The sequence below is a fragment of the Diospyros lotus genome, chromosome 7 (assembly GCF_014633365.1).
Source record: "Diospyros lotus cultivar Yz01 chromosome 7, ASM1463336v1, whole genome shotgun sequence".
NCBI lineage: Eukaryota > Viridiplantae > Streptophyta > Magnoliopsida > Ericales > Ebenaceae > Diospyros > Diospyros lotus.
Window position 1 is genome coordinate 36,382,525 of NC_068344.1, and position 138,188 is coordinate 36,520,712.

General features: G+C 37.0%; 9 protein-coding genes and 1 pseudogene across 18 annotated transcripts; 6 read left to right on the forward strand and 4 right to left on the reverse strand.

The window, feature by feature from the left end:
• Positions 1-15,954: 15,954 nt before the first annotated feature.
• Positions 15,955-33,411, reverse strand: LOC127806153 (putative pentatricopeptide repeat-containing protein At1g68930). 6 transcript variants are annotated; one of them, XM_052343244.1, is made up of 5 exons: positions 31,090-33,411; positions 29,839-29,954; positions 29,598-29,719; positions 29,162-29,267; positions 15,955-16,299 (listed from the first exon to the last, which is right to left on the reverse strand). In XM_052343244.1, exon 1 carries the CDS (start codon positions 33,409-33,411, stop codon positions 31,324-31,326), a length of 2,088 nt encoding a protein of 695 aa, XP_052199204.1. In that variant the 3' UTR covers positions 15,955-16,299; positions 29,162-29,267; positions 29,598-29,719; positions 29,839-29,954; positions 31,090-31,323. The 6 variants fall into 6 exon arrangements, with proteins under 6 accessions (XP_052199204.1, XP_052199203.1, XP_052199201.1 ...); XM_052343243.1 differs by having other exon boundaries at positions 15,956-16,299; positions 29,850-29,954; XM_052343241.1 differs by having other exon boundaries at positions 15,956-16,299; positions 29,850-30,012.
• A 2,502-nt stretch (positions 33,412-35,913) lies between these two features.
• LOC127806028 (protein unc-13 homolog) lies at positions 35,914-44,844 on the forward strand. Of its 2 annotated transcripts, none has more exons than XM_052342978.1 (5): positions 35,914-36,757; positions 40,677-41,538; positions 42,076-42,536; positions 43,338-43,527; positions 43,620-44,844. In XM_052342978.1, the coding sequence occupies exons 1-5, from the start codon at positions 36,338-36,340 to the stop codon at positions 44,555-44,557; spliced, it is 2,871 nt and encodes a 956-aa protein (XP_052198938.1). In that variant the 5' UTR covers positions 35,914-36,337; the 3' UTR covers positions 44,558-44,844. The 2 variants fall into 2 exon arrangements, with proteins under 2 accessions (XP_052198938.1, XP_052198937.1); XM_052342977.1 differs by having other exon boundaries at positions 35,916-36,757; positions 40,677-41,543; positions 42,081-42,536.
• Positions 44,845-44,905: 61 nt separating this feature from the next.
• On the reverse strand, positions 44,906-58,701 carry LOC127806029 (dolichyl-diphosphooligosaccharide--protein glycosyltransferase subunit STT3A). The gene is made up of 23 exons (XM_052342979.1): positions 58,433-58,701; positions 58,195-58,257; positions 55,712-55,767; positions 55,530-55,601; positions 55,230-55,335; positions 55,073-55,123; positions 54,424-54,519; positions 54,000-54,059; positions 53,805-53,918; positions 52,633-52,719; positions 51,484-51,587; positions 51,290-51,385; positions 51,088-51,208; positions 50,876-50,956; positions 50,667-50,798; positions 50,273-50,551; positions 49,629-49,772; positions 48,335-48,521; positions 48,165-48,262; positions 47,105-47,184; positions 46,938-47,025; positions 45,386-45,475; positions 44,906-45,288 (listed from the first exon to the last, which is right to left on the reverse strand). The coding sequence occupies exons 1-23, from the start codon at positions 58,547-58,549 to the stop codon at positions 45,238-45,240; spliced, it is 2,373 nt and encodes a 790-aa protein (XP_052198939.1). The 5' UTR covers positions 58,550-58,701; the 3' UTR covers positions 44,906-45,237.
• A 288-nt stretch (positions 58,702-58,989) lies between these two features.
• On the forward strand, positions 58,990-61,704 carry LOC127806030 (SNW/SKI-interacting protein A-like). The gene is made up of 2 exons (XM_052342980.1): positions 58,990-59,142; positions 59,653-61,704. The coding sequence occupies exon 2, from the start codon at positions 59,699-59,701 to the stop codon at positions 61,502-61,504; it is 1,806 nt and encodes a 601-aa protein (XP_052198940.1). The 5' UTR covers positions 58,990-59,142; positions 59,653-59,698; the 3' UTR covers positions 61,505-61,704.
• A 1,890-nt stretch (positions 61,705-63,594) lies between these two features.
• Positions 63,595-80,392, reverse strand: LOC127806032 (protein phosphatase 1 regulatory inhibitor subunit PPP1R7 homolog). The gene is made up of 6 exons (XM_052342982.1): positions 79,905-80,392; positions 78,916-79,146; positions 78,458-78,604; positions 78,183-78,325; positions 77,978-78,092; positions 63,595-64,122 (listed from the first exon to the last, which is right to left on the reverse strand). Exons 1-6 carry the CDS (start codon positions 80,226-80,228, stop codon positions 64,042-64,044), a joined length of 1,041 nt encoding a protein of 346 aa, XP_052198942.1. The 5' UTR covers positions 80,229-80,392; the 3' UTR covers positions 63,595-64,041.
• LOC127806031 (uncharacterized) lies at positions 68,106-71,161 on the forward strand. Its single transcript, XM_052342981.1, has 4 exons — positions 68,106-69,065; positions 69,180-69,983; positions 70,064-70,182; positions 70,279-71,161. Exons 1-4 carry the CDS (start codon positions 68,108-68,110, stop codon positions 70,780-70,782), a joined length of 2,385 nt encoding a protein of 794 aa, XP_052198941.1. The 5' UTR covers positions 68,106-68,107; the 3' UTR covers positions 70,783-71,161.
• A 719-nt stretch (positions 80,393-81,111) lies between the features above and the next one.
• LOC127806033 (pentatricopeptide repeat-containing protein At1g77170, mitochondrial) lies at positions 81,112-85,973 on the forward strand. 3 transcript variants are annotated; one of them, XM_052342985.1, is made up of 4 exons: positions 81,112-82,678; positions 82,933-83,220; positions 84,376-84,572; positions 85,275-85,973. In XM_052342985.1, exon 1 carries the CDS (start codon positions 81,212-81,214, stop codon positions 82,667-82,669), a length of 1,458 nt encoding a protein of 485 aa, XP_052198945.1. In that variant the 5' UTR covers positions 81,112-81,211; the 3' UTR covers positions 82,670-82,678; positions 82,933-83,220; positions 84,376-84,572; positions 85,275-85,973. The 3 variants fall into 3 exon arrangements, with proteins under 3 accessions (XP_052198945.1, XP_052198944.1, XP_052198943.1); XM_052342984.1 differs by having other exon boundaries at positions 84,405-84,572; positions 85,275-85,972; XM_052342983.1 differs by having other exon boundaries at positions 84,418-84,572; positions 85,275-85,970.
• A 6,212-nt stretch (positions 85,974-92,185) lies between these two features.
• On the forward strand, positions 92,186-93,356 carry LOC127805862 (uncharacterized). Its single transcript, XM_052342674.1, has one exon. It carries the CDS (start codon positions 92,264-92,266, stop codon positions 92,915-92,917), a length of 654 nt encoding a protein of 217 aa, XP_052198634.1. The 5' UTR covers positions 92,186-92,263; the 3' UTR covers positions 92,918-93,356.
• An 11,397-nt stretch (positions 93,357-104,753) lies between these two features.
• On the forward strand, positions 104,754-112,768 carry LOC127806593 (NADP-dependent malic enzyme-like; annotated as a pseudogene).
• A 7-nt stretch (positions 112,769-112,775) lies between these two features.
• Positions 112,776-120,672, reverse strand: LOC127806592 (2-oxoglutarate-Fe(II) type oxidoreductase hxnY). Of its 2 annotated transcripts, none has more exons than XM_052343978.1 (12): positions 120,459-120,672; positions 119,377-119,572; positions 118,909-119,007; positions 118,662-118,713; positions 117,781-117,920; positions 117,606-117,706; positions 117,462-117,520; positions 116,690-116,746; positions 116,034-116,079; positions 114,152-114,231; positions 113,837-113,933; positions 112,776-113,455 (listed from the first exon to the last, which is right to left on the reverse strand). In XM_052343978.1, the coding sequence occupies exons 1-11, from the start codon at positions 120,573-120,575 to the stop codon at positions 113,852-113,854; spliced, it is 1,029 nt and encodes a 342-aa protein (XP_052199938.1). In that variant the 5' UTR covers positions 120,576-120,672; the 3' UTR covers positions 112,776-113,455; positions 113,837-113,851. The 2 variants fall into 2 exon arrangements, with proteins under 2 accessions (XP_052199938.1, XP_052199939.1); XM_052343979.1 differs by having other exon boundaries at positions 117,799-117,920; positions 120,459-120,668.
• Between the last annotated feature and the right edge of the window lie 17,516 nt (positions 120,673-138,188).

Sequence of the window (138,188 nt, forward strand, 5' to 3'; positions counted from 1 at the left end):
AAGTGTGTAACAAATATCGCTCCCAGGTTGAGAGCCACATAGTACACATATGGTATTGATTCGACGAACTGGCTGGCCTTCTATTTATGTTAGTTCTTTATGTATGCCCTGAAAGTAGAACTGGTTAAAGAGGTTTGGCAATCAAAAGTAACTACATAGAAATTCAACAATAAATAAACATAAACAAAAATCATGCGTATATACAAGTAGTTGTGATTGTGGCTCACATCTTCCTCTGGTTTTACGTCCAGAAACGGCTTAAACACCTTCTATGAAGCGGGGATAGGCTTCCCATCCAATTTTCTTATAGATTGGCAAACAGGGTCAATTATAGTCAGATTCCCAAGACTATAGAGTTGGTGGTCACTTCTAAATTGGGTCCATAAAGCAAGAATTTCTCGCTGCACTATTCCACACGGATGCGTCTCAAGAGTCAATCGGATATCATCCAAAGACTCCTTACTCAGCCCATCCTTTATGAAACAAATTTTATCATCTCGATTTATGGAAGTAAACCCCACAGATTTGCATCGTGTGTTATAAGTCCATCGAGCACATTTGTGACAACTATTTAATCTTTTCGCTCTTCTTTTTTTCAAAAAACTACTTTTTCCCAATCCTGGAAAATGCTTAAAACTAGGTGAGGTTTCGCCAAGAAATCGAACTTTTGCTTCAATTAACCAGCGAATATCCTCAGGAATATTTTTATACATCAACATTCGAAGTCTTTCACACCTAGTGACATAAATCTTTCTTAAATCATTTTGTGGGAGAGATGGATAGTACTTGCGAATTTTCAAGAGCTGAAGATCCATTTTTTTAAAACAGAACTATAGTAAAAGAGAAATAAAACAAAATTATGAATCTTACAAAAGGAACGAGAGTACCTGATCGGAGAACAACACAAAGGAGAGAAGACTGAGCTCAAAGAAGTGTGGCTTGCCTCATGCAGATACAGGTCTCTTATAGGGCTGTGCCAGTCACCATTCCAACAACCACACTTGGCTCGAGGCGTGCCACAAGTGCAGGGTCACGTCTGGCGTCTCCTTTTTTCAACGTTCGGCATCTCCTTTTACAACTTTCGGCGTCTCCTTTTTCAACTTTCGGCGTTTATTTTTCAACGCTAGATGTTTCTTTTTCTTTATAGGGTATTGTGTCCTTTTTCTTTATAGGGCAGTGTGATTGCACTGCCCCAGAAAAGTGGTTGCCGTCAGCGATATGTCTGTCTCCCTCTTTTCTCTATCTTTTTTTTCTTTTGTGTATATATATATATTTATATTTATTTATTACAAAAACAAATTTTATTTTATTATATATTTTTAAATATTTTTCAAGAGTTTTTTTCTTTTCTTCCAGTTAAGAATCAAATAAGTGGTTGCCCACCTATTCGTATAATAACTCCCATTCATTACACCACGTTTAAAGTTATTTTCAAAATTATGTAAATTGATTTTTCTCATAAATGCACATACATATTTTGAAAATATGTAATCCGGAGGTGTTGGCTTTATTACATCAGAGTACGACACATCAATTCGCACAAACACTTCACACATGTCTGGTTTAATTTGATCCCCAATAATATAGACTAGCCTAAAAGACATAAATTTAGGCTCAAGTTTGGCTAGGCTCATGGTATCTTCACATTTGGGCTCTTGGGTTTTATCATTTTCTTTCTCCCAGGCTTCTTCTTTTCTCACATCATTTTAGCCCAATTTTTCTTCTATGATTGCTAGTACCATCCTAGGGTCATCAAGTCTCTCAATTGATTCATCATTCCTAAGGATGGGTATAGATTTGACCGACTCTTGACCTATGGGTGCATTGAATAACGATTCCTCCCCAAGACATTGACCTATGGAATTTTGATTAGGTTGGTTTGGAAACTCGCCAAGTTCACTCACGCTCAAGGTCTGTGTAAACTCGGTCAATTGTTCTAAAATGTCACCTATGGCTCTAGTGGTTTGGTCTTGAAGTTCAACCACTTGTGCATTAAAACTCATTTGACCTTGCATAAACTCCTGAAGGGTGTCCTCTAGAAAATTTTCATCCTGAGGTTGATAAGCATCAGATCTAACATCTTGTTCTAACTCAAATTGGTGAGGTGGTGGAGGAAAAGGCTCATGAGATTGGAACACAGAGTCATTGTTCCAAGGATAATTCCAATGATCACAGGAATTGGGGTAATCAGTGTAAAGATCTGGGTTGTAGCCCGACATATAAGAATTCTCCCTCTGACTCTAGTCAAAAGAAAACCTCCCCTCACTGGGATCGGGATGGCCAAATGCATTATAAGTCACAGACATGCTAAAATACTGAGACATAGAGAATATGGAATGATAATTCAACGGCAGATAATGATGCTAATGAATCAATTAATGTTTCAATAATCATACCTGACCGTAATCTCTTGCATTGTTTAGTAACTAAAAGTTATCTAAATTTTTTTAAAATTTAATTTTTTAAATTATTTTTAATTTATATTTTTTTATTATTTTTTAATTTATATTTTTTATTATTTTTTAATTTATATTTTTTTATTATTTTATTATTTTTTTAGTATTTTTTTCAAATATATATTTTATATATATATTTTTTGAAAATAATTTTTTTAATTATTTTTTTTAATATTTTTTAAACAACAAAATTCAACCAAATTTAATCTCCCCGGCAACGGCGCCAAAAACTGACTGCTACACTACCCTGCACATTTATTTATCAAAACTACAACCAAATTCATCCGACGTCAATCCTCTTATTAAAGCAGGTGTAGGGCGATTATACTCGCCAGTGTGCGAGTGTGCGTGTAGTACAATTTTAAATTTATATTTCGGTGAGTCCGAGTCGATTCACAGGGAGATTATTTATTGATGAAAATGAAGATCACAAAATATTTGATTTTAAGAGGTAATTAAGATGATCTAAAGACAATAATTAAAGCTAAACTAATACTGAATTTAAGTAGCTTGGGTCAAGGCAATTTCAGTGTCAAAACCAATTAATTCCCAATTTGATAGAAAAGATCAGCAATATTCATCTGAATTAAGTTTTACAGCTCTGTTAGTAAATTTAGTTCAAGATAATGGTAATTCTTGTTTAAGCAATATCCATACATGGCATGGAAATTCTAAGTTAAGCAATTACCATAAATTGAACTATATTCCATAGACAGAATTTATAGATATAGATTAATCATTTAGGCTTGGGTATGAAAACGTTTCCAGATCTAGCAATCTCCATACCTGGCATGAAAATTCTAAGTTAGGCTTATGCTTCAATCCAAACTTAAAGATACACTATACGCACACTGCTCAAATTGAATCAGATTAATATTACATATTTTAAGCGCAGCTTTCTTTGGGAATCATTGGCGTTGGACACTGTCCTTGCCTTAACCCAAGAATGGATTTAGCTACTCATCTTCATTTTAAAATAAATTGGCAGGAATTTAAATAACGGGAATTAAAAGACAGTATTTAAAAGACTATTTTTTAACCGACCATATAGGCGGTATATAATGAAAAGACAATAATTGAAAGACTATTTTTTAACCGACCATATAGGCGGTATGTAATTGAAAGACAATAATTGAAAGACTATTTTGAACCGACCATATAGGCGGTATGTAATTGAAAGACAATAATTGAAAGACTATTTTGAACCGGCCATATAGACGGTATATAATAAAAAGACAATATGAATAACATAATACAACTATATGGAAACAAAGGTTAAAGATTTAAGAGAAAAATTCTAAGAACAAAACTATATAGAAACTAAAGTTGAAAATTTAAGAGAGAAATCTAAAGATCACAATTATACTTTCATTATAAGAAAATCCAATCCTTACAAATGCACCCTAAGTGCTCTATTTATAGGCTAGAAAATGTAATGGAAACTATTCAATTATATAATTTAATAATACAAAATATCTAATTAATGATGTAAGCGATGATGTAATTCCAACCCATGATGTAAGCGATGATGTCACTCCAACCCATGATGTAAGCGATGATGTCATCAATTTGTGAGACTTGGGCTTTTCATATTTTTGGGCTTGGGCCTTGCTTGTGTTGGGCTTGGGCTTGAACCTTCCTTGTGTTGGGCTTGGGCTTGGGCCTTCCTTGTGTTGGGCTTGGGCTTGGACTTGGGCCTTACTTGTGTTGGGCTTGGGCCTGGGCTTTCCATATTTTTATATTATTATATTATTATATATATTATATTTATTTTTTTTATATTTTATATATTTTATATATATTTTTATATTAATATTTTAAACATGCACAAAATCACAAAATGCATAATAATATTCAATTTAAACTATTTTAAGATCAAAATAAGGGTGAAATTATAACAAAATTTTTACAAAATTGATCACTAATCAACTAGGCATCGTTCTGGCCGAACCACGTAAAAGATTCTGGTGTACACGCTTGGAACGTCGGGGGGAGGGGTTTTCTTCCTTCCTTCTCGGTATTTTTGGATTGACTCACCGCGGCCCAAAACGAATCACGGTCGGCCGAAATCAAACGTCGACATTTTGGCGCTAGAGGAAGGGCCCGCTCTGATCAATAGCCATGGCTAGAGGAAGGAATACTAGAAGTTCCGAGGCGGCGGTCGACCCACCTGAAAATCACCACGACCGACCACGAGACTTACCACCAAATGGAGGACCCATTGCCCCGACAGCCGATACTCCTTTGCCGCTGCCCGCCGGAGACGCTCCCGGCATACCACCGCGGGTCCCTGTCCAGCCTACTGTCCAAATCACTGGGACAGGGACGATCCGGGACTGGCAGCAGCGCCAGGAAGCATTGGAGAATACGGTAATGCAACTCGCTGACGCGGTCAGAATTCTGGCCCAAGCTCAAGCACGGGCTGTCCACGACCCACCGGCGTCGCCTCGCAGGGTCCGCCAACCGCGGGAGGAGAGACACCCATCCGCGGAAGAAGATATCGGGGATAACTATCCGTCCCCAATTCACCGCTCCCCAGTCCGAGAAAGAAGTAGGCGATCGCAAGCCCAGCAATCAGTAGGACCGGACTCAACTGTGCAAGAACTGTATCAGAGGGTGCGACAGCTGGAAGAACGACAAGGAGTCCGCAGCCAGAATAATGGCCGTGGGGATAGGACGCCGTTCGCCAGAGAAATTGAGCTCGAACCCCTGCCCGGAGGTTTAAGGTCCCGAGCATGCCACAATATAATGGGGACAACGACCCCTATGATTACCTGGATGCGTACAACGTGCAAATGGATCTACAGACAACCAGCTCGCTGGCTAAATGTCGCGCCTTCCCAGCAATCTTAGGAGACATCCCCCGAGCTTGGTTCAGGAGCCTTCCGCCTCGTAGCATCAACAGCTGGGAGGAGTGCCAACAGAGGTTCCTTAACCAATACAGGGCTCTAAGGAGGCAGCTCGCGCCACCTTGCCACCTCGCCACCATATTCCAGAAAGCAAACGAACCATTAAGGGATTACATCGCCAGGTTCAGGCGCGAGGTGAGCAACGTCGAGGATCCCTCGGATGAAAGTATCCTAACGGCGATCTCCGCCGGCCTCCGAAAAGACGGAAAGCTCTACGAGAGCATCTACCGAACCCCAGTCAAAGACCTGGGGGAATTCTATGAACGAGCTTCCAAGGAAATCCGATGGGAAGACGCCTTCGGGACGAAGAAGCCCGTCGGGTCGAGAGAAGAAGTTGGGGGCTCCAGCCAGAATAAGAGAAGGCACAACGGAGACGCTGGAAAAGAAGCTCGGGGGGAGCGCTCGAGCAATGAAGTGTTCAAGCGAGCTCGGAAGGCAGAGGGAGATGAGCGACCTCATAGATCACAGCGCTTTGACAGCTAATGTGCCCTGTCAGACCCCCAAGAAAGGATCTTCGCCATCGAAAGGAACAAAAAGGAATTCGGGAAGCCCAACCCGTTAAGAACCCCAAACAAATTCCGAAACAAAGAAAAATTTTGCGCGTACCACAACGAGGCGGGTCACAACACCTCGGAATGCTGGGCCCTAAGAGACGCCATCGAAGATCTGATAAGAAGAGGTCGCTTGAAAGATTACGTGGTGCGGCCGACTAATCAACCAAGCCAGCCGCCGGTACAGCAGCAGCCTCCCACCGATGACGACCAATCACCGGCTGTACGAACCATCTACACGATCCATGGCGGGCCCCACCTCGCTGGGTCCTCCCACAAATCCCGCGACAAATACATACGAGAGGCCAACCATGTCTTGCTAGCGAGATCGGGCGAACAGCCGGTTCCCGCGAAGCGGCCTAGGGGTAACCCAATCCCAGAGAAGATGTTTTTCTCGGAAGAAGACGCCAGAGACGTCCATTGGCCGCACAACGACGCACTCGTTATACGAGCCCAGGTCGGCAACTCCGAAGTGCGGAGGATAATGGTGGACACGGGCAGCTCGGTAAATGTAATGTACAGAGCATGCTTCGATCAGATGGGTTTGGGACCGGAACAGTTGAGTTCATCCCCAGAGCCACTCTATGGGTTCACGGGAGACGCAGTGATTCCCGTCGGTCGGATCAGCCTTCCCCTCACCATCGGGGATGCGAACCGCCAGGCCACTACTTTGGCAGAATTCCTAATAATTGACTGCCCCTCAGCATACAACGTCGTACTCGGAAGGCCGGCGATGAACGACCTGGATCTAGTGACCTCAACCAGGTCGCTTACGTTGAAATTCCCGACCCCCGACGGTGTAGGGTGTGTACGAGGCGAGCAGCACCTCGCAAGACGTTGCTATGAGGACGCCCTGAAAATGGGAGCAAAGGGAAAGAAAGTAAATATCATCGCAAAAGTCGGCCCGCGATCAACCGGCCGATGGGAGGACCTGGATCCACGCGAGGTCGACTGCGAAAAGCCCACCGGTCCCATGGAAGAGCTCGAAGATATCTCAGTCGGCGAGGCAGACGAGGAAAGGCACCTCAAGCTAGGCAAGAGTCTAGCCCCCGAGGTAAAATCCCAACTTACAGATTTCCTTAAAGCTAACCTTGATGTATTCGCATGGAACCACGAAGATATGGTGGGAATCGCCCCAGAAGTCATGTCACACAGGCTCAACGTAGATCCAGGCTACAGGCCAGTGCGCCAGAAGAGGAGGCCAATGACTCCGAAGCGTTATACCGCTCTTAAAGAAGAAGTGGACAAACTCTTGGCGAATAATTTCATCAAGGAAGCCCACTATCCGGTCTGGGTGGCCAACCCGGTCCTAGTAAAAAAGAAAAACGGGAAGTGGAGGACCTGCATCGACTTCACCGACCTGAACAAGGCCTGTCCTAAAGACAGCTTTCCCCTCCCCAGAATCGATCAGCTCGTGGATGCAACGGCTGGTCACCGCCTCCTCAGTTTCATGGATGCCTATTCAGGCTACAACCAAATCCCCATGAACCCCACGGACCAAGAGCACACCTCGTTCATAACCGACCGGGGGCTCTATTGTTACAAGGTCATGCCCTTTGGATTGAAGAATGCTGGCGCGACCTACCAGAGGCTGGTCAATACGATGTTCGAAACACTGATCGGAAAAACCATGGAAGTATACGTTGACGACATGCTGGTAAAATCCGAGCAAGTGACGGACCACGTTTCCGATCTAAGAGAAACGTTTGGAGTCCTCAGGAAATATCAGATGAAGCTCAACCCGCTCAAGTGCGCATTCGGTGTAGCCTCTGGAAAATTTCTTGGGTTTATGGTAAACAACAGAGGCATTGAAGCCAACCCAGACAAAATTAAGGCTCTGCTCGACATGAGGTCGCCCATAAGAAAGAAGGAGGTGCAAAGCCTCAATGGTCAGGTCGCGGCTCTGAGCCGTTTCATTTCAAAGGCAACTGACAAGTGTGCCCTGTTCTTCGAGCTTCTAAAAAAGGAGAAAGACTTCAGATGGACAGAAGAATGCGAGTTCGCATTCCAACAACTAAAAGAGTACATGGGACGGGCCCCACTGCTCGCCAAACCTAAGGAGGGAGAGAGGTTGACCTTGTACTTAGGAGTATCCCAACAGGCTCTCAGCGCGGCCCTCGTTCGGGGGGAAGAAGGGGTGCAGCACCCCATTTATTACGTCTCCAAAAGCCTAATCGATGCAGAAACAAGGTACGCACCAATCGAAAAATTAGCTTACTGTCTAATAGTGGCATCAAGGAAGCTGCGACCCTATTTTCAAGCTCATGAGATCGAAGTCCTGACCAAATACCCATTGAAACAAATCCTCCAAAAATCGGATACCTCAGGCCGTTTACTAAAATGGTCTATTGAGCTCGCTCAGTTCGACATAAAGTACAAACCAAGGACGGCGATAAAGGGTCAAGCGTTGGCAGGCTTCATTGCCGAGTTTACTGGGCCAATTGACGAGGAGCCGGAAAACCTGAAAAGACCGTCCTGGGAACTATACGTCGATGGATCATCGAACGAACAAGGAGCGGGAGTCGGGGTTACGCTAATAAGCCCCGAAGGTCACAAAATCCTCTGCGCCCTGAGGTTCGGTTTTTTAGCCACCAATAATGAATCCGAGTATGAAGCCTTATTAGCAGGACTCCGCCTGGCAAAGGAAATACGAGCTGAATTCTTGGAGATCTTCAGCGACTCTCAACTAGTTGTCAACCAGGTGCGGGGAGAATACCAGGCCAGAGACACGAAGATGGCAGCATACTTACAGAAGGCACGCGAACTTTTAGCCACTTTCGAAAAATATGAAATGCATCAAATCCCCCGTTCCTAGAACTCTCATGCGGACGCTCTGGCTCGCCTAGCAACTGCCCGGGACGCAGAATTCTTAGGGGACATACCTGTCGATATTTTTGCCACCCCGAGCACAGAACAACGAGATGAAACGCTACTGATCACGGTGCCCCAAAACTCATGGATGACCCCCATCTTGGAATATCTGCAAGACGGGAAACTACCGGAAGACAAGCTGGAAGCACGTCGCCTGCGAGCTCAAGCCGCCCGATATTGCATCTACGATGAAAGACTGTACAAGAGGGGATTCTCAGCCCCACTCCTGAGGTGCATTGACGGCATCGATTGCCAGTCTGTGCTAGAAGAAATTCATGCAGGCCACTGCGGTAATCATGCAGGGGCACTCTCTCTGGCACAAAAGGCCCTCCGACAAGGGTTTTATTGGGCCACCGTGAAGCAAGATGCCATAGAGACGGTCAAGAAATGCGAGAAGTGCCAAAGGTTCGCCAAGGTTCCGCGAGCTCCGCCGGCTTACCTGCAGCAGATGAGCAGCCCTTGGCCCTTTGCCATTTGGGGCATGGATCTAATCAGGCCGCTGCCCACGGTTCGCGGAGGATGCAAACATGCCATAGTGGCAGTTGACTACTTCACCAAATGGGCAGAGGCCAAAGAGCTCGCACAGATCACCAGTGCGAAGACACAAGCTTTTACATGGAATAACATAATCTGCAGATTCGGAGTGCCACAGCAAATAGTAACGGACAACGAAACCCAATTCACCAGCGAGCAATTCATCCAATTCTGCGAGTCAATAGGGATTCAAAAGAGTTTCACCGCCGTTGATCACCCCCAGGCCAATGGGCAGGTCGAAGCAGTCAACAAAATAATCAAGCAGACCCTGAAGACAAACCTTGAGGCTAGAAAGGGGGCCTGGGTGGATGAACTGCAAACAGTGCTATGGACCTATCGGACAATAGCCCGAAGCAGCACTGGAGAAACCCCATTCTCAATGGCGTATGGGTCGGAGGCTATGATCCCCGCTGAGAATAAAGTGGCCAGCCACCGAAGGGCCACCTTCAGCCCAGATCGCAATAACGAGCTACTGGCGGCTAATCTGGACCTGCTCGAGGAATCAAGAGATGTAGCTCGCGTGAGGATTGCCATTTATCAACAAAGGGTGGCACGATACTATAACAGGAAGGTCCGAATCTGACGTTACAACGTCGGAGATCCGGTACTACGCCTAGTACTGCCAGGAGCACGGGCGGCAAGCGATGGCACCTTAGGTCCTAACTGGGAAGGTCCATTTATCATCAAAGAAAATTTGAATAACGGAGCATATCATCTGGAAAACATGGACGGTCTCCCTCTCCCACGAGCTTGGAACGCAGAACACCTTCGTCCTTACTTCAGATAAATGTAATCGTTCTTGCCTATGCTCCGTCTTTTTCATTACGAATGACTTTCATGATTCTGGTCAGAATTTATGAACTTTCATTGCACTTTATTCTTATTGGTATTCGATTGAATGCCCCCGTAACGAGGGGTCGAGAAGCCATGATTTGCGGGCTGAGGCCTAAATAACCTAGCCGCGGCGCTACGGTCAACGGCTTAACCGAGCATTCACCTTGGTCCCTCCCTCAGGTCGTGGTTTGCGAGCTGAGAACCAATCATCTTGACTTTATGTCATGGTTTGGAACCTACTGAGCAACCACTTCCACAAGTAACCCCGAGCTTGGGTTCGCTAGCCAAGGTCCTTTTATCTTGGCTTAAAGCCATGGTCTGCGACCTACCTGGGTGTTCCCTCTCAGTTCAAATAAAACTTGTAGAAGCCACTGGGTGTTAGCTGAGGCCGTAACGCGACCTACCTGGACACATATCCGGGCCGTACAAGTCTAACGAAATAACAAGCCATGGTGTGTTAGCTGGGGTCACTCTATGACCCGCCTGAACATATAACTTGGTGGTACAGACTGCGCTTTCACTAGTTGGGGTCCTCCTATCTTGGCTTAAAGCCATGGTCTGCGATCTACCTGAGTGTTCGCTCCCAATTTATTGAAAACTTATTAAAGCCTCAACATGCCGGCCGAGGTCATGGCACAATCTCATACCCTAGCAAACTTTGCGTATTGGACCCTATCAGCTGAGGTCCGTCTTAACTTGGCTAAAAATAAAGCACTCGCGACCTATCAGGCACGCGCCCTGTAGCGAGCTTCTCAGCCACCACATGTTAGACAAGATCACAAGGCCATCCGACTTTACATATATCTCGGGAAGGCTCTCGTTATTTCGTCAAAATATGCCGAACGGGGTTTCCTGGAAATTGCCTAAGTATGAGTGTTCGCGCTGATTATTACAACTATCATCAACGAGCTAGTTAAAGAGCGTTAGTCTACGAGCTGATAAAACTCCGGATCTACCTGGACCTATGTTCGAACAGTTTATTATCAAGTTACATACTCAAAAGTTTCTTATCAGTGAACCTTTCAAAAATACGGGAGCTTTGTTGAAGAAATTTTCAAGTTATACCATGAAGAAGTTACTTTCAAGTCATGATTCAAGAATCGTCATGCCAAAGCCTCGTCAGAGTTAACTTGAATTCGCGAAGAAATCTGAGGCAACGTGCACAAAATGCCAATTTTTATTAGAAGAAGCTCACATTACAAAAAAAAAAAAAAAAAAATACATGTGGGAATCCTAGCTAAGAGGGGCGTTCGGTTCTGCAGGATCAACCTCGACAGGGCGAGCTTCAGTAGGTAGGGTCGGCTGGAGATCGACCTCGACAGTCCCGGCTGGGCAAACCTCGGCAACCTCCACAGGAGGCTCCTTGGCAGTCTCACCAGGCTGAACCGCGGCGACCCCGGATAGCTCGGCCCCGACCTGAGGGGCTTGCGTTGCGACCAAAAACTAGTCAAGGGGACTGGCATCCTCAGCATCCTCCGCGGCCTCGGCAGCATACCGAGCCACCTCCTCGACAGCCTGCGCACCAAAGAAGGAGAAATCCATCTCAGGATGGTTCACCCAAAGGGTGTACAGAAATGCCGAGCAGGTGTCGGATCTGATCTCCCTACACGCCGCGTCCATCCGCTCTCCGACCTCCGCCCTTATATCGTCAATGGTCCTCTTGGTAAGCTCCTCGCATCGGACGGCACGATCATCCGCCCGTGTCCGCTCCTCCTTCGCCACCCTAAGCTCTGCCTCGGTTGATTTGAGTCGCTCCTCAGCCCTCCACAACTCCGCCTTCGCTCCATTTAGCTCGCCGGTGAGCCCGGAGTTGGCTTGCTCCCACATGTTCTTCGACCTGCGAAGCTCCTCGTCGAGATCTTTATTCTTCTGGATCTCCATCCTCAGACGCGTCAAGCAACCCTCCACCTCCTTTTGAGTGGCAAGGAGCTCGACCTGGAGATCTTTCTTCTCGCCCGAGAGCTTCGTTATTTCGGCCTTTTGGGCGTTCTTCTCGTCCTCAAGCTTCGCTATTTCGGCCTGACGGGACATGCTCACCGACTGAAACTGCTCCTCAAAATCTTTGTACTGAGCTCGGAGCTTCACGGCAGCGAGAGAAGTCTGCAAAAGAAGAAATGTTAGCTCATTAAAAAAGTAGGCTAAGAAACCGAGGTACGAAGAATTCTTACTTACCACCAGGCTGTGACGGGCGACAAAATCACAAAGGGGGATTCCCTTTAACTTCGGGTCGTCGAGGGGCTTCGAGTTCGGACCCAGGAAGTCGGGCACGGAATCCAGGAGGGGACTAACAAAGACCCCTCCTGGCAGGGCCTCCACGGCCAGCTCCTTCTCACGGACCCTGACCCGTTTGGCCCTGATATCCTCCCCCTGTTGCAGCTGGTCTGATCTCCGTTTCGAGCTGGCAGCAGGAGCGTCCCGAACCTCCACTACGACCTCCTTCCCACGGGCTCCACTCGAACCATGGTCTCGGGAGGCAGGGGGCCGATGCCCCAGCTGCAGATGAGCTTGCTTTGACTGTTGGGGCTGACGGGGCAGTGTTCTTTGCCACTGCTCCTGCTGCCCCCCCCGCGACTGTTGGGTTTGCTGCTGCTGAGGGCGTGATTGTGGCTGCGGCTGCTCCGACCTGCCATCCCGCGAGCTATAGCTCGGGGTTATGGAGGACGTAGTGCTCGACCTCGCCCTATGACGTTTCGGTTGGAGGAGCTCGAGATCAACCATATTATCGTCTTGGTCGGCTTCCCCTCTTGAACTGTTCGTCTCAGCGAGCTGTAAGCCGGAAGGGAGAATCTCCGCACCCAAGTCCCTGAAATGATCTCCCTCGATAGTCTCGGTGCCAAGAGGAGGGGCGAGCTCGTATTCGCGAAGTAGCTCGTCCGAAAGTTCAAGAATCTCCGAGCTCGACTCCGCAGCCACAAGTTTGCCAAGGATATCAGTCTCCTCGGCCGATAAAATCGGTTTCTTCCCCCCAAAATCTGCATCAAAGCATGAGCAAGTTAAAGCAAGCACTCTCGAAACAAAGGAAAGATTTGTGAGAGCTCATATTCTCTTACCAGGGGTCAGTGCGAAGCTACAATTCCTAAGTAGAGAAAGGGAAGGGCAAGACACGAAGAACCAACTGGACTTGTAATCGCTCACGTTGGACTTCCCCTTTGCTTTACCCTGAGGAAAGGCGGCCTTATACGGAGAAGGACGAGCCGCCAGGTAATACAGCCCGTCCTTGGCATTTTTGAAAGAAAATAAAAATCTTATCAGTTTTGGCGAAGGGAGAGGAAGTTTGTTTATAAGGAATAAAACGGCCAAAGAAGTAAGTTGGGCATAGAATTCGGTGTTAGTTGGAAGGGGGCGAGCTTGACGTCGTTCAAGAGGGCGATAAGGTACGGGGCTATTGGGAACCTAAAGCCAGACTCGAGGTGTTGGGGGCTAATAGCTATGAAATTGGCTGGCGGGTAGGCTGCATGGGAGCTCGATGCAGGGATGTATACTCGGCAGGTCCTGGGGAGACGAAACTCCTGAGCACAAGTCATCACCTCGTGAAGCTTGGCCTTGGACGAGAATCTCTTGAAGACCGCAAGATCAGCACTCCCACCAGCGATCTGATCTTGAACCTTCAGCTCGATTTCCCGAGAGGTCGGGACAGCGACCTCCCTGCACCCCGAGCTCGCACCCCCAAGATTTTGGCCCTCCATAATGAGACAATCTTCGGAGCTCGAAGTGTCGTTTTCTCCTACGATATAATTGCAGCGCTTTTGACCTGAATTTCCACGATGTTGGTCGGACATCTACAAAGGAAAAGAGAGAACAGTCAGGTCGCAAGTCGCGAACCAGACCTCAAGAAACTAGAAGAAAAACCCTAAAACGTCCCCTAGGTCTTCCAGGCCGAGCGCTTCGCAAAAGGGGTGTCGCCTAGGGCGGAGGGGCTGCAGCCGCAAGCCCGGTGTTACATGAAAAGCTAATCCTAAGGTCATTGGACCCAAAGGCCCAGCAAACGACAAACCGAATCGTGCCGTTTCTCCAAAAATGAGAACGACATCGATCGACGAAGCCAGAGAAACCACCGACGGCTAACCAACGGTGGACGGCCTCACAAGAAGAAGAAGAAAGTCACGACAAACTTACCTAAAAGCTGCGCTTGACGACTGAATGGGGACTCGTACCAAGCACCGGACGAGAACGGCAGACGTCTGAAAGCACGGCGATAACGGAGGCCTCGAGAGAGAAAAAAGAAAGCAGGGAGGCAAAGGTTTGAAGGAGTTTCAAAATAGCGTGAAAGAAGAAGCGGGTGGACACTCCCCACTATTTATACTGACGGCCTGGTCCATCCCAACTGTCGGATCGAATGACGACTTATCACATGCTCCGCATCCAGCGGTCGCACAACAGCTTGTCGGTCCCACGAGTGTAATCATGCGCAGAAATGGGGAAGGGGCGCGCATTAAATGCGCTGCCGACAAAGCGTGCTGCGTGGAACGACGAGACTTAAGGTGATTGGACAGAAGTCGGAGGGATGGAAGAACAGCTGGCACGCGTCAGTTCCCAGCACGAAGATCGTGCCGCGAACTGGGGGGCTTATGTTATATGTATTTCCCGCATCACCCCGCATGGGCCAGACTCGGTCCGATAAACCGACCCAATCACCCAAGGCCAAGAAGGCCCGGACGACCTCGTCAAGGAAGGTCCAGCCTCCACCAAAGATCCGGAACTCGTAAAGCGAGCGTATGGCGAGCTCCCGGCAATCCCCCAACGAGCTCGGAGCAATCGACTAACGAGCTCCTGAAATATCCTCTAGATCGCTGGACCATCCAGGTCGCTCGCCTAAAACCTCCAGCTCGCATGAGCGGCAAAGCTGCTGAGAAGTCAGAGGTAGGGTCCGATCACTTTATCTGTAACAGCCCATGCCCCTCGTAATGAGGATCCCACTCCCGGTCTTGCGAAGGCGGTAAGAACTATTTGTCCCCCATTATACAAACACTGTATTTTTATATATTATCTAGATTGTGAAAGTCCCTCAAGAAAAATGGAAATAAAGGAGACCATGAGGGGCAAGGAAGGAGGACAAGAAAAATATAATCAGATACCGCCACTCTGGGAGAATAATGAGATGGCGGCCGTGGACTAGGCATCGTTCTGGCCGAACCACGTAAAAGATTCTGGTGTACACGCTTGGAACGTCGGGGGGAGGGGTTTTCTTCCTTCCTTCTCGGTATTTTTGGATTGACTCACCGCGGCCCAAAACGAATCACGGTCGGCCGAAATCAAACGTCCACAGGTTTAAATCCAAAAATTGACATCAAAATATTTTAAAAAAAATAACTTTTTGTATAATTCTACAAGTCTTGGAACCAAAACCCAAGTTGGTCTTACAAAATTTTTATTGAGTTGAGTTAACCTTATTTTGAGTTAAAATTATAGACCTAAGTCAATATGGAGTTCATCTGGTTTAGTTCATATATAACCTAAACTAACTCAACCCCACAAAGTGTAACATAAAATTTCACTATTCAAGCATGAGTTACAGAATCTTAGTAAAATTTATTTCTGGTATTTTAGAAAGAATAATGATAATGACCAAAAAAATCAGTCTGCAGCGAAGGGGGAAATGCCTACTCTACCCTTGTTGCAACAATTTTCAGAAAGGATAAAATGGGAATTGCAGCAACAAGGGTAGAATGAACATTTTCTCCGCTGTAGATTACCATATGAAGGACAGATTTTTTTTATTTTATTTTTTTTTTTTTGGAGGGGGGGGGGGGGTCCTTTATCACTGTTCTTTTAGAAATTATTAGTATTCCAGACAAAAGATAAAAGATGCCTAATAAACACGTTGTCTTATACCAAGCCAACAACAAAGCCATCAAAAAGATTGCCTTTTTATATTTGCCAGGCCATTCCACCTCAATCCCAGATGGTAGGACGGAGCAGTAGGACCCAGGGAATCCAGGTGAAATACAATCAGGCAGAAGGGTTCTTTCTAGCAAAAACTTGAGCCATGAAAAGTGAAGATTATATCTCAGATAAAATCAAAAACAATCCCAATCAACATCATTGATAATTACATCATTTCATGTACCTTCTTCAACGCTACTCTGCACATGGATGCTTCAGATCAAGCTTGCTTTTTGGATGCCAATTCATTATTTCTCAACCCTGCTGACAGAAAGGACCACAAAAAGAAGACCAATAAGATGCTGGAGAAGCAGCAGATTCAAGTGGATTTAGCTAATGTTTAGGGAAGATTTTGCCATAGGATGAAGAATGGAGTCTTCTATTTAGTCAATGAAAATCTCATTGATCAAGACAACAAATATAATGGCTCTAGTATTGGGAGTCCCCAACCCAACAAGGAGATGATGCTAACTAGGCCAGGCCAAGCTAAACCTGTAATGACTCGATAATGGGTCTAATCTATTTTAACATTAATTTATGTGTTATATTTCAGAACATAAGCAATATAAATGCTCATAGTATTTAATGTGTTATAAAGAGCCCTGGGTGAATGAAATTTGTGTAGGCATGAAAGTTGGGAAATGCTAGTTCATTCCGATTAATAATAATAATAATAATAATAACAAATAAATAAATTAAATTAAGTGATTTTTGAATTTTTGAGATACACGTGTAATTATTAAGTGATGTGTAAGTGTTAGTCTTCAAAAATTTTGGAAGCTTTGGTGCAATTCTAGAAATTGGGCCACTCTGCTTAAAATTAAAGATGTGCCTATTATAGTTGAGGAAGCAGCTAGTGCAGGTGGTCGAGCGCGCGAGGGTCCAGCCAAATGACCCGAGTTCGAGGGGGAGCAAGCGTGCAACTAGGAGGAAAAATGTTGATTTTTAACAACAAAACCCTTCCCGAAACGACGTGGTTTTAGAAAGGCTGTAACGCCTCACTTTTTTAAATACACAACAACATGGAATATAAACAGATATCACCTATGGGCATTATGAAAATCCTTACCAACGAAAACATTGGATCGAACCTGAAAACTTAACCAAAGCTAAATAAAAGGGGTTTCCACTAGATTTCCTTTACAAGTATAAGAAATGCATACGATCTTCAATACTCTATAAAACACAACACATCATAGCAGGTACAATTGTAGGACACCCACACACACCATTTACAACCTTAAGTATCCTACCTGCTATTTATAATACATCATTTGGTTACAAAGGTACATAATGAAATAAAATCCAAAACTAGTTGCAAAACCCAAAGCTAGCCAATCACCACCTTTTGCCCTTACTCAAACTAGAACCTGGATCACTTGGCACATCTGATATACTTGGGACGTTGAATGTCCCAGGGGTATGAAATACCCGAGTTAGATAATAACATCTAAATGAGTGACTCAGAAAATGAGAGTACATGCATACAAATGCAATAATGTTATTATGAAATCCACCCCTGTGGTAGCAATGTCAGGGTGTTGCAATCACCCCTGCGGTCATCATAGTCACCCCTGGCTCACCGTAAAAGCACGAGTTCTTCCATGATGGCCCAACAATTAGCCACAATCACCAACACAAACATGATATATGACAAAGCAAAAGGAATATGCATAGCCAAAGGAAAATATGACATGTAAGTCACGAAGGCATGATATGCAAGCTAACATCCCACACAAGTGAAGCAACAAATGCTCAAAATGTCACAAAACATGCAGGAATCACTCACCTTGATCAGTTACCTTAGGAAGCACTGTTTATAACGAGCAAAATGGGTTTTCTCACAGTTTTTCTTACTGCTTGGCACGAATTTTGAGAAAGACCCGAAAATTCTGTTAAGGCTCATTCTCCCTCGACTTTCTCCCTTCTTTTCAACAACGTTTCCTCTCTCAAACTCCCTTGTTTTTCCTTCTTTCTTGGTGCCCAAAATGAATAACCCCAAAACCCTTATTTATAGGAAATTTCGACGAACCAAATCGCGCCACGTGTCGCGTCATCATTCCATCCATGAGCATCCAATTAAAATATGCCATGTGTCCCTAAAGATTTGTGCATTTTCATGCCCTTACGACAAGTCTCCCTTGAGATATGAGTCATCACATGTTTAATTTGATTTTCAAGATTCCCCATCATTACATCCCACATGGTTAATTCATTTTCTATATTTTTCATCATTACACCTTTAATTAACAACTAAATCACACATGGTTAATTGCATTTTCCACATTTCTCATCATTACACTTCAAATCCTATCTCCAGGTGGCCAATAAATGCTTGCCACATGTCCTTAGGGATAAGATTTGGAGATTTTTACAAACTTGGAAGCTAAGTAAGCTTTTCCTTAACTAATCACGCAATGCCACCTCAAAGGGTCATTATGAACCATCATGTGATCTTATCTTATCTTCCAAGTGGTCAATGGTTGATTGCCATATGTCATTGAAGATAAGACTTCATCATTTCTCCCATGTGCATCCAACCCAAATGCACTACTCGTCTCTTAATTGAATTTAATAGAGTTTGGAATCCAAAACTCTATTTGATTTGAATTTGAAATCCATGATAGCTTGAAGAGATATTTTTAAGGTTTCAAGAACTATACCTTGGCCCAAACTTTTCGGATAATTTGCACTTAGACCTTTGCAACTTGATCTCCGGGCCATTTTTAATTGCACTTTTTAGTCACTGAAAAATGGATAAATTACACTTAGCACCCAAAAATTTTAGATAAATTACACTTTTACCCGAACTTCAATATTTACGATTTTGCCACTGGTTCAAAAACTGAACCTTTGCCTCAAGACTTCTATAATCCCTTGAAATGATTTATTTACTCAAGTATTAGAACCTAATAATCTCAAGTATTACATCATATTTGAGTTAAAAATCTGGAATGTTACAGAGACGATGCTGCCACGCAGCTCACGCCTTGCCGCTCATTTTTTTGCCTTAAAACCCTCCGTTCCAGCATGCTTCGAGCATCATTTCGAGCAATTAGCAGAAAAAAAAATTGGAGGAAGAAGAAGGTGCGGCCAGCAGTGAAAAATAGGAAGAAAGTGGGGAAAATTGAAAAAAAAAAAATAACGCAATTAAAGTTTAAAGCAGTCAGGTAAGTGCAGAAAATATTTATTTGGATTCGGGTGCAGTTGGATTTAATTGTTGAGTTGTAACCTCATTGTTTTGAGTAAAAATATTACTTTATAACGTGTGACCAGAACGATTAATATATTCTACAAAAAGGCAAGTTCCTAACTTTCTTGCAAATTCTAAGTTGTTCTTTCTTCTGGTTACCGTTGTAAGTTCCTATTGTGAGTCTCCTTGCACTATCATTTTCGGTATTAAATAATCTAATCTGATTTACTTATTTGGACTATAATGTAAATTATGGTTGAGCCATGTTTGTAATCCTAATGAGGGTCTTGAATCGCCCTCTAATTTCTAAGGAATGATGCGTTGTTGCTTGGTTCAGATTATGCAGGGATTTGTACCTCCTTGCAAAGGGATTGTTATGTGTGTCTAAGAGTGTAGGGTACAAAACTATTAGTTGTCGACTATGGAGTCATGGCAGTCGATGGTTGGATGTATGAGAGTCAATTATCACTTGTGATGACAAACGACAGACAATCCAGGGAAGCTAGTGTTGCTAGTCATCTGTGAGGGAAACATTTATTAATACGTATGTGGAGACGGCTTCTTGTGTATGAGAAGAGACAAGAATGGTATTTTGACCGTTATATTTCTATGTGCATGAAGAGTTATGGGCAAGCTTGTGAAATGCTAAGTTGTGGTATATAAGTCTAACGTTATATGTATGTACAGGATGTGTGTTATTATATGGGTGAAGCATGGCTTATGGGGGCCTTCGTATCATGTCTATGCTTATTACGCCATTTTATTTCTATTTGTGCTTTGCATGGTTCCATTACGCGTAGTGGACGGGATCTGTGGGGATATATCCTATCAAGCTCGAGTGAGCTAGGTGTCGGACTCGTGGTAAGCTTTGCAAGCTCGAGTGAGCTGAATGTCGAACTCGTGGTGAATGTATCAAGCTCGAGTGAGCTAAATGTCGGACTCGTGGTGAATGTATCAAGCTCGAGTGGGCTATACACCGGCCTCATGGTAAATGTTGCAAGCTTGAGTAGGCTATACGTCAGACTCATGGGAAGTGTTACAAGCTTGGATGGGTTAGGTGCCGAACTCGTGGTGGGTAATGCAAGCTCAAGTGGCGGGATGCCTGACCCGTGGTGGTTATTATGTTACAAATGGTTTATGCTAGTCCCGAGTGGACCAAAACCCTGACCCATGGTAGATTTGCTTAGCTAGGTTCCTTTCATAGTTGTATGTGAGCGAATGACACTCATAAACTTTCCAAGAGTCGATGTGTCAATGTGTAAAGTTATGATTCAGTACATAATCTTTGGTTCCTAAATTGTTGTCATTGTTTTATTATGCTTGCTGAGCCTTGCGGTCATGTTTGCTTGCATCATTTCAAGTAAAGGCAAGGCATTGAATGATGGCGAGCCAAGCAGTGCTCGAGGCGGGGATTTAGGCATATACAAAGTTGTCCCAACTACAAAGTTCTGGTGGTAACATCTTGCTGCAAATAATTTGCAATAGGGTCATATGTTAGCTTTTGTGATGCTTAGTGTAATTGACCCAGAGGGATGTATAAGAATGTGAATGATGATGTTTGAGGCGAAAATAAAGCTCTATTATCATAAATGTGTATGCTAGTTGTGATATTTTCATTACGATTTTGGCAAGTGCCAGTTATTCTGCCGCTTCCCCTTGAGTTCCTTAGCCGAGGTTATACGCCAGACTCATGGTAAATGTTGCAAGCTCAAGTGGGCTATATGTTGGACTCGTGGGAAGTGTTACGAGCTTGAGTGGGTTAGGTGTCGGACTCATGGTGAATTAAGCTCAAGTGGGTTATATGTCGAACTCGTGGTGGGTAATGCAAACCCGGGTGGTGGGATGCCTCACCCATGGTGGTTATTATGTTATAGATGGTCTATACTAGTCCCGGGTGGACCAAAACCCTGACCCATGGTAGATTTGCTTAGCTAGGTTCATTTCCTAGTTGTATGTGAGCAAAGGACACTCATAAAATTTCCAGGAGTTGATGTGTAAAGTTACGATTCAGTACATAATCTTTGGTTCCTAAATTGTCGTTGTTGTTCTATTATACTTGTTAGGCCTTGCGGTTCATGTTTGCTTACATCATTCTAGGTAAAAGCAAGGCACCGGATGATGGCAAGCCAAGTAGTGCTCGAGGCAGGGGTTTAGGCGTGTACAGAGCGGTCCCAACTATAAGGTCTTGGTAGGGGTGTTCAAAAAAACTGGTGCACCGCGAAAACCGGCCAAACCGATCCGATCGGGTTTTTTTTTTTTTGCGGTCGAAAACGGTTTGGATTCTGTCCAAACTGCGCGGTTTGCAGTTTGGACAGTTTGCGGTTCAGTTTTAAACCGAACCGTCCAAGAAAATAAAAAAAAATTATAAAAAAATTATTATTATAAAAATCTAATAATTGGCAGCCCATCCTATTTATTTTTTACACTATTTTGTCTTTATTTTTTGCTCCTATTTATTTACATTTAATTGTCTTTATTTACCAATATTTGTGTCTTTATTTACCATTTTTAAATATCTTTTTTAATGATTTTAAATTGCATTTCAAACCGCGGTAAACCGCACCAAACCAGACCGCAAATGCGGTCTGGTTTGGTGCGGTTTGGCAGAACCACGGTCTGGTTTGGTTGAAAAACCGCACTAGCGGTTTGGCATGTTGAATATGATTTAGACTGGCCAAACCGCATCGCGAACACCCCTAGGTCTTGGTGGTAACATCTTGCTGCAGATAATTTGTAATAGGGTTGTATGTTAGCTTTTGTGATGCTTAGTGTAATTAACTCAAAGATGTATAAATGATGATGTTTGAGGTGAAAATAAAGTTTTGTTATCAGAAATATGTATACTAGCTGTGATATTTTCATTACGAGTCTAGCAAATGCTAATCATTCTGACGCTTCCCCTTGAGTTCCTTGACCGGGGTTCCCAAAGAAGAAGTCGCCGTGAGCTTTTGGTAACCATGCCGGTGTCTGGTCTCAAAAAATATATATATAAGTAAATTGGGGACCTTACAGAACCAATGATCCAATCTTGAATATGGTAGACCTTGGCCTGCCAAGCCAACCCATTACCATCCCTCTTTGGTTTTTCTTGAAGAAATGTGAAAAAAAAAAAAAAATACACTAATAACTATACTGCTCTTGTAACATGGTATTATACTATATTGTTGGAGAGTCCTAGTGTTGGAAAGTCCTAGCAGCTAAGGAGTTATCAGAAGAGAAGAAGCAGCAGCCAATATAAAGCAAGAGAAATTTAAATCCGATGAAGATAAGAATCAAAAGCAGTGAAGATAAGAATCTTAAAAATCAGGATATATAATAGGAAAAGATAGCAGTAAAAAGTAGCAATTATCTTGTTTAATTTGTACTCTAAAATCTGTTGCTCTTTATCTCCTAATTAGTAGGATTAGATAGCATAGAAACTTGTATAAAGTAGAGTTCCTATCTTTGAATGAAATATCGAGTTTTTTTCATCTCATCTTAGGTTCCTAGTTTAGGAACCATTGTGTTCACGGTATCAGAGCTCGATTTTTCATAACCAAGACTCTCGATCAACATGGCTGGTTTCAATCCAGTAATCCCAGATCCTACAATAGAAGAATCCTCTCGTAGCTCAGTTCCTCAACCACAAGTTACACTGGTGACCATAACTCCCGCCAACATCCTCACCATGGATAGCCAGACGTTGCAGATTACTCAGCACAAGTTAAACGAAAGAAACTTCAGGGAATGGTTTCAATCCGTGACCCTGGTGATCAAAGCCAAAGGGAAGTTCGGTTACCTTACTGGGGCAATCCCAACCCCTCCAGAAGAATCAACCGATTACTAGCGATGGGAAGTAGAAAACTCCATTCTCATGGCATGGCTGATCAATTCAATGGAATCAAAGATAGGCCGAACCTATCTGTTTTACAAGACCGCAAAAGAGGTGTGGGATGTAGTCCAAAAATTATACTCCGATCTTGAAAACACAGCCCAATGTTTTGAGATCAGAGCAGCTATTAGGACTACAAAACAAGGTGGTCTTGGTGTCACCGAATACTACAACAATCTAGTAGAGTTTTGGCAAGAGATGGATTTATTCTATGATCCGAAGTGGGAGTGCTCGGGTGACAGTCAAAAGTACAACAGAATGTTGGAGAAGGAGCAAGTGTTTGACTTCCTCCAAGGCTTGAATTCGAACTTGGATGAAGTAAGAGGTCAACTCCTAGGCATCAAGCCATTACCAACTATCAGAGAAGTTTTCGCGGAAGTCAGAAAAGAGGAAAGTAGGAGACGAGTCATGCTGACTCAACCAGAACCAAATACTGGTTCTGCACTTGCTGCATCTAAGATGGAAGAAGTTTCTAAGGCCAAACAGTGGTATGAACACTGTAACAAACCTTATCATACGAAACAAACATGCTGGAAGCTTCATGGAAAGCCACCAAACTGGCAACCAAGGGGCAAGAAGGAGAGGGAAAGACCAACATATGCAGCTGCAAGTATCTAGAATGCAACAATAGCGTAGACAACAGAAAAGAGTATGAGATTAAATCTTACAGCTAATCAGGTGGAGTTCTTACAAAATTTGCTGAATGACACCCATATTTCAAAAGAATCAGATGAAGGTACAACCAACACATCAGTACCCGTAACACAAAAAGGTAATTCAATGGTCTTCTTAACTACTAGAAGGATGAGTGAGTGTTATTGGGTTGTAGATACCAGAGCATCCGATCATATGATCGGATCTACTACCATACTTGAAAATTTTTAGGTAAAAGAAAAAGAACTAACAGTTTTAATGGCAGATGGAACCGTATCCTCAGTTAAGGGAAGATGAAGTGTGTGTGTGTGTGGCTGGTTTAACTCTTGATTCTGTTTTGTATGTGCCGAATTTAAAATGTAGTCTGCTATCAGTGAGTAAACTCACTAAAGATTTGGATTACATTGAAATTTTCTTCCCTTCATATTGTATTTTTCAGGACCAGTCCACAGGGAAGATGATTGGCAGTGCTGAGAAAAAGGATGGTCTTTATTGGATGTTGGACAACAAGTCTTCTCCTAGTCAATTAGCTCCTAGTTTTTCTCTTCCCATTTTTTCTCTTTCAATTAGTTTGAATTCCGAAATTTTGTTATGGCATAGACGCCTTGGTCACCATAGTTTTCAATATTTGAAACACCTATACCCTGATTTATTCATCAATAAAAATAATTTGGTGCTCAATTGTGATCATTGTGTTCTTGCCAAACAAACTCGTGGCTCTCATCAACCAAAACCATATACTCCTTCCAAACCATTTTATTTGATCCATGGTGATATTTGGGGACCAGCTAGGGTTCCAAACTTGAGTGGTGTTAGATGATTTGTGACATTTATAAATGACCACACAAGAGTATGTTGGGTATACCTAATGAAAGAGAAATCTGAGGTTTGTGCAATTTTTCGGAACTTTCACAAGTTGATTCTAAACCTATTTCAATCCTCCATTTGCATTCTTAGGACTGATAATGGCTAAGAATATTTTTCATAGCCGTTCACTCAATATCTCACCACAAATGGAATCTTACATCAAAGCACATGCCCATATACACCCCAACAAAACAGAGTGACTGAAAGAAAGAATCGTCATTTGCTTGAAGTGGCTAGAGCCCTAATGTTTACTAGTTCAACTCCAAACAAATATTGGGGTGAAGCTGTCCTAACAGCCTCTTACTTGATCAATAGGCTGCCAACCAAAGTTCTGAAATATCAAAGTCCATTGCATAACCTCATGTCCATCTTTCCTCATATTAGGATATTCAACACTCTTCCTCCAAAAGTCTTTGGATGTGTGGCATATGTCTATCAAACAAACCCTAATCGCCATAAACTAGAACCCAAGGCATTCAAATGCGTATTCATCGGGTACTCACCTATACAAAAGGGATACAAGTGTTATTGTCCTACATCACAAAAATTCTTTGTCTCTTGTGATGTAACATTTGATGAAACTAAATTCTACCACTCTAATTAGTCACAAACCGGGAAAAACCATTGGGATCCCACTATTTTAATACCAGTCATCCTACCTATTTCCCCCTTTGTTCCAAGTAAAGAACAGGTTCAAACAGACATTGCTGATTGTTCTCAGCCAGTCACCTATAACCCAAATAACCTTGAATTGTTGCCTTCCTCAAGCCCTAAACCTATTCATCCACCAGCAGAACTAGTGGAGACTGATATAGATGGAGACTTGGGTCCTGAAAAACCTATTAAGGTATATTCAAGGAGACAAAGACAACCAGATCCTCAAATCAGCCAATCATTGGAACCAAGGACAGGTCCACAAAGTGAAGAAGACAGTGATTTGAATCTGCCGATTGCCATCAGAAAAGGAGTCAGGTCTTGTGCAAAACATCCAATATCAAATTACCTAACATATTCCAAATTATCTCCTCAGTTTAAAGCTTTCACTACAACCATGGATGGAGTGACTATCCCAGGTAGTATACACGAAGCTTTGAGAGACCCAAACTGGAAAAAGATTGTGATGGAGGAGATGAAGGCATTGGAGAGCAATCAAACATGAGAACTGGTTGATATACCAAAAACCAAGAAGATTATAGGCTGCAAATGGGTTTTTACTATCAAATACAAATCGGATGGAAGTATAGACCGCTATAAAGTAAAGTTAGTTGCCCAAGAGTACTCTCAAACCCATGGGATAGATTATGAGAAAACCTTTGCTCCAGTGGCAAAACTAAATTCAATTAGGGTGCTTCTATCTATTGCTATAAATTTAGATTGGGAGTTGTTCCAATTCGATATCAAGAATGCATTCCTAAATGGTGAGTTGGAAGAGGAAGTATATATGAAGATTCCACCCAGTTTTGAGGATCAAGGAGCAATTGGCAAGGTATGCAAATTACATAAATCTCTTTATGGTTTGAAACAATCCCCTAGAGCATGGTTTAAGACGTTCAGCTCAACTTTGAAACAATTTGGCTATAAGCAAGGTGAGGCCGACCTTACTCTATTCATTAAAGCTGAAGATGGAAAAAGATGCATCTTAATAGTATATGTAGATGATATTATCATTATAGGAGATGATATTAATGAAATGGCAACCCTAAAATAGAGACTAAAAGAAGAGTTTGAGGTAAAAGACTTGGGAAAAATGAAATACTTTCTAGGGATGGAAGTAACAAGAAGTAAAAAATGTATGATAATATCCCAGAGAAAGTATATGCTTGATCTTCTAAATGAGACAGGAATAATTGGGTGCAAACCAAGATATACTCCACTAGAAAGAAATTGAAAATATGAAAAAAGGGATAATGATCCACTGGTTGATAAGCTAAAGTATCAACGGCTAGTTGGAAGATTAATTTATCTGTCCTTGACACGGCCAGATATAGCCTATTCAGTGAGCATCGTAAGTCAGTTTATGCATGCTCCAACTCAACAACATTTGACGGCTGTTTATCACATTTTAAGATATCTAAAAGGCACACCGGGGAAAGGATTGATGTTCCAAAAGACTAATGAAATGAGTGCTGAAGGTTTTTCTGATGCAGATTGGGCAAGCTCAGTAATTGACAGTCGGTCTACATCAAGCTTCTGTACAAAATTGTGGGGAAACTTAGTTACATGGAGAAGTAAGAAGCAAACAGTTATGGCAAGAAGTAGTGCGGAAGCAGAATTTAGAGCAGTTGCCCAAGGGATTTGTGAACTAATTTGGGTAGTGAGACTAATGGAGGATCTACAAATGCCTCTAACCAAACCAACAAGGTTATATTGTGATAGTAAGTCGGCCATAAGCATTGTCAACAACCCAGTGCAACATGATAGAATGAAGCATGTTCAGATTGATCAAAGTTTCATCCAACGAGAAATTGAAGAGGGAGATATAAGGTTGTTATATATTCCCACAACAGACCAAGTGGCAGATGTTCTTGCCAAATCCATGGCAAGACCGGGTTTCGAGACTCTCATTGACAAGCTAGGAATGAGAAATATCTATTCCTAGGCTTGAGAGGGGGTGTTGGAGAGTCCTAGTGTTGGAAAGTCCTAGCAGCTAAGGAGTTATTAGAAGAGAAGAAGCCATAATTGATATACAGCAAAAGAAATCTAAATCCGATGAAGATAAGGATCAAGAGCAGTGAAGATAAAACTCCTAAAAATCAGGATATATAATAGGAAAATATAGCAATAAAAAGCAGCGATTATCTTGTTTAATTTGTACTCTAAAATCTGTTGTTCTTTATCTTCTAATTAGTAGGATTAGATAACATAAAAACTTGTATAAAGTAGAGTTCCTATCTTTGAATGAAATATCGAGTTTTTTTCATCTCATCTCTCGATCCAAGTCTTAGGTTCCTAGTTTAGGAACCGATTGTGTTCATATACTACACAAGCGCAAAACACATCCAAACATCACTTCTGTCTTTGTTGCTTTCATTTGGACAGCAGTTCAATCCAACTCTTGGGCAAACAAGCAAAATATTTCACCTAATATAACTAAGAATATCACCTTCCTATAGGATTTTTTTTCCCCCTTTAAGAAATCTGCCACATTCTTCTGCTACAGTGATAGAGAATTGGCAGTATTATTGCAAATAAATGAAAATGGATAGCTACAAGGTTACAGTAGTACTATTCTCTGATGATTCTCGCCACATCACCATCAATGGGACCTTATGCTAACACAACATTCTTAATGTCAATTGACTTCTAAAAGTCACGTTGACAACACAAATCCTTGCAAAAGAACAATGTAGTAAAATTTTACTCCAAATAACATTTCTGATACAACCCTCTAGCAAGGAAATAATGAAATAAAATTCTAACACCATCTTTATATGAAAAAGATTCATGAGATGGCAAGGAATAAAGATAATTGCCACCGATTGTTGCTTTGGTTCACCATAGGGGAAATCTCATAGGCTTTAGGGTGTTTGGAGGTAAGGTCAAGGATTATTCCTCCCAATGGAGTCCCCACAATCATAATGGTTCTTTAACGAACAGAATAACAGGGTCCTGGAAGGATCTGGTAGAATCTAATCTAGCACAGTGCTCAACAAATATCGCTCTACTGGTGAAGTATGATATAAAATGCTCAATGTTGGGCTAGCAAAGAGAAGTTAACTGGGAAATAGGGTTGGCATCAAGCACACTGATACCATCAGAAATAAGAAGAGAGCTAGGTAGCAGCTAAAAAGAGTGTGGTGAAAGAGAGAGTGCGTAAGGCGTTCTATCTTTGATGACTTTGAGGAGCTCTGCTTATAGTAGAGGCCGTAAGCTACAATGTAGATATCCTCAGGATGTGGATAGTCAGTAACCATCTGCTCTTCTATTAATAAGGTGTATCAAATAATTGTGGAGATAGCAGAAGTACCAGCCTCACTTTCTTTGGTTGTGAGACTGATAGAGACCAAGCTCCCTTAAACGAGAAGCAAGGCCTCAATAACACTTATAGTTCTAGTCTCCAATCCATAGGTCCCTAGCAGTCCCATTATAAATAGTTGTAGGTTAGGTATCATGTGTGCTAGCTTGCTCAATTGAATCTCGGTCACCGAAGAAAGAGATTTTGCCATGTCGTGAGGCTAGCACTTGGAGAAACATCGGCCTCAATCCCCAAAAGGGAAAATTAGTGATTCACATGCCACCTCAACAAGGCTAACAATTTGGACAGCCAATGGTGAGCTCAGTTTACATAGTTGATATGGAGGTGACCTAGCACGCCACCTTAGCACAATGCGATACATACCTGCACCGGTTTACATTTTTTGAGGTTACATGCAAAACTTTCGGCAAACAAGGACTCGGAAGAAAAATCAGGAAAAATCAGAGGGAGAACCAAGAAATAAATTCCAGAACACTTGTAGAAGGGTTGCTGCTGGACAGACCGGAAAGTGGACCCTCAAATATACAAACAAGGAAATAACACTAATATCCAATATATGTACCTGATGCCTTTTCTGTGTCTGCTTGTATTCAAATCCTTTTAAGACATTTATATTCGCCGTCCTTTAGTCCAATGAGAGGTGATCATATCTCCAATCAGTTGTTGCTCTGTCCAAGTAACATTGAATATAAACAATCAACAAATCAAGAAGCAAGAACTTAACACTGAAACATATTTAACAAGCATTGCTTGCTTCAGAATTTTGCAATACTGGGGGCCATCCAGTTGCAGAAAACAGCCCCTGTTTTTTGGAAAGCTTTCCACGAAAAATAGAAAATTGGGAAACATGTTCAAATGACAAAATTTTCCAACTAGAAAACAGAAAATTCAAATTTCCAGTTTTCCAACTTTATACTATCAATGAAAAACACAAAAAAAGTTGTTTTCCAAAATTTTCCGTACAAATTTGGAAATGCAGTTTTCCATTTCACATCTACCTTACTTCCTGACTCCTCATGCACGCAACTGTTCTTGACAGCTAGCACAATCAAAGAATTAGCAAGCAGGCACAACCAAAGAATTAGCAAGCAGGCTTTTACTTGGTTATGATTCTCTCTCCCTGCAATCAAGAACCACCACCAACAAACTCATTTTCATCAGATTTCGTTTGATTCATAATCTTGAACAAAATGCAAACCACCAACAAGTTGGTTGGTGGTGTTTGCTATCAAGAACTACCAAGTGTCTACCCCTTTTGTTGAAGACCGGCAAGCTCTTTTCTTGGTTTAATTTCCACTGGATCAATGAGGAAGTAGAGAATCACTGATGCTTGTTCAACCAAGACTGAACCTTCTCTGATTTGTGTATCACCAGAAAAGGAGACCCATTGTCCCAAAAATCAGAAAAAAAAGGCTAGGGGAAGTTAGAGCACAAATTGAAGTAGCTCACCGCTGGTGCACGAAACATGTCAGAAACGCACAAATCTCTGGAACCACTTCAGTCACAACCAAATCCACCAAAGAAAGTAGACGCAGGCGGCCCAGTTTGGAAAATGACTATTTTGAATATATTTTCTAATTTTCTGGAGCACAAAAAAAAAAAAAAAAAACTGCTTTTCTTTGATGGTTGAGCAAGCTTTCTAAATTTTCTGTGGAAAATGATTGAGATAAAGTACAAAATTGGAGATGTAAAACTGAAAATTATTTTCTGTAACTAAAAAGGGCCCTGGTGTTCCTACTTTTCTACTAAGCTTTTGGGGGCTGTTTAGTTGTGGAAAACAGCTCCAATTTTCCAGATAATTACTCCACAAAGAATGAAAAATTAGAAAACTAGTTCAAATACAAAAAAAAATTAAATAGAAAATGGAGATTTGGAAAACTTGGTTCTCCAAAACTGAATTAAACTTGGAAGACTTCTAAAATGAGTTTTCCAGATTTTCCTGACTAATTTGGAGATTCAAAAATCCTTAAATCATCTCCATATCCTTCTCTAACACAAGTTACAGAAAAGAAAAACCTTTCATTCTTTTTTTTTAACATATGTTCCAGTTTTCAAGATTGAAAAGTATTGTTTTGTTCTTCTAACATTTTAACAAGTTTTTCAAATTTTCTATGGAAAACTAAAGCTAGAGATTTTATAGAAAATTGGAGATAGAAAACAGGAAAACATTTTCCACGAGTAAATAGCCCCTAACTCTTGCTAATAGTTTAGCACATGCTTTTTTATTTCTATGTCTAAAGCACAAGGACATTTTACTTGTTCAAATCAATTAGGTGGCCTGTGGACTTTTGTTGCTCTCCATAGCGCTTTCAGACTAATAGGTTTCATGTTAAGTCAATACGAACATGCTCGATCTGTTCAATTATGACCTTACAAAACAATTGCATTCTCTGGCCCAGTCATTTAGCAAACAACTATATATATGAAAAATATTACCTTAACTAACTCAAGGCCAAGGATATCACAGATATAGATGAGGTATCTTATTACCAGTGGTCGTGGCAAAAGCATTCCTGCTCATCTGAGTGCAATTATCAGACTCACATTCAGCTTGTATCATTCTTCTTTGTGGAGCCTCCAATTAATTCATGTGCTAGGAACTCCTTTCAAATCTTTCATAAGAGCGTTTTGCTATTTCAAAATGCCTTGATATCTATGCTTGTATCTTTATGGCATCTTTCATCTTCAATCCCTCTAAATATGCAGGCTTCACACAGGACTTCATTACCAGATACCATTGCAGGAGCACTGTCCTCCAACAAAGTGATGGAACCTGTTTGAATCTCTCAGGATGATTGACCGCCCATTAATCTTGGATACCAACTTCATAAACTCATGGCAGTCGGCACAAACTCTGATGTTCTTGATAATCCTAATGGGTGCCATTCCTTGAGGCTTTCTTAATAACCCAAATGCAAGAGCAAGTTTCTCACTGTGATAACAGATGGATTTAAACTTCTCATCCTCCTGGATGTCATGTAGCACCAAGTTTGTCTGAGGAATAAATCCAGCATCCTCCAGCTTCTTTATCAATTTATTCAGTTCTTCATAAATCTTTCCTAATTCTGGATGTGTTCGGTCCTCAGCTACAAACTTGAAGACCTCACCATCAATCTCAATCCAGCTGTAAGCAGCATGCTTTTTAACCATCTTACTCTTCATGAGAGACCTTGTGGATGCTACGTCTTTCCATCGTCCACAAGCAGCATATATGTTGGACAGCATTATGTAAGGTCCAGCATTGAGAGGGTCCAATTCAAAGAGTTGCTTTGCTGCCATCTCTCCATGTACAATATCGCCTTTCATTGCACAAACTGATAAAAGTGTAGACCAAACCAGGCCATTTGGCTCATGTGGCATAACATTTATTAAATCTATTGCCTTGTCTATGTAACCTGAACGACCAAAGAGATTGATCATACATGCATAATGATCTAACGTTGGTGTCATTCCATGAAACTCTCTGATGGATCTAAAGTAATCCTGTCCTCGTTTGAGCAAGCCAGCATGGACACAAGCAGAAAGCACACCTGTGAAAGTAATGTCATCTGGCTTGAAGTTCTCCAGTATCATTTCTTCATAAAGGGCCAGAGCCTCTAGATCTTTTCCATTTTGTGCATAACCCAAAATAATAGAATTCCAAGAAACGACATTTCGAATGGGCATCAAGCTGAAAACAGCCCAGGCATTTTTAATCTCTCCGGATTTGGAATACATGTTTATTAGGGCACTCGAAACAAGCAAATTACAATCCACTCCCATATGTACTGCCTTTCCATGAACTACTTGACCATGATATAGAGAGGCTAATCGGGCACAGGAACTAACTATGGTTGAGATGGTAAAACTGTCAGGTTTGACATTTTCAAGTAGCATCTGTCTGAATAACAACAATGCTTCCTCTTCTTGTCCACTTTGTGCATAACCCACGATCATTGTTGTCCAGCAAACCTCATCCTTCTCCTCGAGCTCACTAAAAATTTTCCTTGCTTCATATATGTACCCACCTTGAAAGAAAGCGCCAAGAACGCTGGAAACTGTAACCTCATCAGGCTTTAAACCCGACAGCTGCATCTCACGAAACAAATCGATACATTTCTCAGGCTGCCCATTTTTCAAATAACCTGAAATTATCAAATTCCAAGAAACAGCATTCTTGTCAACCATCCGATCAAACAACCACCTCGCCAGATGGATCTCACCACACTTGTTATACATATCAATCAAAGCATTCCACGTGTAAACATTCCCTTCCAAATTAGAAACTTCAATCTTCCCGTGAATTTGTTTCCCGCGCTTCAAATCCAACGCGCGGGAACACACGTTCAGCACACTTACATTGGTATATTCAGTCGGCTCAAATCCTTCCTTCTGCATTCCAACAAAAACCTCCAAAGCTCTTCTCAACCACCCATTTGCAGCCAAACCAGCAATCACGGTATTGTAAGAAACTGAATCCCGACGAGGCATTCGATGGAAGAACGCCCACATATCATCAACCAAACCCAGCTTGGAATACGCGGACAGCATACTATTATACGAATATACATCTCGGTTGGGCATTTTCTCAAACAGGTTCCGAGCATCAGAGAGTAACCCAGATCTAGCATAAAATTGGACGAGACGATTGTGGAGGAAGGTGTTTGGGGGCTGATACAAGTGAAGATCCATGTGAGAATGCAGTCGCTTGGCTTGATCGACATCGTTATATCGAACGCATTCCAGAAGAAGACGAGTGTAAGCTTCGGCGGTCGCACAGCCACGAGAATATAACAAGTCTACTGCTTCCCGAAGCTTTTGTCTTGCCTTCATCTTCTATTCTTTGAAGCTTCGGCTCTCTTAATATATATTTGTCACGTGAAAATAATACAAATTTTTAAATAAATATTGTAATTTATTTTTAAATTTTTTAAATAAAATGAGTTTTTTTTATAATAGTAACTTTATTTAATAAAAATATTTATTATTTTAAAAAATATTTTACTGATAGTGTTTTATAATATTAAAACATGAGTATATATAGATAATATATTTATAAAATAAATGTTTTTATTTTCGCTCAAAAATACACATAACCATAAGTGTACAATTTTGTCTTAAAAATGAGACTAGAGTAACACAGGGTATTTAGACTTTAATTCGACTAATCTGGAAGAGTCCATGTAAATTATTTTGTCCACACATACATCGAATAATTCTCTAGCAAAGGTGACAAAAATGTAGCTCCAAAAAACCCTTTTAATCGAAATGTGTAGAGACAAATCCTTGGGGTTGGTCAAGATAGCTCAAGGCCGTTATTAATTTAGGGCTCCCAATCCTTTAATAAATAATAAAATATTTATTTTATTTCAATAGATTTCATCTTTTTAGGCCTTTCTTATTTTGGGACTCTAGGCACATGCCATGTCAGTCTACCTCTTGAGTCGGACTTGGGGTTAGCATTCTCAAGTAAAGATTTTTATTACTTGAGTAAACCCTTGAAATTGGCACCTTAGTTATAAATTATAACTAATCCACAACTAACATCCATTATGTAATTCTCTCTTCCTAACATTACCCCTTAGTCGATGGTGAGTTGCATCTTAATTGATGGTGAGTTGCATGTATAAGGAATGTGATATGGGTTTTCTATGAATTACACCATTTGATTACGAGATTGTGCACACTTCAAAAAGTATGAGTTGAATTTGTATGGAAGTTAAGTTATGGTTAATTTAGATCATGTTAAGCTTAGTTAGCTTATTAATATTTTATTTTGGCAACAAAGATGGTCATTTAGTAAGATTGTAAAATACTAAAAGACTTATTCTCTATCATTCGTGAATAAACTTTTATGCTCAAGTCAATAATATACAAAAGAATTTTTTTAGAGATTAATAAAATGTTTATTGTGACAAAAAGACTTTTTTTTTTATTCAAAAATAAAACTTTTTCACTCGTCTTTGTCAACCTTCCTTAAATATCTTTTTATTTATGTCGAAACTTGACACGGGAGAATATTACTGGCCCATGACAAACACATCACATATCATGGAGAGTATAAGCATGTTAATAAAATTTTATTATCTGATAATCATATTATTTATTTGACCCCACTTTAAAAGCCTTTACTGAAAGCTATTGAAATTGAATAAGCGCATCGATTGATATTGCACTAAGGGATTATAATTAAGGAGTTTGTATTTATGAAAATTCACCACTTAACCAATAATCAATTAATGAATTAATTATAATAAATGGGTTAGCTAAGTGATGAAAGTTGAATATATCCATCCTATATTTGACATGAAATGGACCACTAATCCAATAATTAGTCATAATCATGCCAGTAGAAAACCTTTATTTTCCAAATATTTGTGGGTCAATTAAGGTGCCTAATTTGCTAATAATTGGGCACCATGAAAGGGTCAATCAGTTTGCCAGTTGCCAACAGCCCCACATGGGTGGGTAGGACCAATTCCTCAATGCAAAAATAAATTAAGTAAATATTATAAAATATAAACACAATGGATTAGACACCAAGTCATCTTTTGAGTTGTCCATTGGCTGTTTATAGCTTGGAATAAAATGAAGTGTATATTATTGACAAATTTAATCGATAGGATATACAAATCAATGGATATTCGCATTCGAATAAGAAATTTCTTAAATGAAAAAGGGTAATCATGAGAAAAAATATTTCAAAAATTCGTATGAAATTTTACTAAATAATAAGTAGTTAGGATAGTTATTAATTAAATTTGTGATATAAAATGCTTTCAAGATATAAGTTGAGCGGTTGAATGAATAATATGTCGGTGTCAATTTGATAGATTACGAGTTTGATTCTCGCTCTGTATAAAAATCAAATATCTAATATGTGATTTACCTCCTTTAACGTAATCAATAGTATGAGCACCGAAAATTACGCAAGAACGATCATTCCAAGTTTGTGGTATAAAATAAAAGGTAATGGTTAAACATTGACAAATGTATTTAATTTTTATTATCAAAATAATTTTATTAGAAGAGAATAAATTCATCATTATTTTAAAATTATTTAATTAATTAATAAAATAAAATAAAATGTATTTATTAGTGTTTAACCTTGCCTTTTACTTTGTCAGTTACGGATACGAATTGTTTTAGATATATTTATCTAACTCTTAATTTATAGGAATCGGTAATGTTGTGACTAAAACTTAATAAATTTGGGTTAGGGATAAACTTTTCTTTTTTTAAGTGCTGTGAGAGTTAAAGGAGACTTGGTGGTAGTGTTGCCATTGCAAGAGAAAATGGAAGATATACAGTTCACACCCGGAGTGTCTCTTTCCCACTCCTTTGCCTATTCATCTCTCTCTCTCTCTCTGTACCAACCTTCGCACCTCTCTCTCTCTCTCTCTCTCTCTCTCTCTCTCTCTCTCTCTGCGCATCATGAATTCCTTAAAAGTCAAGCAAGAATAGAACCCACCAACGGCTTTTCTCTCTCTCTCTCTCTCTCTCTCTCTCTCTCTCTGAGGCAAAAGCACAAACACACAACAGGCAATCACAACAGAGAAAAAGCGCCGCACGGAATTACAGATAAGAGGCCTTTCATCACTCCACGCCATAATCCACCCAGAAAAGGCAGCCGCCCAAGCGCCACCACCCAGTTGAGTCTACCATTGCATCCCCCCCCCCCCCCCCCCCTATCTCTCTCTCTCAATTTGGAGACGAATTCGAGAAATAAAGAGGGGGAGAGAAGAAAACTTTCTCCAGCATGGTAATCAGCAGAAATAATGTTCCCAATTCGCCCTTCGGCCAACTGGGCGTCGACCTCTCCGAATCCGACCTCCGGGAAACCGCCTACGAAGTCCTCATCGCCGCCTGCCGTATCACCGGCGGCAAGCCTCTCACTTACATATCGCAGTCTTCGCTGAAGGCCGCGCAGCCGGAAAGGTCGTCGTCGGCGCCGTCGCTGCAGAGATCGGTGACGTCCACGGCGGCGAGCAAAGTGAAGAAGGCCTTGGGGTTGAAGAAGCGGGCTCACAACTCGGCGGGTCAGGGTCCCGACCCAGCGGGTTCGGGCAAGCCCAAGAGGCCAGTAACCGTTGGCGAGCTGGTTCGGGTCCAAATGCGCGTTTCCGAGCAGACCGATTCCAGAATCCGGCGAGGGTTGTTGAGAATTGCTGCTGGGCAGGTAATCTATTTAACATATTGAATTCATATATGCCCGTCTATGTATATGTAATATGGACAATTCTGATTGATGGGTTTTACCTTCTGTTGTTTGTTTTAGGCTATATTTGGGAAATTTTAACATTTGGAAGCGTTTTGATACTGATTTAGTGACTTACTGGGATAATATACAGGAAAAAGAAAAAAAAAATCCTATTTTTCTTGTCATCAGTTCTTAACAATCAAACAAAACTTTTGTTTGTAGATAAAAGTTGTAGAATCACTTAGTTGATTTGTTGTATTTAGACTCTTATTCTACTAAAAAAATTTCTATAATTTGTTAGGAAGCTTCTTCTTCATCATTATATCATGTCTAAGTGTTTTCCCTGAAACTTTCTACGGTCTTTTTCCAACTCCCCTATCATAAATTTCTCTTGTTTCATCCACTCTTCTTTCAAATGCATCCATTGTGCTTTCCTTACATGTTCCAGCTATCTTAATTGTGTCTCACACATTTTATTTCAGCAGGTTCCTTTCTAATCTTATTACAAATATTCTGGTTTCTGATTCTATTTGTATGGCCTCATATCTGCGGTAACATTCCCATCTCATTATGATCATATTTTGCATATGTTGGTTTATATTTTCTAATTACCCAACATTTCACACTGTACAGCAAATATGGTCTTATAACCGTCTAATATAACTTTCTTCTGACTTTAAATGAATTTTACAAAAACAACAATAATTAAATGAATTTTGTGATTGCATAAAATGTTGGATGCATTTCTCCACCTTAATTATCTTGCATTGGTTATCTGAGTAACACTCTTAATAATCTTCTTTCTCTCTCATGGATGTCTATACTTTTATCGAGATATCATTTGGTCTGACTAATTTACAATTCTTCATTTTTTTCCACAACTTGCATCATTTTGTTAGAACAAATACACTATAGAATATGCTATATTTTTCAAAATTACCAAAATGTTCTAAAGCAATTTTTTTTTTCTGCATTCATCGAATAGTTTTTCCCTCCTATGTTGGGGCAAAGTCCAAAATAGCTTTCCCCTTATTATTTCCTTTTCTAAAGTTGTACCTTCCATGCATATCTCTCTACTCATTCACTTCTTTGCCACTGCCTTCTAATTAATTTCTTATAATGATCCTTACTTTAGGTAGTTCTTGCAATAACTCCTAAATTCACCCAAAATTGTCTTTTATCTTTTATCCCAATCTAACTTGTGGTTCATATGTACTAAATTTTCTAAGTCTTCTCTGAAAATAATTGCCATAATCTTATTTCCCAACTGTTTCACATCCACTATATTATTTGCTAAAGTCTTATCCATAGTATTCCCTTCTCTGTTCTTGTGCAATCCTTTTGAATATCAAAATTTATATGTTTTGACTCAGTTAACATATTAGTCTTCTCAACAAGCCATCTTGTCTTTTGAATGCAAACAATATCTATTTATTCTTCTGATCTTCACATCTATAATCTCCATTGATTTTTTTTTTGTCAAACTTTCAACATGTTAGGACCTAATTCTCAACCTCTAGTTTTGGACTAATTTCTTTACTCACATTCCTCTAAGAAAATGTAAGAATCCTTACAAATTTAACACTTTGTCAGGCATTGACGTAGTGACCCTAGTTTATTTTTTGCTACACCGAGGTGATAGAATTTGTGGTTAAGAGGTTATGTTCCAGAGAAATCAATTTAATTTGTGTGAAATTAATGTTGAAAAAATCTGAAGATTTCTATGCTAGTCATTGGCTACACAATGGAATCCTCTTTATTTATCCAGACTCCAGATTGGCCTTGATAAGGAGGAATATGTTCAAGACTAGAAATGTGAAGAGAATTACCCAAATTCAGAACAGAGTTAGAAAGTTTAGTGATGAAAAAATTGAATCCATAATTTCTTTTGTTTTTATTTTCTTAAACTAGTTTCAGCCACCAAGAAGGTTGACATTGCAACATTCTTGCTTCTCTGGGTCTTTTATTTATTTCATTAGGTACTTGGGCTTCATAATTTCAGATATCATCTTATATTGATCATCTTGCATTTGCCTTTTATGTTCTAATCAAAATTGATGTTTATAGCACTTTCCCTCAAATCAAAATTGATCTGCAGCTTTGGAAAAAAAATGCTGAACTTTGAAAAATTTTGAATTTAGATATTTCATCTTTTTCCATTTCTTTTCTTTGTGTTGTTTGTACTTAATTTGGTATTAATATTTTTTAACATGAGATTTTTTTTTTTTTTTGGGTCTAAGCAACATTCAGTTATTTACAACAACTTCTGAATGCATTGCCTCGGGTTATAAGGCAAAAGCAGAATGATCTTATACTGGAAAAGCTGCCCCTTGTACTTTTAATTAGAGTTTCCAAAATTCTGTGTTGTGTTCAACAAAATCCCTGCAATTTCATTGCTTATCCTCTGTTTGCAATTTTGTGAAATTCATTTCCAATCCAACTTTTTATGTTTGGAATGAAAAAAACTGAATTGAATTCCATGGAATTCAACTATATTTAATAATTCCATAAAATTCAACTTTTTATGTTTGCCTTATAACCCAAAATGTTCAACAAAAGCCCTGCAATTTCATTGCTTATCCTCTGTTTGCAATTTTGTGAAATTCACTTCCAATCCAACTTTTTTATGTTTGGAATGAAAAAAACTGAATTGAATTCCATGGAATTCAACTATATTCAATAATTCCATAAAATTCAACTTTTTTATGTTTGCCTTATAACCCAAAATTCCTCCAAAATAGATGGAATGAATTCCACAACTCAAGGATAATATTTGTTTGTAGACAAAAATACCTTCGTCTCCCTCCCCCCCGCCCCCGGCTTAGAATTGCTGCCACCAATCTCCATCTCCATTGCCGTTGCCATTGTGGGCCCTTGTCACCTTGACATCACTGTTGGGGATTGCAAGCCAAACCCTTTTGGGTATAATTGTAATCTAATTTTTTGTTTTTATTTATATTTAGTTTTATTTAAATTATTTAATGCAATATTTTTAGTTAATTCCTAATTTCAGAATTAATTTTGAAATTTAATGTATATACATTACAGAATATAAAAATATGTATATATGTGTTTTTTATAACAATTGTTTTTTTCTTTACTTTTACAAGGTTATTATATCAAGGGTATTTTAGGAAGCAAGAGAAATGAAATTTGAATTCTAAATTCATTCCAAAACATAAGTTTTTGAAATTCAATTGAATTCCATATTTTAAGTTGTGTTATTCCAAACATAAGAATTCATTTACAAATGACTTCTACATTCTATGTAGAATTTATTTGTAAATGAATTCTAAATTTCAAGTTCATTCATTCCAAACAAAGTTGGACATACCTTCTGTGGAGAATTGAAGTTATGTACATGAAGAAGCTATTGAAAATATTATTTTTGTGTTTAGTCTAGCAACTAGCATTGGGGTTATGAGTTTCATTTTGCTTAGGCTTTAGATGGCACAAGATTTTTTTTCTAAAAAAAAAAAATTGGCTCCAAAAAAGATATGGCAGTACATAAAAAAGCTGGTGTTTTATTAGTTATTTTCATAGTAATATGATTTTAAAAAATAATAGCATCACCACTATAATACAAAAAATATTATATTTTATGAAAAGAGATACATAAAAAAAATATATATATATATATCCTATCCCTTTATTTTTGAAAAAGGAAAACATCTTTTTTTGTTGTGTGCTCAAGTGCATGTTTTAACCTTTTGTGCTTTTGATCCAAAAAGTTTATTTTTTTGGGTCCAAAAAACGTGCTTCTTCTAAGAAGAAAAGCTAGCAATCAAACTCTAACTTTGTTAAGCATAAAAGCAGTTTAAAAACTGGTCCCAAATAATACTTAATGTTAGAATTCACTATGCTCAAGTGTTGGTTTCTGTTATGAACCTTTTTTCAGCTTGGAAGACGTACTGAGTCAATAGTTCTACCACTAGAACTGTTGCAACAATTCAAGTCTTCAGATTTTCCTAGTCAGCGAGAATATGAAGCATGGCAGAAAAGAAATCTAAAGATTCTTGAAGCAGGACTACTCAAGCATCCTCACCTGCCTTTAGACAAGAAAGACACTGCTCCACAACAGCTCCAACAGATAATCCGTGGGACCTTGGAAAGGCCCATAAAAACTGGAAAGCAGAGCGAATCCATGCAAGTTCTCCGTAGTGCTGTCATGTCTCTTGCTTGCAGATCATTTGACGGGTCTGTCTCTGAGATGTGCCACTGGGCAGATGGAGTTCCATTTAATCTAAGACTCTACCAAATGCTTCTGGAAGCTTGCTTTGATATAAATGATGAGACCTCCGTTGTGGAAGAAGTTGATGAGATTTTGGAACTCATAAAGAAGACTTGGATAATTTTTGGAATAAACCAGATGTTGCATAACATTTGCTTTGCTTGGGTGTTGTTTCATCGTTATGTTGAAACTGGACAAGTTGAAGATGACTTACTCATTGCTGCTAATAGTCTATTGGTGGAAGTTGAACAGGATGCAACAACAACAAAGGATTCAGTTTATTCGACAATCTTAAGTTCAATATTGAGTCTGATTTTGGGTTGGATGGAAAAGAGGCTTCTTGCTTACCATCATACCTTTCACAGCGGCAATATTGAGTTGATGCAAATAGTGGTATCTATGACAGTATTAGCAGCTAAGATACTGGTGGATGACATCTCATTTGAGTATCGCAAGAAAAGGAAAGAAGTTGACGTAGCACTAGACAGGGTTGACACCTACATCAGGTCATCAGTACGCTCTGCTTTTACTCAGGCAAGTTTGTGGGTTTGAGAATGACCCTAGCTTCCTTCTTAACAGAACACACTTCTGCCTGAATTATTGTTTACAGTCATCCCTTTTATTGTCATTGTCACTATCATAAGACACATTTCTACTGTTTTTTGCTTGATATAATTCTGCATATGGGGTCATAAGATGGATTTCACCTCTTGCAGGGTATTGTTTATTTCTACCTTTTTCTCTGCTCATTTGCATCGATATATTTTGAGCTTCTATCCAAATATGAAGAGAAGATAAGTTTTAAGGTTTATGATATTTTTTTAACCTGGCATCTTAAACTCTAGCAACCAGTAACCTAAACTCCTACCATTTCTTTCTTCAATGTTATTTCATCATTGCACAAGACCAGTGAAGTACACAACTGACCTATTTATCAGGTTTCCTTTTTGCTCGGTATTTTTCAGGTTTTCATATCTTGTTAACAAACATATTTATAGTTTTTATTGAGCTTATACCCTGAAATTTTCTTCAGAATATGACTCTCTTTCTGGTTGGCTTGTCTTACAACAGAAAATGGAGATTATAAAATCAAGCAAGCGGTCATCTAGAAACCAGCAAAATCCTCTTCCTGTCCTTTGCATTCTTGCACAAGACATTACTGAACTGGCTCTTAATGAAAAGGAGATATATAGTCCCGTTTTGAAGAGATGGCACCCCCTTGCAGCAGGTTCAGCTGTAGCCACTCTTCATGCTTGCTATGGGAATGAGCTGAAGCAATTTGTGTCAGGTATCAATGAGTTGTCACCTGATATTGTACAAGTGTTGCTAGCTGCTGATAAGTTGGAAAAGGTTCTTGTTCAAATTGCTGTTGAAGATTCGGTAGAAAGTGAGGATGGGGGGAAGGCAATAATACAGGAGATGACTCCTTATGAGGCCGAAGCTGTGATTTCCAAGCTGGTAAAGGTGTGGACAAGGACCAGAGTGGACAGACTTAGGGAATGGGTTGACAGGAATCTGCAACAAGAGGTACACAATGACCTGTTTCCACTTCTCCTTAGTTTCATTCATCATGTTTGCATGACTGGGAATTGATTGTCATAATGGAATATTCTATATCAGCTTCCAATTTGTGCGTGCATGTGTGTGTACGTGTGTGCACATGCTCATCTCTTCTTCTTTTTCGTCTTCTATAGACAGATACCATTACTACAGATATGCTAAAAGTCAAGATCTCTGTTTTCTCAACCCACAACTTTTCTTGAATCATTTGTTCCCCAACTACTATGTAATTAATCCCTTCTTTTTTTTTTTTCTTGTGTGTTGGTCAAAATTCAGACATTTTATTAGGGAAAATAATCTTCATGCACTTACTTTGGTGCCAACCCCAGAGTTGGGTAAAGTACTTTTGAGTTATTTCTACACTCTTCTAGATAACAATCTGATGGGAAAGCTGTCAGAAATTGACACCATTTTTTATTTTTTTGCCTATTTTTGTGTTTGCATGTACTCTTGCTAAATGAACCAGTTGAGAAGCTCTATGATTGAACTAAATACATCCGTTGTCATGTTTTGACTGCTATATATTTCATTGTATCTGCACACATTTTAATAAACTTAAAGAGAAATTTAGGACATTTTTTTGTCCGTGTATTTATTTATATTTTCGTTTGCATGTCATCTTCTTAGTGCATCAGTTGAGAAGTTCCATGGTTGAGGAAGCACGTTCACTGTGATCTAATAACTGTTGCATTGTCTTGTATCTGTTTACGAAGTTGAAACTTGATTTTCATTATGTTACTTTACAACCTAAATTCACAACCTCAATAGGTATGGAGCCCACGGGCGAACAAAGAGCGGTTTGCTCCCTCTGCTGTTGAAGTTCTACGAATAATAGATGAAACCGTGGAAGCGTTCTTTTTGTTGCCGATAACAATGCACTCAACATTGCTCTCTGACTTGATGGGTGGTCTTGACCGATGTCTCCAACAATACATATTGAAAGCAAAATCTGGCTGTGGTAAATATTATTACAGAACTTGCAAACATCAACTCTATTCTCAAGTAATTAGATTCATTTGTGACTTTATAGTTTTTATTCATGATCCATAGGAATCCGAAGTACTTTCATTCCCGCTATACCTGCCATGACAAGATGTAGAACAGGATCAAAATTACATGGTGTGTTTAAGAAGAAAGAAAAGTCGCATATGGCTCAGAGGAGGCGACCTCAGGTTGGGATTATTGATGGAAATAATTCAACTGGGATAGTGCAGTTATGCGTTCGCATTAACACATTGCAGCACATTCGAGCACAGTTGGACAGTTTGGGGAAGAGGATAATGAATCACCTCAGGAATTGTAACCCCAACATTCATGTAGATGATACTGCCACTGGAATGGGGAAAAGGTTTGAGCTTTCAGCAGCAGCTTGTGTGGAAGGGATCCAACAACTTTGTGAGGCAACTGCGTATAAGGTCGTTTTCCATGATCTAAGTCATGTTCTGTTGGATGGTCTGTACGTGGGAGAAGTTTCTTCCTCTAGGATTGAACCCTTCCTCCAGGAGCTCGAACAATTTCTGGAGATCATTTCGGAAACAGTGCATGACAGAGGGCGCACGCGTGTTATTACTGACGTGATGAAAGCTTCTTTCGAGGGATTCCTGTTTGTCTTGCTTGCTGGAGGCCCATCTCGAGCATTTAGCAGGCAAGATTCTGATATCTTGGAGGAGGATTTCAAGTCTCTGATGGATTTGTTCTGGTCCAATGGGGACGGATTGCCAGTCGACTTGATCAATAAGCTATCAATCAACGTGAAGGATATCCTTCGCCTCTTCCATTCCGACACCGACAGCCTTATCGAGGAATTCAGACAAGTTACTCAGGATAGCTATGGTTCTTCTTCAAAAGCCAGGCTCCCGCTACCCCCAACTTCAGGTCAGTGGAGTTCAACCGAACCAAACACGATTTTGCGAGTTTTGTGTCATAGGAACGATGAGATTGCTACCAAGTTCCTTAAGAAAACATACGACTTGCCGAAGAAGCTGTAACTACTTACTACAAGCCCTTGGGGATAAATAACAGATACCACATTTAGGAGCCTTAGTTCCGACCATTGAGCTTAGTTAGTTATAGCCCTCAGCGCAAGTGTAAGTGCTTTTTTTTTTTTTCCCACTTTTATATCTCAGGCTTGTTGACAAATTGCAGGATAGAGAAAGATGAGTTTGAATATTGTGTCAGGTGTGCTTTGTGCAACTTTGTATTTCGCTGATTGATGATGTCTAATAGTTGAAAGAGCTTGTATTTATATTGCAAATTAAAAGCCTTTGCTTTGATACCTTGCTGATACAGATGAGCCAAACCAGGGTGACTTTAGAGTCTTGCTTGCCAACTTCATCTTGAAGAGAAATATAAGTTCATAACCCATTCATTTTACCAAAGCCAAAAATGTTAAAACATTTGACCGTCGCAGAACAAAGACTGGCTGTTAAAAGATGACTACTGGTCAAGAAGCCCATCATCCTAGCTGTACTCATAAATTGAAAAAGAAATCGAAACTAGAGATGGAAGTACAGATCAAAAGACTACAAAACCTTTAATTTTGTCATTCTCATTTCTATGAAGGAAAATTGTTAACTATGCCCTCTCACTCAGTCCATCCCAAGGCGGATCGCGCATAGAATCATGTATCACATTAACGGACCTAAGAAAGGGCCTACGATTTTAATGCTTAATGCCAAGGGTTCTTCTTTCTTGATCTGCTACTGTTTGAGCTGGTCTTCTGCAAAATAACATGGCGGTGGAGAAAAAATTAGCGGGGATTTGGTTGGGCATGTAGATGATACAATACATAGAGGACAGAATGGCGTCTATTTTACCGATTTTGATTTCTTTGTCTTGCCTCTGATCCTGTTCTTTGGAGGTTTCAATTTGTATATCCGAACCATCCAATGGTGACTTGTGAATGCCTAGAACAAGAATAAGGAAAAGGCTTACTCATAAGAAGCACAAATGAGACGCATAAGAGAGAGAGCAATAGTGCAGGAATTTATGCCCTGCATTTAAGTTAACCAGCAATTCCGATTTCTACATGCAACTAGACCTATACAGTCCATAAGAAGAGTAAATGATGCCTTAATTCAACTGCAACGTGAAGTAACATCGGCTCATATAACGTAGCAAAGGTAGATAAAAGGATCACCATAAACTGAAAATCCGTTAGTATGGGCTACAGTATTCGTGGCCAATTTTGGCTAATTTTTGGCAGAACTCATACCAACTGCCACGCAAATTTAAAATATGTGAACTCTCTTATAAGGTTTCTTATGGAAAACAGTTAGTGTTAACTGTTGTGGCCATAACAAAAAACATCACGAGATGGACAACATGAGAACAGCAACAGCATAAAGGTCATTTAACCATTTGAATCGACTGAAATTAAAAGTAAGCAAGATGTATTGTGATTAAATCAGACAGGAACAAGGAAAAATGAACATATCTACCACTTAAAATAAATGTCATAAAATGCATTTTATATGAGGCCAAGCTATCTAATACCATCAGAATTTTGTGATTGAGGTGAGCACATAATACGGATCTTCTCATTCATTTTACATTGTCCTTCCGGGGAATCATAAACTCAATGCTTTTTCCAGGATAAGTGATAAACTTGTCAAGCAGGATGATAAATAGATTAGTCAAATTTTTCTGTAAGCAACAAATTGATAAAATCTCTACAACTTGCTTGTGTACTATGGCATCAATATACAACAACAAATGCAATACACCAAGCTTTAATCCCACTAAGTGGGGTTGGTTAAATTAATTCTAGCTCACCAATCACTTTTATTGTGGTTCATCAAAAAAAAAAAAGGTCAAAAGCAAAAAAATAAAAAAAAAACAGGTCACAATAACAATCACTATTGTGTTTATTAATAATCTTATTTTTAATTTTATCTTTTCTCGTATGGTCACACATCCATTATAACATCATATTCTTTGCACTCATATTTTACACATGTTTGGTGCTTAAATGCTGAACTACTAGGGCATAAATATATTAAAAAATTATCCACTGGGTTAAAACAGGTCAAAAGCAAAAACAAGTAGCCACTAATGTTGAAACCCTTGTCCAGGGGGTGCACAGCCACAGACAAAGATGTTCGTTGAATTAGTACCAATACATCCGGTTATCCTAGACTACATCACATCTATGCAATAACTTAAGCAGGTCACGGCTAGACCTCATCTAGAGAACAACTTAAAGCAGTTCATCATAGTAGTTATTTAAGATGAAGCAAAAAAATTGCCCCTTTCCCTTTTGATTTTTGTAGCCAAGATTATAAATGAAAATCTCAAAAGAGAATGAAGATATCCAAGATGAATTTCACCTAAATGTTTTCATGCCATTTGGCGATTTCAGTATCTTACCTCTTCAAAATAGGTAAGCTTGAAAAATTTCTTCCCAATCTCAGTCCGCCTTACTCTATCAAAGCCTTTACCATCAGTCTCCACAAATCTGTAGGACACAAAGTCAATTAATAATCAAGAATGCCAACTTCCACATATGACAAACAATGTTTATAGCTAAAGTCTACCTGTAATATGAGAGTTTGTACATGAGACAATTTAACATTGTTGGAGTGGCCTGTGAATCAATCCGGTACTGACCATCTCTCTTCAGACAGAAAACAACAAATTTAGTTCAAAACTCATGTTATCAATATACCAAACTAAAAATAAAAAAGGTATCACATTCCCTCCAACAAGCAAAAAGGAAAGGGAATAAAGTACTATTATTACCAAGGAAATTCATGAGATATAAATATGGAAATGTACAGAGTCTAATCAAGAGAAAAAATAGTGAGCATAATAGACCTGTTTGAAAAATTGAAAAAAAGAAAAGAATGAAAGGACAGTGTTTCATTTTTTATATTTAATATTATTGTATTTATTTATCACATCTAACTCTACGACATTTATCAATTAGTCACTAGCCTTAAGATGAAATGCTCGAATCTCAGTTACAGTTGAAGCCCTATTTCTCAAATAATGATGCCAGTCTATTCATTTGTCTTTAACTTTTGTTCAGGAAGGGGAGACAAACGCAGCATAAATCTTTAACAATCGGGTTAACTGGAATGTGTTGGTCCTGTGCAAAAAAGAATGATAACTACTTCAAAAACAGAATGCAGGGTCCGCAAGTGAAAGTCCTGTGGGAAGAAGACAAATTAGAAAGTGGGTTCTTGAAACAGGAAAAAACTACAGTAAAGTTATAGTATACATAGTTTGATTTCTGGCACTAGAAAAGTTGAATGCAGGGACAAGACTTCTATAAATAACCAAAAATAGTTAAGATATACCTTTTATTGAGTTCTAGAGTTACTTCAATCCTGCTATGTTGCACAAACTCTTATCAGATTTTGTCCCTTAATCATGATCCAGGTATAATAGTACTTGACGAATATTTAGTTACTAAATAACATGACATTTCAAGAATAATGCATAGTAGTTGACTACATGCAGTCAACTCTACACATTAACTCATCTCAAATAAATTCAAAGCTCAATATCTTGTGTCACAACCAGAGTACCATCAATGGTGGACCACAAATTTCCAACTGAATTAAGTTAATTGAAAAATATATATATATTTACCAGATAATCAGGCTCCTTAATGTGAGGGAATACACCGCCACCTATTCGGACCATCCACAGGAATTTATTGATATCGTCGCTTGGATAGCCAACAAGACCTGTAAAATCAAACTTCAGAATGTTCTTTAACCCACAAGATAAAATTAGCAACATTTGATTTGATAACCAACCTCCAAATACAACAAGAACATATTTCACATCCAACGAATTGAAAATTTCCCAAGCTGCCTTTTCAGGAGAAGACATGGCAGTACCAACAGTTGCAATATGAGTGTTATTCCAAGTATTGTTGTCAACAATTACAGTGCGGTTAGCCATAGCAGTTGTTTGATAACCATAGTCCCACCAAGATGCAACCTGAAAGAAGTTCATGGAAAGAGTCAATGAATGTTCATTGCTTTGTTACCCACGTCATCTGTTGCAGACAGTTATTAGTGGTTTAGTTCACAAAATCATAAAAAATAAAAATATCATGGTAAAATATGTATTATGTAAAACCCACAAAAGTCAGCAGATTAGCATGAAATCTAACCCATTATTTCTACCATTGACTTAGCACAAATTAGAAGAAACAGTGATTAAAGAAGAGAAAAGAATAAAAGACACAGTTAAAGCGGGAAAAAAAAACTTTGCAATCTTTTTGTGGCCAAGCAATAGTGAGACATGTTCAGCAATGATAAACAATTTCTCCAGTTCAGTGACAGATCCATCAACATTGAATTAAATCAATGTTGAGGGACTTGGGCAGCACAACTACCTCCAATCATTCTTCTCCCTTTTTTTTGAAGGTAGGAGTGAGTATATAGTATCATTCTTGAGGGGGCAGACACATGGTTATCACAACTTCCTTGTCTAGCCTTAAATGATGACTTTATTCATTGACCCATTACTCATCATTAAGAAGGATTTCCCACAAGGTTGTGTATACAAGGAGTTATGCTGACCCATTTGCCTTGGATAGCAGGTGGGTTAGGCATTAAAAAGTTGGGAACTTTTCAAAATGCCATTGAGCTTTTGGTTCTTGAAGAGGGTTTTTAACTCTTTACCATTTCCAGTAGCTAACAACTTTAGAGAACAAAACAGAAAGATCACATAAACCACTGTCATCACTCTAATACATTTCCTGAATTCAACCTCTACAATACTCTGCTACCTACTTGATTCGAATTCTTTTCAAAATAATTTTTCCATTATTTTTCTATTATGGAAGATGCATGTTGAGCAACAACTAAAATCAATTTCTTCTATTTATTTATTAATTTTTTTCGGCAAGCAACTAAAATTAATTCTTGAAAGTGATTGCCTAGAACCAAGATGAAAGAGAACCATACTTGCAGGTAATATATTGCAACCATTAGAAAAACAGGTCTAGAACATCCAACAAAGGCAGAAAAATAAGTCTAGTTTCTAGAACAAGAAAGTTTATATGACAAAGAAGATGGGATGGACTGGAATGAGACTTACTTTATCATCCATCTCAGTGTTGTGGCGCAACCATGCATACGCTTCTCGAAAATCGTCAAACACATGAAGACCATCATGAGAATGAGAGGTTAGGACAATAGAAGGCGCAGAATAAGCTTCGGCTGCAGCCCAGACACAATGAACCTACAAGAAGATATATCAATTAAATGTAAATGTATCAGGCTATGAATGCCCAAAAAGTAGAAAGACAGATTAAAGAAAGCAATCATAGAAAATACAAGTGAAAAAAAAATTTCCTAAAATCCCCTGTGGTGTCCCAACTGTGCAAAACAGATGAGTTTATTAAAAAAACTGAAAGGCCAACAGGATTTTGTGATTGTGGCATAGCATCACAAAGTATTAGAGAACATAGTTCAATAGGCACTACATGTTGAAAGAAATGGGAAGGATTAATGATCTATTTGGTTAACTTCCATTCTGACACACAACATAGTTTAATTATACTTACACCAGTAAAAGTGAGTTACTATTATCAGTTTTATTATTGTTATTATTATTATTATTATTTGGTCTCTTGAATCAGCTAGTACCACACAAAAACAAAGAGCAAGCGGGCCATCCATATTCACATACTTCCTACAGTTATTCATAAAAGGACAACAGGAAACAAAAAGTATACATACCACATAAAAGGCACCAAGCAACACAAGCAAGAAAATAGCAATGGCAGATGCTTCCAGAGGTAAAACAAGAAGCCGTTTTTCCATCCGATGCCTGATAGAAGTCTTCTCCGCATTTTCCTTTTCCTTCTTCTTGCTCTTTTTTGAAGGTCGTTCTCTTAATGAATCTTCAACCTTGTCAGTCTTTTTTGAAGGTCTTTCTTTAGCTGAATTTTCATTTTTCTCAGTCTTTTTTATCTCATCACTTTGTGTCTCAGTACTAGCGGAACTGGTTTCCCCTGCCTTAATAGACAGGAACAAGAAATAAACATGATTTGAGTCCAGACTCCAAACTTCTATCCACTAGATGGATGGGAGATAAATTGTAGTAGATGATAAAGGATTGTAACATGCTTACATCAGTCTGGGAATTTCCTGATAACCCAGGTAATTGAAATTTGATTGAACGTGTAAAAACATCAAAAGCTTCAGAAAGAGCAATTCCAGATGTTATGCATGCTGCTGGAGCAAGTACAAGCATTAGACGTACCTGTAATTTCAGTAAAAAGCCAATGATGCGCAATAATGTAAAGCAAAAATAAGAAACAGGGTGGTGTTTGCCCTTACCATGACTCCAGAAAAGTACACTGAAGTTGCCAAGTAAAGGACCACAAATGAGCTGGCATCAGATAGTGGCAAAAAGCAAGCCTGCCAGCAGCCAAAAGAAGAAGACCATGGGGTGCATGTAAGAAATTCAAAACTTAGCAACAATTAACAATCTTATGGACAGGATCCAGAAAACCACAAGCAAAAAGCTGAGTCCAGCATCCAAAACTTACAATAACACCAGCTGGAACCAGGAATGCCAAGACATTAATGTCCATAAAGTATGAAGGCCATGTAGGTGGTTGATGTTCACTGACACTGGCAATAATTGGTATATACTTGCTTGCGTAAGTTCTGTCACAATTCATTTGGGGTTAGACCAATATCATAAAATTGAATTAACCAACTACATGAGATAACAACAAAAACACTTACGGATCAAGCAGACTTAGACTCCGTCCGCTCCATCCTTTCGTTGGGCTAGAAGCTACCACTGCTATTAGTATTGCTATTACAGCCCCACATGTCACGCTGAACAAGAAGAAAATAAAAGAGCACATTTCTGAGCTTTTCATAGCAAACCAAACAATTAGTGAATTTTGAAGAAACTTGAGATAAAGGAAGCATACAGGCCAGCAGATACAACAAGTGTAACAGCTACTTTAAACATTTTTGGCGAGAGGATTCCTTTGATATAGTACACAAGAGCCACCACATGGATAATAATAAAGACCTGTAGAAGAAAGATTTAGCAACAAGAACAAAATAGTAGGTAAGAAACTAAAAAGTTAAATAAAAAAGATAGGAAAATGCTATTGGTACTCCATGGGTTACACCATAGGCTACATAATGTAGCTAAAATGTCCAAAATATCCCTCATCCAAGATAATGAAGTGAGGCGGTGAGGCAACGTGAAGCAGTGAGGTGCATGACTAAAATACCCCTTACCCAAGGCAGTGAGGTGCGAGGGGTATTTTTGTCATTTATGATGCATTGTGTAGCCCATGGTGTATCCCATAGAGTACCTATAGCATGGTCCAAAAAGATATAAAATAACAATAGACAAATTCCCATTGTTTACTTCTCTTTAATTCTTTATTTATTAATTGATTAATTCATTATGTTGCTTTTGTATCCGTGTGGACCACATTAAACAAGCACTAAGAAAACAGTAGATAAGACACATTTCTTAAACTAAAGACACATTTCTAACAAGATTTTTCTTCCTTTTCACCTCAAATTTCCCCTTGAAAGCTGACAATCTTTCTTTATGTAATTTTCTACACAACACAAGCCAAACATAACATTTAAAATACTCTTATATAACTATTTACTTTAATGTCTCTTCAAAATCCAAAAGTTGATGTTAGTATCAGCAAGCCAAATACCTATCACATGAAGCCCTTTTTTTTTTTTTTTTGGAAAAAAACAAAAGTATTCCTCCTTCCAGAAGCATACATATATGACAGGCCAAAAAACAAGAACATTATCAGCAAACCAACATGCCTGGACAAGTAAAAGTAACATTTTTGTTTGTTCTTTATAGTAATATATTTTGCACTTCAAGTTTACTCCCTGAAAAGTTTGTTTTCTTTTCCAGCAGACATCCATTTACACCAAATACAAGCAGAAGCAAAAGATGGCAAGACTATTTTAAACACTCCTCTAAGCACATTTCCATATCAAATAAAAATATAAAGCCATGCACTAAACCATGCCTAAGTACATTGGATTTAAACAACGGCAAACACAGTGCAATTTGTTAGAGTGAAACTTACCAAAAATGATGCAAAATGTTCAGATGTCATGACTGCATTGAAACCAACAACAGGCACCAATGCAGCCAACAATGTTCCTAAGACAACCTGCATTGCAAAAACTACAACATTATTGAGAACAGATAAAATCTATCAAAATATATGAAGCAGTATTATATAATAAATGCATATATCCTCATTACTTTTCCTGATAACTAATCAATGAAAACCAGTGCAAGAGGTTTTGAGAGTAGCAATGTAAGTTTAATATTTCCAAGGACCAACTAATGTTTGAACAAATTGGATTAATATCACCTAGAATCCATTATATGATGATTTGCTTAGGTCACGGCAATCTTTTGCCATTTTTCAGAGAAATTTGTTTAGTTCTCAAAGTAACATGATGGAACTAGGGAAAGGAAGGATATAAGCCATTTAAACCAAAACATGAAAATTGAACCCACAACCAACGCCATTAGTACTCAAATCAACCCCAGTAAGCCTTTCCCAACTACTGGGGGTCAGTTGCAATGATGTTTTTTTTATCCGTATGACTTTATCAATGGCCATAATTTCTGTTAAATTGTAATCTGTGACACTTTTCTTAATTATCTTAACCCAATTAATCATAGCCATGAATATTACTGCTGCCCTAACAAGTATCTATTGGTCTAACTCTAACCTAACTACTACTGAAATGTTTAAAAGAAAAGGAAAAATTAACATCAATTAATGATGGATATAGACACATGAAAGTTGAAATTGTATAATGAGACAGCCTAGCATGCACAGACATTGAGCTTTGCTTACTTTAGCCTGATCATCATCATCGTTGTCATCAACTACACCTTGTCCTAAGTTAGTGTTGGTGTGCTTTAGCTTGATAGCAATGTTTTTTGTTTTTAGTCAGTAGTACAAGTATAAGAAGAAAAACCAAGTTTCTCTTTATGCTTTCACATAATTATTGCATGCGTCCATATCCATCATCTAGACCCTTCCCCTTTTTCCTAAAATTCATTCAACTTGCATGCAATCACATCAATCAAGTTGAGTTTGCTAAATGTGTACCATTCCTATGTCTTCCCCCCCCCAAGATTTTAGGAAGTAACAAGTATTCTACCGTCTTCATGCTACACACATGCATCAATTACTTTCAACTGTCATCCAATATTCTTGAGTCCCCAGATACTTACAAGTGGGGCATAAGCAATGTACAGCCTAGAAGAGTAGCGGCCAGTGACAATGCATAGAAGGACGTGCATTGGAATGAGGTTAATAATAAAGGTATACCCTCCCCAAGAGCAAACCTGAAAGAGAAAATGATAAGCTGATAAATAAAAGTTGATTAAATGTATGAACACACTGAAAATTTAGGAAAGAGAGCCTACCATGTAAAAATACGATATGGCATTTAAAGTAGCATAAAAGAGTGATCCTGTGTTCAATGTCTGCATTTTAGGAGCATTAAATGTCAGAAAATTGTTCAGTAAATGTGACAATGATTCAAGATTCCACCAAAAAAACAAGGATAGAAAACTGATGCTCAAAGGACCATCCAGTAAAATGTATTATAATGAAAAGTTCAGATGTCCCCAATGCATGAGGCTCCCCACCATGCAAAAGTCAGGAGAAGGTCGCTTTTTTACACAACCTTGCCCTTGCTTTGCAAAAAGGCTGTTTCCAAACTTGAACCCATGACTTCAATTACAAGGAAGCAACTTTACCATGACTACAAAGCTCCCTCTCACAATATAAGAAAAATTCATTGAGTAAAAAAATGGTAGCAGCAAAAAGAAGACACTACACTCTGACCTTTATATATAGATAGAAAGTGAAGATTAAAGCAAATATAGCTACTGCTTCATTGTCATAACTGCCTGCCACGGATCGAGATATATAGGATGGAACCTGAAGAATATAGGAAAACAAAGGATATGAGTTATAATTTCTACTGAAGTAGACCTAGAGAATTTCAAATCATATATAGAAGCATACTTTCTGCATTTTTTAGTATCTGAGTAAGCATAGAACAATCTTTCACTAAGAAGTTTGTCTCAGGTTTTCCATAAGAAGAACCAGATTCCGCCCAAAAATTAAGACTCCCACCAGAACATCAAAGCTCTGTCCAAATCCTACATTGTTCTGAGTGAAAAAGATATTTACTCTTTAATGACAAACAATTTTCTAATGGCATGTTTGTGCTCATGATAAACTAAAAAGAATTATCCTTGACAACACCTAATAATTAATAATTGGATTCTGATGAATAGTTTTCCAAACCTAAGGAACTTAAAATACATATGGTAGCCTCAGCAGGGTAAAGACTAATTGTTTTACATCAATTTAGGGACAGAAACAACTAAACATGGATGTGCAATTTTATGTAATAAATGTGCTTGTTACATGTCAGAAACAGAAAATGAAGCTTCAAAAGTTGATAAAAATGGAAGTAGATGTTTACCATGGCTAAGAGAGCTGCTGCAGTTAGTCCAGCGCCAGTACCCTTAACTTCCTATGTGGAGCAAGTGGACAAGATTGACAAATTTCAGATAATGAAAAATTATATTATTTTATAAATATAGTTCCAGAACACAAATGAATCTAAGCAGAAATTGAACCTTAGTGAGAAGGTAAGTCGCCCATGCAGCAATAGCACTAAAAACTGGAGCCGTAAATACACAAACAGTTTCCACAGATAGAGGAATGTTAAGAGAATTAAGTATCCTGCCATCAGTAAGTCTCAAAATAATCAATGGGCAGAGAACAACTCACATTCATGCTTTTAATTGTTTTGAAGTAAAGAAAAAACAAGAGTAAGATACCATTCATCAACAAAAGTAAGGTACCATTGATCTCCTAACAAAGAATAGAATGAAATCTAGCATCCTTAAACTCTAGTATCAATTTCAGATACATACCACCACATGGTGCCGGCTGTCAATGTCAATCCAGGGTACACAGTTCCACCAATCACACGCCCAAGGGGATACCTGTGAGCATCTCAATAAACAGTGTCACAATCCATTAAGTAATAACACATTCTGATAAACAAACAAGAGTTATGCCAAATCAACTAATTGAGCACTTGGGTAACAATTACCAGGTTCGATCATCAAACCAATTCCAAAAGTCATAAATTCCATTCTTCGTGAGATACTGAAATAAGAAAACATTCTTGTTATCTTCAATGCGCTTATAACTAATATAAACTTGCATGTCTTCAAGAATTACAATACAATATTAGCTGCCTTCATGAGCCACAGAGTAGAAAATCCACCTCCATAACAATAAATGGCATCTGTTTTTTGATAAGTACAATAGTCAATGCACATACCTCCTCAAACATGACTAAAGTTGACCTAAAATTAGAAGGAAAAAAAAGGGAGAGAAGTAACCCCAAGGCTCTTTTACTTCCTCATCTACAGATATGGACTTTCTTGGTGAAAATATTACCAAACCATTCAAAGAGGTATTCAGATCATCACGCTAGAGCATAGTGTTTCTAGAAATCTGACCAACTTTTCATGTTTTGGTTCTTAACCAGATACATTGAGTTTAGTCATGTAATGCTCAGCTTTCTCCTCCTTTTCGACTTTAGGATTGTAACCTTCTAATTCTCCTCTTTTCAGTAGTGGCTTGCACTAGGCATCCATAGAATGGACCAAATATTAGCTGCATAATTTGTGTTAAAGGGCTTCAAAGTGAACTGTATCCTCTCCCTCTTTTTATAAGATAGATTTGATTGATAGTATTAGTGTGCTGCTCATCCCTCTCAGGAAGTTCATAAATCCCATGGGAGGCTTACAAGTTGGGAAAAACCATGAGTTAGGGAAATTTCTTACAATCTGAAAAAAAAAAAGATTTTGATATTCCAAGTATTTAATTTTTCTTTCAGATAATATGTTTCTATATAGTTTTGCAAATACAGCAGTTTGGTATTAATGGTTTGATTTGTATCAAAATAGCATCTCAAAAGACCTCCTCACATATGTTTATAAACAATGTCCTTGCTTTTCACAGACCAGTGACCTAAAAGGTAAATTGTCATAAGTAATTGACTACCCCTAACCTCCTGAGCTAGCTCTGTATGCAGGATTTCCTTGCTTGTTTAGGCAGTAAATTAAATTGGAGGTAAAAAATTCAAGCATTCAGAAATTTTTTGAGTGGAGGGATGCCTAACTTCTTTCCCCATTACTGATCTTTACCTCAAACCTTGCACCCTCAATATTTCATTTTGTCCATTCTATTCCAATCAGACTTAATCTGACAGTTCCATAAGTCCATACTCTGAAGAAATTTCTTTATGCATGCATAGCCCAAAGGGTGTAGGTGTACTGAACAGTTGAATTTGGTATTATTGAATGGAGAAGTGATAGCAGATGAGATTCTATACGTGGATTTGTCTAAATCCTGCAATGAAAAGTTCTTCTACCCTCTTTGCAAAAAATCAAGTTATTGTCATCAAACTACAAATTATGATCAGTGAACAATCTGTTTGAAATCTAAAAGGCTAGCCAATCAAGCTCAATTTATTTAGTCCCATCTATAATTATCATATCTTGTGCTTATGTCTCTCTTTCAAATCTTAAAGTCAAGCAAATCAATCTCATTTTATTTTCCACCATTGAGCAATGGATTCTAGTCCCATTTATATGTGTGCCCTATATATATATATATATATATCTTCTCTTCAGGGGAAGCCGAAGTCTTTTCTCTGCAAATGCAACACCCTAACTGCTAAAACTGAAATGTATCCCTTTTGGCCTAACCTAAAATACGGAAGCCTTTCTTCACTAATACACCGACAGGCATGCAGAAAACAATATCTAAGGTTCATAAAGATGTAGAGCATAATTTTGATTTACTTTCCTATACCAACTTTCAATAAAGCTAAAAATCCTTAGACAAGGCTTCTTATACACTTGCCTGTCTAGTTGGCAGACAAAATATATCATAAACAAATGAGAAATTTCAAGGGATTACATAGGCTAGAAATTTGAGGTTTTGACTTTTTTGTGTATAGGTAATCTTTTTAAACTAAGTTTGTTATCATTTCCCCCATCTGCATCATTCACAAATCCTTTGTACATGTTTCATAAAGTTCTTCTGGTTTCTGCCAAGTTGTAATAACAAATTTGCCGCCCAAAACCACTGCATCACTTATCATTTTTCTGCCATTGTTTTAACTTCAAAATCATTTTACCTCATTCATAAAGTTTGTCTGGTTTTTATCAAATTGTAATGAAAAATGTGCTAGTGAGCTCTTGAGCTTAAGTTTGATTCATCACTTTTTCTTCCTACTTAAGTACAAGGCTAACAAATTCCCACTTTCACAGCCAACTTGAATAACTTCGAGTCACTGTGCCTCATCCGCCCACTCCTGGACAGTAAACCCCGACATTTAGGACTTCTCCTTTCAGCAAATTCTAGTTGTTCCTAAAATCTTATCAATTATTCCAAAATTGGAGTCTTTTCTGGAGATTAACAACTCACAAGCACAATAAAAATGGATAATTTAGCCTTTAACGTTTTCTATTCCTCACAATGGAAAAGAACAGTCCACGCTATTTACAGAAGTCCAACCTGAGTGACTCTGTAATTGAAATAAGGATCGAACTCGTGAATAACGCTCTCGTACTTGATAACCTGCACACGTAATTCATACAAAATTAGGGCAGAAACCAGCATTCAGCAACGGCCAAGCCGGTAAGCATCTAAAACAACTATCATTTCCCGGTCAGATCCGAAATGTATGCAGACACACGGAAACTCGTATCTAGATATACAAAAGAAAGGCACGTCGAAGATCGCGAATCCTTACAGAGAAGAGACGGATCGAGAATGCGAGAACTCCTATCAGAAGGAGGATGAAGCAGGAGAGAACGCTTCCGAACGCGTATCGGAGAGTCGATCCTTTGGCGTCCTCCGAGGCCGCCATGGACGGCCGCCTTAAGCTGCGAAAATGGAGAGATAAAGAACGTTCTTCGAGAGAGAGAGAGAGGAGAGAGAGGGGAGCTCTGTGAAGGTCTTTGCGCTGAAAAGGAGAAGACTTTGCAAGTCTGGTGAAGGAGCTTTGAAGGTGAAACTACGAGATTAGCCCTACGGTTGGATTTCGATTAAATTGTAATTCGACTCCAAATAAATTTGCCGTATCGTTCCAAGCCAAGCTTGAATTGGCCCGCTACCCTGGGCTGCCAGGTGGCCTGAGCTCATTGGCCGACACAGCTCATAAAAAAATCCGGTGATTTGTAAGAAATAATCTAATCAGATAGATCATCTAATCCGCTGCTTTGTGGGGACGGTATCTGCATGGGCCTAACTGAATATGGGTGGGCCGCTAAGTGAGGCCCATGCAGCCTTAAAAACCGATGTTTCCACAAGCCTCAACCAAAGCCCAGCTCTCTTCGTGGATGATTGGATATATATATATATATGTATATATATAAAACGGGCGATATAAGAATTCCATTTCGCGTTCGAATTGTTTCAGCAGCTCGCCGGTCGATTTGCAGCGGCGATTTCACGGCGTGGGTAAGTTTCATCCTAAGATCAATCCCGTGCATATGCGTATTTATGTATTTGGACGACATGAATATTTCATAATAAAGTTGTATTTGGTTCGTCCTTTAGTATTAGGGTTTTGTTTGATTCCTAATCTAGGGTTTGCATCTGAGTTCATAGCCATATCTGTATGTTGTATTGGTGGTGGTGGTGGGGGGGGGGGGGGTTAGATTTTCACGTTTGGAATTCTTTTTGTGGTCTTAAAAGGTGAATCTTTGTGTTTCTCTCCACAATCGCTTCATAATCTTTTTCCTATTCTGAAATTGCTTTGCTTATTATTGTTCTTGTACTGGTTTACATGGACGTGCTTGATCGTTGCTATATGCGGGTTCATGCAAGTAGTGTTTCTCCAGATATGTGGCAAAAATAGATTAATAATATCCGTTTTTTAGATTGAGTGATGTTCTTGTTGTTCTTCTCTTGCGTCTTTCGTGTGTATGGAGAATAATTGTTTTTATGTTTTTGTTTGGGTTTTTGCAGCGCTGAAGTTTGGGGCTTAAACTGGTTGTTGGATAAAGGTTTTGCTATGGCGGCTCTCAAGGATCTTCTTCCACCTGTGAAGTCATCTGGATCTGCATACTATGATCACTCCAATGATCCCTGGTTCAAGCAGAGGTACAGCGCTGCGGAAGCTGAGCGTGCAGTGACTATTAAGGCCAATCCAGTGCCACCGTACCTGAAACGTGATGGGTTTCGTCCCTCTAAGCCCGAAGATTTTGGCGATGGTGGGGCGTTTCCTGAAATTCATTATGCCCAGTACCCTCTTGGTATGGGTAGGAAGACTGATGCTAGACCTGGTCAGAAGACACTGCCAGTCACAGTCGATGAGCATGGTAATGTGACTTTTGATGCAGTTGTGAAGCAAAATGAAAATGCTTCAAAGATAGTCTATTCCCAGCATCGAGACCTTGTGCCAAAGATTTTAAAAAGTGAGAATGATGAGGAAGAAGACTTGGATGAGTTGCAGAAAGAGATTGAGGAGACAACCGAGCAGACAAAAGCAGAACTTGAGAAGATTGTGAATAGGAGGTTGAGTGCTGCTCAACCAAAAAATGTTCCAACACAATCTGCTGATTCAAAATTCATTAAGTATAAGCCATCGGCTCAGAGTGCAGCTTTTAATTCAGGTGCAAAGGAGAGGATTATCAGGATGGTTGAGATGCCCGTGGATCCACTAGAGCCACCGAAATTCAAGCACAAGAGGGTTCCAAAGGCCTCTGGTTCTCCTCCTGTCCCAGTGATGCACTCTCCACCACGTCCTGTGACTGTCAAGGACCAACAAGATTGGAAGATTCCACCATGTATTTCCAACTGGAAGAACCCGAAAGGGTATACAATCCCACTTGACAAGCGCCTTGCAGCAGATGGTAGGGGCCTACAGGAGGTTCAAATTAATGATAATTTTGCAAAGTTGTCAGAAGCACTGTATGTTGCAGAACAGAAGGCTAGGGAGGCTGTTGCAATGAGGTCAAAAGTTCAAAAGGAGATGATGATGAAGGAGAAGGAAAGAAAAGAACAGGAACTGCGTGCCTTAGCTCAGAAAGCACGAGCTGAGAGGACAGGTGCAGCTCCCCCGGCTTCTGTTCCAATGCCTTCTGACAAGAGTATGATGGATGATGCTGATATGAGGGGAGAATATGAGCGTGTTAAAGAGAAGGATGCCCCGAAGGAAACAAAGGAGGAAAGGGAGGAGAGGTTGCAGAGAGAGAAAATTCGCGAGGAGCGACGCCGTGAGAGGGAGAGGGAAAGAAGGTTGGAGGCTAAAGATGTGGCAATGGGAAAGAAGAGCAAGATTACAAGAGATAGAGACCGTGATATCAGTGAGAAGGTTGCCCTTGGGATGGCATCTACCGGAGCAGGAAGAGGGGGTGAGGTTATGTATGACCAAAGATTGTTTAACCAGGAGAAGGGGATGGATTCTGGGTTTGCTACTGATGATCAGTATAATGTCTATGACAAGGGCTTGTTCACAGCTCAGCCCACTCTTTCTACCCTGTACAGGCCTAAGAAGGATGTGGATGCTGACATGTATGGAGGTGCAGATGAACAAATGGAGAAGATTATGAAGACTGACCGCTTCAAACCTGACAAGGCATTTGCCGGCACGTCTGAGAAGACTGGTCCTAGGGACAGGCCTGTGGAATTTGAGAAAGAAGCAGAAGAGGCTGATCCATTTGGTTTGGATCAGTTCTTGACAGAGGTGAAGAAGGGTAAAAAGGCCATGGACAAAATTGGCAGTGGAGGAACTATGAAAGCCAGTGCTGGGTCATCCATGCGAGAAGGCCATGAAGGATCTAGCAGGTCGCGTATTGCTTTTGAAAGAGGGCGTTGAACGAGATCTTCACTAGGTTTTTCGCTATCAATACTTTGTAAGTGTCCATGCTTGTTTATGCCTTGGTTGCTTGATTTGCAAGGCCTGCGGTCACAGGTGAGGAAGTCGGGCATGAATTTGATGTTTGTTTCTTTGTGTGGAGATGATTTAGCTGTTGCATTTCACTGGCTACTACTGAAATAAACTATTTCGGCTGTCTACTGTTGATGTGCAACTTCTTTTGTCATAGTTGGACTACTGTTGAGCATTAACACTTAATTTGGTACCCCATTTATTTTCACCCTTTCTATGTAACTGCTTTTGGTCTAGAAACCTGGACTTGAGAGTATGGAATGAGAAAGGGTGTCACCCTCATGAAAAGATAAGAGATGGATGACGTTCGTCCTTAGACAGTAGTTACAAAGAAATTGCCCCTAGTGTTGGTGGAAATCTATAGAATTGAAATGAAAATTGAATTTATTTTGAACATGTTACTTTCCAGTTGTTCACTTGCCATATTAATCCAGTTGATGTAAGGTCTCATGTGCTGATCAACTCCTACTTTCAGAAAACATTCTTGTTATCTTTGATGTGCTTGTAACTGATTTAAACTGCTTAAGTCTTAAAGAAATTACATAACTTGCAGATTAAATGTGCTTGTTTCTATTTTTTGACAAAGAGAATAGTGTCAATTGTCAAGCCTCTCAGACCTCCTGAAATAGGACTAAAGGAGACCTAAAAATTGAAGGAAAAAGAAGCAAGCCACGGCTCTTTTGCTACCAAGCAATTGTAAGAGGGTATTCAAATCATCACAGTAGAGCATGGTTTCTTAAAATCTGACCATCTTTTCATGTTCTGTTTCTTAACCAGGCTAAGAAGTGATGGTTTGTGAAATCTATTTGTCTAGATCCTGCAGGGAAGGTTCTCCTCCTTGCAAAAGAAACCTAAAAGGCTGTCCAATTGAGCTCAGTTTATTTAGTCCCATTTATATCTTGTGTTTCTCTTTCTCTTTAAAACCTAAAAGTCAAGCTAATCAGGCTCAATTTATTTTCTACTCTCGAGCAATGGATTTTAATCCCATTTATATGCGTGTGCCTATGTGTGTGAATGTGTATATATGTGTCTTCTCTATAGAGGATGCCAAAGTATTTTCTGTGCAAATCCAACACCCTAAATGCTAAATTGACCAAATTATAGTCAGTTCATTGACTGAAAGGCATTCCTTTCTAAGCTTATAAGATCTCTAGATCACAAACAAATTTGTTAAACAATTTTACTACTATAATAAGGATGATGGCATGATATTATCGTTACATTAAATACTTTTTCATAAAATATTATGTAAGGAGCAAAATATTTGTCAAAGCTACAAAATAATTTCTTCAAATGGTGACAGCAGTTACATCTCCATTTATTTGGTTACATAGATATATTTGGAAATGAAATATATTTATATTTGACAATATAATTATTACTTTACAATAATTAATTTTTAATATCAGAAAAAATGTTTTTTTTAAGATTAAGAAGTCTAAGATGCTTTAAGATGTGACTTAAAAATACATACACACACACACATATATATATCGAAGTCCACGCAGGTTTAGATCGATGGGTTCGGAGCGAAACCTACTATGTGTTTTTCTTAAATTTTATAAGAGCGAAACCTACCATGTATTTTTTTTAAATTTTATAAGAGGGAGGGTGGGAGGGAGGATATTTTTAAAATTTTAAAAAATTAACCTCTTGTTTGGTGACAGGCGCTATCTATTGCACGGTATTAATTTTAAGAGAAGCCAGTGATAATTTTAAAAATAGAGAGATAGTCAATACATTTTAATAAAACCCCATAGATGCAATATAAAATTTACCCACCAGTATTTTGAATTTATCATTATATTGATTACATTTTCTAAAAAATATAAAAACTTAACCTGCAAAACCCAATGCTATCTATTTTTATTATTGTTTGATATTAATCTATTTTATGACAATATAATAATACTATCAAACAAAATTAGACATAATTTTCATGCTGAGAGAGAGAGAGAGGGGGAGGGAGGGAGGAGGGGGGGGGGGGGTGTTTACATGTAAACAAGAATCACAACATATAATCTGAGAAACAGAACCTATTATGAGCTAGAGGTTTCAAATTGCATGCCCAAGCGCCTTACAAACTGCAAAGGCCCAAAGGATAAAGAGGAAAATAAATAAGACAATACCAAAATATAACTTCGCTAACCCAAAAAGCGCGCGCGCTAGAGAGAGAGGCAATGAAAGGGAAAGCCAGTACGTAAAATTGCCTTGTTTGCAACTTTGCTCCAAAAGGTTAAAACTTTGCCTCTTCTCTTCTGTGTTGTTTCTGGGAAAACTGAGTCAACTTCTTGGCAGACCATAACCTTTTATAAGTCCAAATCTTGCACCAACTCAAGATGGAATGCAAGGCAATGTTGATGGGTTGCCTTGGTGATGAGCAAAATTACAGAATTATTGCAGAAGCAGAAATTTGTGTAAACTTTCCTCCCGTTGAACAAATTCCCACCCAAAGCCACGAACATCTACGCAAATAGTTGAGAATCGATTTGCTGAATATTGGGAAACTTTTGCCTCAAAGTGGCCACATAACTCGGAGAATGTGCCTGCATTGGAGGAATGATTCAAGGGCAGAACCCAGGCTGTTACTAATGTCCAATGATCAAGAGAAATCAGTATGCCCTATATTGAGTTCTAATTGCTTACCCTCATAGAGAATGGAACTAAAAGTGATAAGAGCATTTAAGTAGAGACATTGCTATAAACGAGTGGACAGCTATGTGATAAAAGTTAAAAATTCTACAACATCTCAACATTCAAGGGAGATATAGCGTGCATATTTACACCTCAGCCTGAGAAGAATGGCAAGACAAAATTTCTAACCAAAAGATAAGCTACAGATACCAATGTGTTGAAAAATTAGCAATCTGTCAACGCAAGCCGTTCTCAAGAGCAAATTTGATCGTGGAAGAACAAGTTATGATTGTACAAGTTATGCATTAAGTTTACGTTCATCCAGATCAATCCAAATATTACAAGTACAAGCATGCTCATGCCTACGTTTTATAAATTTGAGTTGGTAGCATTCCTTATCATTTTGTCACCTTATATATGACTGTTAGCAACAATTATAGTTTATAATCAAAATGCTTTCATCTTGGTAAAGAACTCATATCAGTTTCTTAAAAAATAAACAAAAGGACATTTGAAATTTTGACCATAAATTTTAGTTTTACCCTTAAAACTAAATAACATTGAGAAGATTTGAACCACTAGAAAAGAGACAGAAAGGGTTAAGAAGGCTCAATGTACAAGTTGCAATCATAAACTCAAGCATACAAGTACAAACACAAAGCTAATGCTCAACATAGAAGGCACCAGCAGGAGCAACTTTGGTGTAAAATTGTCTAATCAAATGGTTATAATTAACACGGGAAGTATCAAAGGTAAAAGTCAAATATTTACAACTTGAAATAGAGAACACATGGAATTATTTTTCTGAAAGAAAATAAATTTTGTAAAACTACCGGCATGAAGAAAAGTTATGCTAAAATGGGACAGACATTTCCAAAAACATGGCCAACTAAAAACATACAAGAACTCCTTATTCAAGTAAAACACCAATGTCACTCAAAAGGAAAAAGGAGTGGCGGAATATGGATATGGTTAGGGACTCCAATTGTCAAGAATTGCTTCTTCATTCAACTCTCCCATCAGAAAGGAGACCACCTTCATCACTGCTAGGAACATTCAGATGCTATCTAAATGAACACAGTGCAGTTAGCCAGTGGCATCTATTCCATTTCACCAAGTTGAAAAACAATTTTAAGCATATCATTTTTGTTTTCACATTGAAAATTTGCCATTGGAAACATTAACCTGTTTAAGTACAAAGAGGCTTTTCCTAATAATCTGACAGGCATGTGATTTCTTCTACCAGGTTCAATTACGAGGTGTTCTACATGCTTTATCCTTTCTTATAGTTAAGTCAGCATAAAGAGGACACCACATTAATAATTACAACATAACCATCACCATAATACAGTTCAAAGAGAAGAAACTCATCCCATAGCCTATCACAACTTGTAATTCATCCCCTAGCATAATGCACAACAAAAATCCACACCTATGGAAAAGAAAGGCCAAAAAAACCTACACCTTCAAATAACTCATCAAACAATTTCTTAGGATTTTCTGAAAATTGTTTTTTCAAAATTATTTACAAAAAAATTTATGAAAAGTTGTGATGAAAATCAAAATTGGTGTCTGATGATGTATAGTTCTCCCATCACATTTATTTTACGTTCTTGGTTTGCTCCAATGTAGTCAATGAAGTTCTTGGAAACATAAAGTTGGAAAGGTTTGTCAGGCATTTATAGTTACAAATCAGAATTAACTCATGCTTTGCTATTGCATATTGCAGCATTTATACAAATATTAAATTTGACAGTACAGTGTTGACAGAACTAAAGGTGAGAAGCATGTTGCCAATATACTGGGAATATGAACCCTGTTTAGCAATTGAAGGAATCTAAATCAATATTCAAAAAATCAGACCGGGGTACTAAACTGGGAAGGGGAGAGGTTCAGGGTTCAATGATTGGACGGCAGTCAAACTCTAGGAACAGTGGGAGAGCAAGAGTCAAACTTGATGTGCTTTGATGTGTGCATTCACTTTCTTTAAGGTGTAAATTGCCCCACTAACATTGCTGCAGGGTTAATAGCAAATCACGTCCAGAATACAACAAAATCACAGAACTTGCAGTCAGCACAGCTGAAAGCTCTCCTTTAGAACTTCTCTTGAAAACTATGTATTTAGATAGATAGAGGAAGAAGAGTGAAATACAAATTACTCTCTGAATGATTTCAAATTCCATTTATAGTGTTCCAAGAGTATAAAACATAACCATTCCAAAAGAACACATCCTTTAGAAAAGATCATGTCTTTTAGGATGGATGCGTCTTCCAGAACAACATAACTTATAAAACTAAATATAAACTCAAATACATACCAGAATATAATAGTTTTAAATAAGTAAATTATGTAATAATTAAAATTACAATTTAAAAATTAAAAAAAAAATCTTTCTTGATAATGGTTAGAATAGCAACCTGAACCTCAAACCAACCTGATCAAAAACAATTTTAGCCATTTTTTTATGTATTACCAACCCATATGTATGATAAACAATACTTTATACATACATAAATGTATATTATGTTATATCCCCTAGAAACCCTTTCCAGATCCATCCTTTCAATCTCCATTAGCTTTCATCTGTCCTCAATTTTATTCTCCTTTAATAGCCATTCATCTTCTTCTCTATCAATCACAAGCCAGCATATTTTTCCATTTTTATTATCTTCAACCACCTCTATTTCAGATGATTGCGTGAATAGAAATCATAAGGGAATAGAAATCATCCAAAGGAGAGGTTATCTTCAACAACATACTGCAATTTTCTCGCCTTCTGTGCAAACAAGAAGACCAAGAAGACCAAGCTTCATACCTTTTGTAGCCATGAGTTAACTTCTGCAAGCTCCTCTTCAGCCTCCTATTGCGCGAAATATGGTTTATTTTGCCATCTGTTTTCTAATGGATTAGGGAGAACTGTGTATTTGTTTTCCCATGCATTTGATTTTCTGTTGTGTGAAAGGAGGAGGTTCAACAACCAAACCGGCTAGGCATAGTTATCAAAGGCGCGCCTAGGCGCGAGGCGCCAGTTTGGCGCCTCGCCTTGGCCAAGGCGAGGCGGTTTTGGCGAGGCCCTCGCCTTGCGCGCCTAGGCGCTGGGGCATGAGGCGCGCCTAGGCGTGCCTCATGAAACTGAGGTTTTCTACTTAAATCTTGCAGCCCAATCGCGCTTGCCTCTCCTCCCGACTGCATCCAGCCGCGCTTGCCTCTCCTCTCCAGCTCGCTGCTCGCTCCTCACTCCTCCCGACTATAGCATCTACCGTGCTTGCCTCTCCTCCCAACTCGCTGCTCGCTGGCCCTCGCTGCTCGCTCGCCCTCGCCCGATCTTCCATTCTTCCTCTTCCTCTCTAGCCCTAGCCGCGCGACCGCGCCTGCCTCCTCTCTTCCTCTTCTCTCCAGCTCGCCCTCGCCCGATCTTCTTCTTCCTCTCCTCTCCAGCTGCGACCCCCTCCTCTCTCTCTCCAGCCCCAGCCCGATCCTCCTCTTCCTCTCTGCCGCGCCTGCCTCCTCTCTTCCTCTCCTCTCCAGCTCGCTGCTTGCTCGATCTTCCTCTCCAGTCTCCAGCCGCGCCCTTTCTTCTATTCTCCTCTGCTGAGTCTGCCCACGCCACGGTCTTCTCCTCTCTTCCTCGCCTCTTCTCATCTGCTCCTGAGCTCTTCAAGTTGAAGCTGCTAAGGGCCTAAAGCTGCCGCCGCCGCTGCCCACATCTTCTCCTATATTCATAATTTCATATTGTAAGTTCTTTAGTTGTATTTTATTTGTTTATTTCTTGCATTTTTGCTTAATTTATTTTGCTGGCAGCTGGTTGCTGAAATTTGCTTTTAAGTCTTTATAATTTATTTCTATAATTAGGAGAATTTTGATGAAATTGGAACTGTGTTGCAATAGCCCAATAAATGTCGTCAACCACTTCCAAAACGGACCCGGCATGGAATTATTTTGAAGCTGATCCTAATGATAGAAATACCACCACATGTAAATTTTGTCGTAAAGTAACAAAAGGTGGTATATTTTGGGCGAAACAACATCTTGTGGGCGGTTTTAGGAATACTAAAGCTTGTCCAAAATGTCCTCCATCAGTAAAAGAAGAGATTGGAGAGTACATGCAAAAGAAGAAAAATAACAGGGATGAGCGAAATATAGCATCGTTAGATGATGATATTCAATTTGGTGAAGGGTATGATGATGATGATGATGAGCAGCTGCCTCAAAGTAGAAAAAGACCCAATGTATCTACCGGAAGTGGAAGCGGTACTGGTAGTATTGGTAGTGTTAAAGGGCCAACACAAAAAGGTCCACTTGATGTTTTTCTTAAAGACCCAGAAGTTAATGTGTTGAAAAGCAAGGGCAAAGGAAAGCAAACAAGGTTGGGTGAGCATGATTTTGCAAAAAAAGAGTTAAGAGCTCGAGTTTGTAGAAGCTTTGCACGATGGATGTATGATGCAGGCATTCCATTCAATGCAGTGACATATGACAGTTTTAAAGTATTTATAGAAGCAGTTGGTCAGTATGGTCCGGGTGTGAAGCCGCCTAGTTACCATGAAGTCAAGGTTCCCCTTCTCAAACAAGAGGTGGAAGCCACTCGTGAAATGATGAAAGATCATGAAGAGGCGTGGGCCAAATATGGATGTTCCATTTTGTCAGATGGCTGGAAAGACAAGAGGGAAAGGACATTGATTAACTTTTTAGTCAATTCTCCTAAAGGAAGTACGTTCTTGGAGTCTGTTGATGGTTCTAGCTATTCAAAGACTGGGGAAAAGATGTTTCAATTATTAAGTAAATGTGTGGAAAAGATTGGAGTAAGAAATGTGGTGCAAGTGGTCACCGATAGTGCTTCAAACAATGTTTTAGCAGGTATGAAATTCATTTTTGTAATTTGTATTATGTTTATAAATAGAACAATTTGAATATTCATTAGATATTTATTATTTACTAATATCTTGTTAATTTCACTCTAAATAATAACAGGAAGATTTTTGGAGGCAAAATATCCTACGTTGTTTTGGACACCATGTGCAGCGCACTGTTTGGATTTAATGTTGGAAGATATTTTCAAGTTACCTAATATGAAGAAGACATTTGAGAGAGCTGTTATGGTGAATAGCTATATCTATACTCGTTCGGGTCTAGTAAACATGCTTAGAAGGTTTACTGACAAGAAAGAGTTGTTGAGGCCTGCAAAAACACGGTTTGCAACTGCCTTTATCACTTTGGGCAGGATGCATAGTCTGAAAAGCAACCTTAGAAGGATGTTTACCTCCGAGGAGTGGATGACAAGCAAGTGGGTAAAAGAAGCGGGGGCTAAAAAGGTTGTAGAAGTGATTTTGATGCCTTCATTTTGGAACAATGTTGTATTTGCTTTAAAGGTGGCTGGTCCATTGGTGCGTGTATTGCGCTTAGTGGATGGTGAGAAGAAGCTTGCTATGGGATACATATATGAGGCCATGGATAGGGCCAAAGAAGCGATTGCTAACTCTTTTAATGGGGATGAAAAGAAGTATGCACCCATTTTTCAGATTATTGATAATCGATGGGATGTTCAGCTTCATCGCCCCTTGCACGCAGCTGGTTGGTACTTGAACCCAGAATATTTTTACAAGGCTGAACGTATAGATCCAGAGATCATGACTGGCTTATATGAATGCATTGGAAAGTTAAATCCAGATATAAAGGTTCAAGACCAAATTGATGCTGAGCTTTCGATGTATAACAATGCAGATGGGTTCTTTGGAAACTATATGGCTATTAGAAAGAGAGCTGAGAAATCACCAGGTACACATATATATATTACATTATATATATAATCATTCTAGATAATAGATAATAACTAACCCATGAATTTTATTGAACAGCTGAATGGTGGGCTTCATATGGAATGTCAACACCCACGTTGCAAAAATTTGCAATTAAAATTCTTAGCTTGACTTGTAGTTCATCTGGGTGTGAACGTAATTGGAGTGTGTTTGAAAATGTAAGTGCATTGTACATATACACTTACAATTTTTATTAGTAGTTGGTTTGTTTCATGTAACTTATTCTTAGTATGTTTTTGCATAAATTGTTGCAGCTTCATACTAAACGGAGAAACAGGCTTGATCAACTTCGTTTAAACGACTTGGTGTTTGTGAAATACAATAGAGCATTGAGGCGTCGATATCAAATGCGTGATACCATTGACCCTATCATATTAACCGACATTGATGAAAGCAATGAATGGTTGACTAGAAAACTTGATGAGGAGAATGATAAAGATGATGAAACTGTTTTTCCAGATGACATTGGGGATGGGTTGACATGGAGTAATGTTGCTGCGGCTGCAGGAGTTGGAGAGCCTAGTTATCAATTTAGAACTAAACAAACTCGATCACAATTGGGATCAACTTCGATTTCGACTTCAAAGCGGCGAGTAACTCAAGAGATTGAAGAGGAGGAAAGTGAGGCAGGGACCGAAGATGATGAAGACTTGGAAGAGGGAGAAGAATTGAGAGATGAAGAAGAAGATGAAGGGGTGATTGAAGGGGATGATGAAGATATTGACCTTGATGTTGATGATCTCCTTGATGATGATTGATTAAAAAACTTTTTTATATTGATTGTGGACTTGTAGTGTTTATGTGTTTGTTTAGAACTTAGCATTATAATTGGTGCTTGGTAAAGTTTAAGACTTTAAGTTTGAACTTTGATGATGTTTCTAGTTTAGAATTTGCATGATGAATGAATTAACTTTGATGTTGTTAGTTTATAGAATTTGAAGATAATGAATCATGAATGATATGAATGTGTTATTATTGATAATTTGATAGTTGTTTATGATTTTACAAGATTTTGAGTTTTTTTCCTAAAAGGTGCGCCTCGCTTCGCAAAGGCGCGCCTCGCCTCGTGCGCCTCGCGCCTCAGGCTCCAGGACCTTTTGCGCCTCGCTGCGCCTCGCGCCTTTCAGAACTATGCGGCTAGGTTTAGCCAGTTTCCAGTTGAACCATCCGGTTTACACAAAAAATAAGAGGTCCAGTTGTTTAGCTCAAACTGAACCTGTTTTCCAACCAGATCCCAGATTTGTCCAATCAGGTTTTCAAATCATTAATCTAAATTGATTGGGGATTTCTTGATGTAACTTGCTATAGTGAAATGATAGGAGATAAAAAGTAATACAAATTCTACTGAAATATAGACCATTAGGGTAAAATGAAGAGACAGATGGCCAAAATTTAAGTGATACCCCTCAATTTTCATAAATTACCACAATCTCCCTTATCGAAGTATGTCGGTTACCAGAATTAAGAACGTAAGTGTCAAAAGACTACTTTGTCCTTATCCTTAAGAATTACTTTTCGTTTCAAACTTTACATATAAAAAAATAACAAAATCAATTAAACTTTGGTCAGCCAAAGCTTCAGCCCATTTCTCACAGCTACTTGGTTAAATCTAGCATATATACAAACCCAATTTAGAATCAGCCGGAACCCAACCCAACCCAACCATCCAATTTGCACTCCAAAAAATTCAATCAGATTGCATTACTAATTTGGACTGAGAAATTACAGTAGGCACTAGATAGCAATGGCAAAGAAATTGGAAGACAAGCTGGAATTTATCCAAGTTCCAGTTAGCATGGGGTGCTTAGTAGCTTGGCTGTTGAGAATCACCAAGCTGAGAACTTCAACTGAGTCAGTCAGGATTAAATGCCAATGTTAAAAGGAGAGATGGATAGGGTTCTTTTGAATCTGGGTTTGTAACCTAGATCTAGCTGAATCCATCTAACCAAACCAGCAATGGAGAGGAGATAAGAGAAATAAAGAAAAAGAGGAAGACGGCAAATATGGTTGACAAATGGTAGTGGAGTTTAGATTTAGGGAGTCATGGTGGTGACTAGGTCTTGATTGGATAGATTTTGGTCAAAGGAGATGCTTACTGGTGGAGAGTTTTGGAATTAGAAAATAAAATAAAATTTGACTTTGACTACAGCAATTTCTGTTAGTTGGCTAGCGGCTCTCCAATAGCAGTGGATTATTTACTAAAAAATTCCACTTAGAGGTCTCTAAAATTTTTGAAAGCTAAGAGCTACTTATCAGAGGCGTAAAAGGAGGGGAGCAACAGGGGCAGCTAGGGAAAATGACTCAAGGGCAAAAGAATCCCAATTCAGTTAGGGAGGGAATATCCACTCACGTGACTGCAACAGAATGAGGATTATGTATAAAAGGGGAGGGGAAAGGAGAGAGAAGGCATCGAGAGAATTTGGAAGGAATCGTGGGAGAGAGAAGGCCCTCTTGAATAGGCCGATTTTGTTTTCCTTTGCTTGTATACGTTCATGGCTACTGCTGTAAGCCTCTGAATTCCTACTGTTCTATTGCTAAATTCAATCAATAGAGAGGGGGTTCTATCATTCTGGTATCAGAGCATTAATCCATGGGGGTGACTGTATCTCAGAGAGTGAGCGAGTTGGAGGGGAGATTGGAGAGTTATCAACCACAGATCGAAGGGAGGATGGAGGGTCTGCAGGTTGGGTTGGATTCGATGAAAAAGAGTTCCAAAGGGTGTAGAATATAGAGAAGAGCATGGCAATGATGTTGGACCAATTTAATCTACTGATGGAGAAATGGGGGAAGCAAGAAAAGGGAGGAAGGGGAAACAGAGTGGGAAGAACCTACCCGTGGATTCATCCCTCACCTTGGAGGACACGCCGGAACTTGGGGAAAGGAGTAGAGAAGTAACTTGGGGAAAGGAGTAGGGAAGTAGGCATTGGGATCAATAGCTTTGGGAGGGCAGAAGTTAGAAGTCAGTGCCTGGAGATGCTCGTATTTGAGGGAGACGATCCTAATGGATGGGTATTTAGGGCCGAAAGGTACTTCTCCGTGAATCAATTGACGAATGCAGAGAAGCTGAATTTTGCAGCTCTGTTTTGAAGGGGCTACCTCCAATTGGTTCCAGTGGGAGCAAAGGCCATGACGGGTGAGGAGTTGGGATGAGCTTAAGGCAATGCTGAGGAGTAGATTCAGGTCCACCCAGGAAGGCACAGTGGAGGAGAGGTTCCTCGCGCTCCAATAGTAGGGGTCTGTCAAGGACTAAAGCCTTTGCTTTGAGACTCTGGCCTCACCGATCGAAGACATGCTTAGAGGCCTTGCTGGAAGGCCATTTTATCAACGGGTTGAGGCCGAATATCCAGGCCGAGATGAGGGTGCTAAGGCCGACCAGGTTGGAGTAGATAATGGACCTGGCCCAACAGATTGAGGAGAGGAATCAGGTGATTCGTGGAAGCAATTCCAGACCCGGCCCAAACAGAGGACAGGCCCCTTCAACCCCAACTTTGAATCACCGACGTCACAAAAATCGATGACACCCAACCTCACCTCCTCACACCAACCTCCAGTAAGTGGAGCAACCCCCCTTTCAAACGACTAAGTGAGAGTGAGTTGCAAGCCAAAAGGGCGAAGGGCTTGTGTTTTCGCTACGATGAGAAGTATTCAAGTGGGCACAAATGCAAGAACAGAGATTTGCAGGTGATGCTAATTTATGAAGAGGAAAGGGAAGAGGAAGAAGAAGGTATAGAGGGAGCTGAAACAAGGGAAAATTCTGAGGAATTGGGAGACACGGTCAAAATGGGGGAAATGGTAGAGTTATCCTTGAATTCGGTAGTGGGGTTAACACCTCCACAAACCATGAAGGTAAAGGGGAAAATAGAGGGCCTGGAAGTGGTGGTCCTAATTGATGGTGGAGCTTCCCATAACTTCATAGCTACTAATCTGGTGCAAAAATTGGGACTAACCCGAACACAAACTAGAAGCTATGGAGTGATCATGGGGTCGGGCATGGCGATACAGGGGGTTGGAATGTGTAAGGGGGTGAGCCTATCATTGCAAAATGTTGTGATAGTTGAGGATTTCCTACCATTAGAGCTGGGAAGCTCAAACGTAATCCTTGGGATGAAGTGGCTAGCCATGCTTGGGGAGACACAAGTGGACTAGGGCTCGTTAGTTATGAAATTTAGAGTGAGAGGGACAACCGTAGCACAGCATGGGGACTCCAGCCTTAGCAAAACATTGGTAACTTTGAAGTCAATGATGAAGGCATTCCGAGAAAATGGAGTGCTATTGGAATTAGGGAGCTTGACAGCTAAGGTCAAAGAAGCAGATGCGGCAATCCCTGACAATTTGCAGGAGCTGCTAATTGACTTCAGGGAAGTTTTTGAGGAGTTGTGTGAGCTTCCCCCACACCGGAGGTGGGACCACGTTATCACGTTGCAATTGAGGGGCCTTCTAGCAAGTGTACAACCTTATCATTACCCCACCTCCAGAAAAATGAGATTGAGAGACTGGTTCGGGAGATGTTGGCAGCAAGATTTATCAGATCGAGTATTAACCCATTTTCCAGCCTTGTGTTGCTAGTCAAGAAGAAGGATGGTGGTTGGAGATTTTGTGTGAACTATAGGGCTTTAAATAAGGTAACAATCCCTAATAAATTTTCAATTCCAGTTATTGAAGAGTTGTTGGATGAATTAAATGGGGCTGTTGTTTTTTCTAAGCTGGACTTGAAATCGAGATATCACCATATATACAAATCACACCTGATGACATTCCGAAGACTGCTTTTCGCACGCATGAGGGTCATTATGAATTTTTGGTCATGCTGTTTGGGTTAACAAATGCACCCACCACATTACAATCCTTGATGAATGAGATTTTTAAGGAGCACTTGAGGCAGTTTGTTTTGGTGTTTTTTTATGACATCTTGGTTTATAGTAAGAATATGGCTGAACATAAGGAGCATTTAAGGTGCGTGTTAGGGGTCTTAACAGCTCACTAGCTGTATGCTAATGCAAAAAAGTGTTAGTTTGGGCAGTGGGAGATTGAGTATTTGGGGCATGTCATCTCACAAGAAGGTGTGGCTGCAGATAGCACTAAAGTTAAGGCGATTATGGAGTGGCCCAGCCCTAAATTTGTGCACGAACTCCGAGGGTTTTTGAGCCTTACAGGGTATTATCGGAGATTTGTGAAGAACTACAGCAAATTGGCGTGGCCATTGACAGAGCGCCTCTGAAAGGATAGTTTCTTTTGAGATGAGTTAGCGGAGCAGGCTTTTCAATCCCTTTATGACGAAATTGCCAATGTTAGCCTTACCAAACATTTTGAAGGAGTTCAATGTGGAGATAGATGCTTTGGGGCATGGATTGGGGGCAGTTCTAATGCAAGAGCAACAACCTATTGCTTTCTTCCGCCACGCCCTAAATCCAAGTGGCTGAAACAAATTGGTGTACGAGAGGGAGCTAATGGCAATAGTATTTGCGGTGAGGAAGTGGAGACATTATCTGTTGGGGTGGAAGTTTGTTATTCAAACAGATCAACTAAGCCTTAAGTTTTTGATGGAGCAATAGGTGGTCAGTCTGGAATGTCAAAAATGGGTGGTGAAGCTGACGGGATACAATCTTGAGATCCAATATCATCCCGGGTTGGAGAACCGAGCTGCAGATGCCCTCTCAAGCCTCAATTCCCCTGTCACGTTGATGGCCCTCATCATTCCTTGAGTATTGTAGCTAGACCAACTTAAAAAAGAGGTCGAGGAAGATATAACACTCCAGCAAATCGTTAGGGAGGTGTTGGCGGATCCCTATAGCAAACCCGATTTCACGTGGGTGAATGGCCATTTGCTGTTCAAAGGGAAGTTGTATCTTCCTAAAGGCTCCACTATAATTCCATTGATGTTGAAGGAAGGACATGATGGACAGATTGGGGGCCATTCTGGTGTTCTCAAGACTTATAAACGAATATCCGCCAATGTATATTGGCGTGGGATGAAGCAGGACATTTAGCAATATATCCGTCAATGCCCCGTTTGCCAGCAGAGTAAAATATGTGGCTCTATCGTCAGGTGGTTTGTTGCAATCACTTCCAATTCTTCGTCAAATTTGGGAGGATGTATCCATGAATTTCATTGAGGGGTTGCCAAAATCAGCGGGGATGGATTCTATCTTGGTGGTTGTAGAACGACTAAGTAAGTATGGTCATTTTATTGCTTTAAAACACTCATTTACAGCAGCCAACATAGCAAGAATTTTAGTGAAGGAGATTGTCCGGTGACATGGTGTTCAGAACTCTATCGTTTTCGATAGAGATAAAATTTTTGTCAACCATTTTTGGGAGGAACTATTCAGGTTGCAAGGCACTCAACTGAATAGAAGCATCTTCTACCATCCTCAATCCGATGGCCAAACGAAGGTCCTTAATCGCACTTTGGAGACGTACCTCAAATGTTTTCCTTCCTCCAAGCCAAAGGCATGGTGTTGTTAGCTTCCTTGGGCTAAATATTGGTATAATACCTCTTACCATTTTTCCTCAAAGTTAACTCCATTTCAAATAGTCTATTTGCGTGAACCTCCCCCCTTGTTGCGATTTGAGAAGGGAACAATTGCGATTTTAGTAATAGAACAACAGTTGTTGGAGCGTGATTCGATTTTGGAGGAGTTGCAAGCCCAATTGTTGCGAGCGCAGGGTAGAATAAAGGATATAGCAGATAAAAGGCGGCATGACGTGCAATTTGAGGTTGGCAAATTGGTTTATGTGAAAATCTTCCCCTACCGACAGAAGACATTGGCTACTAAGTTGAATGAGAAATTGTCACCGAAGTTCTATGGGCCTTTTGCAGTGGAGAAAAGGATTGAGAAGGTGGCATACAAGCTGTCTCTACCACCTTCCTGTGCTATTCACCCGTATTTTATGTCTCCCAGCTTCGCAAAACTAAAGAAGCAATGTAGGAGACAACAGAATTCCTTGACCAGCTAATTGCTGAGTTGGAGATGAAGGTGGAGTCAGAATTTCTATCGAGGGTAAGGCCGAGCATGGGAAAAGATTTGAGGAGCCTTGATGTTCTTATCCAATGGAAGGGGTTGTCACCCCTGGAGGCAACTTGGGAGCCATACCATCAGATACTACATCAATTCCATGAGTTTCACCTTGAGGACAAGGTGAGTCTTGTGGGCGGGAGTAATGTTAGGACCCCCGTTAGTCATATTTATCAGAGGCTTGGGAGCAACAAGGGCAGTTAGGGAAAATGAATCAAGGGCAAAAGAGTCCCAATTCAGTTAGGGAGGGAATATCCACTCACATGGCTGCAACGGAATGAGGATTATGTATAAAAGGGGAGGGGAAATGAGAGAGAGAGCATCGAGAGAATTTGGAAGGAATCGTGGGAGAGAGAAGGCCCTCTCGAATAGGCCGATTTTGTTTTCCTTTGCTTGTATACGTTCATAGCTCGTGCTCTAAGCATTTGTAATCGAAGAATTCCTACTGTTCTATTGCTAAACTCAATCAATACAAAGAGGGTTCTATCACACTTATATTTAGGCCACTCGTTGAGGATATCACATGTAATTTACCCTAAGCATTAAACATAACCTCAAAGAACAAAGTTCAATTCAGTTACATTTACAACAACAATCACAGTCCTTAATCCCACTAGTGGGGTTGGTTACACAAATTCTAGTTTTTCAACTATCTCTATCAAGGGCCATGAACAACATACTCAAGTATGTGAAAGTGTGATTGGTCAAGAAAACTTTCAAGAAGTAGAGCTAAATGGGAGAAAACAAATTTTAAAATGAGATAAATAAGTGAACCATGACAATACCACAATCCCCTAAAGGGTCTCCCAAAAGAAAAGGCCAATAAAATTAAGCACATAAATGATGAATAGCTGAGAGCAACAAGCTTAGCATGCAGATAAAGATGGAGGAACTAATCTATAACGCCCATTCAATAAGAAATAAGTCATAAACATACACATGGATTACGCTCGAGGTAGATGGTAGTTAACTTGTCTCTTGAACCAGCAACTGCCTCAGCAAAACCTTCTAGTGATTGTATTTGATTGTCATTAAGCCAAAGATCCTCTAATCTGAATTTGAAGTAACCACTACAGATGTCAAGAATATTTTGCAAAAGAAGTCATCATCAATGTGGAATGGAGAGTGCAGATAATTTGTACCCGGGCAGGTTCTCAGTGCCATCAATTGCAGTTAGCTTATTAGATGACACATCCAGGACCCGGAGATTTATCAAGGTTGAGAGGCCTTCCATTTTAGCAATACCATTATGGCTCAAGTAAAGTTCTTCTAGAGCCACACAGTCCTAGAAATTGTGGGAAGAAATCAAAGAAAAAACATTGTATTTATACTTGTGGGCCGAAAAAAGTTCATTTTTTCCCTTTTTTCTAATGAATAGCATCTTACCTCAAACACCAAATATTTCAAGACATCATACCTCAAATCCAGTCATAGAAGTCAAACGATTGCTCTGCAAGCTAATCTTCTTTATGCATTTGAGTCCACATAGGTTGATAGCTCGGATACGATTCCGACCCAGCCATAACTCTTGTAAGTTTGTTAAATTTTGTAAATTCTCCATTACCTAAATAAACAAAGCACATCAAAATGGAGAATATGGCCAATAAAAAAATATATAACATACACTAACAAATGTTCATTTTAGTTTAGCCCCCAAGTCTCGTTGCATGTAGTGATGTGGTCACCATGCAGCAATGGGTGTTTGTCTTCACAAATTTCATTTTAGTTTAGCCCCCGAGTTTTGAGTCAAGTGGGATGTAATCAAACATGCAATGGGTTGTTCGCTCCATGTAAGTTTCATACAATTCACACCAGAACTAATAAACAGTTCAGAATTGAATTATAGCACATGCTTTAATGGATCAGGGTCCTAACCCTTAATCTGTTCGAACCCAGTTCAAGAATTTGTAGTTCATGAAAGTGATCAATCTCCTCCATCTTTGTAACTTCATTTTTAGATACATAGAGTTCCTTGAGCGTGTTGGAGACCTTAGACAGGCCATTCAAGGAAGAAATCTCATTGAAAGAGACATCAAACACCAAAAGCTTCCTGAATATGCTGACATCGGGTACTTTTGTCAGTTTATTATCCCGAAACACTAGCTCCTGCAAAACCAATACGTATTACTTTAATAATATAATTGAAAGAGCCTGTAGAATAAAAGGAAAATAACAAAAACAGTCAACATTTGCAACATTTTAAGGGTAAATATAGACAAAAATTAGCAATGTAATGTATAAATTTATATGTAATGGTCTCAAGTCAACCAATGCATGAAAGTGAATTAATTTTTTTTTATTTTTCCTACATTTTATTTCCAAACAAACAAAAGGTAAAAGCGAGAAAAACCACAGCAAAATCATCAACTTACAAATAAACTGCATGTAGGAAAGCAGAGGATAAACACATGAAAAGCTTAATCCAGTTAATATAAGTTAATAGAGTCAGCTGAGCGGATGCTTTATTCTCTAAGATAAAGAGTATAATAAATCCTCCAGTTATTCCTAAATTTTCTCCAAACAAACGCATCAAAGGAAAACCACAAACAAAACCATAACACAAATAGTTCAATAGGCTCAGCTGAGTCAAAATTTATTTCTACAGGTTTCTTTTGGAAGACAGATTACACTAAGTCCTCCAACTTTCCTACACTTACTCGGCAACCCAATATAACACTGAAAAACCGAAACACCGGTAAGCAGAAAGGAATTTTGAGACTGGACAAATGCAAAGGATTCAATAAGTTTCAGTTTGGATAGACATTTTCCAAGATAGAATACACCAAGCATAGCAGCAGAATCCACAATCAAAAGCAACAAAACAGAGACCAAAGAGAAAAGCGGTTAGGGTTGAGCGAGGATACCTCAAGGCCTGAAATGCGGTCCCAGCGGGAGAGGCACTCGACGGCGGCGTCCTCGAACAGGTTCTGGCGGAGAGAGAGCTTCTTGAGGCCGGAGAGATGACCAATCCGAGGGTCCAAAGCAGAGAGGCGATTGGCGGTGAGGTCCAACTCGGTGAGACTCGGAGGGAACTCCACCGAGTTTAGATCGTGGAGCTGGAAGCTGGTGAGGTCCAGCACCGTCGCCGCCGATAGATCGTCGTCCTCCGCCTCCGCCTCCGCCTCCGCCGTCCGATCCGCCTGATTGGTCTCCGATGATGGGAGCCTCCGATCCTCCTCCTCTTCCATTTGAACGAATGAATTAACGCTCCGCGAGAGAAGGAATCTTGAAGACGAGGCTTTTCTTCGCGCGTTTATACGGGGAGAACGACGGTGCAGTGGACACACGCATACTGGGTTTGATTCATCGATTCCATGATTTCCATCCCCGCGTCTAGAACCTGCAAGCGTGGATGTCCAAATAACCCCAAAAAAAAATAAAAAAAGAAACGTCAAGCGGATCCAAGTCGACCCGATCAAATGGTGGTTCGCTGGGCCATTTTTGGGCCGACAGCCCACATTTAAGGTGAATAAGGGTTATTGGGCCCAGAAACACACATTATAGTTGTTAGTGAAAGTGAGGAAAATTTTAATTTAACTAAAATAATAGAATTGAATCTATCGAAATTATGGGTTCGGTTTAATTTAAGGTAAGGGTCAATTCTGTTCAATTTTTAATTTAATAATTTTAATTATTTTGATTTTATTTTATTTTTATATTAAAAATAATTAAATTGACTGAAATTGTGAAATAACGTTATTTTTTATTTATATATTTTGGTTATTTTTATTTTATTTTTTTATTTTTTCAATTTTTTATATCTATTCAGTTTTTTCAATTTTTAATTTGTTGGATTTTTATATTTATTCGATTAGTTCAATTTATTTATTTTTTTACATATATTTAATTATTTTAATTTTTACACTTCAATCCATTTATAACCAAACCAACCAATACTTATCAGCTCTCAGATATTAGCAACTTTGTTTTGACTGCATTATGGTAATTGACAAAGAAGTACCAAAATTTGGCATGTTTTGCAAATTCTACCCTGAAGTTTAAAATTTATCAGTTAATCACCAAAATTTAAAAAAAGATGTCATTTGTAGTCTGTCGTGGATGTTCGTCATAAGCCCCTTCTTAGGCCCTTGGCGTTTTTGCTCTCAATGCAAATCTTGAGGTTTTGAGACTCTGAAACATATAATCGATCAACCATCGAAGGCCTGAACAGATGTTCCCACGTCTATGGAGCAGTAAGAGCTGGATGAACTTTCTCACGCTCAGGCTTCTGAGAATCCCGGAGCCGAAGCTTATTTTACACAATCTCGGCCACTCTCTGGCTACGGATTACGCAATTCTAGATCCCCATTTAAATTCTCAGACTCTATCAAAGACGGCATGTGTAGATTTCAGCCAAGAGGCAGCCAAGATCTTAGCAACCCAGTTGGCGAATTGCAGCACATTGTCAGAATTGAATCAAATATATGCTCGTATGATCAGAACCCACATGCTAGAACTGCATTCTGCATCGTTTTATTGGAACAACATCATGAGGTCATATACTAAGCTAGAGGCAGCTTCAATGGCGCTCCACGTATACGTTGCAATGACTCGTGATGGTATCATGCCCGATTCTTACACCCTTCCCATTGTCTTAAAGGCAGCGTGCCGAATTTTTGATACGCAGTTGGGTCGGCAACTTCATTGCCTTGCGATAAGGATCGGCCTTGAGACTAATGAATTTTGTGAGAGTGGTATTATCAGTTTGTACTGTAAAGTGGGTGAATTTGAGAATGCGTATAAGATGTTTGATGAAAATTGCAATAGGAAGCTGGGTTCTTGGAATGCCATAACTGGAGGCTTGTCACAAGCTGGTCGCGCTAAGGAAGCGATTTCCATGTTTTTGGAGCTGAGGAAAAGTGGGTTCAAGCCTGATGATGTGACAATAGTTACCGTGACTTCAGCTTGTGGAAGTCTAGGAGACTTGGATTTAGCTTACCAGTTACACAAGTGCGCATTCCAAGCCAGGAGTTTAGAAAAATCTGATCTTCTTATGTTGAACTCGCTTATTGACATGTATGGAAAATGTGGTCGGATGGACTTGGCATATAGAGTATTTTCAAGGATCGAGCAGCGGAATGTTTCTTCATGGACATCCATGATTGTGGGTTATGCGATGCATGGTCATGTGAATGAAGCTCTTGAGTGCTTCCATTACATGAGAGAAGCGGGCGTGAGGCCAAACAATGTGACTTTTGTTGGGGTCTTAAGTGCATGTGTGCATGGTGGCAAAGTGCAAGAGGGAAAATATTACTTCAACCTGATGAAGAAAGAGTATGGGATCATGCCCCACTTACAGCATTATGGGTGCATGGCGGATTTGCTTGGCCGTGCTGGTTTGCTTGAGGAGGCCATAGAGATGGTGGAGGACATGCCTATGGAACCAAATGTTATAATTTGGGGATCTTTGATGGGTGCCTGCGAGAAATATGGGAATATCAAGATTGGGGAGTGGGTATGTAAGCATCTGGAAGAACTAGAACCTTGGAATGATGGGGCCTATGTGGTTCTGTCGAATATATATGCCAGCAATGGTTTGTGGGTAGAGGTAGAGAGGATGCGTGGCATTATGAAGGAGAAAAGACTTGCTAAAGTTGCTGCTTATAGTTTGCCTACAAGTTCATCTTGAATTAACAAGGTTTAATACTTAGTGACATTCCAATTATTTCTACTTCACTTCACAATTGCTCTTTCTAGTAACTCCATTCCACCATTAATCTACTTTTAGTCTACGGTATTGTTAATACAGATTTATCAGACACATGATTATCGGTTTTCAACTCTTTCTTAATTGGTGGTGGCGATGGTTTTTCTAACTTGGGATGTTTTAGCTTGGCTGGCCATGAGTGTTTCATGTTTCTAATCCTTGTAGTTGTATTGTGCTTGGAATAGGGGTGAAGTTGATGGCGGATGAAGAAGATGGTGCACAAGAGGAAGGAGAAGAAGAAAGCTTACGAACAATCAGAGAGAGAACAGAAGATAAATTGGGGAAGGAGAAAGCAGAAGAAGTTGAAGATAGAGAAGATTGCGGAGAGGGAGACCACCGAGAGGAGATGGAGAGAATTAAATCCAATCCCAAGGACTTTGTGCCGCAACAATTTGATTTGAGCTAGAAAGGATGTGGGCGTGCTTCCCTTTTGAGCTGCTGCTCTTCCACCATTTGATCATGGGGAAAATGAGGTAATCAATATTACTCCAATATCCACCCTATTTGCAGGCTAAAGACCCTAGAACAGCTAGGTCTCTTTCAAATCAGTCCTATCACAAAATCTATGCAAATTCAAAATCCTAATATCGGAAACAGCAAGAATAATGACAATCACAAGTCTTAATCTCACTTCGTGGGTTTGAATGCATGAATTCTAGACCTTCCAATATCCTAATCTTGGAAACAGGATAAATTAAAATGTAAAACGCGAGAATTCAAAAATCATTAACTGGATCAGTCTCTGGCACCCACCCATGTTATGGAAGTGAATTTGCAGAAAAGGGTTGTTTGATCACTAGCCAACATAAACGCATGCATTGCAAATGTAACCGGTAATCATTTGGTGGGTTTTGGTCATTTTTCTTATTAGTTCACTAGTATGCCTGGCAGGTAGTGTATGGTTTGAAACAACCTTTTTATATTCTACTAGCTTTCGAATTTTGTAGACAATTGAGTTGAAATACTTTTAACACTTTCTATGCTTCTCAACCTTGTTAACATGGTTGAGAAGGTCATGATTCAAGTTGCGAAAACAGCCTTTTTACATAGCAAGAAGGCTGGGTGCAAAAACAACTATCTCGTGGACCTTGCAAACAGGGAGCATTTAGGACACCCTTTTTTTCCTATCAGCAGCGTCAAGACTTCTCGAAGGATATAAATTCTCTCAATACTTCACACATTAGAGCATCAGTGTTATCTATTGCTCCTTACTTTTCAGCATGAAGCAGATAAAGTGATATAAGTCTTCAGTAGTATTGAATAAATACTTATTCAATCTTACTCCACTTAGCACTGAGTTCCCTGGTGGCCACTGCCACATGTCAATATTCTGAGAGGCAACCAGAGTGCTATTCACAAAAACATAAAACACTATAATTGTTAACTCCTACTTCAGTACATGTCAGAGCAATTGCTACACCCATTATTGGAGCGGGAAAAGAAAGTGCCTAATCAAATCAAGTTTTCACTATTCTAGCGCAAAGCTGATAGCAAATTGTAGTATTAGTTTCATGATTTGTTCTTGAATGTGTTGATGACAAGATGTTTGACAATTTAAAAACAGTTTCGTAATAGTTTCTAGAAGATGTTAAATCAGTACATGATGACATCTTATTTCTGCAAAACAGGTATTATTCAGAGTCTAAACAATTTTCAGTTTTGTGTGGCAGCTGCAAAGCTTATTTGATCCGGTCTGGCCTGCCCTGGCAGAATAGAATCATAAAGTGAGCTGAGCTCCTCTGTCTTCTGCAGCTCCTCTGGATTTCCAACAAATGACAACCGTTTCAAAACCTTCTTCTTCAGAGGTCTTGACACAATTTGCCAGGTATGACTCACAATGGTTTTATTTTCATACAAATCATAGCTTGAGCACTGCTCAATTGGATTGATAGCTACCAATTTCGCCTAGCCCATTTGGTAAGACTCTTATGCTGATTATGGGCATGTGGTAGATGAGTTCCTCAAGTAGTAGGACCAACATAAAGCAATTGGGAGTAGAATTGAGTCTAGGGTAAAATTAATTTTGCCAACCAGGCTTGGGATGGTTTCAAATTTGGTAGGTCGAATAGGAGCACACCAACAACTAATGTCCATAATCCATTGCATATTTCATGATAAGATGCACTTCAATTTTTTCAACAATAATAACCACAAACCAAGCCTTAGTTCCCACTAGTTTTTTTTTTTTTTTTGGGGGGGGGGGGGGGGGTGTTTGCTGCCTAGGTTCTAACTCACCAATCATTTATATCTATGATATTATGTCTTATGTAAGACAAATTATATCCTATATCATGCCTAAAGGTTTTTTGCTAAGTTTTCTTTGGGTTTTTACCATGTTTTTCTTGATTCTAAGTACCATCCTCAATGACCATGCACTTCAAATTTTTAGTAAATTGGATTTTCTGTTTTCTTGTATCTTCTATTTTCCCAGGGTAAAACCTAGTTCTTCTCTATATAAAGGTAGGAAACTTTTATATTAGAATTTATTTGTATTCATTACAGAACCCTTCTTATTATGTACTTGTAGGCCTCCTGTGGGGTTTGATGCTGAAGCACAGGATCGATATAGCCCACTTACTCGATGCGCTTTCAAGGCGGCACCCCGTTTCTACTGCTTGCTTTTGCTTGAGGATGCTGAAGAAGTCTCCAAGAGAGCCTATATTTGTTCTTCTGTGCATTCCCATTGGCTTGGCATTACCCTGACCCTCCTAACATTGACAGATATAGATTAAGGGTGAAAGATTTGATGCACTTCAGCCTGTGCTGCACTTAATTCTTAGTTATAGACCGACATGCTGTTGGTGAGGGTGAACACTGACTGCATCAGTAAAGTTTCTCTTTTGTGAGGGGAAAGCTGCCCTTTTAGATGGGTGACACACAAGATGAACTCTACCCAAAAAGCCCTCTTTTGTGGCACTTTGGGAAAAGCACATTCTGTGAGAAGTGTGGGAATGGTTATAGCTTAAATTACAAAGAAATAAAGATGAAAAATGTTTTCAATACGAAATGGAAATAGAAAAATTAGTGTTTTTCTAATAAAAAATAAATGTCAATAGTTCTAAAATGGAAAACGTTTCCTGTTTTAGAAATGATTTGAAAATGCTAAAATAACGCCTCTCAACCGTTTTCGTGCTTCATTGGTTATAGTCATAGGGCTTTGGTTCAACTTCAATTTTCTATGTATAGGAGAAAACCATTTTATGTGGATGGCAGTGCTTATAAATCATAATGAGAGCCATTGGGTTTTATTTCAATGGTCACGCTAAAGTGTGAAAGTGTCTAGTTAATCATCCGGATGGTAGAAGTGATGATAATGCAAGGGTGTTTTCGTCTTTTCATTTTCTTTGACATAATTATTAGACATACCATAAAATGCATAACTCGTAGTTTATAATTACAAAAATATTACAAACAAATTATATACGTCATATATATGTGTGCGTGTGTGTGTTGTATTGAGCTTGAGTCATATTAATGAGGATAAGAAGAACTTTAAGGAATTTACTAAAAACAAAGTGAGAAAAAAAAAAAAAAAACAATGAAAATGACACCAAACAACAGCCACGAGCACCACGGGACCTGACCAAAAGCAAAATTCAATCGAAGTGGCCGGGGGAGAGGAAATAATTAGTGGTTTGTGTGGGGCTCATTGTGATATTATTAATTCTTGGATGTTCCAAATGCAAAGGGGAACTCAATTCATCATCAACTTGCATTTGTTGATTGATTTAGAGTCATATTCAGGTCCTTTTCTTATTTAATCCTTTGCGTTTGGGAGCTGCTGTGTCTGTGACATAATCACACTCTTCGGTCGCTTTAATTTAGGGTTGGTCCTATTAATGCTGAAAGATTGATTAGTAGCCCTCCTGAATAATAAATTATTTTGTGTTTTCGAGATATATATTACCCACAAATTTTTACGTTCGAAAATTAATAAATTGTTCGTAAACGATAATGGTAAAAATAAATCTACAAATATCGTTTTGATTAAGAAAAATAATAAATATATTTATAGGTTCATTCTTATCATTAACACGCCATGTTAGATAATTAATGTAAGACTTTGAGATTTAATGGTTGAATTCATAGAGAGATGACAATTTGTTTTTGTTTTCTTTGTTATATTAGTTATAGGTGTTTTTGGATTTGAAGATATGAATAATTTAGCAACCCAAGTCTTGACTCTTGGTTTGTTTTTTTTTTCTAAAATTGGTAAGTTTGGAGATGAATATTCTAAAAGTTTTTAGACAAAATTCAACCAACCCTCTTCATCTTCACCTTATTCTTGATTTCCAAACCAATGAAAACAACCCAACAAAAAAAAGAAAAAAAAAATTATAGATAAACACTATGATACATGAAAACGTCTTGGGAGCACGATTTTGGTGTTTCCGAAATACTTTCATTTTCAAAACATCAAAAAAGTCGCACACACAAAAAAGAATAAAAAAATACTTCAACATTGTCTATGCTATTATGTAAATAAACATCAAGTTAAATAATTACTAGCCAACGTTATTAAATAAAATTTTAATTTGTTTCACACGTGGAGGATGTATGATGGAGGACTGAGTTGAACACACTTTGTCCTCCAATAAAGGCAAAGGGCAAAAGTCCAGCTCTCTCCTTGAATTATTGCAAATATGTAAACATCAGGTGGTCTACTGATGTTGATGCCTCTACTTTTCACTTTGTTGTTGCTGTTTACTTTACTTAGGAAAGGGAAGGGAAGCTCCTAATTCTATTCAATTACTATCCATGTTGAATCCGCCTTTGTACTTTATCCAAGCCCCCAAACAAACAAGTTTTGTTCTAATTTTCCAAAACCCTAATCTTGAATCGAGTTTATGGCAATGTTGATGATAGAGAGGGTGATTTATTAAGTAAAATACTATTCTCGTGACTATTTGGGTGGAAATTAAGGCAATAAAGTTGGATTCATTTGTGCATTTGTGCGTGTTTAAGCTTTTATGAGTAATTTTTTATTATATTTTATAATTTAATATAGAATTTATGACGATGATGAATTGTAATTTAACATAAATGCTACATAAAAACATATGTTGAGTAGTCGAGATACCCAACATTTTTAGTAACAACTAAAAAGTATCACCAAGATTACCCTTTATTTCGTCAATTAAAAATATCATTCTCATAATTTACTCTTTTATGGATCAAATTATAAAAGGATTTGACAATGAGCTTATAAGAGTAATATTTAGTTTGAGATTTTTATATTAATACGTTATATATTTATATTAATTAAATATATAATATAATATATTAATATAAGAGTGTTACATTAAGTGAATGAATGAATGAATATCAAAATAGCATTTTATTGTTGCGAATATTGTTGTAGTTTTGGTTTATTAAAAAACAGAAATGATAATTGGGCATTTAGATTTGACGGTTGTAGTAGGAGTTTGTATTAATATCTTAAACTATGTGTAATACTAACATAAATGCAGAAGACATAAATATAGGATACTAGTAAAAGCGTCAAATTTGAGTGCATAAATAATATTTTTGAATAAATAATAAATAAAGCATTTAAAATGAGCTCACAAGAAATGGCGATGCCAACTAGAACAATAGTTAAGATGTCAGAAAATGCATTTTGTTTTTAGATAATATCATTTATTACACTTTGTTTTGAGTTACAAAACACTTTTATCAAGAAAATGCTATACCCACAAAAACAAAGTTGATAGACAATCTTCACAAATTAATGTGACACATACCCAAATTCATAATATTTTACCTAGAAATTAATAATATTTTATAGCGTTGTTACTCAAATACAATAATAAAATTTTTTATAGCGAGATAGTGTTTTGATCAGAGTTTACGAGTGACCTACAAGGAAGAAATCAATTAGGGATGCGGGTAACCTCTCATGCCGAATATTCGATATTTAAGTTAATCTTCAAAAGAGAATGTAGAATGCAGAGTTATAGTCTGAACAGAATTGTGACCATACATTTACTAGAGAATGAGTTTCTTATTTACAGAGGGATGAGACTCACAGGCGAAAAAAGAGCCACAATGCTCAACATGCATTTCAAACTTCTTTCCCAGATTTATAGGTGATGATATCAAAAGTAAGATTGATTTTATTTTCAAGATCTTGTGTGAATAGTGTTTGAAAATTAAGTTTAAGTTCTTTGGAATTTGTAATATCCCAAAAGAGCCATTGAACAGTATGTAAAAAGGCTTCTAAGTTTGAGTAGCCCATGATAGTTTCATATATATATATATATATATATATTTTATTTGAAGACCAATGAAATATTCTTAAAGTGGTCTGTCGATAATATTGAGAAAGACTCACAAAAAGAGTCATTCATTAAAATTACTCAGTGAGATCATTCAATCTTATCAATTGAAAATTCTCGAGAGTCATATAAGTTGATAGACAAGCTTATAGAATAAAGGTTAAAAGACAAAAATACTCTCACCTACATTGCATTACACTTTTCCCAAAACAATACAGGTGAAAATATTTTTAATCTTTTAACCCTCGTTCTATAATTTAGTCTGTCAATCCATCTGACCTTGTAAAAAGACTCGTTTGCTAGTTACTCAAGTAATCTCTTGATTTATTCAATTATTCTCTCAATCAGTCGCTTGACTAAATTGCTCGATGTTTATTCGCCTAGTTTTTCAATGGTTATTTGTTCATTTTTTTATACTTATCATTAGACAGTGTATTTATTATTAATTTTAAATAAAATTAATATAAATTTATGTATCTTATACTAATTTATTAAAACTATTTATGAATATAACATTTTTCATTCACCGATGAGCAATAAGAAAAAGATATAATTTTTGTGTTTAAATAATATTTTCAATCTCTGAAAAAAAAAACAAAGAAAGGCATTTTCCTGATTTCCAGTAAAGTGAACGGTGAGGATGTGAAACAGAAGCTTCATCATCGGGGAAGTACGGCCACATATTCGTCTTGTACCAAACAGCTGCCACGTGTCGAGTAGGTGCCGCCATTCATTATTGCCAGCCTGTCAGGTCGGCTGGAAGCTCATTTCCATTCTTCTCCCCCAAACAAATCCCTCCAGCCAAGGTTATTAGTGCAAAAGCCAAGCAATCCATAACATAAGTGATTATTTTGGTTATGGCAACAAATTGTGTTTTGAGGAATCATAATATTTAAAAATCAAATTATCATTCCTTATGTACTTATCTAATGTTTCCATTTTTTTTTCAAATCTTTTCAAAATTTTTGAATGTAACAAGGCTATGGAAAGTTTGTCCACAAGGGTTCAAGAATGAGTGCCTCACTATACATATACATATTTTGTAATCAGGTATATATAATTATATATAGGTTATTTATTGAGATTATCGTCTTTGTGTGATTTCTCATCGCTCATATCATCGATTTCGACAAAAAAAATAAATCACATGTTGGGATTTTGACTAACTACACAAGATAAGAAATCGAACCCACAAACAAATCTCAACTTATCGTAGTTCAACCACTTGACATTATTTCTTTTATCTTGGAAGGATGCGTTTTCTGTTTAATGTTGTCCATGTCTTTTGGTATTGAGAATAAAATTTTTATTTATAAGAAAAGTAACTAATAAAATAATTTCATTTTTTTCAAAATAAAAAAATTAAAAAAAAAACTTGAAATTTTTATGAAAGAAAAAATTGAAGGAAATAATATAATTTTTATTTGATTATATATTTTTATTTTTTCTTTCAAATAATAAATTGGGGTAATTTTTCTTCCCATATTTTTATTTTTAATTAATTTGTATAATAAAATAATGTGTAATTTTATAAAATTAATTAAGACATTATAGTCATTTTCATGACAATGAAGAAGACCTCGAAATATCTTTAATCATTGAGGATGGGAAATTTAATAAGGATTGGAATTGGAAAGGACTCTCCAAAACCAACTTCACCAACAGCCTCCAATTTAATTAATAAATTTGGTTCACAGGTCAAACCAAAATATCGCCGCAAATACAAAGTGCCGATTATAAGTATTAAATTTAAGTGTTTAAATAACGTTTTTGTCGCAAATAATTACCAGCCAAAGCAAAGCCTCTTCCAATCAACCAATCCGTCGGCATTCAAACCTCATTCCCATTCTTCAAACACTCAATTTTAATAATTTTCGTTTTATGTGCATGGATTTTTTTTATATAATAATTTAATTTTTTTTATTATTTTGATTATATTCTTAATTTATATTTTTTATTTAATTTAATTTTTATATATTTTCATATAAAAAAATAAAATAATAAAACAAAAGTATACGACATATTTTGTTCATATCAAAATACATAAGTTAAATTAATTGAAAAATATAAGTGTAAGAGTATAGTTAAAATAATGAAAAATTTAAATTATCACATCAAAAAATGATCAAAGTATAAGACAGGGGCGGAGCCAGCATAGGCCCAGTGCAGGCCATGGCCCTCCATTAATTTGGCCCACACTGAGGCTGCCCAAAATCTACAAACCCTTCTATGTCTCACCTTCATTTCCTCTTTCATTCAAGCGCTCGCCCTCAGTCGTCGCCCACCCCCAGTTGCCGCCCACCCCTCTCCGCTCTGCCCTTCACAATTAAATAAATTATATTAATTTTTAATTTATTTAAATTATTTATTATTATTTTTTAATAAATTTCACCTTCACTGAAAATATTTTCTGGCTCCGCCCCTGGTATAAGAGTTAAATTAATTCGAAAATACATGTCCAAATTTGTAATAGAAGTAACGAAAAATTCAAATGATTGCTTGAAAAAAAGTAAAATACATTAGTGTTATCGAAAGTATTACAAATAATTATCAAAGAGATTACTACTTGCATGGAAATTTTGAGACGAAGTAGGGTCGCTTGAAGATGTATTTAACAAATGGCAGTAATTATTACAGTATTTTAATAAATATTTTTTTATGTAAAAAGTATTGGATTTGCTGGACCAAACCAAAGGTCCTTCTTCAAAGGCAAGAAGTAGAAGACAGAAAGGAATCTGAAAATTGGGCTGCTTTAATTTTATCGAGCTCTGTACAAAGCATTTGAGCTGGGTTTATAATCACTAGCCTATAGTAACAACGTTTATTAAGTGTAGATAATACTATCATAATATATCTGGCTAAGTTTTGATTACGTTATTAATTATTTAATTTTTAAAAAATGAAAAGAGACTAGTCGAGTCGATAAAAGAACGCGAACTTAAGACGTTACTTTAAAAAATAACGACATTCGGTACGAATATAAAGGTTGAATCATCATTACCAATATAAGGACATTTGAATCATTTTGTCCCGTCCAGCTCGCTCACCGCTCCGCTGGGGACTAAATATCAATATTTTTTCTCTAATGGGCCTTTTTGCAATTTCATATTTATTTTTGTGGTCTGTCCTTCCTCCAGAGGACCTGTATAAATACCTCTCTCACGTCTTCTTTCCTTGCAGCCAATCAAATTAAAAAAAAAAACTCTCTCTCTCTCTCTCTCTCTCTCTGGGTTTGGAAATGGAGGTGGAACCGAGCCCACCGGAAATAGCAAAGAAGCTGTGGAGCATAGCGAGAGTCGTCTTCTTCATGCTAAGAAAAGGTGTATCGAAGAGCAAGCTAATGCTTGACCTCCACATGCTCCTCAAGCGCGGCAAGCTGGCCGGAAAAGCCCTCGGCAACCACATGCTCCACCACCACTACGCCGCCATGACCTGCCGCTCCAACGACGTCCACCTCTCCTTCGTCTCCCCCCGCGAGTACGAGTTCAGCTGCAGCAACAGCCCCGTCTATCCCTCCTACTACTACTCCTCCTCCTCCGCCCGCCGCAACAAGCACCACCAAAGCCACCTCCACCTCCACCACCCCCGGCGCCGCCACTCCGCTGATGACGACGACGTCAAAGTCGTCCAGAAGGTTTTAGAGATGCTGAACAAAGAAACCGTGCTCCCGGCGGAGGCGTCCCCACTGCTGCCCGGGTTCGGCCGGAGCCCCATGGTCCGGCAGCTGAGAGTTACGGACTCGCCGTTTCCGTTGAAGGATGAGAAGGAAGACAATGCCCAAGTGGACAAAGCAGCCGAGGAGTTCATCAAGAAGTTTTACAGAGAGTTAATGCGTCAGAAGAAAATGGCGCCGCTTGAATCACCATCGCCATATCATATATGGGCAAGCTGATTGAGATCGATCGAATTGTCACATAACTTCCACTCCTTTTCCTGATCAAAACTTCCACATTTTCTCACAGGAGAAAACGTAAACTTTCTCGGCAACATGCATCTCAAGAAGTCCAGTGATTTTTTGCAGGAAACTCATCAAACACATTCGTCCTTACCCATCATCACAAAGACTTCTTTCTTGATGTTAATTGCCGATCGAGTTGTTACTTTGCTCTGTGAGAAGTGTGATCAATCCATGGCCTTAATCCGAAGATCTTACAAAATATTTGTTAATTAATTCCCAAAATAACTAGTACTACTATACGTACTGCATGTTGTTAATCTAGCTTGTTTAGCGTGCTTGCTTGCTTGATTCTTCTCCTTTCGCCATGTTCAATAATCCAAGTGTTGTTTCAGACAAAAAAGATCAATATATTAACGAACTTTCTTTTCGAATCGATCTTCGTTGCTCAGTACAACTGACTAAACAGTAAATAAAGAAACCAACAAACATCGCTTCTTTAATTAATTAATTAACTTACAGTAACTTTGAAGACAGCATAAGGACGAGGAGGGTGAAAAGACAAATGAAAAAGATGTTGAGCTGTGAGGAGTGAAAATGGCGGCCATTGAAGTTTTGATTTTGAAGGTTGGTGGGCGTGGAAGCTTGGATTTATTAATGGGGTTTCGTCCGCCCAACGCTGTGCTTTGTTTGTGCCTTCCCTCCACCTCCAGTTCTCGTCGCAGTGGTTGAGACGTCGCTTTTCGACACTCCAACAATTTGACAACCTTTAATTAATTTCCTCGTTTTTCTTTTCAGTTGTTTTAGAACATCATATGCCGTCAATTAATTGGGTTTAATACACAATTAACATTAATCATAACCCTTAACTAATATTCCCATTAGCTGACTAATTAACTGACTATTCAGAATTTTGTAATTTGGAACACTTTCTGAGTGTACTCTTAAATAAAATTTATTGTAATATTCTTACATCAAAATTTCGTTAATATCTCAAGTCTTACAATAAAATGATTTCATATATATGTTTGATAAAAAGTTCAAAAGGAGTCTTATAATTGGACAATTGGGTTCGGGTAAATTAATATATATACTTGTTTCTTGACGTACGGCACATTTGGTTAGTGAGATTAGACTAGAAAATATTTATATAGTCTTGTTTAACATTAATCCAACATAGAATAAAATTAATCTCGCTGTTCCCTAAAATTAATTTATCTCAGGCATAAAAGTGCAAGCTTGAACCAAAATGATTTTAGCAAGCTCCGTGAGAGCTAGCTAGATTTCTGAATTTGGTTCCCTGTAGATAGATTTTAAGAGTAAAATGACTATGACCCGTTTGTTGCAGCTTAATTAAAGAAATTATAGTTTTTAACTTTTTAGATTATAGTTTCTAAAACTTAAAATAAGTTGTGAACTTATTTATTACAACTTCTCATAAGTTGTAGTTAAATAGTTGTGATGTTTGATACCATAAGTTGTAAAATAACTTATTTTTGTATAATTGACCATAATACCCTTAATAGTTATAGATTGATAATTTAAAAATTAATTAGTGTATATGTATAAGTTTCTAGTGTTATAAAAAAATTAATTAGTGTATAAAGAGAAAGGGAGATGGCGAGAGAGAAGAAGAGATTTGAAAATGGAGATAGCGGTGGAGAAAAGAGACTATTGATTGCGTGGACAGAAAAATAATTCTTTGTTAAAAATAAGGGCAAAATTGTCAAAAAAATGTAACTGTTTAATCAGAAGTTGTAGAAACTGGGGTATCCCATCTTTGGAAAAGCCAGTTTCTACCACTTCTAAAAATTAGTAGAAACTATAAACTAAAATTCTAAAAACTAAAACAAACACTACATACTTACTTTTTTTAAGCTAGAAGTTAAAAGTTACAACTTTTAAGCTACAACAAACAGGCCCTATATGTTGGAGTCAAGCTTACCATAGTAAATAAAAAATAAAATAATTCCGATTAATATTTTAAATACCAAACGAACGTTATAAAATCTCATCATTAACATCATCTATCCAACAAATCAAACAATTCGTAACGGGAAAAAAAAAACCAAAATTATTAGGGTTAGTAGATAGCCTTAGATGGCTCACAGATTGTACGGAAGCATGGTCCTGATTATTATATATGTTTTTGGGTCAGCAGTCAAGTCAGCTCTATATATTCCTCTATACTTTGGGGTTGCCAATGTCCCCATAAATATTATTCAAGGGGAAGCTTCTTTGTTACTTCGATGGGTCCCTAAATTCATTCTTTAGCAACACGTCAATCATCTAGCTAAACTTAATTATATGGAGATATATTTTATAAATATAATTTTAATATAAAAAATTATAAAAATAATCATACAATCTAAAATTAAACCTGGTTAGAGACAGAAAAAAAATTCTATTTCTAATCTCTTATTGGACGAAAAAACGTTATGATATTTTTTTTTAATATTATGAGATGATCCCAAAATCTTTTTGAAATTGTACAAATAGCTCATTAATAATTTTTTAGCATTTTGATATAAAAAAACGTTTTAAAAATGTACCTTCAAAAATGTTTCAAAATAAAATGGAACCATAAAAATTTGGTCCGAACTCAACTTTGCTCGCCACTAGGTCGTTAATTAATTAATAATTTTATAAGAACTTTGCTCAAACCTTTTCTGAGAGCCCTTTGTTTAGATGGGTCGAACCTTTGATGGTGAGAACTTTTTTTTTTTTTTTTATGTATTTTATGGTTGTGATAGCTGTCCCAATTGTTGAACACAAATCATCTGCGAATGGAATCAAATATGAAATTAGATATTGTATATTTTTAGTCCCCCAGGATCTTTTAATTAATTGATACTTCCAATCCAAACAAAAGGATAACATTTGAAGCACTCTAATATATATGATTGATGGTACCAGACCGATCAACGAGGTCTGCTTCGGATTAAGTACCTGCAAAGGCGGTGTTTTAATCTCTCGGAGAGATTCCGACACTCAAATCAGTAGAAAAAGATACTCGAAATAAAAAATTACTCAGTAGTCAAATGTTCATATCTATAAAAGTTGATCTCCATTTATAGATGGTGTAAAACTCATTCCAAAGAGATAAGATAACATCTGAAAGAGGACATTAGAGAAAATCTTGGTTGATCGGGTCTCTCTCGTTCAAATTAAATCTGGGATGGAGATCCTAGAGATTCGGAAGACACGTGGTGCTTCCTGAGATAGACACGTGGCGGCACAAGACTGGTAGTCTCCAAGAGTAGTAGAGTAAATTTATCATTAGTGTAATATCTCCTCACCAATGATTATTGTATATATAATATATGCTCTTATTTTACCTAACAAAAAAATATATATTTGTTATGGGTAATGTCGCAGCAATAAATGTATATTATTTTTAGTTTATTAAATAGTTCAAAATATGATGAATTTATTACTAGGTGTTAACTATTCCTCAAATCAATAATGTATATTTATTATTATTTAACTATTTCTCAAATAATATTTGAAGTACCCAATAAGTTCTCAAATCTATGCCACGCGTCAAATTTTGATTGACTTATCAAATATTAAATACTAAATAATAAATATAAAATCTGACCCATTAAAGGAATAATTAATGTTACCTATTTATTAATCATTGAAGTTATAATCTTGAATTCTATCTCTTGAGTTTAAAATGTAATATGTTATACAAATGTTTATATCCTATTAGTTGGACATAAAATGTGTGTTATATATTTTTTCGAATTAATATTTGTTAATTAAGATATAGACTGAAAAATATAAGATATGAAAAATATTTTAAAGTTTTGTTATTCTTAAAAAAGAAGTCACGTGATTTCTTATTTAATATTTTTTAAATATACTTATCTCTCTCCCTTTCAAATAAGCATATATTAGATCTTACAAATAAGAAAAAATAATGTATATGTCATGTAGTGCATTCTAAATAATTTAACATAATTTGATAAAAATCTTAGAATGCTTTTCAAGTTTATCTTAACCATTTCATATTTTGGTTCAAAAAATATTTCAACCTTATTTTGATACAATCTTATTTTATTCATTTTAACAAACACTATCTAAATAGGAGACTGCTTATAATAAAATTTATATCTTATCTTTTAAGTTTAATAGTATTAGTTACTCTTAAATTTCAAGAGAGATCCTTAATATTGATATTTATGTCAAAAGTTTTTAAATTCTTAAAGAGATTTGTCCGATGATTGGAAGTTAACTTTTTTTTAGTACAGACTTTTGAATACATCCTATGAATCTCGTACATAGTTATATACTTTTTTATTTAATTTTTTTTATTCGTTTGTTTAGTCTTTTATTGTAATACTCTAGATATATCTTAACATTAAAATGTACACATTTTACCATTTTTTATTTAATAAAATTCTTATTTACAAGTTCAAGGAATCCGCGGGATCTATGAATATAAAATTATGAAATAAATCAAGAAAAAAAAGAATTAAATGCATATTTGCCTTAACAAACAGGGCACTCACGACCGACTGAAATCTTCACCGGTGGTGCATTAAACCAAGCAACTTCGTCCATCATTAAGATGCTTCGGACGCGTATGTAAAAATTTTAAAAGAAACTTTATAAGGTCACGTTTGGCAGTTATAATTTATTTTTTAAATAAAATAATACTTAATATAGTAATAAAATTATTTTATAAAATAATTAGTATTCAAATATTATGAATACAAATCTTATTAGTACTGTTAACTCTCTTTTTGACTATTTTTTAAGTAATATATAAAAAAATACTAAAAATATACTTTATTGACAAGATTTCATAATACTAAAGAAGATATTTATTTATATAATAGTGTAGATGTTTCTGGTAACTTCCTTAATAATTTTTATGAAGGTGGGCCGGTTTATTTATTGCAAACATGAATTGATTGAAATTTGAGGTCACCAAGTGATATTTTGTATATTTAGATTAGTATGACACATAATACAAAATATCAACTTAGAGTGTTAAATATGAGTGTTCAAATAGTATTTTTGATATGTGTGTTTACAGTTGATTTTTAGAGGAAATTATATAAATGTATTGTTGAGAAAAACAATAGAAAATAGAATAAAAAAGTAAAAATAAAACACTAAGGTATATTCAGCTTGATCACAATGTGTGATCTAAGCCTATAGAGAGAGATAAATAATTTCACTATGAAAAAATTGAAAGGCAGAAATCTCGACTATAATCAAATTATTTAGACTCTTTTTAAAATAAAATTATCGAATAAGACATTATATATTTGTTCGTTTAGGGTTTCTCCATATTCGATGGGTGTTTCAAGCTTTCAACTACTACTAAAATTTTCAAGAGAAGCTAACATCTAGGTTTTCTTTCAAATTATCTAAGTCGAGTTATAGACTAACAATGAACCCAAATTTAAAATTAAGACATAATGTAACATACATGTAGAACACGAGAAGTAAAATATTAGATTAACCAACAGTAAAACAACACATAATAGCCTGGCTTAATTTGACAAAGTGAATGAAGAGAAAGAAGAGAAGAGAAAGAAGAGAAGAGAAGGGCAGTGGAGGGACAGAAAGCGACTCTAATAAAAGAATAGGTGAAGGATAGTGGCGGCTAGTGCTCCACCATTAAAGATGAGTCTCTCTCATGCACTAAAGTCTCCTTCTTCTCTCTCCCAATTATATATGCAAACTTGTTATTTCATCCCCCCCCCCCCCAATGATCATAAACTTGTTTGAGGATGCTTATCCAATGCATACTTATATTGTTCATATATATCTCTCTAGAACACATTGACACTACTCATGTATCTTAATTTTAATATTTTTATGCAAAAAAATGTTGTTAAATTTGCATATTGGTGCCCATTTTTTGTATTAATTATAAATTATTCTAGCAAATAGTATAATCTTTGCATATGAATTTTATTTATATTTGCTTATATGCATCAATTTTGAAAAAAAAATCCCATATTTTTTGAGTAATGCTATATACATGAACAACAATCACTAGTTGAGTATATTTATTGTTAATTTTGGGTAGAACTATTATAAATTATTAATTTGTTGTTAATGTTTTGAATTTTTGTTATATGAGTAGATATATTTTTAATTTTGGGTATATGTAATATGAATTTTTTCTAATGTGAAGAGATTTATTGTTAATTTTATGTATATTGTATCAGTTTATAAAAATTATTTCGAGGAATATGATATAACTCGTATTATTTAAAGGGTAATACTAATTAACCACTGCACTGAAGAGCAATGGTTAAGTAAAAACAAATGTATATTATTTTTAGATGAAGTGTATTTATTGTATTTTATTTTTAATATACAAATAATTATATCAATTAATTAAATGATTCAAAACATTTTGTATTTATCGTGAGTTAATAGAATTGTCTAGATATTGAAAATAAGACATAATAAATGTATTTTTAACTAAAAATAAAATGTATTTATCATTACTTAATGAATATAACAATGATTAACGTCACCCTTTTTTTTTTTAATTTGTGTCGACAAATATGTGGTGGACACTTGTCGAGTTAAACCCAAGCAATCAATCATTGAGCATGCAATTGCCAATTGATGATGAAACTTCCATAAATATCCACGTCAAAGAAATGACCTTTGTCATTTTGTGTGAAATGTATCTCACATACACATATATATATATATAATTTTGATCTTTTAAACAACATTATTTGATTTATATTAAATAAAATTAATATAATAATTTAAATATAATAACGTTACTTAATATAAATCAAACAATATTTTTAAAAAAGATGAAACTATATATATATGGTACTCTTAATTAGTAATCCAGTGAGTGCTTGCTTTACTTGAGTGGGATCAATTAGCAGCTTGCTTTGGTAAGCTTTTCCAGAGCTTTAGTTTGTGTGGCAAAGAATTCAAGCTTTTGATGATGATGATGATGAGCACCTACAAAACATCCACTTTGCTTTAGCATTCCCACTCCAATATATAAGCTCTTTTTGTATGGCTTTCTTGGCCCCTAATGGCTATAGATTGATTTGCTTTATATATATATATATAGAGAGAGAGAAGTGTGGTTCGTGTTATATGTGTAAGAAAAAAATAAAACTTTTTTAATGAAAATTTAAAGGACCAATAATTGTAATTGAATAGAATAAATATTAGATATTCTTTTAAGTGATTCATCTAATGTATATATATTTTTCGATTTATCTAGGGTGTCGAGTTTCGTCGACTAATTTTTAGGAATGGGTGACATTTTCCCCTTGATGCACCTCCTAAATAAATTCGGATGCGAACACAGTTTATATACACTTAGAACTGGACATTCAAAACAATTCATGTAGAATTTAAACTTTTCAACAAGTATTTGTACTTATTCGAATCTTGATACTTTATATAAAATTTTAAGTGCTTTACCACTACACCATGTCTGGAGGGACGATTCATCTAATGTATTTTATCATTATAAGTCTAACCTAAATGATTATAATCGAGATATTGTTGTTTCTAGTTAAAAAATTTCTATAAAAATGAGAATTGCTTTACTTTCTAGCGCTATTTGAATTGTTGATTTATGTAATTAATTAGAAGTAATCAATTAAGTTTACCACGAACCTATAAATCGATCACTAATCTTTTATATGGAAAATATATTTTATCAATATTTATAATTGAAAAATAAAAAATCTATCAGAACATTTAATAATGGTAAAAACCATCATTGACCCATCATTCTGCATGACTTTATAGATTTGAATTTCATTTGGGCATAATTTGTTTCAAAAAGCCATTTACAATAATGGGTGTTCAATGAAAGCTGGTGCAAGACAATAACTTTAATGGGCACCACTTGTACTGGCTAATACACATTAGTAGGGCTGCAAAGCCTCATACATGAAAGTGGTAGCTACAAGAGGTGGATGATATGTTTCAAATTAACAATTATTGTGGCTGTGGCTCATTGTGAATGTGAAGAAGAAGAAGAAGAAGAAGAAGGAGAAGAAGAAGCAGCCTCTATAGCTAGCTAGCTAGCTTCCCTTCATTAACAACGGTGGTCACTGTTTGGTAGGTGTCGGCCGGGAAAGGCACTGTGTCTCAAGCTTGTCCCTTAGTTCCTTTGCCTTTGTCCTGCCCTTTCAATTCATGGCTCTTCCATTGCTCTTTAAGGCTTAGGCCCCAAAGTAAAACACCAGTTCCTCATGGCTTGGTCTGGCAGCCTTGCCTTGCTCAAGGACTAGTACCTTTCATCATTCCTTAGGGTGTTTCATTCATTTGAAAGGCCAAAAGATGGCTGGAACCAGATTTTTTTTAGTATTAAAAGTCAAGGGGTTGGCAGAGGCATTAATGATGGGACTATCCCCCCCCTTAATCATTCACATTAGATGTGAAAGCCTTAAATTTCTTTTTCTTTTTTTTATTTTCACATTAGATGTGAAAGCCTTTAATTTCTTTTTTTTTTTTTTTTTCATTTTCTTTGTCAACTTCTAGATTTATTGTTCAAAGTTCACATACTCCAAATAAACACTTGAACCATACTAATAAAAAAGAAATTTGTATTTGTTACCAACATAGGATTGTAATTCAGGTAATCTAAACAATGACATTTTGTCTCATATTAATTAAAATTTTGCTTCACATGCCATGACGTAGTATTTTATCCTATCAACTTAATAAATATTATTGAATAATATTTTAATTTAAATAACCAAAAGTATTATTACATTCAAATAAAAAAGCTATAGGGATTTTTTTGTAAATATAATTTTAAATATAAAAATAGCTATTCAATTTAAAAATAAACATAAATTTCATAATACATTCAAAAAAATTTTAAGAACAAATTTTAGAAAAAATTAAAAATTTTGAATTAGAAACAGAAAAAATTACAACCCTATTCGTAGATGAAAATGCATTTTCAAATCAGAAATGCATTTTTGAGATTTTTTTAATATTAAAAAATAACAATAATTTTTTTTTTTAAATTATAAAAATTACTCAAAAACTTTTCTGAAATAGAAATGTTTCTGAAACCACACCCCCAAAAAAAAGTTTGGTGCATGATGGGATATTAGAGTCAATTTTTAGAATCACTATCAAGAGGATACTGGTTAGAAAGATGTTTCAAAATGGGTTTGGGTGAGATGGAGATAAAGATGGCCCTGCGAGAATGCCATCAATTGAAAAATCAAGTTTTTTGTGACTTTAATTTTACATTAAGTCTCTTGATTCTAAACGCCTTCAATATATTATTGAATCTTATCTTTAGTAACTAAGTACATATAACAAGCAAAATTTAATTATAAGATAGCAAATCACAAGGCTAAATTTGTATTTTTGTCACGTATTTTTATATTTTTTTTTCATATGATTACTCGAACTTTTTGTTATTTCTACTATACTCATAGACCTAATTTTTGATTTAATTTAATCTCTGTGTTTTAATCTTTTTTCGTATAGTAATATGAATTTTTCATTATTTTGATTACACCTATGAATTTATATTTTCTAGTAAACTTAATTCATGTATTTTTTATTAAAATAAATAAATAAATAAAATAAAATAACAAAATATACGTCACACTCTGTTCACATCAAAGTATATAGATTAAATTAACTTAAAAATACAGATTTAAAGGTGTAATCGAAAAAATAATTATTTAGATTAACAGTGAGTTTTTAATTTTTTTTTTTATAAACAGAGTGATTATTAGTTTTGCTTAAAGATGGCATATGAGGGTCAATACTGGGCCAGGGCCAGGCCCAAAATTGTCAAAAACCAATTAACGGGCTTGAAGCTATCAACCGGCTCTCAACCCAAGAAGAGAAGCCTCTCTTGGGCTAAGAATTAACGGGCCATTTAGTTATAGTTTCTCTATTTTATTTTATTTTATTGTGTTTTTATTAAAAAAAAGTTAAACATCCATTAAATCTCCCTCAAAATTTATAATCTGAGACACTTTTTTTTTGTAATTAAAAAATAAAATGACCACAATGCTATAATTAATCTTAAATAATTATAGATAATTTTATTATTATAAATAAATTAAAAATAAAAATATAAAACCTACCTTTAAGTAGCATCAATTGATTTGATAGGAAATAATAGAATAAAAAGTTAAAAAATGTAACAGAGTATTTTTATTATAAATATTGACATTGAATTCAAAAATCTTAAAATGCTTAGGGAGGTGATACATGCATGATTCTCTCTAAGTCTTTATTTAGTAAGTAAGCAAGTATTTTTATTATAAGTGTCGATATTCACATCAAAAGTCTTATAATACTTAAAGGAAGAAAAATATATGATGATTGAGAATTCCAAATTCAAAGCAGAGGCTTATAAAGATTCATATGATATTTGTATATATTCTTTTTTGTTAAGAGGAATGTAAATATATTGGTAGTTTAATTTAATTTTATTTTTTCTTTGTGAGACATAAGATATATCATAGAATAAACTGTTGACCTTTTGTGATTTTTTTAATGAAATACTTAATTATAGTAACAAAAAATAAGAAAATTCAATTAAAGATAAATTAAAAACTTATTTAGTTATGCAATAAATGAATTAGAATTTATTTAGATTATAAATTAATTAGCTTTTACACATTTTTTTTAGATAAATAAAATACAAGGATTATCTCAGCGACACCCTTCCTTTTAAATAAATTATCACTAGTTAAATAGTATAAATGATTATTGAACTTTATACTTATATTAAAGAATAAAAAAAATCATTGAATTTTAATTTATAACTTAAAAGCCATTAAAATTTAGTTTTTATTGAATCATCATGGTTCTAGTATAAATCTAAGGTTTGAATCGGTTCATGGGGTCCTAACAAAAGAATTCCTATTAATAATAAATAAAAAAATAGTAAAGCCCACAAAGTAAAGAAAAAGAAATAGAAAAAAGAGTATTCAAGAGACTTGTAAGGATCAAGATAAAGATAATTGAGCCAACTTGATATTTTGGCATTATCGCCAAAAAAAATAACTTTAAGAAATTGACAGAATATTGATGTGAATGATTAAATAACATAAATAATTATTGAACTTTATATAAAAGTATAAAAAAATTACTAAACTTTACACTTAAATATAAAAAAAATTATTAAACTTTATACTAAAGTACAAAAATATCAGTATTTCATTAGCCTCAATCGATAATGGGTATAGAATTATATATAAATTAAATTAATGTTCAAAAATCTTTTGATTATAATTGAAATTTAATAAAAAAAAATTTTTTTATAAATTAATACAAAATTAATCATTTATACAACTATCAGTTGACTTCGTATCTATCCTCGCCAGATATAGAAAGTGGGTATTGTTACCCCCAAAGGCATAACATGGTTGGTTCTCAGGTAGCAAATTACACCTAATGATGTAAATTCGAGTCATGGCAGTCGCAATGTCAGAGTTTTAATCTCTTGTAAGGGTGGTTCTTTGTGAGCACCATGCACTATGTCTCCTATTTGGTGCGTTGTTATATATCGTGATTAACTCCTCTCACACGCATAGAATAACGTGTAGAGGGTTCTTGACGCATGGGATTTCACCTTTTGCACCCCAGTGGGTACTATTCTCTGGAATGATCTCCTATATGTATATGTACGTAGGGCTCATGCAACAGAACAGCTAGTTAATATGTTGACGGATTTGGACACGTCCCCCGACTAATCAATATATATCTACTATCTCTATTTCTATCTCTATCTCTGTGATCTCTATCTGTTTCGGTTTCTTCAATATATATAATTTACAGATCGTTTTGCGGAGTTGCCTGTGAACGTGTAAGCAGAAGAAGAGTAATGCAGCATCATTTGATCGCTATATATATATATATATATATGTACTCTTTAGTAGCAGCAGCAGCAGCAGCTTGCTGTATATAAATAAATTGAGGCGGTGGAGAGGCAAAGTCGAGGTTTGGCTTGTGAATTGTGATGGAGAGTTCGTTGAAGGAGGTGTGAGAGGCGGTGGGTCGGTGCTCGACATGGACTCCAGGTCCACCGTGGGAGGCGGCGTTGAGGACGTCTACGGCGAGGATTGCGCTACCGAAGACCAGATCGTCACCCCCTGGACTATCTCCGTCGCGAGGTTTTGGCTCCTACTTAATTTACGGATCGATTATGCATATAATCGTCAGCTTCGCGTGTGTCTCGTTATGATTCTGGAGGGGAAAATGGTTCGATGTGTTGTTGGATGATGCGGGGGTAGTGGTTTGAAATTTGAATTTTAGCGCGGATTAAATTGAAATTAGTCGAACGATGGCATTCGAAGAGTTTCAGTTTTCTGTGCCCTATTAGTTGCTATTATCTGGTTTTTTATCATTGAAATGGTTTCTAATTAATGGTAATTTATCTTCATTTCCCTGCTCTGATCTAGCGGATTCTCTTTGCTGAGGGATCCACGCTATAACAAGGGGCTTGCCTTCTCTGAGAAAGAGAGGGATTCGCATTACTTGCGTGGTTTGCTGCCACCGGGGGTTATGACTCAACAGCTTCAAGTAGGTGTCATTATCACTGTGTTAGCTTCCTTGTTTCTTGCTTACGTCATTATTACCATTATTCTTATTGAACTTGTTCAATTTTTACTTATCTGCAGGAGAAGAAGCTGATGAACAACATCCGCCAATACCAAGTTCCATTGCAGAAGTATGTGGCCTTGGTGGACCTTCAGGTGCCTGCCTTAATTTTTAACCCAACTGCAACCCAGATTATTACTTTGAAGATGATTGGTGGAGATATGTAATTCATATTGAAATCACAACAGTATATCTAACATCTGGATGGATGGAAAGTATGGTTTACAATGGCATTTGGCATAAGCATGTCCTTGTTTGAGTTATTTGAGCAAAGAAAAGGTTTGAGTGAGAGATTTTGGCTTCTCAAAGTCGTATCGCTTTAGAGAATATACGACATATCTACTACTAGCTACTGCGGGAGAATTATATCTCCAAGGAAACATATTGTTTCATCCAATTTAGCTTGTGAAGAGTTCATGATGGATGCGGGAAGTGTAAAAAATGATTTCTTTTTTTTTAATCTAGTCTTTTCTTTGAATTCATGTTTTGTTGTACAGGAGAGAAATGAGAGGCTGTTCTACAAGCTTCTCATCGACAATGTTGAGGAACTTCTCTCGGTTGTCTACACTCCAACTGTTGGTGAGGCCTGTCAGAAGTATGGGAGCATTTTTAGGCGCTCTCAGGGTCTTTACATTAGCTTGAAGGAGAAGTATGACTTTTACATCTGTATATATAAGGCCGAGAAGTTAAACTTCGACTTAAAATTTGTGTCTTGCTTTCCCAGAGGGAAGATTCTTGATGTACTGAAAAACTGGCCTGAGAGGAGCATTCAAGTTATCGTAGTGACTGATGGGGAACGGATTTTGGGACTTGGAGATCTTGGTTGCCAGGTGACTGCTCACTTTCCTCTTCCAATTATAAAACCAGCAAATATTTCATCTAGAGTGCAAAATTTCTCAGTGCTTTCATGTTTGCGTTCACCAATTGAATTGGGGGCAAATTTATATCTTTTAGAATGTGAATTGGGATTTGAGTCATTTGACTTCTATATATTGATTATTGTAGCCACTGCTTTTCTATTGTCTATCTCTAATAACATGTTAAATCATTGCCAGGGGATGGGGATACCTGTTGGAAAACTGGCTCTATATGTTGGAATTTTAGAGACATTGGTAGCTATCAAGTTAACGAACAAAAGCTGAAAAAAAACATGAATGTGAAAGGTTGTAATCTCGTTTTATTTATTCATATCATCATGCCTTTAAATAGGCAATACATGTCAATTGAATAACAAGAAAATAAAATTTATTGTTGGATTTAAATTTAAAAAATAAAATTATCTTAACCCACTAAATCAGTAAACAGATTTTTGACCCAATCAACCCACTAAATCAGCAATTTTGAATCAATATTCAACATTCCTCCTTGATTCAAAGTTGCAAAACTTCAACTTTGTATGGAGCACTTCTCTCCAAATTTCTTCCCAATTGTAAAGCACTTCTCTTCACTTCCTGATGCACTTCTCATCACAATCAATACTTTGATGCACTTCTCATCACAATCAATACTTCCTTCAAATGTTAAAAAAAAAAAAAAAAAAAAACAATTCAATTTCTTGGAGCACTTCTCTCCAAAAAATTCTTCTTGGTGCACTTCTTACCAACTAAAAGAGCGTTTCCTCTTCAATTGCCCCTTCAATCGCCTTCACTGTACTTGCTTGTTCTTTCAAGTTAAATCTGCAATCTTTTTTCAAATGCCCAAATCTTTTACACTGGAAGCATTGAGGCTTCCCCTTGTGCCAACAATCTTTCTCTTCATGACCAAGTTTTTTGCAATGGTCACATTCTGGAATTTTTCCTTTCTTCTTTGACGATGAACTCTTGGCAAGATAAGCTCCTTCCACCGTCTTTTCACTTTCTTCATTTCTCATAATCCTTCTTTGCTCCTGAGCTTGCAAGGCTCCGATTAATTCTGCCAATGTAATTTGGCTAATATCCCTTGAATCTTCAAGGGAGGAGATTTTTGCCTCAAACCTCTCAGGTAGACTTATCAAGACTTTCTCTACGATCCTGCTGTCAGGTAGCTCTTCTCCCATAAGTCTGATTTTATTTACCACCGTCATTAGTTTTTCAGAGAACTCTTGGATTGTATCATTTTCATTCATTCTAAGGATCTCAAAATTTCTTTTGAGATTTAACACTTGTATTCTCTTCGTTCTAGCATTCCCTTGATATAGCTCTTTCAATATATCCCATGCTTCCTTAGCCGTTTCACACGCCATGATTCTTGAGAAAATTGATTCGGAGACAACAGCGTGTATTTGAGATAAAGCCCTCGGTGCTTTAGCTTCTGCTTCTTCATGAGCTCTGATTTGATTGAGCGTAGGATTGTTGCCAAGCGAAGGTATCTCCCTTTCACTTTCGACCCACTGCCATAAACTAAGACCTCTCAAATGAGCTTTCATTTTGACAGCCCATACTTGATAATTTTCTCCATCAAAAACTGGTGGTGAAAGAGATGACGTGTTGGTGGAAGCCATAGAAATAAAAAGGCGTTGATGGGTTCTCTCTCACAGACCCCTTAAGATCATTGAATGCTCTGATAGCACTGTTGGAATTTTAGAGACATTGGTAGCTATCAAGTTAACGAACAAAAGCTGAAAAAAAACATGAATGTGAAAGGTTGTAATCTCGTTTTATTTATTCATATCATCATGCCTTTAAATAGGCAATACATGTCAATTGAATAACAAGAAAATAAAATTTATTGTTGGATTTAAATTTAAAAAACGAAATTATCTTAACCCACTAAATCAGTAAACATAATTTTGATCCAATCAATCCACTAAATCAGTAAACAGATTTTTGACCCAATCAACCCACTAAATCAGCAATTTTGAATCAATATTCAACACTATATACAGCACTTGGAGGTGTTAGACCTTCTGCAGTAAGCACCAATAGCAAGTCGTATGGAATGTGTTCGGTCTAGATGCTCAAATTGAATATATTCTTTGATAACCTCTTCTTAAAAACCCGGAGCTCTTTAGTAATCATTTGCGTATTCTGTTGTATATGTGTAGGCAGGTTTGAGAATCATCTTGTTCCATAAATTAAGTAAAACGGCTAAATTTTCGTCTTAACCATATAATATTGTTCGGTTTTTTGCTCTATCCTCCCCTTTTAACATAATATTGATAGATTTTTTTTTACTAAACTGTGCAGTGTTTGCCGATAACCATTGATGTGGGCACAAACAACGAGCAGTTGTTGAAAGATGAGTTCTATATTGGGCTCAGACAAAGGAGGACAACTGGGAAGCTCCAATGGTTTCAGCATTTTGTAGTGCTTGCTTATAGGTACAAAATGGTTTTTCTTTCAAGCTGAGGCAGTACCGGCAAATTATTTTCCAGGAATACGCCGACCTTCTTCATGAGTTCATGACTGCCATCAAGCAGAACTATGGTGAAAATGTACTCGTACAGGTAGACACGAGCTTAAATTGCATTCTTAATTTGAGAAACCTTGACAGGCTAATCCTGGTTTTTGGGTCGAGACAATTCTCGGCCACTACTCAAAACAGAAACTAGAGATAGAGACAAAACATACATAGTGCCTTCGATGAATTCAAAACATGCATATGAACATAATAGCAAAAACAAGCATAAACGAACACGAGCAAGTTTTATCCTAATTCACTCGTTAATGAGAGCTACGTCCACGTTGAGCTCCAACAAAGAGAACTTACTGCACTATTGGAAAGAAACAATTACAGTCTTAATATACAAACCTCACTCTTGTATACTCACTATACAAAATAAACAACTCTCTAATTAAAGGAGTCCCATAACCACAAATCTATAGATTAGAGGCAAAATCCTAGAGAAAAAACATTTCGTATCAAACCTATACAGAGAGAATGAAAGCAAACCATAAAAGAGGCAATATAAATCAAAGGCTGTGCATTCCTAATCTCAGGGCCACTGTAAAAGATAAATAAAGGAAAACAACGATGTGGATGAAGTCGTATAAAAGTAGCATCAACGATCGGGGAAAAAGTAGACTAAATGACAAGAGAAGGCATGCCTTGATAAAATAGCAGGGGAGGGTTGCCATTTTGGCCATCCAGCTCATGGGCCCAAAACGGCAACGTTTTGGGCAACCAATGAGGGTTGCCAAATAACCTTCCTGTCCCCCTACAGAAACGAAGACGTTGAAGCTTCAACTAATTCCAACACTGGTCAAGAAGTTCTTGTTTTGGTTTGATTAGTTTTCCATCACTTTGCAGTTTGAGGATTTTGCAAGCCACAATGCATTTGAGCTGCTAGCAAAATACGGTACTACTCATCTTATCTTCAATGATGATATCCAGGTATGTGGCTACACTCAACTGGCTTTGGTTACTTTCATGCTATAATACAATCCCATATTTGGAGTCTACTAGAGAGATCTTGAATATATAATTTAATTATATGAATTCAATAATCATCTTCAACTAGCACTTTTAGGCGACAACACATGAGGTTACATTTTAGGAATCCTGTGTTATTGCCTAACTTTTCTTTCTTTTCCCAATTTTGCAGGGGACGGCAGCTGTGGTACTTGCGGGCCTTGTCGTAGCACTGAAGTTACTTGGTGGTACCTTGGCTGAGCAAACATTTTTATCCCTTGGTGCTGGAGAAGTAAGACTATAGTTGCTGCTTTCCTTTTACTTCATCTATATTTGCACTTTCTCTGGAAGATCAAAAACTATTTTCCAGCACTGGGGAAATGAAAGTCAATACACAGGGAAACCAATTCATCAAAGAACATATATATGGCATAGAGACGGGGGGAGCAATCTGGTGTGAGAGAGGTTCTCCATATTAAAATTCATGTAGCAGACCCATTACAGTTTCATGTACATATGTTCGACATGTCATCAAGAAGATTTTGAGGAATGGATAATTAAGTCTGTTCCATCTGATCTTTGTCTTCTAAATTGCAGGCTGGAACTGGAATAGCAGAACTCATTGCTCTTGAGATGTCAAAACAGGTTAATCTTTTACTACCTTAAAACCATGCACACATTGCCTATAGTTTAGCATTTGTAGCATGACACATGAGTAGAGCAGCCCTCCATGTGGTGAATTATCTTCTTCTTCTTCTTCTTCTTTTTTTTTCTATTTTGTACAATGTAGACCGGAGCTCCTCTAGAAGAAATGCGCAAGAAGATCTGGCTTGTTGACTCGAAGGTAGTGAAGAGTTTACTAAAAGGCCTCCTTCTAACCGATGATATGCAGTCTTTTGCAGCTACCTATATTCATATACTTCTTTTCGTTTCTACGATTTCCTTTGCAGGGATTAATTGTTGGGTCTCGAAAGGATTCCCTTCAGAACTTCAAGAAACCATGGGCTCACGAACATGAACCCGTCCACCATCTTTTAGATGCTATCAAGGTTTGTTCTCAAACATGATTCCTGATTTAGGAACTAAACAAATTCCAAAAAATGTATTCGCTGAATTGATTTCGCTTCTTTTATTTAGATGATTGTTACTATGTTTCCCTGTTACATTATATGCCACTAATGCCAGGCTATCAAGCCAACTGTTCTAATCGGCTCAGCTGGGGTTGGAAGGACATTTACTAAAGAGGTGATTGAGGCCATGGCCTCTTTCAATGAGGTACTCTCTCTCTTCCCCCCCCCCCCCCCCCCCCCCCCTCTCCCCCCGATCCATGTCTACTGAGACGGACTATAAATGGATGGCATGCAGAAACCTCTTATTATGGCCCTCTCCAATCCAACCTCTCAATCTGAGTGCACAGCTGAAGAAGCTTACACCTGGAGTCAGGTAAAAATTAATTTGTAGATTCGCCTAACATCTTCCATGATGGTGGCTTTCATGCAAACGGATGTTCACGTCCCATTGGATTTGGACTAACAGTCTCTCATTAAAACACTTTCATTCTTCTTCTTCTCATAAGGGTCGCGCAATTTTTGCCAGTGGAAGTCCATTCGGCCCAGTGGAATACAACGGCAGACAGTATCTGCCTGGCCAGGTTCATAAACTTGATATTCATTAATACAAATGGGATTGACATTCAAAACTGGGTTTTTTTTTTTTTTCCGTCTTTTTTGGGGGGATCAATTCAGGTAAATAATGCATACATTTTCCCTGGATTTGGTTTGGGTTTGGTCATCTCTGGTGCAATTCGTGTGCATGATGAAATGCTTCTGGCAGCATGTGAGTGCACTTATGATATTGATTCAAAACATCAAAAAGAAATAAATGAAATTCATCATCTACTTTCCTCTATATAACAGCGGAGGCCTTAGCCGGACAAGTTACAGAGGAGAACTTCAACAAGGGTTTGATCTATCCTCCATTCTCTAACATCAGAAAGATCTCTGCCCACATTGCTGCTAATGTGGCTGCCAAAGCATATGAACTTGGTATGGATGAAAATGGACTATCCTTGTTTTGGGTCAAATTTATATTTTTTTTCCCTTTATTTTTACATTCTTTTTCATGTGATCATTTTTAACTTTTGGCTATTTTAATTACATTTTCGAGTTAACTTTTTTTTGTGGCAATTCAATTTTTTTTTTATTTCGATTACATTTTTCTACTTATATTTTTGAATCAATTTAATCTTTGTATTTTGATATGTAAAAAAAATAATAAAATGAAATAGGTCAATTTAATTATTTTTTTATTTCATGTTAAAATATATAAATTAAATTAACTTAAAAATATAAATATAAAAATATAATTAAAATAACGAAAAATTCGAATTCTTATAAAAAATAATTTTAGTTTATATTTTTTACTTTATTTAATGCGCATTTGATTGATGACAAAATTTACGCAAGTAATTCTATCTAGGAGTAAGCTTTGTCATGTTGTGATCTCGCAGGCGTGGCGACGCGTCTCCCTCGGCCTGAGAATCTCCAGAAGTATGCAGAAAGCTGCATGTACAGTCCCAATTACAGAAGCTATAGGTGAACTTAATATTGTTTTATTTAGTTGTACGCTTTGTGTGTTTTCCAAACTTCCAATTATGTTGTCTTCCTCTTTGCCATTTTGCTCATCCTTCCACATAGATCTTGATGTTTCAAATCAAAACTCTGGGATTTGTTGGAGGCTGTACTTAAAATGAGCATCATGATAAGTCCATGACCCCACTATAATTCACCTATTTTAATTATTTTTAATATCTAATTTCATCATGTTGATAACACAATATCAGTAAATATTAATATGCAAACAAACACTATAAACTAAAATATATACATATATATAGTCATATAGATACGAAAAAATATTTGTGTATGAAAATAGCACGTGTAATTATTATTCAAAGCACTTCCTAAGTATATCATTAAACCTTGCACATAGGGACCACTAATGCAAATGCTTATTAAATCACAGAGAAATTAAAACTCTATTAATGGTCCTTCGCCATGAACCTCCATCTCTCCTTCAAACCACGAACCATCTTCATGATACCCTTACCGGAATACAAGACCTTGACGACAACTTCTTCAGAAAAACCATATTGAAGAAAGCTAGTAGTATCTGTGTGTGTGTATGTATATTGTATATATAATACAACAAAAGAGAGCAAATGAAAAGCTCGCCGGCCACCCTACTGAAGGCAAAACGAGAGCGAGCCAGCTAGTACTAGCAGAGCAGTAAAGCTGTGTGGTGGGGGACATCTCAATAGACAACCCCATCGCTGCCCGCTCTTTCTATCTATATATATGGTATTTTTTATATATTTATAAATTTTGTGTAAATAACTAATATATATATTTTCGGTAAATAACAAAATATATTTTTAATTTAATTTATATTTATATTTAAAATATATATATTGTAAATATATTTTTTGGTAAAATATTGAGAGGAGAAAAAATTGTGAAGTCGCAGTTAACTCATCCCCCCTTATCAGCGTCGCTTTCACCGTTTTAACAGCTACAGTCAACGGATGATAACAGCATTCTACAGTTGAAACACAGAAAAACAAGTTCAGTGTGTAAATTAAAACAATTAAAAACGGCATTTGTTTTCACTCGACTAGTTTTGGTAATTAGAATTAGAAACCATTGTCAAATGCCAAGCTAAATCAATGTATTAGAAAACATAATTAGTAGCTGTGTGAACAAGAATCCAAATGATTGCTTTGGGATTACTATGGGCAAAAGTAAAGGGGGGCTGCAATTTTGCAAGCAAAGGGGGGAAAGGAGGCAGAAAAAAGAAGGCAAAAAGTGCAAAGAGGTGCACTCTGTACATTTCTCTGGTATTCAACCAAGAGAAGGTGGTTCTATAGGCACCAGACAGGAAGAGGTTTAAGTATTATTCTGTTTTAGAACTAAAAAATACCTTGAATTTGGGGTGTCATTTCTGGTATGAGCTGAGATCGGCATGGGTCTCCTTGTATCGCTGGAGCATGTAAGTTTCGCATTTGATTGGGGGGAACCTGGTGGAAAAGAACCGGTGAACAAAACTTGCAGGAAAACAAAGATTATAGCGCAAAAAAAATTCATATAACTAAGAAACTAGTGGTCCTCGTGTCTTTGCATCGATGGATAAATTAAAATCATACGTGCTGAGATTAGTCGATTTTTCAACAGTTAATTCATGTTCATACTTAGATCTGATTGGAGTAGGGAACAGTTTATTTGTCCAGATACATACTTGGGGGGGTTCTCTTCGGACTGGCAGGTGGGCAGGCATTCAACAACACAGTCATGGTTCGGCTCCACAAAGAATGGGATCTGCCTCAACTCAAAAGTGAAAACGTGAAATGTTAACCTTTCTCAAATAAAGAAATTTTAGAAGCAAAACATAGATGATCAGTAAAACTGAAAATATAATGAGGAAGGGCCAGAATGCAAAGAGCTCGTATTAAAAATGATGTATGGAGTGTAAATATTGAACCCTAGTAGTGAACCTTGGAGTTCGGCCATGTATTTGCCGTATGAAAAACTATTTTTGAAAACTGTTTCAAGAATGCAAATGCAACACAGTGCACTAAGGAAAGATGCAAGAGGCATTTCGAGATGCAACTGCAAAAGTTAAACAGCATGTGTCACAGTATTCATTGTGTTGTCCGGAAGGTAAGATCTCATTCTCAGCTTAGATGACATATATGACATATATATAGGCAGTATAAACATTGGGAACGTACAGGTAAAGCTTTCAAGCAGTTAAATGATCATGAAGAACTCCAAATATCACTATTTTGTTTTGTACCATTTATCTACCCTGGCACAAATCCCAGAAAGGGAGGGGGATTCTGGCGGATAATGGGTCTGGTAAAACTTATAGACATACTTAACTTGAACTTCAATAAATTTGCAGTTAGGTGTCCCTGTGGCTTAGGATGGAGGCAATCATGAGGTGGATCCAAGCAAGGGGACTAAGGCTGGTTGATTGGAGAATGCCCGAGTTCTTATCTCAAGAGACATCCATCATTATTTGAGAACACCGGCCTTGATAAGTTGAAATACATGTTTCTGGAATGGAACAAACTGTAAACAAATGTTTCAAGGCATCTAGAGACCTGTATACAAGGAAGAAAACAATGTCTGGACTCCAGAAAGAACAAAGACAAAAAGAAGAAAGATGAGCCTCAGCCTCCCTCCACAATCAACTGAGGTTTCTGATGATTCTACTGTTCTTAAGATCAGGTGTCTGATGGTTCCAACGTGAAAACCTTGAGTAAATCAATTATGCAATAAAAAGAATAATCAGACTCCTCAACATAAGTAATAATCTCAAAGGGGACAAATTTTTTTAGCAGAAAAGAATGCTTCAGTAAATAAATCTTTATGAAATGTTTCAAATCACGAAATAGCCAACAAAAGATGCAATTAAAGAATAATAGTCCTAATGGTAAACAATAGCAACGGGAAGCCACAAACAGAAGCATTTAGTATGAAGAAATGCGTGCACTAATTTCAACCTCAATTTTTTTAGTGCTGTAATACTTTAACATGCATTCAGTAATGAGTGTGTTCACAAGTATATGAGCATCCATATTTTTTTATTCAGCTCATTTTGCATACCAAATTTCTAAGTGGTGAGAACAACAAAGTTCTATTTTTTTTATCAAACAATGGGGGCAAAATGAAGCTGAACCTACAACCAACTAATCCAGGCAAGGGCCAAATTCTATACTCCAAATTCCAAATCTCATAGGACTACACTTACTGCTCCCTACCCACTTCTGCCCCCAATTAATGCTGTAATGGAAAAAATGATCAATAGAGATTAACAAATTGCAAGTGCATATTAGCCCAGTCGACCATTATCCCCCAACAAAATAGAAGTGAAAAATGAAAGGAAAGAGAGAAACAACAAAACTACTAGAGGTTGACTATCATTGAAATGAACAAACTTGAGCTAGTTCACATCATGAGATTCCCGGGGGAAAAATGAAACAAAAATAGAGGAATAAGAAAAGACATGTTGCATATTAGGCATTAATGTTTCACTACAATACATTTATCATGATCAAAATCCCTTAGAAAACATGCAACTAAAGGATAGTCAGAAACTTCTGAGAGGGCCTTACAGAGTATCTCTCCTGATCGTTGCTCAACACCCGATGCAGAGTGGACCTGGATAGAATTAAGCAAGTGCACACAAAGGTTATTGAAGCATCATGAAACCATAATCCAAGCTCTCAATGCAGTTAAGTCACAATACAAGAAAAACCAACAAGAATGGCAGTAGGAATGAGAACTGATGGAAAATTTATGCTCTACGTGTAGTCTAGAGTCAGCATGGCCCATATTTTACTCAGTGTATTACCATGAGCAACTCAACAAAAGGTGAAGATCTATGGCATGGTTATCAGGAAGCTCCTACACTTTTCTTCTATTTTAATTGAGACAATGTAAAGAAATTCCAAGATAGAATTAAGCAAGTATGCCTAAAGGTTATTGAAGCATCATCAAACCATAATCCAAGCTCTCAATGCATTTAAGTCACAATACAAGCAAAACCAACAAGAATGGAGGTAGACATGAGAATTAATTGATGGAAGATTTATGCTCTACATGAAGTCTAGAGTAGGCATGCCCACATTTTACTCGGTGTATTATCATGAACAACTCAACAAAAGGTACAAAAATATGTGGAATGGTTGTCATGAAGCTCCTAAATCATCACTTTTTGTCTAATTTAAGTGGGACAAAATGTACAGAAATTCTGAGATATGCACATTACCTGAATATGCAGTTGCTCCAGCGTTCTAGCATGTCACCAAGATTCACTATGAAAGCTCTGAAAGACACATACCAAGATAGTAAAACAGTGCTATTTACAAGGTATTCATTCAACACTGAATTATAGCAGGTAAATGCAACATATGGTCTGAGCGCAAGCCTTGGTAGGAACAGTAAAGTTGCTCTTTTGTTATAAGAAGGTCACAGTTCCAAGTTTTGGAAATAACCTCTTTTACTTTTTTCTTTAAAAGAAAAAAGAAAAACAAGGGTAAGGCCATGTACAAAACTGACCCTGCCCCAACCCATTGGAAACCTTTAAATGCAATATATGGTTCCTTCATATAACTTCACCACATACTCATAGATCATCAAGAAAAATTATACTAGCTCACATAAAGGTGCACAAATTTGAGCCTCTCAGTAGGTAACTTAAGGTACACAAATTTGAGCCTCTTTATTGGCAGAATGCATATAACCCACAGGGTGTCCAAAATCGGATACCAATATAGCTGTAGCACAAACATGTAAAGTTAAAATCATCGAAGCAGCATGCATTTCCCACTTGAGTCACTCAATTGCCAACTATTAAAGCATGATTGGTTGTACCTAACAAGAGGCTCCAATTCATATATAACAAGAAAATGCATTACAAGGGGCGGTTAGGTCACAATGAACCAGAAAGAGGCCTATGTAGATGCTAGGAGCTGAAAGGACTAGAATCAAACATGATCATGTAATCAAAAAATAAAGCTCTAAAGGATTTATTCACCCACCCTTTTAATGGCGCTACAAATTCCCATATCTGAGGCATAGCATCCTTATTCTTGCATATCTGCAATAAATCGAAAGTGTTAGATATTCTTTTTCATAACATATAGTATAACTATAGTTTAACAGCCAGCCAGCTATAGCAGTACTTGGAGACCACAGATGTCATCTGTTGCCAAGAGTGTCATTAAACCAAAATCAGAATGTGCGCCTGCTCCATATATTCCCTTTGCAGGATCAGAAACTGTACCTGAAGAATGATAAAGTGTTCATCATATTACATTAGAACTCATGATACAAATGAGATCAATGCAGCTCTTTGACCTTTTATTTCATTTTCACCTTCATAATGTAGCAAACGCAACGTTGCAATAGGCTTCCCAAGCATTTCTTCTCCATCAAAGTAGCCAGCTTCCAGGCTAAGTGAAAGAGCTATTAACCTCGCAACTGCTTTTGCCACCTCACTGCAAGCATATAGAAATGTGTGAGGAAAATAATCAGTAAATATTGATTAAACACCAAACATGTTACTCTGTAAACTGGAAACTGTCAGAAACATTAAACTAAAACATCTGAAAAATACGAAATTATGGTCTAAGAAGTCACAAAGCTTAAATGGAGTTATTTAAAAAAGAAAACTTAAGACACAGATTTGTTGGATGCATATTCCAATTAAACAATAGTCTAAAAAACACGGATATATGCACAGGATAGGGGAACAATACTTTTCCAAAAAAGAGGGGACCAATTAATATAAATCTACAATTGCTTTCATTATATTGCTGATTTTCAGCTTATGTTCAAAATTTTACAATATGGCTCTAATTTGTTTTATAAATGGGCAAGAAGATCACACAGTAGACACAGGTATCTCCCAATTCTTGGTAAGAAGTCCAGTAGCGAAAAATTTAAAAAAAAAATGATGGGAACCTCGAAATGCATTTTGAAGTATCCAATAATTCTCAGTGTTCAACACAACATGGCACGTCCATATAAGTGCCTGTGCTTCCAAGACATGGAATGTATGAATATACCTTGATGGCCTAAATAATTACTCAACCTTTAATTCTATGAAATATTCATATAGCTTATTTTGCAATACTTGTAATTGTTCATAGAGTTGAAGCAACTCATCTGCTCATACTAAATAACAATGCCATTCATATAACAAATTGGATGAAACATACAAGCTTGACATAACTTACAGTGCCTCCTGGTGATATTTCTCCATAGTTTCTCTCCATCCAGGCAAGATATCTTTCCAACAGCCAGAAGTTCAAAAAGGTTAATTAAGTTTCCAAATCTATAACACGTCAACTGCTAAAATGTTAAAATTGCATCAAAAAAATTAAGATAAAATCTACATATATGCATGCACAAGATCAGAGAGGCTATGTTTCTTCTCAATATAAAGCTCATGTTTATTAAGATTTTAATGACTTGGTCTGATACCAGAGCTAGGCCAGACATTTGGTCCAAAGAATGGCTTTTGTGCATCAGGATTGTCGTCGGGTACTTCTACACCAATGTAATATCCCTCCTTAAAGTCCCCTGCATCCTTGAAATAGTAATAATCAATAGTTGTATCATTAAGAAACTGTTTTAAGTTTAGACAATAAATTTAGAGAAATGGATTAGCAGGAAAAGAAAATGACAAAAGCAAACTAAAAAAAAAAAAAGCAATGTGGATAGCATCTCAAAGTAGGAAGGAGATAGTGTAAAAATCAAGCTGTTTTATATGAATGAATATACACACACAAAGTAAATATTATACATGCACACGATGAACCATCCTCAATGCACTGATTTGCAAGCTTCTCAATTTTGCAGACTGTCAACTTGTATTAAAACAAGTATTATAATTTGAATGGAGTAGAGCTGCCTATTGCTCAATAAAATCAGAAAAAGAATAGCACAAACCATGTTTTTGATTGACAGGATCCAAATGTTCATCTAGAACAGGAGTGTAACCACGATGTTTCTTGTTCCTAAGAAGCTTCATTTTCTCACTTAGAGGTAAATCAAAAAACCTTTTGCTTTGCTGAAAAACCTCATCCATAAATTCCTGGCTGATGCCATGATTGATCACATAAAAGAACCCAGAGTCCAAGCAAGCCTGAGCAACCAAGAGGAAATAAAGAATAAGCCAGAGACAAGAATCAAATGAACACAATCATATGGTTCAGTGACCGACTAACGTAAATTATTTATATTTATTGCCCATCCCACTATAGTGAATTATTTATATTTGTATTTTAATTGTGTAACTTTAAAAAAATTAAAAAATCAAGACTCAATGTATCGGTTTTTTGGAGAAAGTCCAAGTTTTAAAGGATTAATGAGTTGGTTACTTGTCACTAAAGCTCTTTTTCTAGGACTAATGAGTTGAGTAATTGTTAGAAAAATGGGTGTTAGACAGTGAACTCACAAGTACAATATTCTCCAGGGTCAAGCTTGACAGAAAATTAGACCTGATAACTGGTCAGGCCGCACTTAGGCAGGCATATTTTTTCTTCATCACGTGAGATAACTCACTCTCAACTGGTATGTCTCATCCCATTTCCACCCCCTAATCAAGGCTATGCTTGGAATGGTGAATTTTGGATAGAAAACAAAGGAGTCGGAGCTAGAATTCATTATTTTTAGGCTTGACCATCCATTATCATTTCCACGTAATAATTCTCTTTACATTCTCCTTGAGAAATTCCAGTTCCAAACAGAGCACAAAGAAGTTCACAACTTGCTCTAATCGTCGTCTAAGCGGATAGTGACATAAACCCTCACAGAGCACACGCCTCTGCCAGCCATCAGATTAAAACGTCTCCCAATCATCCGTTCAATTACAAAAGCGAGGACAAGTAACCAACGGTTAATGGAGTTCACACATATTATAGATATATCTACCATTGGAAACCAAGCAAAAAGCAAAAAACAAGTCGTCTGAATCGAAATTGAAGCGCGAAACATCAATAATTGATCCATAAACCATCATATTTCCATACCTGCTTGACCAAGGAAACAGAGTTGTGGATGTCAGGGCTAGCGAGATCGATACAATTGAGAACAGAGACGAATTGACGAGGAGACGCTTCCATGGCTCCGTTCTTCGAATTCTCCATTGCTGAACGATACAAATACAAATAGAAAACGGAGCGAGGCCTGTGCTTTTTGCTTTTCCGGGAAAGTGCACGAGAAAATTCCGGGAAAAGATAGTGAAATGCCCTTAATGCCTTTTGCCGCTTAGCGCGACCGTATGCATCCCCCAACGTGGGGCCCAGGGAATTAATTACTAACTCTGAAGTTTTAAATTTAAAAGTGTGTTTGCGTGCAGATGTAACGTTGGGAATTAATTGCTACCCCATTTGCGAGGTGGTACGAGTGTTATCATTTGTTAAAATAAAAAAGATAAAATCAGATAAGATTATAATATTTTTTATTTTTTAAAATGATAAAGATAATAATAAAAAGTATTCAAATATTTTTATTAAACAATTTATTAAATTTTTTTATAATGCACTGAAAAGCATATACGTTATTTTTTCTTTTTTATAAGATTTAAGATATGTTTATCTTGACTAGAGAAGAGATAAATATATCTAAAAAATAACAGATAAAAAGTCATGTGATTTTTTTTCTAAGAATAGTCAAATAAGTTTAACAAATACATTGAAAAATGACAAAAATCTATAATACTTGTCGACGTTCAAATTCAACTGACCGTGATTCGTAGGCCCGCAGTGAGTAGGTAAGCCAAATTACAAGGAGGAAAAACCAAATAAAAAGAACACAAAGGATTTTTTACATGGTTTGGGCAGAACGATGCCTACTCCACGACTGTACCCTGATTATTCTTTTAGAGTGATAGTATCTGATTATTCATGTCGTCTCTCCCCCCCCTCCTTTAATGATACTTCTGACCCCTATTTATCATTATAGGCTTTTACAATTGCATAAGATATAAAAATATAAAAATGATATATTGGGGGACAAACAGTCCTTATCATTTGCATAAAATCGGGAGTGGAATCCTCATTACGAGAGGTATGGTTCACTTCAAATAAAGTGAGTGGGTCCCATGCTTCCAGCTGTCCAGCAATTTTGTTGTCTATGCGAGCTGAATGGTTAGGCCAGTGGACTAAGAGTATTATTGAAAACTCGTTGAATATATCGCTGGGAACTTACTAGAATCTTTGCGGGGAGATCGCTAGGAGCTTGCTTGGTTCCGCAATATGAGCTTAGATTTCAATGGTGTATGAGCTTGCTTTGGCGAGTTTGTTTGGACCTTCTGGGCTTCAGGTGATTGGGTCGGCCTACTAGACTGAGTCTAACCCATAAGGAGCGATGTGAAAAATACATATAATAATACTTTTCATATCTTACATTTTTCGGTCTATATCTTTATTAACAAACACTATCTTAAATGAGATATGAAAAGTATTTCGAGTAAAAGTGTTTTTCATTATATTTGTTAAATTTTTCTGTCCTTGAAAAAAAAGTCATGTGACTTTTTATCTAAGATTTTTCAAATAAATTTATCTCTTCTCCTCTTCTGATAGATTTACTTTGGACCTTACAGATAAGAAAAAATGACCTATATACTCCTCAATGCATTCCAAAAAATTAACAAACAATTTAATAAAAATATTAGAATACTTTTCATCCTTAACTTGATTATTTCATATCTTAGTGCAGAAAATATTATAATCTTATTTTGATATAATTTTATCTTTCTAATTTTAACAAATGCTATCTAAAGTTATAATACCATTTTATTGAGTTTCTTTTAAAGAATTATCTCAAGTCTCTAGGTAATCTCTACCTACTTATTTGTGTCAGTTTTTAGTATAGATACCCTTTTTATTGAAAGTCATTCATGCTTTTCCTAAACGTATGAAAAAAGTTATTTTAGCGTTGTATCGCTCATTGCAAGAATTTTGACTTTTAGTGTCTGCCAAGACTGTCACTAAAAGCATAAAAACTCGCCACTAAGAGTTTTAGTAGCTATCAAATTAGTTGCCACAAGCAATCATTAAAAAGTTTATCACAAATAGTATTAGTAGCGATTATTGGTTGGCTGTCACTGAAAACAACCTTTTAGTGGCAGTCGAATGTGATGGTCACAAAAAAAAAAAAAAAAAAATTTGTGATGGCCACAGTCCTCTGCCACTAATAGGATTTTTTGTGATAGTCTCAGCCGTGACAAGTAATTATTCTTCAGTGACGGCCACTAATAACTGTCATTGTTAATTTTCTTTTGTAAGGGCCACCATTGTCACAAATAATGCATTTTTTGTAACGTATGTGCTACTTGTTACAAATGACAAAATTTTAGTAATAGTTTTGGCTGCCACAAAATGAATGTTTTGTCTCTAAAAGGCCATATTTTTTAGTGACCATGTTATATTAGGCGTCACAAAAAGTGTTTGACAGATACTTTTAGTGAGAATCATGGTTGTCACAGAAGAAGACATATTTTTAGTGACCACTTTTTGTTGGCTATCACAAAAAGTGATTTTAATAAAAAAATTTCCTAACACACTACTTGTTTTTCTATATTTTAAACCTTATTAATTTAATACATTGCATCCAAAATAAACAACATTTTAATCATCAAGAAAGTTCAAAACACTTTTATTTAAAATTTAATGACAATTAAACAAACAAGTCTAGTCAATTAACAATTGACTAGCACTTTACATTTACATTATCGTCAAAAAAAGACATTTAACACTTTAAATTTTCATTTAAGTATATATCTAGTCAAGCAAATAGGTCTATTAACATCTTTCATAAAAGCTTCAAAAATTAATTATATTTCGTTGACTTGGTCCAATTATATCGACAATGCTTCATTTTTCTCTTTCAAAAGTTGCATTTCATTTTTCAAACTATTATTATGTTGTCACATTTGTTCTAATTCTGTAATGAGCTCATGACGAGATGGAATCTTTCCAAAGACAGAAGAAAGAGTTGGTCTGAATCCATACCCACGAACACATCCATGTCTTTCTCTTCATATTACTTCAGAGAAAATTTCATTTTCATCAATAACTTAAAAAGGTTCTTCCTCAGCTCTTTGGGTTACTAAAGATTGAATTTTGTCTTGAAATTTGATAATAAATCAAATAAATATGTTGTAACATAATACTAAAATATATATCACAATAATAATATAAACTGCTTAAAATAAAATTTACCACTATTTCTTGTGACGTGAAGTTAACCATTGACCCGTCTTTTTTCTTATGTATTACCTTGAACATTTCTCATGCAGATGGTTCATGTCCTAATATTTTAACCTGTATTAAATACACAAGGTTAATTAGCACACAAAAAAAATGTTAATGAGAAAGATGTATAAATGACTTAAATTATACCTGTTCAACTATAACTCGAGCAAAACTTATAGTGCTTGTAGTTTTAGTCATTGTTTGTGTAATATCCCTGACTTTAGAAATAATTAATTTATGGGTTTAAGGTGATTTATTGGGTTATTGTGGTTTTGAGAAATTAATGAAAAATATTAAATTTAATATGTTTTTAGAGTGGGGAAAATAATTGAAATTATGTGAAATTTTTGGGCTAAAAAGATTCCGATAATAACATTTTATAAGTAACTCTTGAATGGTTCGAAGAACTAGAGTCGATATAAGAACTGAATTAATAAGTGACTGAATTAATTGCAGAGAGTGCCCTAGAACTTAGATATTTAAGAAAAATGATATGTGATTGACGATCGTATCGAGACTAGATTTATAATAATGAAAACAATCAAAATGGGGACAATTTATGGTACAACTAAGATAAAAAATTGAATGATTGTAAGTAACTTCTGAAAAATCAATAGAATATTAAGGGGGTTCAAGTTTTGAGTAAGGAACATTCTTGAAATAGTTTTAGTATGAAACAAAAGTCTTATGAGAGCGTAATAATGAAATTATACTTATCAAGTAAGTATAAGTTATTAGTTTTTCATTTAAATGTATTAAGATAAATTAATTTAATATTTAAGGGTGTAATTATAATTAAAAAATAATCAAACGAAATGGTAGAAGAAATTTAAGATTTAATGTGTAATTTTTTATTAACATATTTTATTTATAATATAATATAATATATAAATATAATATATATACATGTAAGGGTAATTTCTTGGCAAGAGTGGTGCAAGGTGTAATATACAGATATAATATATAATATACATACACATGCGTAATAGCCAGTTGCTGGAATTTTCCAGCAAGAGGAAGGCACCCAATTGAGGCCAAGTGGCTGCCATGCAGCAGCCACGCGTCACCTCCTGGGGGCTTGAGAAAGCCTTGCGTCACCTCCTTCTCTAATTTTGCAATCCGTTGCGGAAGTTAAGGGTGAAGTGGACATCATGATTTGATGGATCATGAACGAGGAAACAAAGCATGCAACGGAAGCGTTTTAAAATCAAAAAACGTTCCTCGTATTGATAAGAATCTAGGAGACTTACTTTTGCGGCGGATTACCGGACGGAATGGAGCGATGGGAGCTTCTTCGCGTTGTGGAGACGACGGCTATCCTGCTAGCCTTCGGCTCCGTCGCATCAGAACTCAAACGCACCCTTTCGATCTTCCGAAGTATGACTCGAACTCGTGGCCTCTCTTCGGTGAAGAAGAATGAAAAACGACTTAGATGAAAAAACAACTAAAGAGAGATATATATAGGGAGAACCCTAGGGTTAAAACCCTAGTGGGCCAAACCCTAATGGGCCAAGATCTTTTAATTAATTTTCTAATTTGGTTAGCCCAATTAATTAATTAAAAACCCTAATGAACTATTATTTTATTCTAGCCCAATGGACCATTCTGAATAAAATAATTCTCTCTCAATGTAATTCATCCAATAAGCCAAATGTATTAAAAAATACATGAGTTACATCGAGCTACCCCGGGGACCAAAAGACAAATTATTCACGGCTACTAAAATGACCAAAATATCCCTGCTACCTAGTAGCTATATTTTGTCATTCTAAGTGTTCCAACTATCACCATATGGTAACACTGACCCCACGAATAATTTTGCATATGCCATGTCTTTGACCTACTAGTGTAATGACGAAAATACCCCTCTGCGTAACACCCATCATTTAGAAAGGAATAATGTACTAACACCTTTCTAAATGACTTCTACCATCCTTAGATCACTAGTCCAATAATCCGTGACTACTCGAATGTACTTGCTTATCACTGGGAGCTACCCAGAAGCACACACTCTTAAGTCACGTTCCCAGGGCCCTGGATTATTCGATTATTCTTGGACAATCACAAGGGGGTGAATCACAGAAACTATCTTGTATTAGTCTGTCTTAGCTAATTAGAAACCATACTCCCAACTCAAAAGGATATTAATCTTTGACAGACCTCACCTACAATGAATCTAAGAATATAGCTCTAGGTTCACTAGACCACCAACTAATACTCAAGTATTAGAGTACTCGTCCACGTAGTAGCAGTGATAGACTAGCTCCATGATAATTAGTACTTTGTCATTAGCTTCTATCACAGGTCCACTCTACGCATTCCAAATGCGCTTGTACAATTAGAGTAAACGGACTGTTTACTGGCTAAGGCAAGCCATCCTCCATTAGGATCTATTGCACAATGATCTTATCATGATAGAATGCCCAGTTCTATCAAAAGATCAAGAGTTATATTTTCTTGCTTATTAAGTACCCATGATTCATGCCTAACTGTGAAGAACGACCCATCACATGAATCACTTACTTAATAGCATGGACACCTTTCCAACAATTAAATGCAAATAATATATGTGCCATAAACTGAATAAAAGAAACATCATTACCATAAATTAAACAAAACGTGTCTTTAGGGCATACATTTCCAACATGATTAACATTAGAAATGAAAATTCAGTGAATGCGTGGCCCAAATTAACACTAGGATTGGCAGGTGAACAATTATAGGAGGTAGTATAAACAAGGGGTGTTGAGCGAGCGCTGGAGCTGAGTTTTTGGGGTCTTGAGACGAGACGTAAAAATGGATCTTAAATTATATAATAAAATATAAAAAATAAATAAATATTTATATTATAAGAATAAAATTATTTTTTTTAAATTATCAATTAAAAATTATCATAAACGAAACGAAATGGAGAATACTGCCATAAACGAAATGAAATGAAGAAGCAACTAATCGTTGAAAGTTGAAATAGATCTGGAGTTAGAGCATTTGAGAAGTAAATCTAATCTGATGACCCAATCGGCAATCAAGAGGTAGCGAGCCACCGGCCACAACCCACAAGGGCGAGCGACGGAGGGCGATGGTGAGCCAACGACCGAGCAGAGCAGCAAGAGGCGATGCTTGTTGGGTAAACGCCCGAGCAGCGAGCCACCAGCCATGAGGGCGAGGCAAGTCGCTAAGGACGAGTCATCGCCGATCGAGCAGCGAGAGGCGAGAAAGCGAGGGCGAAGGCGAAAGGCGAGGAACAACAAGAAGAGAGAGAGGCAGCGAGCTACCAATGACGAAGCAGCAGCGAGAGGCAAGAGCGAGGGTGAGGGCGAGGCGCGACGGAGCGAAAGAGGTAGGGTTAGGGCAGCGAGCGAAAGAGAAAGAGGGAGAAGGGTCGTGAAAAGGGAGGCGAGGGCGAGGCGCAACGGAGCCAAAGAGGTAGGGTTACTAGGGCAGCGAGCGAAAGAAAGAGAGGGAGAAGGGTCTCAAGAAGAGGGTGGGCAGGCAGGCGAAAAAAGCATGGGGCCCTGAGCTGTGAAATTTCCATGGGCCCCTAGTTGTGAAATTTGCATGGGCCATTTTCAATTTATGGGCCCCTAAATTGTGAAATTTCCATGGGCCCTGACGCAGCTGTCTCATGGGCCTCATGGAAAGTCCGGCCCTGTGTTAAGCAATAAACGCACAATAAATTACTTAGAAATATCAAATCACATAAAACAAAAAACTTTCAATAAGACTAAAAGGATTAAACTCCCAACATAACACAATAAACGCACAATAAATTACTTAGAAATATCAAATCACATAAAACAAAAAACTTTCAATAAGACTAAAAGGATTAAACTCCCAACATAATCATTGCAAACATACACAAGACAAATAGAATAGAAGCATAATCAACATAAAAGTAAATAACGTAATGGGGACGAGACTTTTATTGTGGTTCACCCAAAAATGGGCTACGTCCACGTTGAGATTTGGTGAAAAGAGCTCACTTGTAATATCCCGAAATTTCTGTAATGATATTAATTATTAAATTTCGATTAATTATTAAATTTCGGCATTTGAGGATTTAAGGTAATCAAAGAGTGGTAAAAATAATACTGCTAATAATAAAAAATGTGTAAATTATGTTAACTTAATTTGAATTAATTAATTAATACATATTGATAATATAATCAAAATAATAATAATGAGTTAAGAAATTAACTTAAATTAATTAATTAATAAGTTTAATTTGTGGCTGTGCGTAAGGGTTAAGCAAAGTGGCCACTTTTCTGTCAAATGAAAACAGAGAGTGAGCAGAGGAGTAGAGAGTGAGAGGTTGAGATTGGGAGAAGGCAAGAGAGCTGATGCGAGAGAGAGAGAGAGCTCGGCCAAGAGGGAGAGATCAAGATCGAGAGAGAGAGAGAGAGAGAGAGAGAGAATGAGAGAGAGATGAGTTGCAGGGCGGCCATGGAAGCTGCCGAGTGAAGCTCGGCCATGGCCGCCGAGCGAAGCGACAGCAGCAAGGTGCGAGGAGGGTGAAGCAGCGACCGGCGACGGCGGTGGAAGCTCGAGGGTGGCTGGTTGCAGCGGCAGTCGCGGTGGCGGCCGCGAGTTCGCTGGGCTGGCGCACGGGGCTAGTTCGGTTGCTGGGAGAAGAACGCGGGAAGAAGAAAAAGGAGAAGAAGAAAGGAAGAAGAGGAGGAAAAGAAAGAAGAAGAATGGGTCGCAGGTGCGGGAGATGCAGGGAGGAAGAAGAAGAAGAGGAGGAGAAGAAAAAAAGAAAAGGAAAAAAAAGAAAATAAGTGAAATAAAATGATTTTGGAATTTTTCAGCATAGGAAGTGATCAGGTACGTGGGTAAAAATTAGTAAAAGCATTATATATTTGAATCATAAATTTTATGCGATTAAAATTAATTAATTTGAGTCCCGGTTGTGTTATTTGCTAGGAAATGATTTAATTTGCATCGGGAGCTCGAGTAAGGTCGGAATCAACTGGTTTCAGGCAAGCTCTTAACCCTCTCTTCCTAATCTTTACTTCCCGTGAAAGACCCCGTGATTTCCTGTACTTTATCCTCTCGCTTACTTTAATTCGGCACCTAACTTTATTTGTTACATTATTATTCATTTATTTTAATTTAAATCCGAGACTTCTAAAATTTTGTTTGTTGTGAGCTTATGGGGGTTTGTATCGCCCTCATTCCTTTCGGAATGATGCTGAACCCAATTGGGGAACTAGGTTTCTAGTCATGCGGGTTTTATTTACGGTTTTTCTCGGATTTACTTATGATTTGGTTAGAGCTATTGAGCAGTGGGGCAGGGGTCAACCGTTTGGTAACGTTGGGGTAGACTACGGTACGGCCCTGAAGTGGACCGTCGGGCGAACACTCCTAGTCACTAACTGTTGGCCGGTGTCGGGCACTGCTGACTAGCTCTGCCGGTATGTGATTTACTGCATGATTAGATACATTGTATTACTGTTCATGATTTGATATGCACATGGGTACAGGATGCATGTTGGGATATTCATTTATTGAGTATGCTTGGACACGGACATTCTAGCTTGGTTAGGTTGCATCCAGCGCGGCATATGCATGGCGTGTGGTTTACTATGTGGGCGGAGCATGGCCTGATGCCTGGATGTATGGGCGCCTTGTATCACGTTGATGCTCACTACGCCATTGCATTTCTATGTGCATTGCATGGATACTGGTAGTATTTAGTTCTCGGACGGAAGTACCGTTTCGAGGGAGCCTATGGCTCGGTTGTCAGGAGTATCGACGGATACGGGTGATGGGAGTACCGACCCAGGATTGCGCGCGCAAGTTTGTGGAGATATTTGTTGCCTTTCAAGGCAGCGGCAGGTTGGTATGGGACTTGGGTGCCGTGTGTCTTATGTGGGCCCCAATGACCGGTATGTGCTTTTATTTTATTATGCTATTGAGCTGTTGTGTTGTAGCGTCTCATGCCTTGTGTGTACCTGGGGGTTTATTCTGGGGTGAGATTTCTGGTTTTGTGTAGCCTTCAGCCTTTTCTTCCTTATGCTTGCTGAGTCTCTCGACTCACCTTGCTTTCCATCATTCCAGGTAGTGGCGGCGTGGGCCATAGCAAGGGAGTCAGCTTTAACGACAGAGTCGGTGTGGTGTACAGGCAGTCTCGTCAATCCCTATCCACTCTGATGTCTAAGTAGAATTTGCTCTATTATTTTGTACTGTGCCAGGTCTTTCCTTGAGTCTCGTGTATGCCGGCATAGGAGTTTGTGTTTATTTATTTATCTTGTAACCGCTGTGTTAGCGGGATACCCGTAGTGCATGCATGTCTTGAGCTTTGCTTCCGCTGTTCTTATTTTTGTGTATGCATGCCGGGGTGGTCTTTGTCTCGTGTTTCATTACTTTTCTCCTCCTCCCGTAGGTGCTCCCGTTCGGATAGTTCGGGCGACTGGGATATCCGGGCGGGGGTGCTTACATCACTGTACTATAAAGAAAAGGAGTACAACCGATTTACATCAACATACCAGACTCTCTGTACATCACTAACCTTGTTAACAAAATCAACCCAATGATCACAAACTCAAGATCAAAGGTCTATCTATCAAGCTAGTGAACAAAGAGAATATACAGAGCATTTACAGAAGATAAAAATGGAGAATAGGAAAAATCTCACCTGGACCCCTGAGAGAGGAAACCCCTCACAGACTCTCGGCCAAAACGACAGAAAAGAAACCCTAATCCCCAATGCCTTTTTCTTCCTCTTTATTTCCCTTCAATGATCAAATCTCGAGGCAACACATAAATAACCAAGATGAATGGCTGAGATAACTCGAGATAAAGCAAAATTGATGGCCTGGATCAGCTCACGATAAATTGTCTAAAACTCATGTGAGCTCAACCAAGTGATAAATTGTCTCCATTGTCCTTGGTCGACTGTTGTTGGAGCAAACTTAATTTGATCATCATCATTTTCATATGCATCATAATAGTTAGTTTTCAAGTTATATCTATGGTTTGCAAAAACCATTCTTATCTTTCTAAAAATCTAATTTTTTCTTACTTCGTTTTCTTCAAATTCAAATTTCTCATACACAAGTTAAAAGAAAAAAATTGTTTGAAACGTTATAAATCATGAAGAACGATTCAATACAATATTGTGTAAGTATGATATAGAATAATTATTAATCTTACTAGTACATAAAATACATTTTATTCTTATTATCTTATGGAACATCTTCCGAGTGCTAGCAAGAAATTAGTGCATTTTTACATACTTTAACAATTTTGCCAATATGTCTTGCAAACACATTAGTATTTGATCTAATTACTTGACGATAATTATTGAATTTCAATGGCAATTTTTTACCATGAGCCAAAGATATTAATATTTAATTCTTTGTTTTCTCTCAACTTCTTTTTCTTGTATTAGATGATGATGATCCTATACAATAAATATATGATAAAAAAAACTAATAATTATTTTTATCATTTTACAGATAAGAAAACCAAACTATTAAAACATAGTTAATTATTTCTTACCAGTACAACTTTATCTTATAGATGGATCAAAATTAGGTGGTGTAACGGGAGTTTGTTCGTTGGTTTCAACTATACCCTCAATTGGTTATAAGATAGATTTATATATGGAAAGTGATTAAAGAAAAAATAAATACTGAAATACACTAAACTTTAGAAAAATAAAGAGAAAAAAAAATACTAAAATTAAGCAAACAAGACATATACAATCACTCGTCATTACTTAAAATTGGTTTCAAAATTGGTTTTTGTTTCCCTCTTCCTTTAGCCATTTTCTTTCCCTTAACTAAAGGGTACATTATTTTCTTTTGTTGTTTTGATATCCTTTCTTCATGCTATATTAGTAGTCACTTCTTTATCAAACAAAATGTTATATATATTCAATGTAAATGGTGTATATAATGGATATTATTTAATATTATATAGATAAAAAGGGTTGTAATTCACATTGTTTGTTGAGAAAGAAAATTTAAAAATATTAATTATTAGTAATGGTATTTACATAAATGATTGATATTTTTCTTTAAGTGTGTTGCATTGGCATTTCATGAAGAATGGTATAATCTAGATATATATGTATATAAGAATTGAAAAGAGTTATTTTCTAAGTTGTATAGAAATATAAATAGAAAATAAATACAATATAAAATAGAAATGAGGAAATGATATTTTTTAAAAAAGTAAGGAACGGAAATGCAAGTAAACACGTAAATAAAAAAATATATGGACTTTTTGTAAATATAATTTTTAATATAAAAAATAATTATTCAATATAAAAATAAATATAAATTTCATAATATATTCAAACAAATATAAACATAAATTCTATTATTCATGAATCATGATTTACTAATTAAAAATAAATAATAAATTAAAAAAAATCCATCTTCATGGATGGAAACACATTTATAATATTTTTTTAATATTATAAAATGATCACAAAATATTTTTAAAATTATAAAAATGATCCAAAAATATTTTTTTAATATTTCTCAACATTTTAATAAATGGCACTCATTCCGTCCATGATAAGTTATTTTATCAATTCCGGCTCGTATCCTACTTGGCCCACCCATTTGGTGGGCCGGGTCGAATTTGGCCCTTGAGGGAGATGGGCCGGGCCAAGCCATGCTAGGGAAATGGAAATTGTGGTTCGGCACGACTCTATGGCCTTTAATAAATGGGCAAAAGTGGGCCAGGTCTAGCCGTGGGCCTGGCTGTCTGGGTCGGCCTGTGAGTCATTTATTTTTAATTTTTTTAAACATAATTTTTAAATATTTTTTTTATTTTTTTCTCAAATGTAAATAATATTTTTTAAAAATATGTTTATAAGTAACTAATTACTTATAATTTTTATGTTTATAAAATTATGATTATAGTAAATATAATTTTACAAACATAATATTTACAATAAACATTATGTTTACAAATATTATAGTAAAATTATGCTTACAGTAAATATAATTTTTAATTATTGTGTTTAAAATATATTTATAATTACTAATTACAAATATAATTTTTTAAATATTTTTTTTTATTTTTTGATAGGCTGATCGGACCATTTTAGCTGGCCAATTGGTGGGCCGGCCCATGAACCATTTTGGTGGACCTGATGGGCCAGGAAGCGGGCCACATAATTGCTGGCCCGGTCCAGCCCGACTGCTACAGTAGCGGGCCAGGCTGGGCTGGGCTATGAGCCGGGCCGGTCATGGCCACCCGGCCATTTCCCATCTGTAAGAAAAATGTAAAACTGAGGGTGCCAGGCCCGTTTTAAGCCGGGCCTGCTCTATGTTGATTGGGCCAAGGATGGCCCCCTGGCCAAGCGGGTTAGGCCACACAGGCCGACATGCTTGAACCACTATTTTGAATTTTGTTAAAATAAGAATACAAACCGATGGGCAATTTTGCTGATCATGTATGTCTACTGCAGCCTACAGGATGATAATAAGTTAATAAATGGATATTATTTATTTATTTATAATTAAAATAATTATAAAAAATTATATTTTAATTTATTTAGAAAAATTTATCAATTATATAAGTGCCCATTACTGTACAGATATAAAATAGATAATTAAATAAAATACATTAAAGTTACGAATGCGAGGGTAAGGATAAAAGTAAAGATCAAGACGAGAAAAGTATTATATGATAGGTAAATAAAATCAAGAGAAATAAAAATTAAAAAAATAAAAAAAATTAAATTATAATAAAATCTTCAAAATATTAAGCTATAGTCATCGACAGTAGCGGCTTTTTTTTTATTATTTTCATTTTATATATCCGCAATGTAATAATTTTTTGATAGACCCTGACAAAAAAATTTTAAAAAAATAAATTATAATAAAATTAAAAGTATAAATTAAAATACAAAAACTATTTTATTACATAACATAAAATTAATAAGCCAATTATATTATTTACCCCTTTATTAAACCATTGATCATCCTCTCCCATCCTCCCCTTTGAACCCTAATATTATTAATCAAAAAAATAGAATACTCTATTGATGTTAGGTAGCCAGCGACCCTTTCAAAATAGGTTTAAAATACCAACGGATAGATGTTGTCAACTTACACCAGTCATTTTCTAACTCAACCACCACATAAAGTTTTTCTTTATTTTATTAAATAAAAGTGACAAATTAAATTCAAATATTTGAAAGAAAAAAAAAACCGATACAAAAATTAGATTTTATAACGCTTACCCATAATCAAAACTAGAAACACATCGATTGGATGTGGTTTGATAAATTAAAACGTTTTAATGTTGGATAAAGGGCTAAGAACAAAATTCAAAAGCAGTATTTTAGATTTTTTAGATGAGTAATCGAGTATCTTCATTACCGATGTTGACATTCGCTTCAAAAGTTTTTAAATTCTTAGAGAGGTTTGCTTAATGATGATTGATAGTTAGTTTTCTTAGTGTAGCCTATCGAATATGTCCTCTCATTCTCGTACATAATTATATAGTTTTCTCTTTTTGTTTCTTTATTAAATAATTTTATTTGTTTGCTTATTTAATCGTTTGTTGTGATACTTGGAATATGCTCTAACATAAACATGTGGATGCTTTTGCGATATTTTGTTTAATGAAATTTTTATTAATAAAAAAAATAAATTCAAGATAAATTAAATATTCTAATTGTACATACTGAACTTAAAATTGATTATAAAGATATGGATGCTTATTTATTTATTGAGATTAGACTAGCCTTAGATCGAATCAGATTAGGATAAAATTTTGTAAAAAAATTTGACCTAAAATTGGATTCGTTGAGATTGGGACTAGACCGGATAAAATTTGGCCATATCTATTTATTTTTTTCTTTTTTTAATGTAAAATTTAAGAAAATATATTACATGTATTATGGATATATAGTATATTATGTATTAAGTATTATTTTTTTATGTTAATTATTATTAGTATTTAATATTATTTATTATTATAAATTATAGCTAAAATATAATATTACTAATATTTAATACCATAATTAGTTTTTGATCTTAAATAGGATCAAACCGAAAACGATTATAATTAATATTAGGATCGAGAGATCAAACTAAAATCTCTTTGATCAAACCGATCAATTTGGACTAAAATTTGATCACTCCTAATCATATGCATAAAAGTTTTAAAAATATTTTTTAAAATAACTTAATAGTGGAGTGTGAGCAAAATTTCGGTTAAATTAAAATAATCAAATTAAATCAATTGAAATTGATAATTTGATTCGGTTTGATTTGTAAAGCGGTTCAATTTAGTTTTTAAACTTGAGTTTTTTTAATTTTTTTTAATTTAAACAATTATTTAGTTGATTTATTTTTTAAAAAAATTAATCTATTAATTTAAACAATTTAATCTATTTTATAACTAAATTGACAGGATGGTGACGTATGGCAAACACTATTTTATGATAAATGTAAGAGTCGTTCACAGAAAAGGGGTAAAAAGACGATTTTGCTCTCGCCCGCTTTGTAAATTTGTAAAGTGAGCCACTGCTCTCGTCTCCCCTACTATGGTTGTTGCCATCGCCTCGTTGTCGTCACCTTACCTCATCTTCGTCGCTTCTCTGCCATCGTCGTCTCGCCGACAATCGCCAAATCTATCGGAGGGGGAAAGAAAGAGTAGGGTATGGGACAAAATTATCTTTTTACCTCTTTTCGATAACTTGATCGGTAAGCGCGTCGGATTTTCTAGAATTTTTTCAAACGCTATGTCTTTATTTTTAAATATTTAATAATTATCTTTTGTGTATCGTTGGGCTTAAAAGTAGAAGCCTTTTCGAATTTCCGGTCCAAAAAGCCCTCGGAGTATCTATTACCGTCACCTATAGTGCGCAATCGGTCTGTCCACAGCCTGAATGTGACTTTTATATATATATAAAACTATTTTTTAAATATAAAATATTTTATGTTGATGGAATCAAAGCCTTGCATGGTGGAAATTATTCTCTCGCCTATTTAATGAATGCCAAACTCATTTTTTTTTTCCGGTTGGACTCTACATGAAAATATTATCACTATGTGAATTTTAAATTTAACTTATTAAATATATAATTTTTATAATTTATATCTATTAATTATTTAATTTAATTTAAAATAATACATGAATTACACACAATCTGAGTTAAAAAGAAAAATAAATAAATAACAGAAGAAGAACTAATCGAATCGATTATTCCTCTTGTCATTGATTATCATTTTTGCTCTAATTTTTCGTCAATCTGAACGAAAGAATCGAGACTCTTGTTAGATGTCATTGTCTCAACCTATCCTAATCATTTTACTTTGATTAGCGACTTGTGAGTCATGATTAAACTACCCTTCATTTTCTTTGATCAGTGACTTATGATCAACTCACCATTATTATTTTTTTTTTATTTCAACCGACGACTCATAATTGACACATCATTCCTTATCATTTTTGCTCCAAGTAGTCTATTTATATGTGTGTGTATATATATGTATGTTAGTCTATATATATATTTTGATTTTTTCGATAGAATATTTGATAACTATTCACGTGCTTAATAGTATATTTATTATATATTTAATAATTATTAAATAATTAAATAATCAATAAATATAAATTATAAAAAATAAATATTTAATGAGTCACCGAGAATAATAAATTTTTCATGTTAAGTTTAGGGGGGGGGGATGGGTTTGACCTTTAATAAATTACAATATAATCATATATCTATTCAGGTAGTGTTTGTTAATCAAGATATAAATCAAAAAATGTTAGATATGGAAAGTATCTCGGATATTTGATCTTTTTAATATGTTTGTTAAACTTATCTGGTGATTATTGAAAAAGAAGTCACGTGACTTCTTATTTTGCTTGTTCAAGATATACTTATCCCTCTGCCCTCAAGATAAGCATATCTTGGTTTTTATAGATAAAAAAAAAATGACGATTGTGTCCGCTAGTGCATTTTAAAAAATTTAACAAACAACTTAATAAAAATTTTGGAATGCTTCTCAATCTTATCTTGACTATTCTATATCTTGATCCGGAAAGCATTCCAACCTTATCTTAACACTCTCTTATCTTGCTCATTTTAACAAACGCTACATTAATAAATTTACCATGTATCTCTTAAACTTTGAACATTTGACTTGTATGTCTTCTAATTTTTTTTCACCAAATCAATCTCTAAACTTTTTTTTTCTTGAAAACATTGTGACAATACCTCCATAAAAAATAACATAAATTAAACTAAATGAAATTAAAAAATTTCATAATATCTGTTTAATTAACTTCATTTTTTATTATATAAAGTGTCGTGATCTTTTAAAAAAGGTTCAAGGACCATTTTAGATAAAAAATAAAGTTCATCCAGACTAAAGGCCACAAAAATTTAGGAGGTGTATAGTCCTTAATGCCCTTAGTAATGGAAGGGTGTCATAATTAATTTTGAAAAATTTAGAGATTAATCTGATGAGTTTTAAAAAATTTGCGAGGTGTTCAAGTTAAAAGGGTCAAATTTAAGGGAAGTATAATTAATTTTTTTATAAATAAAATTTTTATAAAATTAACCAAAATAATCTATATTTTTAAGAATCGACGTAACTTGAACTTCACAACAAAAGATCAAGAAAATTAAAGCAATTAAAGAATAAAGGAATATACAATTCATTTAACAATAAGAAAGAACTAAAAGTGTGTTTGATTGTACATATTTATTATGAAAAATTATATAAAAATATGTAATTATTACACATTTTTTATAAAAAATAATCAAACACTCTTAACTTTTCTATGAAAAAATATGTATGGTACAAGTATTTAAATTTTATTTCCATAGAATTCATTTTCCAAGGGGGTGAGGTGGTTTTTGTTTTCTAGGTAATATTATTTAGAATTAAATTTTAGGTAATGCAATCAAACACAGCTTAAGAGTGTGTTTGATTATATTTAGTTGGAAAATGAAAATATTTTTTTATCTTCCATGGAAAATAAAAATCACCACCCATTTGAAATCAATTTTCTAAAAAAATTATGTCAAAATATGTTTTAAATGGTTGTACCATGAAATTGAATTTCATAAAAAATGTTGTGTGTCAAATAATAAGGATGGAATTAAATTTCTTGGATATGATATTTTCCATGGAAATTTCATGTAATCAAATGTACCCTAAATCTACAAATATTATGAGGATATCTCTATAAGTATTACATTCTAAGACCATCCAGAAAAATTGCATTCCCTAAGTATTATAGCTAAGAGTGACAAAACATACTCATGATTCAAGCTCTTGTGAAATATTAAAAGTGACTTAATAAAAGAGTAAAAAATACACTGGCAAGAGACATTCAAAAGAGTCACTTGTAGAGTCCAATTGAAAAAACTTTCCAAAAATTTTGTCAGACTTTTCACGCCACAGTTCATAGTTGTGCTATCAATCGCCAACTACTCAATAAAGAAATTACTATATAAGTATATTCATAATTCAAATCACTATTTTATATGAAAGTTCACAATTATGTTGTCAA

Coding starts and splice junctions, on each gene's coding strand:
- LOC127805862 (XM_052342674.1), top strand. CDS start 92,264: ATGGAGGTGGAACCGAGCCCACCGGAAATAGCAAAGAAGCTGTGGAGC.
- LOC127806592 (XM_052343978.1), bottom strand. CDS start 120,575: ATGGAGAATTCGAAGAACGGAGCCATGGAAGCGTCTCCTCGTCAATTC. Junction 117,921..118,661: donor AAATATCACCAGGAGGCACT/GTAAGTTATGTC, acceptor ATATGCTTGCAG/TGAGGTGGCAAAAGCAGTTG. Junction 116,747..117,461: donor TTTGTAGCGCCATTAAAAGG/GTGGGTGAATAA, acceptor TGTGTCTTTCAG/AGCTTTCATAGTGAATCTTG.
- LOC127806029 (XM_052342979.1), bottom strand. CDS start 58,549: ATGGCGGCCTCGGAGGACGCCAAAGGATCGACTCTCCGATACGCGTTC. Junction 55,602..55,711: donor TGGTTTGATGATCGAACCTG/GTAATTGTTACC, acceptor AGATGCTCACAG/GTATCCCCTTGGGCGTGTGA. Junction 49,773..50,272: donor TGCTTGGTGCCTTTTATGTG/GTATGTATACTT, acceptor ATCTTCTTGTAG/GTTCATTGTGTCTGGGCTGC.
- LOC127806032 (XM_052342982.1), bottom strand. CDS start 80,228: ATGGAAGAGGAGGAGGATCGGAGGCTCCCATCATCGGAGACCAATCAG. Junction 78,605..78,915: donor TGGGTTCGAACAGATTAAGG/GTTAGGACCCTG, acceptor TTGTTTATTTAG/GTAATGGAGAATTTACAAAA. Junction 64,123..77,977: donor ACCTCGAGCGTAATCCATGT/GTATGTTTATGA, acceptor CCTCCAATGCAG/GCACATTCTCCGAGTTATGT.
- LOC127806033 (XM_052342985.1), top strand. CDS start 81,212: ATGTTCCCACGTCTATGGAGCAGTAAGAGCTGGATGAACTTTCTCACG.
- LOC127806031 (XM_052342981.1), top strand. CDS start 68,108: ATGTCGTCAACCACTTCCAAAACGGACCCGGCATGGAATTATTTTGAA. Junction 69,066..69,179: donor TTCAAACAATGTTTTAGCAG/GTATGAAATTCA, acceptor AAATAATAACAG/GAAGATTTTTGGAGGCAAAA. Junction 69,984..70,063: donor GAGAGCTGAGAAATCACCAG/GTACACATATAT, acceptor TTTATTGAACAG/CTGAATGGTGGGCTTCATAT.
- LOC127806030 (XM_052342980.1), top strand. CDS start 59,699: ATGGCGGCTCTCAAGGATCTTCTTCCACCTGTGAAGTCATCTGGATCT.
- LOC127806028 (XM_052342978.1), top strand. CDS start 36,338: ATGGTAATCAGCAGAAATAATGTTCCCAATTCGCCCTTCGGCCAACTG. Junction 42,537..43,337: donor ACAGGAATCTGCAACAAGAG/GTACACAATGAC, acceptor CAACCTCAATAG/GTATGGAGCCCACGGGCGAA. Junction 43,528..43,619: donor GAAAGCAAAATCTGGCTGTG/GTAAATATTATT, acceptor CATGATCCATAG/GAATCCGAAGTACTTTCATT.
- LOC127806153 (XM_052343244.1), bottom strand. CDS start 33,411: ATGAAGGCAAGACAAAAGCTTCGGGAAGCAGTAGACTTGTTATATTCT.